Source organism: Schistocerca nitens, chromosome 2, assembly GCF_023898315.1.
Source record: "Schistocerca nitens isolate TAMUIC-IGC-003100 chromosome 2, iqSchNite1.1, whole genome shotgun sequence".
NCBI classification, from domain to species: domain Eukaryota; kingdom Metazoa; phylum Arthropoda; class Insecta; order Orthoptera; family Acrididae; genus Schistocerca; species Schistocerca nitens.
This window is the reverse complement of record NC_064615.1, coordinates 804,850,255-804,994,433: the sequence shown is the minus strand read 5'-3', so window position 1 is coordinate 804,994,433 and position 144,179 is coordinate 804,850,255. Positions and strand designations below refer to the sequence as shown.

At 43.1% G+C, this 144,179-nt stretch overlaps 1 protein-coding gene across 3 annotated transcripts; it reads left to right on the top strand.

The window, feature by feature from the left end:
• The first annotated feature begins 48,641 nt into the window (after positions 1 to 48,641).
• On the top strand, positions 48,642 to 123,041 carry LOC126234644 (uncharacterized). 3 transcript variants are annotated; one of them, XR_007544757.1, is made up of 4 exons: positions 48,642 to 48,712; positions 85,898 to 86,162; positions 97,841 to 98,015; positions 122,556 to 123,041. XR_007544757.1 is itself a non-coding variant. In XM_049943375.1 (3 exons), the coding sequence occupies exons 2-3, from the start codon at positions 85,910 to 85,912 to the stop codon at positions 122,654 to 122,656; spliced, it is 354 nt and encodes a 117-aa protein (XP_049799332.1). In that variant the 5' UTR covers positions 48,642 to 48,712; positions 85,898 to 85,909; the 3' UTR covers positions 122,657 to 123,041. The 3 variants fall into 3 exon arrangements, 2 of the variants coding, with proteins under 2 accessions (XP_049799332.1, XP_049799333.1); XM_049943375.1 differs by lacking the exon at positions 97,841 to 98,015; XM_049943376.1 differs by lacking the exons at positions 48,642 to 48,712; positions 97,841 to 98,015 and adding an exon at positions 68,945 to 69,068.
• Positions 123,042 to 144,179: the final 21,138 nt, after the last annotated feature.

Genomic DNA, 144,179 nt, shown 5'->3' with positions numbered 1-144,179 from the left:
AGGACGTGATACACAGAACGAACTATCTCCGTGGTACTTAAACCGAACTTTGTTAGTGGTTGACCGATCGACCTATTTCCGTGGTACACAAATCGAACTAATCTACACTTGTACAATACACTGGAAAAACGACACACGCAAGGTGTTTTTCACCTCAATCGGCCTAAACCGACCTTTTTAATACTTGAACTGATAATTCGTAAGAAAGGGAAGTTCACAACATTCCCATATTAAATTAGGCAAATTTTAACCTCTTGTACACACACACACACACACAGATAAAACTGTAATTGTAAACATTGTGTGTGTGTTTGTGTGTGTGTGTGTGTGTGTGTATGTGTGTGTGTGTGTGTGTGTGTGTGTGTGTGTGTCCTTTAAAGACCTTTAAAGAAACAAATCAATTATATTTGATCACAAAGTAAACTGTACTTGTAAACATTGTGTGTGTATGGGTGTGTGTGTGTGTGTATGTGTGTGTGTGAGTGTACGTAACCGACTCATCTGGACGACTGCCCCGACCTTACGCAACGGTCATAGCGCGATGACTCAGATGGGTACGGTGCCGTAACGTACGCGTAATCGCTGCGTATATACGTCTTCAATGTGTTCCAGAACGAACATAGACATACTACTGACGGAAATCGGTAGATGTGATGTACATGTACATACAAACAAATGATTACAATTTCAGAAAAATTAGATGATTTATTCAAGAGAAAGAGCTTTACAAATTGAGCAAGTCAGTAATGCAGTGGTATACTACTGGCCCTTCAACAAGCGATTATACAGTTTGTCATTGATTGACAGTGTTGTTTGATGTCCTCCTGAGGGATATCATGTCAAATTCTGCCCAGCTGGAGCCTTAGATCTTCAAAATCGCGATCTCGTTGCAGGGCCCCACTCATAATGCTCTGAACGTTCTTAACCGAGGAGAGATCCGGCAACCTTGCTGGCCAAGGTAGGATTTGGCAAGCACAAAGACAAGCAGTAGAAACTCTTGCCCTGTGTGGGTGGGCATTCTTGTTGAAGGGTAAGCCCAGGATGGCTTACCATGAAGGACAACAGAATGATGCGTAGAATATCGTCGATGTACCACTATGCTGTAAGGATGCTGCTATGAAAATAAATGGCACCCCAGACCATCACTCCCAGCTTTCAGGCGACAATGAGGTTGGTATCCCAACACTGTCCAGGGCGTCTCCAGACACGTCTTTGCTCGTCTTCAAGACTCCGTTTGAAGCAGGACTCATCACTGAAGACAACAGTACTCGAGTTAATGAGAATCCAGGGCAAAGAGATGTGTGACGACGCTCCAGACAGCTGTCGAATACCAGCTTGACTGTCGCCTGCATACGGCCCTATACCTCGGTTGGTGGTCTGATTGATGAAATCGCTGTTGGTACGGCAGACAACACTGTGCGCAATTCCCGATCGTCAGGCAGTTGAACATCCCGTGGTCCACTTTACAGAAGGTGCTTCAAACCATTATCATTTGGTATCTGTGCAAGAAACATATCGTAAAGCAGCTTGCACCACATGACGCACAGCGACGTGCTGACTTCGCTCTCCACTTTTTCGCAAGGATTAAAGTTGACGAGGGTTGGACCTGGACCAGCCTATGGACAGACGAGCTCTTTTTCCTCTGACGGGTGAACACACAGAACTGCCTACTGTGGGGATCTTGACCTCCAGTCACCGTGCAAGAAATTCTTCTTTTTGGCGAACGTGTCACCGTAAGATGTGGCTTCACAGCTACCTTCATCATTGTCTGTGGTGTCGGATTGATCTGTTATTCTGTTATTCTGTGCAACGGATTAATCTGAGATGTACCCTTTACCCTGTGGCTCCTGCAAGATGCAATTTCCACCCCCACACTACTACAGAAGTCAGACAGACGCTCCTAAAGCTCTAAAGAGAAATGCCTGAAAAACTTTCAGCAATAAATATCTTCTGGAGTCGTCCTCTGTAAGGAAGTGACACAAAAATTCACAAAATTTCTTACGTAATTAATGGGATACTTGGGTACTGGCTTAGTGCTAGTTAGTGTAAGAAAAACATGGAACTAACGGAAGTTATTATTTATGTTGCAAAAATTCTGAGAAATCACAATGACACTTTTGGTTATGAATTGAACAAGTTATATCCTGGTTCTTTTGGGAATGTGAAGTTACCTTTCAAGGATAGGATTCGCTGATTAAATTTCTATACAAAGTTTAAGATGCTTGTTGCCTTGGCAGAATGGCTGAGAGGCGCGCCTACTCAACTTGAATAATTATCCTTTAGAATGTTGTTAGGTACGGTCGAGGCTGTCGCGTGTGAAACGCAGTGAAGTGCACTGTTGTGGAGGAAATATGGGGCTCGCAATAGCTGTAGCGCACAATACCGTAAGCTGTGATGACTGCTGTCTGCGCTGCTCGCTGCTGACAAATAAGATAATTCTCGTTATATCTGGATTGACCTTCGCCAATCAAACTCTCCCTATGCCTTGATGAAGTCAAGGATTCCTATTCGCCCCTAGTCTAACTATTGGCGTGGTACACCAGTCAGATAACCAGTCCACCCCGATGCCTCTCCAAATTCGCTCGCAGGCGTTTAACTATAACTCTGTCCGTTCACACCGCACAATAAGTGTGTTGGCCAACACAGTGAACAACGCTTAATCACAAGGACTCAATATAGAGTCGCCCTTTGATTCGCTCTCGACAGAGGTGCTCTCCCAGTGAAGTACTGAGGAGAAACTTGTTCCTCGCTCTTTCGAGTACACATACGAGCGCGCACGCTCTCGTTATGTGTTCTCGCTCCAAGAGCGACAACGGAACGGCGCCTCTCCACGCCAGACGTGAAGGGGTATATCTTTCGGTCTCTTCCATTATTCCTTCAGCTCAAGGCGTCAGAAATATCGTCTACCAATCAGCATTGCTCTTCTAAAATGGGAGAATGACGTTTCGTTTAAGGCGACCAATCCGGAAACTTGTAGCTTTGGCGTTTGGCGTTTGCTGTCTCCCTGTGAAAACCTCTGAAACTGTGTGCTATGTGTAAAGAATGCGTAGGCTGGCCGCTCCCACACAATGTAGCGGAATTTGCTTTTAAGTCGAACACGGGGTTGTTCCTCCCTTTCACTCGGGCCCACGCTGTCCGCTACAGGCGGTCATCACCCGACATGGGCTGGGTCGTCCTCTGAAGGACCTAGCGTTCTGTTGTGCGGCCTCTCCCGAACTAAAAGTCTCTGTGACCGTCGTGTCTGGAATGTATGTGTGCACGCCAGCCTCGAGTATTTCAACCACGGTGCGCTCACTTGTCAATTGCATATCGTTCGCATGAATTTATACAACATTGACTTTGTCTTATCGAGTTTGGGTTCGAATGAAGCGTCTTGATGTGCGGAATATGATTGTGAGGGTGGAACATGTAAGCAATGATATCTATTATTTATTACAAATTTAATAATAGATCTTATACACTATACTATAGGTTTTTAATTCAAACAGTTTTTAAAATGCTATTTTTGTCTGTTAAAATTTCTCCTGGTAGGTACAAACCACAGTTCTGTCTAGAGGTCTATAGGTGCTAATTATGACACAGCCAACAGTATACTGATTTGCATACACAGTCCTGAAAGAACAGGACAGTTAAACACTTATCCAGATGATTTATGAAATTCTTAAGAATTTAGGATGTTTTGTCGAGATTTTTGAGAAAACAAATTCCCATTGTTAGCTCCAGAAGAACATGAAGTCAGAATCAAACAAACGTGTTGTAACACGTCGAAAAAATTAATCGCCGAGTTGTGATTCTGATCAGTTATTTGTAGACATTACACTGGCTGGTTATAATTAAACTTTCTCTATTTAACACGTTATAACACAGAAACTAATTACTGTACGAGGACGAAACTTGGTAGCATTAATGTAAAGGACGTGGGGAAGAGGCGAAATGCATAATCAAATCAATTGTAACACTTTTAATGTGTTGCTACAGTACACCATACCATTACATACCGGTACCATTACTGCTACAAATGGGGCTCAATATGGCGCCCATAAGTGTCCAGAGGAAACTGAAAGCGCAGGATGGCATTCTGATCAGCAGAACGAAGCATGTCCGTAGGTACTCTGGCTACCTCTCTTGGTATGCTGCTCTTCAGATCAGCAGAAGTATGAATGTTCCCCTGGTAAACCCTATCCTTCAGCTAGCCCCACAACCAGAAATCACAGGAAGTGAGATCAGGTGATCGTGCCGGCCAAGCATTTGGAAACGATCAGCTGATAATTCGATCGTTCCCAAATGTGTTACGGAGGAGCAGGTGAACTTCATAAGCGATGTGCGGTGGGGCCCCATCTTACATAAAAACTGTTGAGTTCAGTGCGTCTCTCTCCCGTAGGGCGAGTATGACAAGCAGGCGAACCATATAGAAATAACGCTGAACCGTCACATTGCACGTCTTAGGCCCTTGAGCGCCAACCTGCCTGAAACGAATGAGCCAATTGTAAGACGTCGCGGTCTCCTGACCTTAAGAAAAGAAAGATAAATATTATGGGGAAATTTTCTTGAACTAATAATGTGTATAACAACGCTGGCATCGATAGCAGGGGTTTCTATAGTGTTATCAAGCATGGCTTAGAATTAGAGGACGTAGAAAAAGAGCCTGGAGGACGCATAATCGAAGTCTGAATGGGGTAACGCTTTCAAGTCTCTTCGCTCTCTCCGGATCCAATAACAGATCTGCAGGAGCAAAGTTTTTTACCGAAAATGTCTCGTATTATTTGAAGCAGGCGAAAGGCGAGATCATCATCGCAGGAGATTTTAATTGCATTCTAAGGGCGATAGATTTGAATGGCGCTACACCCTTCCGGGGCTCCCGCAAAACATGATCAGAGGTCTTCACTTGAAAGATCTGGTTGAGCGACAATAACTATGCAAGATTACGACGTAATCCCTGTCAGCTTTTCCGATCATCACGCTGTAATGGTTAAAGCAAAACGTCTCCTTCGTCCCAAAATAACTTGTAGAGGATACTGGAAATTAAACTGTAATCTGCTCCACATACTATGAGCACAAACAGAGTTTAGTGCTCGTTACAAATAGTGGGTAAACCGGGAATGTTTCTTTCGTAACGCGACTGCGCAGTGTGAGAGCCTTGTAAAACCCGGTATTCAGAAACTATTTCTAAATGTCGACTACAGCATTAATGAAACCAGAAGAAATAACATAGAGAGTACTACTACCTTATCACTCGTGAATAGCGCAGAAAAGTAGACAACGGGGAAGATCGAGGAAGTTACTCTAAAAAATCCAAAACGAAAATATTAGAACTGCAGGAAAGAGAACCAGGAAGGAAAATAATCGCAAGGATTACGGACGTATACCAGATGAGAAACAGACTTTATCACCTCACAAGAGAACGAAAAAGTTACAAACAGAGATTTGTTAGTATCATACTGTCCACAGATGAAAAAACATATTTTTGTCTTGAAGGGATCAGAGAACATTTTCGAAGACTGTATAGTGCGCAGCAATCAGATACTCCAAACATACCATAGCTCCTACAAAATTGTACGTCACATATAACAGACGAAAGTATCATTCTCTTATCAGAATCAGTACCTGAGGAAAAAAATTCCAGATGATCTCAAAATTTTCCCAAGACACAGGAGTCCAGGAGCAGACGGTAACCCCTGTGAATTTTGTAAGTCCTTCTGGTCAACTATTAAGAAAGTGTTTGTGGAAGTAGCGAGAGAGAAACAGTGACGCGGACACCTATACTGCGGAAAGGAATCCGGAATTATCGTGGCCGTTCCCAGGAAAACGATCCCACGACCAATAAAGGATTTCAGGTCGATGACGTTGTTATACGCTGACTCGAATATAATTTCTCGTGTCATAGCGGCAATATTAAAGGAAATCCTTCCAGACAGCCTCGCGCCGGAAAAGACGTGTAGCGTACCTGCTAAAGTATTATAGACTGCATTTGTTCCTTAAGGGATACGACCATGGAAAAATCAAGAAAAACCACTAGGGCTTTTGAATATAGATTTAGAGAGAGAAAAAATGGACGATTATAAAGAAACAGCAGGGGCAAAGATGAACAACGAACAAACATGGCTCTTGTAGCTAAATGAAGATGCTCATCGCATGCCACATTCCTTCAATGAATGTGTTGAAGTGAAAGCGCTAGGAGCGAAATTAGAGAAAAATATCAACGAGTCAGTTGATGTAAATTCCAAAGAAATGGTAGAAAAAGTGAGAAGTGTTCTTATAGTGAATAGTAAGAGACAATTAAAAATCATTCAAAGGATCATATGTGTAAACATACTAGTCCATCGAAAATGTGATATGTTGCACAAACCACACCCATCGATACGAAATGTATCGCCCAAGTAAAGAAGCACATAGGGTGGTTTATTTCGAAAGGTAGTTTATTTCGGGCTGACAGGAATCAACTGACGAAGTGACTTAACGAAGCTGGTCTAGCCTTAGCAGAGTGTGAGGAAAATATTCCGCCCTGTAGTGAAAAATCTCATAAATGCTCTCAAATTACCAGCTAGCCTGTCAGACTTACTGAAAGCTGAGTGGGGTATCGTGACGGGAAATATAGATTACAGAAGGATGCCAGCAATTATAATTCGTGGCTTGCAAACAGCAGCATCTTTTCCAGAGAAGACTCCCAATGTAACGTTCTATACGACAAAGTAAATATTAGATACCTTTGGGAACAAAACTGCATGTCCCTCTGCAAACCAGACAAAAAACAAAAACTTACATTGGAAGATGGCCTGGTCGAATTTTGCAGACAAATCCTGAAGTTCACGTTTGATCTCAACAGGTTACCTGTTTATAAATGATTTACTCTCAACGGCTGCGCGATGCCATAGAACAAAACAAACTAGTCATCCGCATTGCTTGTACTGCGGAATGATTTGACGCTGCCACACATCGAACTGTATGTCGCACCAAAGTCTATGCAAATGAATAAAGTTTAAATCGGCGAAATTGTTATCAACGAATGTTAATGAAATAAACACCAAGAAAATAATCTACGTGGACGTTAAAGCGTTTCCAGTGTCCAAGGCCAAAACACTCTCATGGTTTATATTTTTCTCTAAATACACTCCTGGAAATTGAAATAAGAACACCGTGAATTCATTGTCCCAGGAAGGGGAAACTTTATTGACACATTCCTGGGGTCAGATACATCACATGATCACACTGACAGAACCACAGGCACATAGACACAGGCAACAGAGCATGCACAATGTCGGCACTAGTACAGTCTATATCCACCTTTCGCAGCAATGCAGGCTGCTATTCTCCCATGGAGACGATCGTAGAGATGCTGGATGTAGTCCTGTGGAACGGCTTGCCATGCCATTTCCACCTGGCGCCTCAGTTGGACCAGCGTTCGTGCTGGACGTGCAGACCGCGTGAGACGACGCTTCATCCAGTCCCAAACATGCTCAATGGGGGACAGATCCGGAGATCTTGCTGGCCAGGGTAGTTGACTTACACCTTCTAGAGCACGTTGGGTGGCACGGGATACATGCGGACGTGCATTGTCCTGTTGGAACAGCAAGTTCCCTTGCCGGTCTAGGAATGGTAGAACGATGGGTTCGATGACGGTTTGGATGTACCGTGCACTATTCAGTGTCCCCTCGACGATCACCAGTGGTGTACGGCCAGTGTAGGAGATCGCTCCCCACACCATGATGCCGGGTGTTGGCCCTGTGTGCCTCGGTCGTATGCAGTCCTGATTGTGGCGCTCACCTGCACGGCGCCAAACACGCATACGACCATCATTGGCACCAAGGCAGAAGCGACTCTCATCGCTGAAGACGACACGTCTCCATTCGTCCCTCCATTCACGCCTGTCGCGACACCACTGGAGGCGGGCTGCACGATGTTGGGGCGTGAGCGGAAGACGGCCTAACGGTGTGCGGGACCGTAGCCCAGCTTCATGGAGACGGTTGCGAATGGTCCTCGCCGATACCCCAGGAGCAACAGTGTCCCCAATTTGCTGGGAAGTGGCGGTGCGGTCCCCTACGGCACTGCGTAGGATCCTACGGTCTTGGCGTGCATCCGTGCGTCGCTGCGGTGCGGTCCCAGGTCGACGGGCACGTGCACCTTCCGCCGACCACTGGCGACAACATCGATGTACTGTGGAGACCTCACGCCCCACGTGTTGAGCAATTCGGCGGTACGTCCACCCGGCCTCCCGCATGCCCACTATACGCCCTCGCTCAAAGTCCGTCAACTGCACATACGGTTCACGTCCACGCTGTCGCGGCATGCTACCAGTGTTAAAGACTGCGATGGAGCTCCGTATGCCACGGCAAACTGGCTGACACTGACGGCGGCGGTGCACAAATGCTGCGCAGCTAGCGCCATTCGACGGCCAACACCGCGGTTCCTGGTGTGTCCGCTGTGCCGTGCGTGTGATCATTGCTTGTACAGCCCTCTCGCAGTGTCCGGAGAGGGTATGGTGGGTCTGACACACCGGTGTCAATGTGTTCTTTTTTCCATTTTCCATTTCCAGGAGTGTATTTCTTTAACGAGGTAGGAGACTCTGTAATACACCATTCTCAGCAATAAATGGACAAGAGAAACGTTTTTACCATTTGTCCACCACATATAAAAACAAGGGCAAATAGGGAAAAAAACCGACAAACAGAAATATGATGACAAAGTAACCATCGGCCAAATACAACACGTTCTTCAAAGGTGTATCTAATATGTACTGCTTCTAAATACAAATGTAGACATGTAAAGAATTAAATACGTACGTACCTTAACTGCTATGTAATCGGCATAAGAAGAAAATGTTTGTTTTATATTTACAATTAACTTACTGGGTCTAACAAGGAACCACCGCTGTGTGCCACTGAGATTCCCAGTCATGAAGAAAGAAATTAATTTCTTATATGAAAGAATGAACTTACGAACGGAGTATAACTTTCATTAACAAGGGCTCTAATTTCAGTTCGACAGGTTCCAGACGGAAAAGCATTTTAAAAATTTTAAAAAAATCAAAAAATAGTCACAAAAATAAAAACAATAAAAAATTCTAGGAGGCACCTATACGTTCGTATTCTAAATGGTAAGGAAGTCATGCCGATGAAGGCATTATTGGAAAAATGGTCGGTAGAGCACTTGCCTGCGAAAGGCAAAGGTCCTCAGTTCGAGCATTGGTCCGACACACAGTTCGAGTCTCGGTCCGGCACACAGTTTTAATCTGCCAGGAAGTTTCATAACAGCGCACACTCCGCTGCAGAATGAAAACTTCATTCTGGAAACATCCCCCAGGCTGTGGCTAAGTCATATCTCTACCCTTTCTTGCAGGAGTGCTAGGTTTGCAATTTCAGTAGGAGAGCCTCTGTGAAGTTTGAAAAGCAGGAGATGAGGTACTGGCGGAAGTAAAGCGGTCAGAGCTGAAGAGTTGTGTTTGGGCAGCTGCGTGGGTAGAGCACTTGCCCGTGGAAGCCAAAGGCAAAGGTCCCGAGTTCGAGTCTCGGACGGGAATATAGTTTTAATCTGCCAGGAAGTTTCATATCAGCGCTCACTCCGCTGCAAAGTGAAAATTTCATTCTAAAAAGTTTCATGTTCGTCAATGACATTGCAGTGCTGTCAGAGAGAGTGAAGAACTTGGAAGATTAGATGAAGTGAATGGACAGTATCTTGAATGGAGGATGTAAGCTGAACATTAACAAAAGTAAAACAAGAGTAATGGAGTGTAGCAGAATTAAATCAGGCGATGCTGAGGGAATCAGATTAGGAAATGAGGCGCCAGCAGTAGCACATGCGTTTTGTTATTAGAGCAGCAAAACAGGTGACGATGGCCGAAGTAGAGATGATATAAAATATGGATTGGCAAGAGCAAGAAAAACGTTTTTGAAGAATAGCAACTTATTAAAATTAAATATGGATTTAAATGTTTGGAAGTATTTTTTACGGTATTTGTTTGGGCTGAAGCCTTGTATGGGAGTGAAACGTGGACGATAAACGGTTCAGACAAGAAGAGAATAGAAGCTTTTGAAATTTGGTGCAGCAGAACAAGGGTGAAGAGTAGATCATGCAGCCAACGAGGAGGTATTGAATAAGGCTGGGGAGATAAGTAGTTTGTGTTATAACTTGACTAAAAAAAGAAAAGAAGGGATCGGTTCATGGAACACGTTCTGAGACGCCAAGGGGTCTCAAGTTCAATGCTGGGGGGCCAAGGGGTCTCAAGTTCAGTACTGGGGGGAAATGTGTGGGGTGGAGGGGAGGGGAGGGGGTTAAAATTCTAGGGGGAGACTAAGAGATGAATACAATGACCAGCTCCAAAAGGATGTAGATTGCAGTGGTTATTCGGAGACAAAAAGGCTTGCACGGGATAGAGGAGTATGAAGTGCTGCTTCAAAACAGTTTTCGGACTGAAGACCACAACTGCACTCCTCCCAGGTTTAACAATCATGAAACGATTTATCTCCAATTAGATATTTATTCAACTATAGCAGTATATTTTATATTTTAGTTAAGTTGGCGAAACTATTGGATGAAGAGATTCTACTCTTACTAAAGAGTACCCATTTATGTTGACACTGAAATGACAAAAGTCATGAGCGATATAAGCATATACCGATGACTGTGGTACGCGTGCACAAGGTATGTAATGGGAGTGCATTGGCGGAGCTGTCATTTGTACTGATTCGTACGAAAAATTTCTGGCGTGATAATGGCCGCTCAACGGGAATCGACAGACTTTGAACGCGGAATGGCAGTAGTAGCCAGAAGTGCAGGACATTCAATTTCGTAAATCGTTAGGGAATTCAATATTCAGAGATCACAGTGTTAAGGGTGTGCTGAGAATACTAAATTTCAGGCGTTACATCTCGCCACGGGCAACGCTGTGGCCGACGACCTTCATTAACGACCCAGAGCAGCAGCGTTTGCGTTGAGTTGTCAGTGCTAATAGACAAGCAACACTGCGTGAAATAACCTCAGTAATCGATGTGTGACGTACGTCAAACGTATCCGTTAGGACAGTGCGATGAAATTTGGCGTTAATGGGCTACTGAAGCAGAGGATCGACACGAGTGCCTTTGATAACACCACGACATCGCCTCCAGCGCCTCTCCTTGGCTCATGATCATATCGGTTGGATTCTAGAAGACTGGAAAACCGTGGCCTGATTAGATGAAACCCGACTTCAGTTGGGAAGGGCTGATGGTAGAGTTCGAGTTTAGCGCAGACCGCACGAAGCTATGAATTCAAGTAGCCGACAAGGCACTGTGAAAGCTGGTGGTGGCTGCATAATAGTGTGGAGTGTGTTTACATGGAATTGATTGGGTCCTCTGGTCAAACTGAATCGACCATTGACTGGAAATGGTTATGTTCGGCTAGTTGGAGACCATTTGCACCCATTCATGGACTTCAACCTCCCAAACAACGATGCACTTTTTATGGCTAATAATGCGCCATGTCAACGGGCAACAATTGTTAGCGATTGATTTGAAGAACATTCTGGACAGTTTGAGCGAATGATTTGGGCATCCGGATCGCCCAACGTAAATCCGATCGAACACTCATGGGATATACTCGAGAGATCAGTTCATGCGCAACATCCTGCACCGGCAACACTTTGGCAATTATGGACGGCTATAGAGGCAGCATGGCTCAGTATTTCTACAGGGGACTTCCGACGACTTGTTGAGCCCAGTCCGCAGCTCGTGGTCGTGCGGTAGCGTTCTCGCTTCCCACGCCCGGGTTCCCGGGTTCGATTCCCGGCGGGGTCAGGGATTTTCTCTGCCTCGTGATGACTGGGTGTTGTGTGATGTCCTTAGGTTAGTTAGGTGTAGGTAGTTCTAAGTTCTAGGGGACTGATGACCATAGATGTTAAGTTGCATAGTGCTCAGAGCCATTTGAACCATTTTTTTGTTGAGCCCATGCAACGTCGAGCTGCCGCACTACGTTAGCCAAAGGAGGTCCGCCACGGTATTGGGAAGTCTCACGTGAATTATGTCACCTTAGTGTAATGACAGATGTAAATGGGAAAAGAATAAGTCAAAGAAGTTCAAGTTCTCTTTCAATGAACAACTGCGGAAAGAATTTGTATTCATCAACGACGTTAGTTCTTCGTATTCGAAATGAAAATTGAGATGCAACACGTGTGATGAACTTTTTTCTTCTTCTTGTCAGATATTTTGATTACAAAACTGGTGTAAAAGTAAAAATATTACAATGAAAACCATTGCCTGGCGGAACATCTGCTATAGAAATCGACTATTTGACAGATTGCCTCAGAGAAAATAGTCTAGAAGAAAAAAAAAATGGACTTTGTGTTGGTAATACTAACTGCAATTTCGGAGGAGCTGAAAGAAAAGGTCAGAACAGTGTTTTTACCAGACTATAAGAGCAACTCGGCCATGGACTGGTGGAGGTTGGCTGTGCTGCCCAGTAGAGGTAAAAAAGGATTCATAGCGCTGCGCTCACTATTCTATAAAACTGCTCGACCCTTCTTAAAAAAAAGTGTACTGAAGAAAGTTTCCAGAACTTGGAATCCTACAGCTGGATTACCTATAGGGGATGACATTGAAAGAACGTCTCTAGTTATCAAAACTGTGTCAAGTGTTCAGTTTGCAGAAAGCGAAGTGAATGATGAGTTTATCTGTGTCAAGCAGTTGACAACCAGTGAAAAACATCAGTGACTGGACTGGTGACAACACTTTGGGAACTCAGAAATGGGATGAAATGATTCCCCGTTTGAGCCAGAATCACGAGCCATTCTCAAATTTACTAAGGTTAGTAGAGCTTCTCCTAGTATTGAAACTAAAACGGTGTTTTCCCACATGAATAATATATGGACCAGTGACAAAACACAACTTTCAGTAGAAACTGTGAAAGCAATTTTAATGACAATTTCAATGAATTATGATGAAACTGGAGTCGATTTTGTTTCATATGCAGTTGAAGAATACGGACATGCTAAAGAAAATTCACAGCACTGATAAATACAATTGGTCTACTCGCACTCCTTCGTCTTAGAGGGTACAAAAAGAGTATAAAGTCACGAATGAAACTGATATATTTTATTTATTACATTTAATTTAGAGCTCTTTCTGCAGTATAAAAATCAGTTACGTGTCCAGAAATTGGTCTAGAAAATATGATCACTTTATCACTAACGATCATCGAAATACAGCGAAAGGGGGAAGGTGTGGGGTGGAATCTTTCAGTATGCTACTCTTACAAGACACACTTCCGATGTTATTCGCCCGCCGACGTTTGCCCACGTTCTGACTGTGCGTCAGGAGGTAATTTTCACCCGCTTAGCGACCAGTTAACGGTCAGCCTGCTCCGTCAGTGGCACAGGAGAAATAGGCCTCCGTGCGGAAAGGACCGGTGGCTGGTAAGTTTCATTGTTGTTGGCATTTTGAGTAGCTTTACCTACAGCACTGCGCGCTTACGTTACCCACAGTGCGTTATTTTTATTTTTTACTGACGCAGGAAACGCTTATAGGCAGTACTCAGTACAAGGTACGCAAGTGTATGGTCAAACTCTGGAGCTGATTGACTGCACCATGGTACTCACCTCTGAACATAGAGGTAATAACAAACACCGAAGTTGTTATCTGAACAGGATCGTAGAGGAATTATTTAGACAAAGCCTTGCTGTGGCCTGGAAATGGTGTTTACCTACATCATGTGAATTACTTTGATCAGTTCTTATACAGCGTGATGTAATAACAGATGACTGCAAAATGAAAGGAAGGGAGAGGGTGAATCCCATTGCATATCTGGTGTTCGCCTGCAGTGGCTTCTTTACCAAATAATGTTTCACCGTACTTATCCCCCCTTTTCTTTCGACGCTTGTCATGTCTGTAGCAGGCGTCACCAAAGAGAGGCAATCGCCCATCCTTAATTCGATAATTATTTCAGTTCTAATCCTTTAACGCAGGCGAGTACCACACGGTGTGGCCTCGCTTACAAGAGGAGGCCGCCAATTGTGAAATTCAGATTCGATTCATACTGCGCATAATAAAAGCTCATGGCCAGAGGTGTAATGTGGCAAAGCACCAAGATGCACTTCTCAGCCGTTGTCGAGAAAATCGACAGTTAAAAGTAACCGTTGCGGAGAAATACTCTCTGCGATGAATGATTTACCTACAGCGTCGTAGCGCAGCGGTAAGCACGCGGGTTCGTAATCCGAAGGTCGCCGGATCGAATCTCGCGCCATGCAGTTTTTTTTATTATTAGTTTTTTGTAATTCAAACATTAATGAATTGCTTATGCATGTTGCTGAAGGCGGATCGCTCTCCAATTGTACCGCCTCCATTTTTCCGTTTGTTTAACAGGGTGTACCAAAGCTCTCACGTCTGCACTGATTTTCGACGATGTTTTCAGGGTGTTTCAAAAATGACCGGTATATTTGAAACGGCAATAAAAACTAAACGAGCAGCGATAGAAATACACCGTTTGTTGCAATATGCTTGGGACAACAGTACATTTTCAGGCAGACAAACTTTCGAAATTACAGTAGTTACAATTTTCAACAACAGATGGCGCTGCAAGTGATGTGAACGATATAGAAGACAACGCAGTCTGTGGGTGCGCCATTCTGTACGTCGTCTTTCTGCTGTAAGCGTGTGCTGTTCACAACGTGCAAGTGTGCTGTAGACAACATGGTTTATTCCTTAGAACAGAGGATTTTTCTGGTGTTGGAATTCCACCGCCTAGAACACAGTGTTGTTGCAACAAGACGAAGTTTGCAACGGAGGTTTAATGTAACCAAAGGACCGAAAAGCGATACAATAAAGGATCTGTTTGAAAAATTTCAACGGACTGGGAACGTGACGGATGAACGTGCTGGAAAGGTAGGGCGACCGCGTACGGCAACCACAGAGGGCAACGCGCAGCTAGTGCAGCAGGTGATCCAACAGCGGCTTCGGGTTTCCGTTCGCCGTGTTGCAGCTGCGGTCCAAATGACGCCAACGTCCACGTATCGTCTCATGCGCCAGAGTTTACACCTCTATCCATACAAAATTCAAACGCGGCAACCCCTCAGCGCCGCTATCATTGCTGCACGAGAGACATTCGCTAACGATATAGTGCACAGGATTGATGACGGCGATATGCATGTGGGCAGCATTTGGTTTACTGACGAAGCTTATTTTTACCTGGACGGCTTCGCGAATAAACAGAACTGGCGCATATGGGGAACCGAAAAGCCCCATGTTGCAGTCCCATCGTCCCTGCATCCTCAAAAAGTACTGGTCTGGGCCGCCATTTCTTCCAAAGGAATCATTGGCCCATTTTTCAGATCCGAAACGATTACTGCATCACGCTATCTGGACATTCTTCGTGAATTTGTGGCGGTACAAACTGCCTTAGACGACACTGCGAACACCTTGTGGTTTATGCAAGATGGTGCCCGGCCACATCGCACGGCCGACGTCTTTAATTTCCTGAATGAATATTTCGATGATCGTGTGATTGCTTTGGGCTATCCGAAACATACAGGAGGCGGCGTGGATTGGCCTCCCTATTCGCCAGACATGAACCCCTGTGACTTCTTTCTGTGGGGACACTTGAAAGACCAGGTGTACCGCCAGAATCCAGAAACAATTGAACAGCTGAAGCAGTACATCTCATCTGCATGTGAAGCCATTCCGCCAGACACGTTGTCAAAGGTTTCGGGTAATTTCATTCAGAGACTACGCCATATTATTGCTACGCATGGTGGATATGTGGAAAATATCGTACTATAGAGTTTCCCAGACCGCAGCGCCATCTGTTGTTGAAAATTGTAACTACTGTAATTTCGAAAGTTTGTCTGCCTGAAAATGTACTGTTGTCCCAAGCATATTGCAACAAACGGTGTATTTCTATCGCTGCTCGTTTAGTTTTTATTGCCGTTTCAAATATACCGGTCATTTTTGAAACACCCTGTATAAGTTGCACTAGGGACCGCATCTACATTATTTCGAAGTTAGTAGGCAACTACGCTGTTACTCGGCGGCTCGTTTCGGCCCATTCAACATCTGTCCTTCAAGTGTAACGAGCGAGTAACGGAGTTTATATTTCATACCTGCCACAGCAAATTTATGTTTGTGGGGTCGGACGTTTGACTTACGCTATACGTATTCGTTTCGGAATATCGTTTCTACGTCTTCCGTTAACTATTCGTGGTTAAAATTATGAAGACAATTAATAACATTTGTGAAATACAACTTTGTTTGCGGAAAACATAATGATGTTCGAAGTCGTCAGTTTTCCACGACAAACGACTTTCAACAACTTATTGTATGCATAATTGTTGCAACTGATTGCCGGGAATTTTATAATAATAAAAGATTGCATGGCGCGAGATTCGATCCGGCGACCTTCGGTTTACGAACCCCAGCGCTTACCGCTGCGCCACGTCGCTGTAGAAAATTAGTCATCGTAGAGAGTAATTCACCGCAACGGTTACTTTTAACTGTCGATTCTCTCGACAACGGCTGAGAAGTGCATCTTGGTGCTTTGCCACATTACACCTCTGGCCATGAGCTTTTATTATGCGCAGTATGAATCGAATCTGAATTTCACAATTGGCGGCCTCCCCTTGTTAGTACGGAATTGCCCGCGCGAAAGAGCTCCTCTGTACACGGAAATCATGTGTCAGCGGAACGGACACCCGACACGTGACTACACACCACGAAATGAAGTGCATATGTCTAGTCCTTCTTTCGGATCTGGACTTTGCGCCTGCAGTGGCTAAGTTACAGATACGTACTTCTGTTGACTGTTACGGGTTTACTTGTAAATTATTGCATATTACGAGGGTAATCCCAAAAGTAAAATCTCCTATTCTTTTATAAGTACATAGACCTGTTTATTTCTACAATGGTTTACATCAGTTTACAGCTTGAACATTTAGCTATTTTTCAACATAATCACCACTTCTGTCGATGCATTTTTGTAGACCCTGTGGCAGTTTCTGTATCCCCATGTCATACCAGCTCGCCGCCATGCTGTTCAGAAAGATATGAACCTCCTCTTTCATCTCGTCGTCGGAGCTGAATCGCTTTCGGCCAAATGTTCTTTTAATCTAGGGAACAGGTGATAGTCACTGGGCGCCAAGTCAGGACTATAGGGTGGGTGGGTTATTATGTTCCACTGAAACTGTTGCAGGAGAGCAACGGTTTGCCGAGCGATGTGTGGGCGAGCGTTGTCATGGAGAATGTATACGCTCTTGCTCAAAATTCCTCTTCTCCCGTTCTGAATTGCCCGTTTGAGTTTTTTCAGAGTCTCACAGTACCTGTCAGCGTTAATTGCGGTCCCAGCGATTCAGCTCTGACGACCAGGTGAAAGAAGAGGTTCATAACTTTCTGAACAGCATGGCAGTGAGCTGGTATGACATGGGTATACAAAAACTTCCACAGCGTCTACAGAAATGCATCGACAGAAATGGTGATTATTTTGAAAAATAGCTAAATGTTCAAGCTGTAAACTGATGTAAACCATTGTAGAAATAAACAGGTCTATGTACTAATAAAAAAAATAGGAGACCTTACTTTTGGGATTACCCTCGCATTACGTTTCACATGACATATGGAATTTATTTTATATAATAAAGGCGATTCGCGTTGTTATCTTTCCGTTCTGAAAAGAAACATCCATGTATGCTCAAAAATAAAAAATTCTTTTCTATATTACGTAATGGATGATTGAGTTACTTTTTTCCGTGATATTACTGGTATTAAGTGGTGTTTTATGTTGTTTTACAGATACTTAATTATAAGATTATACCATCTACTGTAGTTATAATTTTCTTATTTCATTTCTTTATCAGTCAAAAACCTAGAACCAAATGATCCAAAATTGATCATTTCAATAAAGTGTGTTTGTATATTGCTTCACTCTAAATAAAGCGTCAGAAAATTAAGAAATGAAAGAAAGGAGGATTGAATCTTTGCTTGGCAGGGTTTACATTTCATAACTCTGTAATAATATTATAAAATAGCTTAAATTTTATTGTCGATTTTATGAAGATGGCACACTTTCATTCATTGGTCCATAATATGATGGAACTCATGGTGAGGGCATGCTTTCCTCAATCTGTCATGTAATGGGCTTCGTATTGGGGTATACTTTCATTAGTCTGTCATGCGAAAGGACTCAAACTGATAGCATGCATTCACTGGTTCATCATTTGACAGGCCTTGTAGTGAGGACACACTTTCAGTGGTTTGTCACATAATGGCTCTCATACTAATGGTATATTTTCGTTGCTTCATCATATGATAGTACTCACACTGAAGGTACGTTTTCATGGTTCTATTATGTGATGGATCTCATAGTGAGGGCACAGTTTCATTGATCTGTCATATGATGAGTCTCATAGCGAGAGCACACGTTCATTCTTCCGTCCTATAATGGGCCTCTTAGTGAGGGAACGCTTTCATTAGTCTGTCATATGATGAGCGTCGTAGCGAAGGTATTCCCTTATTGGTCCAAGATATGCGTGCCTCGTGGTGAGCGCATACTTTCATCTATTAATCATATGGTTGGCCTAGTAGTGACAGCATGCATTCATTGGTCTGTCATATGACATTTCTCACGATGAGAGCACACTTTCAGTGTCCTGTCATATGATGGGACCCGCAGTGAGGGCGTGCCTCCCCTTGCCTGTGATACGATGGGCGTCATAGAGAGGGTGCTCTTTCGTTGATCAATCTTATCATGGGAATCACAGTGAAGGCACACTTCCGTTGATCTGTCACATGATGGTGTTATAGTAGGAAACGCACTTTCATTTAGCCGTCATATTACTGGCCTTGTAATAAGGGCTTATTTCATTGAACCATAATATTAGGGACCTTGTTGTTGTTGTGGTCTTCAGTCCTGAAACTGGTTTGATGCAGCTCTCATTGCTACTCTATCCTGTGCAAGCTTCTTCATCTCCCAGTACCTACTGCAACCTACACTCCTGGAAATTGAAATAAGAACACCGTCAATTCATTGTCCCAGGAAGGGGAAACTTTATTGACACATTCCTGGGGTCAGATACATCACATGATCACACTGACAGAACCACAGGCACATAGACACAGGCAACAGAGCATGCACAATGTCGGCACTAGTACAGTGTATATCCACCTTTCGCAGCAATGCAGGCTGCTATTCTCCCATGGAGACGATCGTAGAGATGCTGGATGTAGTCCTGTGGAACGGCTTGCCATGCCATTTCCACCTGGCGCCTCGGTTGGACCAGCGTTCGTGCCGGACGTGCAGACCGCGTGAGACGACGCTTCATCCAGTCCCAAACATGCTCAATGGGGGACAGATCCGGAGATCTTGCTGGCCAGGGCAGTTGACTTACACCTTCTAGAGCACGTTGGGTGGCACGGGATACATGCGGACGTGCATTGTTCTGTTGGAACAGCAAGTTCCCTTGCCGGTCTAGGAATGGTAGAACGATGGGTTCGATGACGGTTTGGATGTACCGTGCACTATTCAGTGTCCCCTCGACGATCACCGGTGGTGTACGGCCAGTGTAGGAGATCGCTCCCCACACCATGATGCCGGGTGTTGGCCCTGTGTGCCTCGGTCGTATGCAGTCCTGATTGTGGCGCTCACCTGCACGGCGCCAAACACGCATACGACCATCATTGGCACCAAGGCAGAAGCGACTCTCATCGCTGAAGACGACACGTCTCCATTCGTCCCTCCATTCACGCCTGTCGCGACACCACTGGAGGCGGGCTGCACGATGTTGGGGCGTGAGCGGAAGACGGCCTAACGGTGTGCGGGACCGTAGCCCAGCTTCATGGAGACGGTTGCGAATGGTCCTCGCCGATACCCCAGGAGCAACAGTGTCCCTAATTTGCTGCGAAGTGGCGGTGCGGTCCCCTACGGCACTGCGTAGGATCCTACGGTCTTGGCGTGCATCCGTGCGTCGCTGCGGTCCGGTCCCAGGTCGACGGGCACGTGCACCTTCCGCCGACCACTGGCGACAACATCGATGTACTGTGGAGACCTCACGCCCCACGTGTTGAGCAATTCGGCGGTACGTCCACCCGGCCTCCCGCATGCCCACTATACGCCCTCGCTCAAAGTCCGTCAACTGCACATACGGTTCACGTCCACGCTGTCGCGGCATGCTACCAGTGTTAAAGACTGCGATGGAGCTCCGTATGGCACGGCAAACTGGCTGACACTGACGGCGGCGGTGCACAAATGCTGCGCAGCTAGCGCCATTCGACGGCCAACACCGCGGTTCCTGGTGTGTCCGCTGTGCCGTGCGTGTGATCATTGCTTGTACAGCCCTCTCGCAGTGTCCGGAGCAAGTATGGTGGGTCTGACACACCGGTGTCAATGTGTTCTTTTTTCCATTTCCAGGAGTGTACATCCTCCTGAATCTGCTTTGTTTCCTTTGCATCTTACAGCCTCATATCTATTAGGGACCTTATAGTGACAGTATGTTTTCATCAGTATATCATATAATAGGGTTCATAGTGATGGCAGACTTTCTTTGATCTGACATATGTTGGGCTTCAGAGCTAGAGTTAACGGCATGACTGAATGCCCTTCCTATTGTAACAACAAGTTACACCAAGAGGGGAGAATTGGTTCAAATGGCTCTGAGCACTATGGGACTTAACTTCTGAGGTCATCAGTCCCCTAGAACTTAGAACTACTTAAACCTAACTAACCTAAGGACATCACACACATCCATGCCCGAGGCAGGATTCGAACCTGCGACCTTAGCGTTCGCGCGGCTCCAGACTGTAGCGCCTAGAACCGAGGGGATAATTGTTTAACCTTATTGGGTTCAATAAATACTACACAGAAGGATCTAGACCAATTACAATACTAAAGAACTATTTACTGTGTCACGTTAATGTGCGAATGGAACTGACAGGCCAGTCACTATGACCACTTCTCATCCAATTTTAAGAAAATTTTTGATAACAAAGTTGTTTCCTTTGCATCTTACAGCCTCATATCTTCGCTTGATAATGGATGGGATTTATTTTTGCTATTCCTCATTGTTTCTGTGGTGCATCGTAATGAAATAAATCATTGCACGAAATTTTACGAGTTTGCAGTGTTAAAAGCTCATTACATACACTTTCCTCTTGGTTCATTTTAGATCATATATTAGTGCATATAAAATATACCTAACATATCGAAACTGAGACCAGAACAATATTTCCGTTCTTGAAACATTAGTTTGTATATCTACAGGAGGGTTGCACACAGCCACACAGCACGCCCAATTCTGTCCGTACACAGCATGGATCATGTGGTTGTTTAATACAATCACTTGCTACCAATAAGTAAAATACATAACAAGTTGACTAGGGCATCTTTAATACATTGTTCCTAATCATAAAATACCACAACCCAAGAAAACAAAGTAATTCAACGATGATTCGGATCAAGAACAGAAGTAATTTGCACATCATGTCTTCAGTAGTGAATCTTGTATAACTTCACGTGCTTGCACAGTCAGCACAGTTCATTTATAAGTACACTGATGTGACAAAGGGCGTGGCATTATGCACATATTCAGACGGCGGTAATATCGCGTACACAAGGTATAAATGGCACTATACTCGTATTGGCACAGCTATCATTTGAACTCAGGTGATTCACGTGAAAAGGTTTCCGACGTGATAATGGCCGCACGACGGACATCAACAGACTTTTGAACGCGGAACAGTAGTTGGAGCTAGAGGCATGGGGCATTCCATTTCGGAAATCGCTAGGGAATTAAATGTTCCGCGATCCACAGTGTCAAGAGTGTGCCGAGAATACCAAATTTCAGGCATTACCTCTCACCACAGTCAACGCAGTGGCTGACGACCTTCACTTAACGACCGAGAGCAGCGGCGATTGCGTGAAGTTGTCAGTGATAACGGGCAAGCAACAGCGAGTGAAATAAGCGCAGAAATCAATGTGGGACGTACGACGAACGCACCCGTTAGGACAGTGCGGCGAAATTTTGCATAAATGGACTATGACAGCCGCCGACCGACTCGAGTGCCTTTGTTAACAGCACCGCCGCCTGCAGCGTCTCTGTTGGGTTCGTGACCATATCGGTTGGCCCCTGGACGACTGGAAAACCATGGCTTGGTCAGATGAGTCCCGATTTCAATTGAAGGAGCTGATGGTAGGGTTCGAGTGTGGCATAGACCCCACGAAGCCGTGGACCCAAGTTATCAACAAGGCACTGTGCAAACTGGTGGTGGTTCCGTAAGAGTGTGGGTTATGTTTACATGGAATGCACTGGATCCTCTGGTCCAACTGAACAGATTATTGGCTGGAAATGGTTATTTCGGCTATTTGGAGGTCATTTGAAGCCATTCATGGGCATCAAGTTCCGAAACAAGGATGGAATTTTTATGGATGACTATGCACCATGTCATAGTGTCAATTGTTAGCGATTGGTTTGAAGAACAATTTGAGCGAATGATTTGGGCACCCAGATCGCCCGACATAAATCCCACTGAACATTTATGGGACGTACTCGAGAGGTCAGTTCGTTCACAAAGCCCTGCTCCTATAACACTTTCGCAGTTATAGACGGCTCAATATTTCTGCAGGGGCTTCGAACGACTTGCTGAATCCATGCTACGTTGAGTTGCTGTTCTACGCCAGCAAGAAGAGGTTCAGCACGATATTAGGAGGTATTCCATGACTTTTGTCACCTCAGTGTATATGCTTAACGATATCTAATGTGCCATTTGCAATTTGAATCTGTAAATTTTATCACAGTCCAACGTTGTTTACAGTAACACGGATGTGTACAACGTATACATCAAATGGTTACTGCTAGAGCCTGCATGTTCTGGAAAGAACAACATGTCGCTTGCGGAAACGGTTATTGACTTATTGTGAGGGTTTTTTTTTTTAATTTTTGATACGGTCAATTTTTTTTTTTGCAATACAATCATAACAGGTTTCGGCCTTCAAAGGCCATCTTCAGGTGCCATGAACTGCGTTTGATGAACAAATGTTCATGCGTTGTCAACTCAGTTGACGGAGTCGGCAACAAATGAACATTGTTCTTCAAATGCCGCTCATAGAATCTGAAGATGGCTTCTGAAGACCGAAACCAGTTATGAATGTATCATAAAAAAGTGCGTGTGTATTCGATACAGCTTTTATCGCTAGTCTGTCTTGTGTAAGCCTTTCCATCTCTGTAAAACTACTGAACCTACATCCATTTGAATCTGCTTACTGTAGACCAGCCTTGGTCTCCCCCGCAATTTTTATCTCCCACACTGTTTTCCATTGCCAAAATGGCTATTCCTTGATGCCTCAGGATATATCTTATCAACAAATACCTTCTTGTAGACGAGATGTGCAGATTCCTTTTTCCCCGGTATGAGGGAGCACCTCTTCCTCAGATATACGATCTATCCATCCTATTTTCAGCATTCTTCTGTGGTATTTCGTTTCTAAAGCTTCTGTTCACTTCTTGACTGGACTGTTTATCGTCCACATTTCACTTTCGTACAAAGCTACACTTCAGACAAATACTTTCAGTAATGACTTCCTAACATTTAAATTTATATTCGATGTCCACAAATTTCTCTGTTGCAGAAACGCTTTTCTTGCTATTGTCAGGTTACGTTTTACAGCCTCTCCACAATTGTCCTCTGAACTATTGCTGCGCTTTAATGTTGTTCAACTCTCACAACTGCAATGTGATTTCTGTTCAAGATGTAGATAACCTTGTATCACTACTGCTTTCAAAATTTCTCAGAGTATATTCCAGTCGAGACTCTCGAAATCTTTCTCTGGAACTACAGATACTATAGTCCGATTCACAAATGATGGCGGTTCGTGCAGATCGAGGCAACACCAACATCAACGATGACAACAAGCAACAGATACAATAAAAATTCACTAAATAATTCGCTACGATCACGTTTTATGCTCGCAATGGCTGCGGCATCGACAACAGAGCGCTCAGAACACTACTGAAAACTCACTGACTGTCTAAGAATGCGTGACGCGGTTGCGCGGAACCAGCCTAATCGCGACTGAACATCGTTCGTGACTCCAACTATTTAAACGTAGGTTTGCCTCCTTCCACTCTATCTTCTAAGATATGTCGTGGGACCAGTATTGCCTCTCGTGTTCAGGCATTTCACAGGGAACTAACATTGCATTCACTATTCAATTTCGTTCGTCCCTCATTCCTCTTTCTATGTACTCCTTCCACCTTCCAGTCTTCCCTTCTTTGATTACTCCTGGTTTGCCATATGATCTCTTGATGTTCATACTCGTACAGCTGCTTATATTTTCTCGAAAGTTTTTTTTTAATTTTTTATTTTCCTGTATGGACCATCGATCTTTTCCACGCATGCTTCTACAGCCTTGCATTTTTCCTTTGGCTGTCTTTCCTTTGCCTTTTTGCACATTCTGTCAATACCACTTTCAAGAGTCCGTATTCGTTTTTACTAACTTCATTTGCTACATGTTTATATTTTTCCCTTTTCTCAATTAAATATAATTAGTCGTGTGTTATCCAAGGGTTTCTACTCTACCTTTTCCCCAATTTGATTCCATGCTGCATTCATTATTTCATCATTCGTCTCCTAGTGTGTATCCCTTACCCCTGTTGCAGTTGTGGCCTAATTCCCACTTTGAGTTTCTCATTAACCTTAGGGGTTTTAAACTTATCCAGGTCCCATCACCTTAATTTTTCACTATCAATAAACTATGGTCAGTTCACATGTACCACTGCAAATGTTTTACTGGTTAAGATCTGGTTTCGGACACTCTGTTATGCAATCATATAATGCAACTAAAACTCCCGGTGTTTTCAGATACACCCATACTTCATTATTCTTGAATCAAGTGTTAGTAAAGATGAATATCCGCTCTGTGCGAAATGCCAGAAAGTGGAATCCTTTTTTAGTCTTTTCCCCATGTAGTTAGTTATTTAGTTAGTTACTCATTCCTTAGATTACATTTACGATAAACTTTATGATGTGGAACGTGTCAACAGAGCAAACACATTTTGAGTCATCAGATTTCTGACTGATTTAATGCGCTCAACCACAAATTCCTCTCCTGTGCCAACCTCTTCATCTCAGAGTAGTACTTGCAATTTACGTCCTCAATTATTTGCTGGATGTATTTCAATCTCCGTCTTCCTCTACAGTTTTTACCCTCTACAGCTCTCTCTAGTACCATAGAAGTTATTCCGTGATGTCTTAACGGATGTCCTGTCATCCTGTCTGTTCTTCTTGTCAATGTTTCCCATAGATTCATTTCCTTGCCAATTTTCCAGAGAACCACCTCATTCCTTACTTACCAACCCACATAATTTTCAACAATCTTCTGTAGCACCATATCTCGAATGCTTCAGTTCTCTCAACTTCCCATTTTCCCCACATTTAATACCACAAAAGACTGTACTCCAAACGTACATTCTCAGTAATTTCTTCTTCAAATTAAGGCCTATGCTTGATACCAGTAGAGTTCTCTTGGCCAGGAATGCTCTTTTTTCAGTGTTAGTCTGCTGTTTACGTCCTCCTTGCTCCGTCTGTCCTTGCTACCTAGGTAGTAGAATTCTTAACTTAGTCTACTCGTATTTCGTGATCAACCATCTTAATGCTAAGTTTCTTGCTATTCTCATTTCTGCTACATCTCATTTCTTTCGTCTTTCTTCTGTTTATTGTCAGTATGTATTTTATACTCATTAGACTTCGTTCCATTCAACAGATCCTGCAGTTCTTCTTCACTTTCACTGAGGTTAACAATATCATCGGCGAATCTTATCACTGGTATCCTTCACTCTGAATTTCAATCTCACTCTTAAACCTTTGTTTTATTTCCATCATTGCTTCTTAGACGTACTGATTGAACAGTAGTGGATAAAGACTGCATCCTTTTCTTACATCCTTTCTAATGTGAGCACTTCGTTCTTGGTCTTCCAATCTTATTGTTATCTCTTCGGTCTTGTACATATCGTATACTGCCCATCTTTCCCTATAGCTCACTTCAATTTTTCTCAGAATAACCCTTATATACAATAAAAAAATTAAAAATTAAAGAGAAGAATTATGTACCTACATGCTGGCCACGTACAGCTTTTCTGCTGTATAAATGAATAATTACGCCTACTCAAGAATTCCTCTGTAGTACAGAATGAAATGTTAACGAATAAAATCTTTAACCTACATCTCATGTCACTTCTATTATATGTCACATACTTTCTTTCATTCACAGACTGTCAAAGGGGCTTATAGTTGCATATTTCAATCCTTTCTGTTCCAAAGTTAATAATTAAAGGAAAATGCAGATAATTTTTCTTTCTAGTGTTAAATTTCTGAATCTCTCTGCTACTCTCAAATTCATATAATAAATTTCGTAAGTTAATAAATGGTCTGTGAGGCTGCGGTTAGTAGCCCCAGTTGCTTAAAGAAATGCCTGAAAGATTACGTCTTTGAGCCCCGTAGATGATTCTTAGCACTTTCTTTAGTGCAATGAATACTTTTTGTCCAAACGAGGGTGTTACCCCAGAATATTATCCCATAAAGCATCAATGAATGAATATGTGAAAAATGTTAACTTACTGACTTCTGTATCTCCACAATTGTCAATAGTTTTTATGGCAAATGTAGCCGAACTTAAACGTTTTAAATTCTTTCTAATCGGACCCGCAGCATAGAATACGTCAAAAATAAGACATTTTGTAATGAATAATTCCAAATAAGTTGCAGATGTTTTAATTAGTAACCCTTCCTCTTTACTAAAAGCTTATTTCGGTTACAGCGCCATTCTCAAGTGAATCTGTAAATGCTACGTTTGGTGTACTCACGTTTATAAAAGTTGCACAGAAAGGTCAGTTTGCATACTTACATCTAGTTGGAATCGATGCCCATATGGCAACAGTGAGTAAACTGTCGAACATTTGTTGCTAGATCGCAATAATCTCCTAAATTATGTTTGTATAGAATATTTTCGCGAAATACTTTTGACAGCTGGAATGACAGTTTATTCTCATAGATGCTTAATGTTCACAGTGCAATCTTTGCTTGTCAGTGATGTGAGCTGCGTTTCATTGCTACGATGGGGTCTAGTGCAGCAGGGGATACAACCCGTCGGCTTTGAACAATGACGTCATTCCTTAGTCATAGATCGTAATGTCTTCACTTCGAGGCATAGATAATAAAGCAGTTCTGTGTTCTAATAAGCACTATCATTACAATAATTGAATGTTAATATAAAAGCGATCGCTTGATATTCGGTGCATCATTAAATGTGTGATTTAATTAACTTAATTGTTTGTTTTTTATTCGTCCGGTACCTAATATTTTTCGTAATGATATTGAGGTAATGTGGATTGTGTTTTCTGGCTTTTTTTAAAAAAATCTCACGAGATAGAATAAACTCGTGAGATTTTTTTTTTTAAAAGCCAAAAAACTCTTATTACGTACTGAAGGGAGCTAGAACACTAAGAAGAATCGCTTCTCGGCTTTTGACAAGATATTGCTTAATAAAGTAGGATCAGTTTATTCTATCTCGTGAGATTTTTTTTTTAAAAAGGCAAAAAACAGTTATTAGGTACTGAAGGGAGCTGCTTAATTAAGTAGGATCAGTTTATTCTATCTCGTGAGATTTTTTTTTTTAAAAACTCAAAAAACACTTATTACGTACTGAAGGGAGCTAGAACATTAAGAACAATCGCTTCTCGGCTTTTGACAAGATATTGCTTAATAAAGTAGGATCAGTTTATTCTATCTCGAGAGATTTTTTTTTAAGTCAAAAAACACTTATGCTTTTGACAAGATCAATGTTTATCTCTGTCGCATTCCTTTGTTTCTCAACATTCTCCTCAGCTCTTTCATCTCTGTAATACATGCTCTCTGGCGACTTGTGACGTCATTGTTCAAAGCCGACGGGTTGTATCCCCTGCTGCACTAGTCCCCTACGATGGAGGTAATTTCTATAATAATTTTGTTTATCGTTTGTATCTATGGCTGTCTTTGGTTTTCAGTTTACTGTAATTTTTATCCGTTCTCGTTTTCCAAAAGTCAGAAAAATTTTGTAGCTAATTTTTGTGTTTGAGATCAGTTTGCTCATTAAGGACGTCGATGTTTTATGGATTTGGTTTTTGTGGTGTCGGTAACAGCTTGATTGATTGGTGTCGCAATTTCTTGTGTGTTCTTTGAATACAATGTTAAAATTGCTTCCTGTTTGACCGATAAAGAGTTTTGCGCAGTCGCTGCACGAAATTTTGTATATGCCTGGTTTGTAAAAAGTCGGGATTTTGATTTTTTTCTGATCGAATTTTCATTTTTAGATTGTGTTGTTTGTTCGGAAAGCTAGTTTTGTGGTTGTTTTGTTTAAGATTTGGTTTATTTTTCCGATATTTATCCCAAGTGTGTCGTCGGAACGTGATTTGCTTTTTGTTTAGTTTTATTTTCCCTTATTAATTATATGTCTTTGTGAATGATTTGTGTCTCATTTTTTCCAATATATAGCCCAACAAAATAATTTCAACCCGAATATAATTCACAAACTAAAAAAAACACAGTTCGTGGTTGCTGTGTTCCCCACATTCTTAAGTTGAGGTGGTTGACTTTTTCTGTTAAATGGAACGTAGCCTGGTCAACGAACACTGAACGTGGAAGAAAATTATCTTCCATCTCCAGGCCAGAATAAATTCGCAAAACTACACGTTGTTGTTTATCACTGTCGCGAAGAGACTGTAGCAGCTGAATCCTGTATTGTTTGGAACACAAACGTTGGAACAGAACAAGCCAGATAAAATAAAAAAAGAAATGTGCGTTTGACAACTTTTGCCGGGTGTCCACTCGCGGGATTTCGGCTGCCTGCTGCAAGTCTTTTTATTTGACGTCACTTTAGCGACTTGCGCGTCGATGATAATGAAATGATGTTGAGGACAACACATACACACAAAAACACACCAGTCTGGAGCAGAGAAAATCCCCATCCCAGCCGGGAGTCGAACCGTTTTTTTTTTCCGTGGCCGGGAGTCAAATTCGTTAAGCACAAGAGCTGGTGACTGAACCAGACACACCCACGAGTAATGACTGATGCTCGGCTGGTGCGGCGAGTAGGTTTCTGTGGACTGCATGCAAAACTCTGTTGGCTGCACTCTGAGCCTTGACTGAGCACACTGGTGCAGCCTATGGATTTCCTCTGTATTCTATTCTATTTTTTTATTACTTGTTGGCTGGATAGTGAATTAAAGTTTTTGAATTGGAAATGTTTTATGTTATGTACTTGAAAAATTCTTTCAACTTCGCACTTGCGAAGTTAGTTGCATTAGCAGTCGGATTAGCTTTTGGTTTATCCACTCTCACAATATATTTTCTGACGTTTCGCTTAACTATGGGACCTGCCGTCAGAGTGTTAGTGGCATACATCTGCAGATATTTATAAAACACATGATACAAGGCTATTACATATTTCAATCCTCCTTTTCCTGTCGGAAAAGGTTCAGCGGCATCGATTGATATGAGGTCAAGGGACTGTAATGGTATAATAGGATGTAATTCAGTGAATCGTGATCTGTTAAAGTGTTTGGTCTTTTGACGGATTACACATTTCTTGATAGCCTGTTGTACTCTACGTCTAATGTTAGGGAAATAGCAGTATGACATTTTATGAGCACATCTGGCTACACCGTAGTGACTCCACAGGTTATGAGTATATCTGATAAAATTGTCTACATATGCTTTCGTGTAAACGCACACATCAGTTACTGGACTGAGGAGTTCCACGATAAAACAAAACTCTATAACGTAATTTATAACGTATCTCCAAGTCTGCATCGTCAGTACTTGTTAGTTGTTGCCTTACCTTCTTCCTGAAGTTGCTCATATTTTTACACATTTTTACATAATAGGGCTTATATGTACCATCGTACATGAGTAGAATCCTAAAATCGGATGTTTGTTCTGTTATTTCTGCATATTCATTTAATCCTTGTGGAAGTCTAGATAGGGCATCTGTCAAAATATTCTGTTCACCTTTGATATAAGTTACCTCAAACTCGAACTCTTTAAGAAAAAGACACCACCTGTGTAATATTCTGAGCTGCAGATTACATGTCAACAAGAATGAAAGTGCTTGATGATCACAATATACTTTGGTGTGATTTCTCCATAAGAAGTACTGGAATGTACAGAATGCCCCTACGGCTGCGAGCGCTTCAAATCCGGTTACGGAATAAGCACTTTCACATTCTGTCAGTGTGCGAGTAGCAGAACTTATTATATCTACATTTTGATTTTAATTATCATGGTTAATTTGAAACAATATTCCCTGAAAAATCCATTCCTAGGAGACAGTTAACTATTAGTTTTTCTGCCACTAGAAATGTACAAATAATTATGGTTCCAGTGAAGGTTATTGGATTATAGGTTTGTAAATTGATGCATTTTGACTTATTTCCTATAGCTCTTAAAATATGGCAGTTCTGCACAGGTAAGGTATGTAGGTTTAGTTTTCTTTTTGTTTCGTTGAACAAGCAGTACGAAACAAGATTCGTAGTCGCTCCAGTGTCTAGTATCAAAGGTACATCTATTGTTCCTATTTTGTCATTTCTACTTCATCGTTTGTACCTTTCACATCGTTTGCCTTATCTGCAAATACGTCATCTGGAATATCAATTTCGTTGTCATACCTTAAGAAATAATTATTTATTAGCGTCATGCATCCACTGCCGGAGGGAGTATAGGCCGACCGATCGCCGTTTACCGTCTGGGAGGCGGGGTGCTGCAGCTCCCGTCACTTACTCCTACAATGTTTACAACGTGACCAGTATTTTGCCATATTCTGTTCTGCATATAACTGGGGGCGGTGTTTCGCTGATTTTCGTTTGTGCCGCTCCCATACCCGTTGTTTTCGTAACTGTTATTTATGCTTGGGTGGTCTTTCCCTTTTCCTATACCGGTGTTGTCTATTATCGCTGGGACAACGCCAGTTACTCCAACAATTACGATTATTCCTTGATGGTGAGCGACGTATCCTGAATTTTAATTTCTGTTATTTCTCTCTTGGAAACCGTTACTTTGACGACTTTCAGTTCCTTCATTACCGTTATATCCCTGCGGCGGCGCGTATGGGTCTCCACCGCACTACTCGTTGCCGTACTGATTTCTGTTATTATTGCCGTTGTTGTCATCGTTACCACAATTATTAAATCCTTCATTTTTCAGTGGATTCGACTGGTTTCTGTTACACTCATTTGTTTTGTGACTGCTCTCATGAGGTCGTCCGATTCCACGACCGTGAAAAAGTATTCCGGGTCATAAATTGGCACAGTCACCAGTTTCTCACGAACGTTATTCGGCAAACGACTCTTTAATATTCTCATAACATCGACACGTAATATCGAATTGCTCTAGTATCTCGTCTTGTTCAAGTATCTTTCGAAATACCTGCGCAGTCCGCCTTGTTTTACGTTAAATTTGTAATCTTTCCTGAATTTCCTTCATACCTTCGACAATGTCCTGCCTATTCGGCTGCCTACAACCGCGCCTCACCTTGTACCAAACCAACAACAAACTGAATCTTTTCCATTTTGGACCAATGCCGAGGTAAAATATTTATAAAAGCTATCGCAAAGACAACGGGGTGCGTTTTCTTTTATTCTTGTGAGAAGACTGGGAATCGTTTACGTTTTATTAGACCCTCCTCTATTACAACTGACGATAGGCCAGGCATTACGTCGTCAGTTTGCGACGCCGTCCTACGCCATTTCTTGGGGGGCAATTCTGCGTACGGTGACACTGGTACATATATTTGAATGCTTGCAGCGTTTTCCTTCGCTTTCGTCATCAATATGACTTCGGCGAAACAATGTTCGCGTGACTACTGTCTAGTACTGCTTTTCTATTTTTATTAGCCGCGGAAAGCGGTTTGTTCGATCTTTATCTTTCACTAATAAGTTCGAAACAAATTTTACCTTCTATTGCTTTCATATCACTGTCCATTTTATCGAGAATTTTATGTTCTCTTCCGTTTATGTTCTCTTCAACCGCGTCAACATATATTTTTTTGTTCCCGGACGCACTTTTCAGCTACGGTAGAATCGCTGTCAAAGGCGTTCGTCTTAACTCTCTCATTTAATGTTTTTACTTCCTTACTGATGCGGTAGTACTCGGTTTTCAAAAAGGTTCGGCCTAAAGTCAGAGACCCTACGTCTTGCTTGAGTTTTTGTACATCATCTGGCAAATTTTCGTACGCAGACTTCATTTCAGATACGTGTGTTTGAATTGTTGTTACCACTTGAGCGAAGCATTCATGTGCGCTTTGTATACTATCATGCGCCGTTCAAAGTCCTCCAGCTTGACGTGCACTTTTGACCTTGATCTTCACTCATACTAGAAATTGTTTTGTCTAGTTGATTGCACATATTAGTAAATTTTGTATCTAATTTGTTGGTTGCCTTTGTGCTCAAGTTAGTACACAAATTTTCGAAGACGTTCGAAAGTGTCGTGATTTTTTGCTATAAGGTACTGAGACTTAGATCTAACTTGCCAAGACCAGTGGACATGTTCGTGATTTTTGAACTCAAGTCTGTACGTAACTCAGTATTCATTTGCATTAATTTCTGTAAGTTTCATTCTATGGTTGCTACTTGCGAATGATGACTGCTTAAAGTGCGTATAACCTGAATATGTGTGTGTGTCGTTTCATTCACTCATTATCGAGCTCGGAAATTTTTCCTACGTCTGTTACATTGTTTCTATCCAAATTATTTTGAAAAGAGACATTCCATATTGAGGCTTGTGAACATCGACTGTTAGCCATGTCACATCATTTCGTCTAACATTGTATCCATTCATTGCAGTTGAGTTCAGTTGTATACTGTTTTCGATTATGACAGTGCCATCCTATTGCGGTCCATTGTCATTTTCATTATCTAATACATTAGATTTTGATTCAGTATTTTCCTGATCACTGCCGTTAGTATTAATTTTCTAATTGACACTTGATTCCATTTTTACTGACAGTAAAAGGTACACACTGTATTTGACTTATTGAAATATAACAAACTCAATAGTTGTGGAAAATTTCACACGTGACATATGTTCAAAATCAACTCCACTATAAATATTATTGTTGCTTGCAAAGAGGTTTTAAGCAGCTTTCAGGATCAGGATACTCTGGCGAAAATTCTTGATCCTATCTTTGGTTGACGTACTTCTATTCATGTTCCGCAAAGTTCAAGTACTTGTTTCCGGAGAAAACTTTTTTTCGGTTTCCATAATTTTATTCCGATTTTACTGATAACATTCTCCTGTTCTCATTGTGTCCTCATTTTTGAATATATGGAACAAAGAGAGATATAATTGGTATTTCAATAATCACTGTTACAATTACATTACTTTTTACTTACGATCCGAAGCTTGCGGGATATGGTCCTGTCACGGCCGCCAGTGTATTCTATTTTTTACTACTTGCTGGCTGGATAATGATTCCGAGTTTTTGAACTGGAAGTGTTTCCTGACTTGTAGCTGTGGGGTCATAAATGGAAGTTAATGAAATGCTTTTACGGCCAGCTGCCGAACAAGCACCACTAAACATATCTCAAATAAGCTTTCTAGGAAATTTAATAGTAAATGTTCTTAGCTGTATTTTCTTCTTAGTGGGAAACTCTACCTCTTCTCTCTGCTGCGATGGTCGTCTCAAATACAGCCGCCGTAGAAGTTGCTAATTGTTGACTGTGTCGCCTAATGAAAGAAACTATTTCGATGCGGTGAGATGAACTGTTTGTTCAATAGACAGGCACTGTTTATCACTTCACTTTTACATTAATCCAAAATACTATGTTATTCAGACATCTATTATACAGGAAGAGTGATAAAAATGTTCGCATCCATTCTGCACCAAGACACACTACAGACTCCTCACTTTCTGCCGACTTAAAAAAAATGAGTCACATATCTCTCGTCTAACAGCATATATGCTGCAGCGCATCGCTTCCTTTCTATCTCAGGTACGAGATCTGTTCAAAAAATTGGTCACAAAATTTGTGTGCACTCAATTTCTATTTATTTTGCATGATCACCTTCGAAATACTCTCCTCAAGAATTGATACATCGTTCCCAACGCCATTTCCACTTCCAGAAACAGTACGCCTCTTGCTGGATCGCGCGAAGCGCCGTCTGCGAATTTTCTTTTATCTCGTCTGTCGTTGCAAATCTTTGTTCTTTCAACGGGGTTTTCATCTTTTGAAATGAAAAAAAGTTCGCAGGGGCCAGGTTCGGAGCGTACAGAGGATGAGGCAACACAGTGAGTTTGTTTTCTGTGCAATAGTCACGCATCAGCATGGATGAATGTGCGACTGCGTCGTCGTGAAGCAAAAGCCATGAATTGTCTCGCTATATTTCAGGCAGTTTCCTTCTCACATTTTCTCTTAGGCATGGCAACACGTCCCGATAATACCATCGATTAACAGTTTGTCCATGTGACACGAATTCATAATGAACTAATCCTTCAAAGTCAAAGAAAACTATCACCATGGCTGTGACATTTGATATGACCTGACGAGCTTTTTTTAATTTTGGAGAACCTTTTCCCGACCCATTGTGAAGATTGAATCTTGGTCTCAACATCATAATTGGGGACCCATGTCTCATCACCAGTTACGATTCTCTTAAGGAACACCTAGTTCTCATTTGCGTGATCCGAAAGCTCCTCACGGATTGCGAGGCGAGGGTCTTTCTGGTCGTCATTCATGAACCATGGAACGAACTTGGCGGCAACACGATGCATTCCACGACGCTGTGTCAGGTTTTCATGACGTGATACAACTGAAAAGTTACATTCTGTTGCAATCTCTCGGACGGCACGCACAATTCCGTTGGCGTTCCTGACATGAACGTCATCTTTAAACGTCTAAGGGCGTCCTGAACGAGGGTTATCTTTAACTTCCGTCCGGCCATTTTTAAACCGTGTGAACCATTCGTAGCACCGAGTACGGCGTAAGCACTCATCACTGTAGGCTTCTTAGATCATTTTTTGAGTCTCTGCAACGGTTTTCTTGGGTTTCACATAAAATTAATGCAGAGCCGTTGCTCCTGTAACTGTGCCTCTAGAAATTCGCGAACTGTGCGACACAACGTTCTACTCAATACAGCACTGAACAATAACTAACAAACATACAACAATGAAACTTCCAACAGTTACACATTAAGCACAGGCTTGTGCAGGGATGCTAACCACATTTCTCTCCAACACAACATTGGTGCGAAATTACGAATGTTCGGGAATTTTTTGAACAGTGCTCTTATACCTCTTTGGGAATATCTAGCAAGTGCCATCACATCTCTAACATAAACAACAAATGTCTTGAAACTGCTACTGTCTTCTTCGAATGCTTTGAGGCGCAGGGAACTGCAGTGCTCTCGACGAATAGGGATTCGGCTGTGATATTGCCTCACTTGTATAGTAAAATGTGGAGGACGTCCATCATGCTGAAAATTAATTGTATTCCATGTTGTCAACGGAATGTTCTCTAATGTTCAAACTTTATTTTCTGAAAAATAAAAAGCCAGGTAACTAAATTCAACCATTCAGTGACTCCATACAAAGATGTAGAAACGTACTGGGTAGTCGGATTTCGCTATACCATGTGGGTTTTCCCATGAGCGTCGATAGTTATTAAGTGTTTTACCGAATGCATCCAGCGTAAACGCAGCTTTACTAGTAGCGTAGTACAGGGCTATTACAAATGATTGAAGCGATTTCATGAATTCACTGTAGCTCCATTCATTGACATATGGTCACGACACACTACAGATACGTAGAAAAACTCATAAAGTTTTGTTCGGCTGAAGCCGCACTTCAGGTTTCTGCCGCCAGAGCGCTCGAGAGCGCAGTGAGACAAAATGGCGACAGGAGCCGAGAAAGCGTATGTCGTGCTTGAAGTGCACTCACATCAGTCACTTCAGGACGAAGTTCAACAAAGATCCACCAACTGCCAACTCCATTCGGCGATGGTATGCGCAGTTTAAAGCTTCTGGATGCCTCTGTAAGGGGAAATCAACGGGTTGGCCTGCAGTGAGCGAAGAAACGGTTGAACGCGTGCGGGCAAGTTTCACGCGTAGCCCGCGGAAGTCGACGAATAAAGCAAGCAGGGAGCTAAACGTACCACAGCCGACGGTTTGGAAAATCTTACGGAAAAGGCTAAAGCAGAAGTCTTGCCGTTTACAATTGCTACAAGCCCTGACACCCGATGACAAAGTCAAACGCTTTGAATTTTCGGCGCGGTTACAACAGCTCATGGAAGAGGATGCGTTCAGTGCGAAACTTGTTTTCAGTGATGAAGCAACATTTTTTCTTAGTGGTGAAGTGAACAGACACAATGTGCGAATCTGGGCGGTAGAGAACCCTCACGCATTCGTGCAGCAAATTCGCAATTCACCAAAAGTTAACGTGTTTTGTGCAATCTCACAGTTTAAAGTTTACGGCCCCTTTTTCTTCTGCGAAAAAAACGTTACAGGACACGTGTATCTGGACATGCTGGAAAATTGGCTCATGCCACAACTGGAGACCGACAGCGCCGACTTCATCTTTCAACAGGATGGTGCTCCACCGCACTTCCATCATGATGTTCGACATTTCTTAAATAGGATATTGAAAAACCGATGGATCGGTCGTGGTGGAGATCATGATCAGCAATTCATGTCATGGCCTCCACGCTCTCCCTACTTAACCCCATGCGATTTCTTTCTGTGGGGTTATGTGAAAGATTCAGTGTTTAAACCTCCTCTACCAAGAAACGTGCCAGAACTGCGAGCTCGCATCAACGATGCTTTCGAACTCATTGATGGGGACATGCTGCGCCGAGTGTGGGAGGAACTTGATTATCGGCTTGATGTCTGCCAAATCACTAAAGGGGCACATATCGAACTTTGTGAATGCCTAAAAAACTTTTTGAGTTTTTGTATGTGTGTGCAAAGCATTGTGAAAATATCTCAAATAATAAAGTTGTTGTAGAGCTGTGAAATCGCTTCAATCATTTGTAATAACCCTGCATTAACGGAAATACATCGTCATTAGTGTTTAACCAGTGACAGTTTAACCAGTGACACCATTCAAGTCGCACAGCACTGTAACTATTGCGAATTTGTTTCTCAACTGCAGGTGAAATGGGTACAAGCTTTCTGGAATGTGCAGTATTTTGAGCGTCAATGGGTTTTATGGAAAAGTTACTTGTGTTTTGTCAAATGCAGTCGCAATTGCTCATATTGACACAGTTGCAGCACACTGAACAATACTCACTGAACAATACTGAATTGCAGCTTGCCTCAGAAGACAGACTGAAGAAAAGCAAAGCATTTGTAAATTTAGAGAATATTTTTGGCAATATTACTGGAATACACTCTTTGAAATTCTGGAGCTATGAGGGACAAAATGCAGGGAAGGACACGTTATTTGCAACGTATACAGCAGCCAGTTGCAGCTGTAAGAGTCGATGGACGTGAAAGAGAAGCAGTAGTTGCGAAGGAGGTGAGATGTTTTTAATTTGGAAAGGGGGCTATAGTTCAGCGAGCTTTGAGGTTTCCCAATGACATAATTCTGTTAGAGGTGGTAAAGATCTTAACAGAGCAGTTCAATGAAACAGGTAGCCTCTTGAAAAGAGGATATAAGATAAACATCAAGAAAAGTAAAAAAGAAGGGGGTAATTGAATAGAGTAGAATTAAGTCAGACAATCCTGAGAGAAGAGGATTGGGAAATGTGACACTGAAAATAGCCAATTTCGCTGTTTCAGCAGAAAGATAACTAATGATGGCAGAAGAGAATAGAAAACTTAGAGTGGCAATAGCAAGAAAAGACTTTCTAAACAGAATTTTTTTTAAAAATTGCATATAAATTTAAGTGTGAGGAAGTATTTTGCGATGGAATTTGCCCGGAGTGTAGCCTTATACGGAAACTAAACGTGGATGATAGGCAGTTCAGACGAAAAAAAAAAAAAAAAAACTGAAGCTTTGGAATTGTGGTTCCACAGAAGAATGATGAAGATGAGATGGGTAGATTGAATAACTAACGAGGAGGTGCTGTATTTAACTGGAGAGAACAACTTCACTAAAAGCAGTGATCAGTTAATAGGATACATCCTGAAGCGTCAAGGAATTAACTTTATCGTTTTTTTTTTGTTTTTGTTTTGTTTAGCAACATTCCAACACATACAGTCAAGACACTTCTGCTCATCTTTGTTCTACATAACGACAGTAGAGCTCCAAGCGGACAGGAAGTTGCCCTTTTGGATACGATAGAGGATGACTGCGAATAGTGTTGTTTATATTAATGTATAACATAATTTTTATACTAAAATGTAGACTTTCACGGCCGGAAATATCATGTCCATTATAATTATCCGGGCTGTTATGCCGTGGTCGGTTGATGAATTCTGTGTCGATTCCCATCGTTTCGTCTCCGACTGCGGGAGACATCTTCAAGGGGGTCCGTAGCTCAATGGAAGGCCCAACACACCCACTGGCTCGCTACTGACTGATGCGTCTCCAGGGCACTGTGACCAGTGCGACCTACGTGAATGGCATCCTGCGACCCGTGGCCATACCCTTTCTGCGCAACATCCAGATGCCACTGACAGTAGCGAGCCAGTGGGTGTGTTGGACCTTCCATTGAGCTACGGACCCCCTTGAAGATGTCTCCCGCAGTCGGAGACGAAACGTTGGGAATCGACACAGAATTCATCAACCGACCACGGCATAACAGCCCGGATAATTATATTGGACATAACATAATTTTTGGAAATTAGAGCATGTGAAGTGTAATAAATAGTAGCAATAACAAAAGAAAACACACCACATTAATCTTCATTTGGTTTCCTAAGGACGCAGAGAGGTATGGAACGGTATACTGCGAGACAGTTTATTTTAAGATTCTCTTCTAACATGCAATTTGTTAAAGAATGTCGTCTTTTTAAACAACAAAAAAATGTCTAGTAACCAGTAGAACAACTGACCTTTTACAGAAAGCCGTCGTGTATCTAAACAACAATGTGAAATTTTCTTCGCCATACTTCCACCCAAATCAGTGAATGTGAATCGTAGGGCACCTGTATGGAATAAGATACCTACACTCATGTTCAGAAAAAAACAGAACAACTTGAAAGACTAGAGACAGGACGTTCATATTTACAGGACATGTATGTTGTGCAGAAATGAGTAGCATTTGAACCATGTCGGTCCATGGGTTCAAGGTCGTCATCAATATCACTGCGCGACACAACCTACCGGTAAAATGTGCCTGCGGATCTCGTTGTCGCCATAAACCAAACCTAATGGATCCATGTGACTTGAGCAGACGTGCAGAATGCTTCGCAGACGTATGCGCGAACCGTACCGACAAATAAGCGAGCTTGAAAGAGGACGTGTTGTTAGCGTGAGAGAATGTGGTGCATCCATCCGGGAAACTGCTGCTCGTGTGTGACGAGGTGTTTTGGCAGTGCAACGGGTGTGTGCAGAATGGTTCACGGAACTCTGTAGAACACGACGAGATGGGTCAGGTCGCACGGCCCAGACCACTCACCGAAATGATTGACACCTCATCTGAATGGCATTCCAGGACAGATCTGCGTCCTCCTCGGCTCGGCTGCAACAATGGAACTGCGTAACACATCGTACACTATCAGGAGTGATAGTCCGTCGCCTTTTATTATGCCTCGTCTTACGTACGCTTTGTCCACTTCTCCGCTTACCTTTGACGACTGTGCAGAAACATAATAGACAGCAATGGTGTATGGAACGACGTCACTGGGAACAGGAATGGAACCAGATAGTGTTTTCGAACGAATCCAGGTTCTTTTTGTTTGAAAATGATGGCCGCAATTTGGTTCGCCGCAGATAGGAGGAGCGCCAAAGCAGTGACTGCATTCGCACAAGATATAAAGCCCCAACTCAAGGCCTTATTGTGTGGGGTACTATTGGGCACAACCACAAATCACAACTGATGCGTCTCCAGGGCACTGTGACCAGTGCGACCTACGTGAATGACGTCCTGCGACCCGTGGCCACACCCTTTCTGCACAACATCCAGATGCCATTTTTCTGCAAGACAATGCACAACTACACATTGCTGCATGTGCCTTCTTGGTGTCACAGGATTCCAGCCTTTTGCCATGACCCGCCAGATCACCAGACTTGCCACCAATCGAAAACGTGTGGAATATGGTGGAACGATGGGAGCAGCGCTGTGACCCAATGCCAACCACCACCCATGAACTCTGGAATCAGGTGAATGCATCATGGACAGCACGGATGGCTATACAACAGGATGCCATTCGTCGCCTCATATGCAGTAACGCATGGAACAAGTTACCAGGGCCCACGGCGGACTCTGTGGCTACTAGGCAACAGGACATATGTTGACCGGCGCAAATGCTAATCATTTCCGCAGAACGTACTAATGTATATGTCTGCGAATATGAAAGTCCTATCTCTCCTCGTACAAGGTCTTCTTGCTTTTTCTGAACATGAGTGGACGTTTTTAACGTACCTGCCAGGGTAGCCGAACGCGCTAACGCGCTGCTTCCTGGACTCGGGTAGGCGCGCCGGCCCCGGATCGAATCCGCCCTGCGGATTAACGACGAGGACCGGTGTGCCGGCCAGCCTGGATGTGGTTTTTAGGCGGTTTTCCACATCCCGGTAGATAAATACCGGGCTGGTCCCCACGTTCCGCCTCAGTTACACGCGTCGCAGACATTTGAAACACGTCCGCACTATTTCACGATTTACACTAGACGCAGACTGTTGGGATACACTGATTCCGTCCTGGGGGGTACGGGATGGCGGCAGGAAGGGCATCCGGCCATCCCTAACACTAACACTGCCAAATCCGTCGTAACCACGCCGACCCTGCGATCGCTGTGGGACTATGGCGTAAGCGAAAGAAAGAAAGAAAGTGGACGTTTTTGACGTACTAAATAACCCACCACAACCGTAGCTGGAGCGAAAATACACGGCCGTGATATAAAATGTCAAGAGCAATTCAACTTATGCCACTTCAGAAGCAACCAATTCCACGTTTTGTTGCTACATCTGTTACATGGCAAGAATCTTCAACAGATTCGCTTCTGAAGCAAAATAATTATATTTACAAAAACACTTGTGGATTAGAAGGTCGAGTGAAGTGTAAGAAAGTGCAAACCATTAGACTACATAGAAAATAGTTACCTGTCAATGAAAATGCCATGTCACTAAACCCGCCCAAAGATGTAAACAACCATGCTTGAGCAGCGCCTATTAGACGGAGGAGTCCGACAGCCGATCAGTTCTAGTCATTCCACCAGGAAGGAGGTACACGGCTCGTGTTGTCTGTAATTCAACCATGCGGTCAATACCGCGGTTCGATCGCGTCCGCAATGTTACTTTGTGCCAGGAAGAGCTCTCAACAAAAAAAGTGTCCAGGCGTCTCGGAGTGAACCAAAGCGATGTTGTTCGGACATGGAGGAGATACAGAGAGACAGGAACTGTCGATGACATGCCTCGCTCAGGCCGCCCAAGGGCTACTACTGCAGTGGATGACCGCTACCTACGGATTATGGCTCGGAAGAACCCTGACAGCAACGCCACCATGTTGAATAATGCTTGTCGTGCAGTTATAGGACGTCATTTTACGACTCAAACTGTGTGCAATAGGCTGCATGATGCGCAACCTCACTCCCGACGTCCATGGCGAGGTCCATCTTTGCAACCAAGGCACCAAGCAGCACGTTACAGATGAGGCCAACAACATGCTGAATGGACCGCTCAGGACTGGCATCATGTTCTCTTCACCGGTGAGTGATGCATATGCCTTCAACCAGGCAATCGTCGGAGACGTGTTTGGAGGCAACCCGGTCAGGCTGGACGCCTTAGACACACTGTCCAGCGAGTGCAGCGAGGTGGAGGTTCCCTGCTGTTTTGGGGTGGCGTTATGTGGGGCCGACGTACGCCGCTGGTGGTCATGCAAGGCGCCGCAATGCCATCCTCCGACCGATAATGCAACCATATCGGCAGCATATTGGCGAGGCATTCGTCTTCATGGAGGTCAATTAGTGCCCCCATCGTGCACATCTTGTGAATAACTTCCTTCAGGATAACGACATCGCTCGACTAGAGTGGCCAGCATGTGCTCCAGACATGAACCCTTTCTCAGGCATGTTCTGTCTAGGATGGATTGAAAAGGGCTGATTATGGACGACGTGACCCACCAACCACTTTTAGGGATTTACGCCGAATCGCCGTTGAGGAGTGGGACAATCTGGACCAACAGTGCCTTGATGAACTTGTGGATAGTATGCCACGACGAATACATGCATGCATCGATGCAAGAGGACGTGTTACTGGATATTAGAGGTACCGGTGTGTAAAGCAATCTGGACCACCACCTCTGAAGGCCTCGCTCTATGGTGGTACAACACGCAATGTGTGGTTTTCATGAGCAATAAAAAGGGCAGGAATGATTATGTTGATCTCTATTCCAATTTTTTGTACAGGTTCCGAAACTCTCGGAACAAAGATGATGCAAAACTTTTTTTGGTGTGTGTAATAAGAACAGACAACAACAGAAATATGTGCTTCACATGCATGAAACATGAGTTTATATTCTCTTGTTTTCAGCGGGGTTATACACATATTCGAATAGTTTTATTTATGAATAAGTTGTAGCTTGTGTCACTGAATCAAAGAAAATCGGCTGTTTTTACATTTATTTCACGATCATTCACGTCTCTTGATAATTTATTAATGCTTGGAACGAAAAAATGTAATAACTATATCGTTAACTAAGCAGTAAAATAATTAGAAACAAACATTAATCTTACTGTTAGCTTTTTCAGCGCTAGGAGCGCTAGTGATGTTCCAACTGTCAGACTAACAATTTTCGCAGTAATGAGTGTCCTGACTGTATATGTGAAACTGTGATTTAAGTGTGGTCGTTATTCCATTTCTATCATTATGTAGTTTACATTTTACTAACATAAGCGTCAGCTCCCAAACTTTTGGCCTTATTAACTGGTGTATCTGCAACAAACGGTCTGTTTGAGAATTTAGGTAACAGGTTTGAGTATCAAATAAATAATAGATATAACGAAATAATAAACAACTAGTTGCTCAAAAGAAATTTAATTTTTTTACCGGTTTCGGAAGAAGTATTTCGATGAAATTCTGATCCCGAATGGAGACCTGGATGAGGAGGAACAAGCCGAGGATAAAAACGAGGAGGAACGCAAATATTAGGTGGGGAGAAGTGGAAGAGGCATTGGGCAACATGAATGGATGGAAGTCATCAGGTCTGGATGAGTTAAGTGTAGAGATGGTGAGAGCAGCAGGAGAGGTGGGGATACAATGGTTATATCGAGTAATGAAAATTGTGTGGAGACAGAAGATGATCCCAGAAGACTGGAAGGAGGGAATAATTATTCCGATCTTTAAGAAGGGAAATAGAAAAGAGTGCAAGAACTGTCGGGGGATAACATTGATGAGTCACTGTGCAAAGATTTTTGAGAAAATTTTGGAAGCACGAATTTGAGCAAAATTAGAAGGAGGGATGAGAGAAGAGCAATATGGCTTCAGAACAGGAAGATTCACGGTGGATCTAATTTTTGCTGTAAGACAACTGCAGGACCAGCATTATGAATATGGAATAGATCTACTAATGACCTTCCTGGACATTGAAAATCGTATGATAGTGTACATAGAAGCAAAGTGTGGAAAGCCATGGAGAACAGAGGAGTAGCAAAACAGATTATTTAGAGGATAAGGGAAATGTACCATGGAACTGTCAGCTGTGTGAAAGTGGGAGGAGAGAGATCAGCTTGGATTGAACAGAAGAATGGCTTGAGGCAGGGAAGTGCACTTTCACCATTACTCTTCACTGTAGTGATGGATGATATAATGAGTACAGTAGCACAAGTAATTGGCGAAGGACAGATGAAAGCTATGGTGTTTGCAGATAATCTGATGATTTGGGGGAATAAGGAGGAGGAAGTACAAGAGCAGTTGGACGTATGGGAACGAACAGTACAAGAATATGGGATGAAATTTAGTATAAGTAAGAGTGAAATGATTATCACAACAAGAAAGAAGGAGAGAGGAACAACTGGAATAACATTTGGTGGGAAACGATTGAGGAGAGTGGAGAGTTTCAAGTAGCTAGGAAGCCTGATACAGGAAGATGGAAAAAACGACAGAGAAATAAACGAGCGGGGGAGAAAATCAGAAGCATTTCGGAAGAGTGTCAGAAATCTGATATGGAATAAGGATGTACCCCAAGTCAGTAAAAATGTTATATACCGGTCATACTATTTCCCGATCCTGACATATGCATCTAAAACCTCGGTTATGAAAGGAAGAGAGAAAAGATAAGTACAAGCTAGTGAGATGAAATTCTTGAGGAACTGTATTGGAGTGACAAAGATAGACAGGTTAAGAAATGAGAGGATCAGAGAGTTAATGAAGGTGGAACCACTACAGGATGAGATAGAGAAATCAAGGCTGAGATGGTATGGGCATGTTAAGGAGGAGAAGAGGATACCCAGCAAGATACACGAGATGAAACCGGAAGGAAAGAGACCAAGAGGACGACCGAGAGACAGATGGCTGAAAGGAATAGAGGAATGCGTTCAGAAGAAAGCAGAGGACCGGACCAAAGTGAAGATGAAGAGATGGTGGCAAGACAGAAAACGATGGAGAGGCCAATGTTCCAAAGAGACCAGGCCAGAGGCTGGAAACTGTCCAAGATGATGACGATGACCGGTTTGGGGCAATTAGTGCCCTTCTTCAGGTACAGTGTACAGACTTTATGAACCACATTACCACGGCATTTTGTGGCATCCATCTTATTGCTGACATTCGCAAATAATGCGATAGGTATTACCTTCTGAAGAAAGGTATTAAGTGCTTGAAACCGGTAAAGAAATTTCTGTAATGCAACTGGTTGCTTACTATTTCGTTATACACAACTACAGTTGCTGAGGATGGATAAAATACTAAAATTAAAAAATGTTCGCAGATGAGGAAATTGTTCACAAGAAACAGAGGTCGTTAGGAAGCTGATAAAAGCTGCAGAGTGACTTGCAGCTTATGTGCGCCTGTTGGAAACAGTGATAGATCCATGTAAAAATAAACCAGTCCAACGTTATGCTCATAAAGAGACGGAACGATTCGATGCCGATTGACTATAATATTACGCGATCGGCTATCAGCCGTTATGTTGGTGTATACACTCATTAGCCAAACCATTATGACCACTGCGAGCCGGCAGACTGAATGACTCCTGGTGGCGTAGCGGGCACGTGACGCGATAAAAAAAAATATGGAAGGGCAGCAAAGACAATAGAGAATCGTTATAGCGGCGATACGAGCCGTAAATGGGAAAATCGACTGATGTAAGTGACTTCGACACAAGGCAGATTGTTACGGCTCGGTGCCTTGGGATGAGCTATGGAGCTGGTCGGCTGTTCGGGTGCTACTGTTGTTAGCGTCCATGGAAAATGATTGAAGGACGGTGAAACAACGAGTAGGTGGCAAGGTGTGTTGGAGGATGGAGGTTTGCCTGCTCTGTAAAACAGGACAGGTGGCGATCTGCTGGTGCTGGCACAAGGGTTTCAGTGTACACTGTACACGGTTCAGCGCACAATGTAGAACATGGGGCTCTGCAGCAGGCGATCCCTCCGTGTTCCCAAACTGACTGAACTACCTCGTCAGTTACTGCCGCACTAGGCACGGATCATCGAGATTGGGCCGTGGATCGGTGGAAACGTGTCGTCTTGCCAGATAAATTACGTTTCTTATTATTCTAGGTCTACGGCCGTGTCTAGTACTCCGTCATTCAGTCGAACGGCTTCTGTAAACATGCAGTGCATCACGGATGCAGCGCAATGGGTACAGTATTATTATGCTATAGTGGATATTCACCTGGGTTTCCGTGCGATCTGTGATAGTAATCGAAGACACCGTGACAGCTGTGGATTACGTGATTTTTTTACGGCCTGTGGACTGCGTGAATATTTTTACGGATCATCTTGTCCCTTCATGCTTGATATCTTCCCCGATGGCGATGGCATTTTAATTTGTATCCCCCTGAAATTTGAAGTTATTATGGCTGAATAATATGTAGTTACTTGATTGGAAATTTTTGGGCGAGAGATGTCGCTTCCCCAATTTCCCACACTTCCAGGTATAAAATTAATTATTAGTTGAAGTCGGAAATGTATAAAACAAAATGATTAGATGTTACAGTTCATAATCATACTCTGTCTGACTGTCGATGTTGAAGTTAGTACCTGGAACAAAATCTCTGTGACTCGGCAGAATTTCAGCGATCGTCGACTCTGAAAATTCTTAAAATAATCAGAGGTCCAATCGTACGCCATGGGGAAGCCGTCTTGGGTGCTAAACGTATTCACTCAGCAGCATGGGAATCAGTGCCCAAGTTGTGTACCAATTTCGATGAAGTCCAGAATTTAAAATCTTAAAATAAAGCATAAACGACCCTGGCGCAGGCTCTACTGTTTTCCCAGGGTACAAAGATCCCTGCGAGTCGCGACACAACAAATAACGTCCCGAGCCACAAACAAGGGCGAAGTTAAAATAACCAAAGAATTGAACGTACCTTTTCCATTCGTGAAATTATAATTTTTCATAAACGATTTCCTAGCTACATTCCAGTATTGTCAAAAAATGGACGAAAAAGAACTTCGTGTGGTGATTAAACATTACTTTATGAAAGGCAAAACGCCTCAGGAGATTAAACAGAAGCTTGATAAACAATTCGGTGACTCTGCACCTTCGATTAGAACAGTTTATAAGTGGTCTCAAAATTTTCGGAGTGGCCATATGGGCACAAGTGATGCTGAACGTTCTGGACGCCCTGTGGAGGTTACGACTCCAGAAAGCATTGATAAAATCCATGATTGGGTGCTGGACGACAGAAGAGTTAAGGTGCGTGAGATTTCTAGTGCTATGGGCATCTCGAATGAACGGGTACGTAATATTTTGCATAAACAGTTGGACATGAGAAAGCTATCCGCAAGATGGGTTCCGCGATTGCTCACGCTTGACCAAAAACGGAATCGTGTGAAGTGTTGCAAGGATGGTTTGCAGCTGTTCAGGAAGAATCCGTAGGACTTTAAGCGTCGTTTCGTCACTGTGGATGAAACATGAATTCATTACTATACTCCTGAGAGCAAACAACAATCTAAACAATGGGTTACCAAGGGACAATATGCACCAAAAAAGGCGATGACCATTGCTTCGGCCGTAAAGGTTATGGCGACTGTCTTTTGGGATTCGCAAGGGATAATCCTCATCAACTATCTGGAAAATGGTAAAACTATTACAGGTGAATACTATTCATCGTTATTGGACCGTTTGAAAACCGAGCTGCAAGAAAAATGCCGGCGATAGGACCACAAAAAAGTCTTTTTCCATCACAACAATGCACCAGTACGCACTTCCGCAGCTGTGGTAGCAATATTAATGGAAATAGGATTCCAACTCGTTTCACGTCCCTCCTATTCTCCAGGCTAGGCTCCCTAGGACTACTATTTGTTCCGGAATTTGAAGAAATGGCTGGCGGGACAAAGATTTTATTCAGATGAGGAGGTAACTGCAGCAAGTATAGTTATTTTGCAAACTTGGACAATTCCTATTATTCGGAAGGCATCAACAAATCAGAACAGCATTGGACGAAGTGGATAAGTCAAAAAGGAGACTATGTTGAAAAATAAAAAAGATTTACCCCAAACACGTCATTAGTTTTTATTTTTGCACGGACTTTTCAAACGCCCGTCGTAGACAGTCAACTGTACACATAATGTTGCTCATTATATCCACGGATTCTTTATATCACAAGTCAAAGATAATCTGTCCCTTGCAATCGTAAGGAGTCTTTGAGCTATATAAATTACTTGCTCGGTTATACATAAACATTTGTGCTAAATGACAAAACAGTGATGGAAAAGGGGTGTACTACAGCAGCTTCAGCAGAATAACTGCCCGTGTCGCGTGGCTAGAATCATGATCGAGTGGTTTGGGGAGCACGATGTTGAACTCACGTTGATGGCTTAGCCGCCAAAGTCGCGCCATCTGAAACGGATGGAACATATTTGAGACCATACCGGTGAACACACACCACGGGCTCACAATCTGCGGAAACTGTGTTACTTGTACGTAAATATCTGGTGGCACGTACACCCAGAAGCCTACCAAGACCTTGTCGTAAAATCACGTCTGTGTTGTGATCTAAATGTGGACCAGCTTGCTATTAAGCAGGAGGAGATAATGTTTTGCATCATCGACGTGTGTCCGGAATGGTTTAATGTATGAAAACGTGGGGAAGACAGGCATTAACCTGAAGCATCGGAAGGATCCTTGGGGTCTATGAATCACCCACGAAGTGGGCCACTTACAAAACTCCCTTAAGACCAGTGTCTGAGTGTTGTTCGATGCTCTGAGAACCCAATTGACTTCTAGTAACGGAGAACAGAAGAGAAGCTTCAAACAAAAGCCGCAAGATTTGCTTCTGGATCTCGATCATTTCACCTGTAGCGTGAACTCGCCGAGTCGAAGATGTCATTGCTGCTGCGATGCCCCCTAAACGTGTCAGATACACAGCTCCGTATCAGCGGCAGCTCTCGTTAACGTCCGATAAGATTTCACAGGTGTGACGTCGCACTCGAGTCAGGTACTGTGAGTGCAGACGTGTCCAGTGTTGGAAGCTTCGTACTTGGCATTCACGGTATGTACCAAGAATCAGAGCTGTTTCTTCTGCACGAGTAAAACGAGCGTTTTAGTTTAAATTGTACCATCATCAGCTTCACCAGAATCTTCTGCCGGGCAGTATTAGGCGCAATTCAGGCGATTAGAAACTTTAGTTTGTATATGCCTCAGAAGATAATCTCAGATATGCCTTTTTTTGATACTTTTTGTCGATGCCAAGAGCCGAGGGTGAAGGAGAACTGGTATGAAACGAGGTTATGGCCAAAAACATTAAACTGTTATGATGTCATAACATTCTGCTCAGACAGCATATTCTTGATGTGAGGCAGGTGAATTCTTTTTGCATATGTAATCGTCGTCGATGCGGTAGTAGATAGATAACGAAGATATAATGGCTGATAATGGCGTTACACTAATGCTGCAATTTTTGGACAATTATAACATAATTACAACCCTAGCAAGTCGCACTTACGCGTATCTACAAGTACGTTCGTAAGCCGTATTTCTAACGTTCATTCAGCCTGGTTATGACAGTTTCTGTGGTTTCGATGCTGGCTGTTTCCCCTGCTAAGTTAATGGTACTCAGGGAGTACGGTATCCGCATATCGTCAATCTACGGAATTGTTTGAAGCGGACCGCCACGATATCCTATGCTGTACCAATCGCAGAGTACCAGTTTCAAACAACGGCCCCAGTTATTTGTGTCTCTGTCTTCCCTTATAGTATTTAGGGCAGCCTGTGGTGCCCTGAAAGTAATTTTCTGATGTCTTAACACATGTCCTATCTTCCTATCCCTTCTTCTAGTTCAGCGTTTCTCAATATTTCAAAGGCTATTCACCCTGAACGAGCAGCCAACAAAGTTAAGCATCTAACTGAACCTAAGATTTAAAATCTGCTTTTAATTCCTTGAAATATTAATAATACTTAGTTAACGTTCGAATAAATAAAACTCATTGATTCTATTTTCCGCCAGTAATTGACAGAACATGACAACTATATTAAATATGAAGTATTTTTTCCGATGTTATGCTGCAAAATATTATTTATTTGGTCACACCAGGAAAGTGTTTCCTATTTAAATAGAACTATTGTGTTTTTTAGGTGTCTTATTAAACCGGTCTGTGAGACGAAGGCCACTGTCTATTTTTTACAGTCTCTTCCAGATTCGGTTTTGTTTCAACCAACTGCTCCGTATGTCTTAATTCGATGTTTAGACTTTGCTGTAATTGGTGCCATAGTCGATAATCCACTTTCACTTTTGCCTTTGTCCGAAAATAACGGATGTTCGCCACAAAACTTTCACCAAAACGTTGCCGTTTCCGTTTTATCAAACTCTACTCTCGATGTTATTGCCGCAGAGTCCAATAAATTGCACGTTGACTTTAATTTCACCGTCTGAAATTCCATCATGCACTGAAATCGGTCGTAGAACACAGGCATTTATTTGGCGATTGTCAAAATTGGGAAAATATGTGTTAACAGAATTAATTACTGATATCTACTGCAGCCGTATGCATAGAAACTGAAACAAACAGAAGGGTGAAGATGGCTTGCGGTGTTCTGTGTAAACAGATTGTTCAAAACGAAAGTACCTACGTGTCTGGAACTGAAAATTTTCAGTGTGTTTTTTAACCTATGATAGTGATACATGGACTTTTAACGTACAGCATTCGAACTGCTCACCATGCAGTGGATATGTATATGTTGAGAACTACTACAGGAAACAGGAAAATAAATATATGGATTAGACAACAGACTTTGGTGGAAGACAGACAAGACTGAACTGAAACTGTAGGTCGACGGTCGGGATTTGTAACCAGGCGAATGATCGTAAATGAATAAAGGAAGTTCTTTGGTGGATTACAAAGAAAACGGGTGGGCGATATTAGGAGACAAGCAGGAGTAGCGAGGATGCGTATCACTAAAAACTACAGTGCATAGAAAACTCTGGACGAGACCTTTATCCCAACAGTGGTTGTTAAATGGGTGATGATGATTGGCTCAAATGGCTCTGAGCACTATGGGACTTAACATCTCAGGTCATCAGTCCCCTAGAACTTAGAACTACTTAAACCTAACTAACCTAAGGACATCACACACATCCATGCCCGAGGCAGGATTCGAACCTGGGACCGTAGCAGCAGCACAGCTCCGAGCTGAAGCGCCTAGAACCGCTCGGTCACAACGACCGGCAGTGATGATGATGGTCTAACAATATTAGAGTCAAACGAATTAGTGAGAATAGAGATAATTCTTTAAAAATACATTAGGTTCGTGACAGTCATAAACAAGCATTTTTTCGTTTTACTCCTCAGAAAAGTTTTACCCCGCAGATTGAAGACCAGTGTTGTCAATGTTTGCTCCACATTTCTGTCCTCGCCGAGTCTGGGAAGAATCTCACTTCTTTTCCTATCAGTTCACGTAATTTTCGCCATCCTTCGGTAAAACCACATCTTAAACTCTTCGATTCTCTACCTATACTTTTAACATTAGCATTAGTGCGGCTCTTGTTTCAAACGATTTTCTTATCGTTAAGTGCATATTTATATTACATAATAATATATAAGCGCTTGTGGTTTGCAAGCCAAAATGTACTTCATTTTCGATGTAGTCGCCTTGTAGCTCTGTGGCTTTTCCCCCATCGGTTTTTTATGAGTGAATTCCCTCTCTGAAATGCGATTCTGAAAACAGTGAAAAAATACCCAAAAAGGTTGCCATAATCTTCTCATGTAACATCAAGTATAAGCAAAAATAATTAGATTTGGAAATATGTCAAGAATGGTCCGATGTAATGAAAATGACGAGTGTTACTTGAATTCATCAAATTCTTCAGTTTTCCCGTTACCAAAACACCTTGTAGCAAGGTGTATTGTCCTGATGAAGGATGTTCCTGTTTTCTCTTCTTCAGTTCGGTCTTGCCGCAGATCCTTTCATTCAGTTGGAGCTTGTAAAAGGAAGACTGGGTTTAAGTCCCGTCGACATCTAGGTCATTAGAAACGGAACACAATGTCGGCTTGTGCCAAGGATGGGAAGGAAATCAGCTGTGCGGCTGTGCCCTTTGAAAGGTACGATCCCAGCATATGCCTAGAGCGATTTAAGGAAATCACGGTAAACCTAAATCCGGATGGCCGGAGGCGGGTTTGAACCGTCGGCCTCCCAAATGTCCGACCGGTGAGCTAACCGCTGCACCACCTCGCTCGGTCTTCATTCAGTTAGCCCAGCACACGTGCGCAATTTTGACATTTCAAGTTGTTTTTTTAGCCTTAACTGGGCAGTCAGCAAGAAGAGTCCCTTTAGTGTATGAGAAAGTACTGGCCATAGCCCTTACGAATAATCTTATAATCCATTTACATTGCGTATAATTCTAAAGTTATGACCTCTTTCAGATCTATAGATATAAGAAACTTTCGCAGCCTAGACGAACAATAAAATGTGTTATGTAAGCATTGATTGCGGATATTCTCCAAATAAGAGTGTATGTCAGTTTTTACATAACCTTCATGGCACATGAACACGACTCAGCCTTTACGCTGCAGAATCATAGGCTTGTTACCCATTCGTTGCTGCTTCGTTTCTAGCGTGAAGTGGTATGCCCACGTCTCATTCTCAGTAAGAAATCGTCGCTCAAAATTAACCGGAATCTTTTGAAACAGCCAAACCCTTGGTGAGAAATTAGTTTCAATATTTTCTTTGGTCAACATCCCAGAACTGTGGGAGTCATCATATGTAAATCTCGTCATAGGTTTTTTCCCTTGTAGAAAGCAACATTATCTTTATTCTTAGATGCATAAAACTCTTTTAGTAGCCGGTGTCCATTAATATATTGTGGGCATTCGCATCGTTTTTGTCTTTGGTTCCCGTTTTAGGACATCCTACTCCTAGATCTCCATCAAGAACAGTGCAGCTACGTTTCAGTTCAACTCCACCCTTGAAATTAAAGGAACAGACTTCTTACTGAAGTGTTCCACACTGAAGTTGACGAATATACTGATTTATTCAACACAGTCCCAGTATAAGTGAAATAGTTTTTGACTTGTTCGTGCTGGGTCAAAGTCCACTGGCTCCCACAAGAGAACAAGACAAACATGCAGAATGTCAATGGGATCCAAAGCCAAGTCACTGTACGCAGAAGCAAACTCCTTCAATGTATTAATCTGGTCATATCCAAATCCACAGGCTACAGCAGGTTTTCTCGAAGAGTTCAAGCAAAGGCTGTAGGTGCTTGACGATCTGAAGTGCTCTTGTACAGCATGCGCTGGTCCCTACATGTTAGCCAAGAACCGCATTTGTGGGTACAATTCGATGTTTTACAACTTGCTCCTAGCACCGGCTGTGGCGTCTTGCGAGTGCCTTCTAGCACGGTTTGCGTTGTACGTCAGCAATGTACTGGCCCATTTAACAACCAAAAACAAAGAAATAGTGGTTGCTGGTGATTTCAATGTAGATTTCCTTAAAGACTCTCCCAATAAGAACTTGTTTGAGTTACTAACACTATCATTCAACTTAATTCCCACAGTAAAGTTCCCCACTAGGATAGCCACTTGCTCACAAACAGCCATTGATAATATCTTTATAGAAAAGTCCAATGAACAAAATTATATTACAAAACCAATAGTCAATGGCCTCTCAGACCATGACATGCAGTTCCTTCTGTTAAATGTTAATACTGAACAGGATATAAAATCTGTTAAATCTGAGCTCAAAAGGGTAATCAGTAAGCCAAAAATTGATTATTTTAGGACACTTCTCAGAGACATTCACTGGACTGATGTTTACAGCGTTCATGGCATGAATGAAAAATATAACATTTTTGCTAATAAAGTGCTTACCTTATTCGAACACTGCTTTCCCCCAAAACTTACCAAGGTTAGAGCAAAGTCTACAAAGAAGCCATGGATTACTCGAGGAATAGGGGTATCTTGTAAAACAAAAAGAAAACTGTATCTGTCACTCCGAAACATTTCCAATGTTGATGCTATAGCACATTATAAGAAATACTGCAAAATATTAAAGACTGTAATACGGATGTCAAAGCAAATATATTACAAGGAAAAGATAGTCATATCAGATAACAAAATAAAGACAATATGGGATATAGTGAAGGAGGAGACCGGTAGAACCAGACATGAAGAGGAACAAATAGCATTAAGAGTAAATGATACATTGGTGACAGATGTGTATAGTGTTGCAGAACTTTTTAACAAACATTTTATAACTGTTACTGAAAAGATGGGGTTGTCAGGTTCGGTAGATGCTGCTATGGATTACCTTAGACCAGACATTTCAAGTAACTTCCTTAATATGAATTTGACCCTCACTACCCCAACAGAAATAATGTCCATCATAAAATCTTTAAAATCAAAAACATCTAGTGGGTATGATGAAATATCAACAAAGTTAATTAAAGAATGTGATTCTGAGCTAAGTAACATATTAAGCTATCTGTGTAACCAGTCGTTTATTAGTGGAATATTTCCTGAATGGCTGAAATATGCTGAAGTTAAGCCACTGTTTAAGAAGGGAGATAAAGAAATAGCATCAAATTTCCGTCCAATTTCACTGTTGCCAGCATTCTCAAAAATTTTCGAAAAAGTAATGTACAGTCGTCTTTATAACCATCTTATCTCAAATAACATACTGTCAAAGTCACAGTTTGGATTTCTAAAAGGTTCTGATATTGAGAAGGCTATCTACACTTACAGTGAAAATGTGCTTAATTCATTAGACAAAAAATTGCAGGCAACTGGTATATTTTGTGATCTGTCAAAGGCATTTGACTGTGTAAAGCACAATATCCTTTTAAGTAAACTAGAATATTATAGTATAACAGGAAATACTGCAAAATGGTTCAAATCTTATATCTCTGGCAGGAAACAAAGGGTGTTATTAGGAAAGAGACATGTATCAAGCTATCAGGCCTCATCCAACTGGGAACTAATTACATGTGGGGTCCCACAAGGTTCCATTTTGGGGCCCTTACTTTTTCTTGTGTATATCAATGACCTTTCATCAGTAACATTACCAGATGCCAAGTTTGTTTTGTTTGCCGATGATACAAACATTGCAATAAATAGCAAGTCAAATGTAGTCTTAGAAAGATCAGCCAATAAAATATTTGTGGACATTAATCACTGGTTCCTAGCCAATTCTTTGTCACTAAACTTTGAAAAAACACACTACATGCAGTTCAGAACTTGTAAGGGGTGTCCCAAGAGTATATGTCTAACATACGATGACAAGAAGATAGAAGAAGTGGACAGTGTTAAATTCTTGGGATTACAGCTTGATAATAAATTCAACTGGGAGGAGCACACCACAGAACTGCTGAAGCGTCTTAACAAATCTCTGTTTGCAATGCGAATTTTGTCAGACATAGGGGATATAAAAATGAAAAAGCTGGCATACTATGCTTACTTTCATTCCATAATGTCATATGGGATTATTTTTTGGGGTAATTCATCAAGCCAAGCTAAAGTTTTCCGGGCACAAAAACGTGCAGTGAGAGTTATATGTGGTGTGAACTCAAGAACATCCTGCAGAAGCCTGTTTAGGGAACTAGGGATACTAACTACTGCTTCCCAATATATTTATTCCTTAATGAAATTTGTCATTAAAAATATATCACTTTTTCAAACGAACAGCTCAATTCATGGAATCAATACTAGAAATAAGAATAATCTTCACAAGGATTTAAAGTCACTTAGTCTTGTACAAAAAGGTGTGCATTATTCAGGAACACACATTTTCAATAACTTGCCAGCAGCCATAAAAAGCTTAACAACCAATGAAATTCAGTTTAAGAGAAGCCTAAAGGATTTATTGGTGGCCAACTCCTTCTACTCCATTGATGAATTTCTTAGTAAAACCAACTGATTTGTATATAAGTACAACATAACTTCTGCACAATTTCAGTGCAGTAATGTGTTCATTGAAAATTTGTGTGTGTGTGTGTGTGTTAGTATAATCTAACTTCTGCACCATTTCAGTGCAGTAATGTGTTCATTGTAAATAAGTATTACAGTAGTTGTATTACCTTATAAATAAATAAAAAACTTTTTTATTTTAAATTCAGTGCATTAGTATTTGTAAAATGACTCTTAGTGTTCATTAAAAAATGACGATCATTCCACTTGGGACCTGTGGAATGGTACATTAGCTTATTTGTTTTAGTTGTAAATATTTGTCATGTATTGTTGTTTTTCTGACATGTTCCACATCCTGGAGGACCTCCTCACTACGGATCAATTGGAATGAAAGTAAATCTAATCTAATCTAATCTAATCTAATGGTGATGTGTCATTATTGTTGTCGGAGGCGGAACCTGACAAGGAATACCATGAATGCGAGTTAGCAAAAGGTTCACGATGTTTACGGCATTCGACGTCCGCACATATTGTCACCCACGCAACCACAATATCTGCTGCTAATGGCAACAGGGGGTGGGACTGGAGGTATCCAATGGTGAGCACAGCATGAGATACGGAGCTTAGATGAACTGCTTAGTCGACGAATAACTGACTACAGTTCTACAGCGTTAGTGGTGTTGATACGTAGCAGAGCAATGGCAACGGTAAACAAAACAAACATTGCATTATATCTACAACAATAGTTGCCCAAGTTGACATTTCGTAAGAAAGGAACTCAAGGAATTTCGCAGAAGGAGAAAGAAGTAGCAGATGAAATAATACGGTTTCTGTATTGGAATGTGTGGTGCCGTATACGCTCGACTGTGGTGGACAATGCACGTGAGGCGTACAATGACGATGATGCGTGCTAAACAAGAGAAAGTGATACTGAAACAAGTGTCGAACCATTTAGTTCATTATCCTTATCGGAGAGGGAGCCACAAATCCCGTCTCCAGCGAATCTAGTAAAGGACAATAGTTGTCTAAGGAGCAGGTACTAAACATGATTGCGTACATGGAAGATCATCCGTAGTATAGTAAAAAAACGATTAGGAACAGGTTTCGAATAAGACCGAAGTATGACAGTGTAGAGCATAAGAAAATCTACGAATATTCAAAAAGAACAAGGCGCACTTGTTAGAAAAAGTGGTGTTTGCGCGTTTCAAGCATGATCGACACAATGTACAGGATGTGGGTGATAGTGAACTAGTACGTTATGTATATCAAATTGCGCGCGACATAGATTGCAGTGATTTCAAGGGAAGCAGTGGATGGTTGGGTAACGTCAAGCAGTGCTACAGAATTGGAAGGCGTAAGATAACAGAACTTCAAGCAGAGCGTCAGCTTGACGATGCACAGTAAACTGTGAAATTGGCTCGAAAATTTGTAGATGGATAAACAAACTTATCCTTTCCGCTCAGTAAGGAATTTGTTTTCAACACCGAACAATCGGGATCTGAAGAGAAAATACATGAAAGGAATCCTGGAAATTAGAGATACCAAGAGAATTGTATTGAGATCAACTAACATCAGTGCCTGAATGCATTCGTGTAGAATTATGCCGACTCTTAATCTGGATGGTAAATTGACAGGAAAGTTATTTATTGTGTTGCGAGAAATTGTAGGTGCTCTGCCCGATACGATTCTTTCTCGTGTGAGCGATATTGCAAGGGCAATAGGGAATATTTACGTCACAGCAAGAAGAGTGAAAAAAGGGCTTAAAAGAACTACGTCTATGGTATGAGCACTGCTTTTGGCCAATAGCTGATCAAAATAACTTGCTTCTGCTTTATTCCTGGTTTGCGTATAAAAATTTAGAGCAAACTATCCCTCCTGAAAAATGTGTGACATTGCAGTTTATACCACCTGGAACCACGGGACAAATTCAGCCTCTGCGTGTTTGTGCCTATACAACACATTATCACACTACTGCAGCTACTCCTTAAAAGATACCCACTATCACGATAAGCTCCACGATAGACTGTTTCCCAGTCGGTTGCATGCCATCACATTCCATCAGTTCACATCACACCGTTACAAGAATATGATTCTATATGCAAGCTTTAGAGCGGACACCTAGACATCTAGGTGAACTCCTAAGGAGTTCGCTTTCGATTTGATGGTGCGTACCTTTGTGATCACTGTTGAGCGTCATTTTTCATTCGGTTTTTATGGCGCTAGTTAAAGGTTTGTTTTGAAAATTTCTTGAGAGTCGACGATGTCCATTTTGTGCAGCGTAATACACACATCTCATATAAATATGAGATACCGGACACTCATTTTCTATCGCCCTCGTTATGCACGTGGTGAGTCATTAGCAGCTGTTTTTTTCCTGTCACTATTGTTAACACAACCCTTTCAAATGATCCTTACTAAAGATTGAACATGCGACCTCGCACTCAAAGGATTCCTAGTGGGTCACACCGTTACGGCGGAAGCAGCGAGGGGGGGGGGGGGGTGGAGGGGGGGGGAGGAGGAAATACAAACAAAACCTATGAACGCTTTATAAATTTGGACGAATTTCCATTGGCGATTACATTCCTAAGCCAAAGAATTTTTTACAGCTTAGTATTTCAGTTTATCCATCTGAGATGAAGACACAACGCTGTTTTGAAAAACAGTATAAACTAAGGCATTCGATGAATCCCGTTCACATTTGACTTAAGGTGTACCGACTTTAAAAAATCAGATTTTCGTTTATATTAACAACATTTCCACGTAAATGCAAGAAATATCATCCTTAGTCTAAAAATGTATACATACAAGGCTAATGAATGTCAATGAACGACAGAGGCTAGATTCGGCCGAATGCGGGTCACCGATGCATTGGCATTCGGCTTCTCATCCATACCAAACGGAGGGCTTGGGGCTAAGGAATTCGGCCATGTGGAATCGCAATGTCCTCTGATAATTTGCCGACGTTGCTCCCGTTTTGTTATCGTTATAAGGTAGCGTTTTAATAACAGCTTCACCAGCCGGTATTTTGAGAGAAGAGGAGGATTTAACAGACGTCGCATGTGCCGCATTTATTTTACTGCAAGACACTAAAAATGAGTGTGAAATCTTACGGGGCTTAACTGCTAAGGTCATCAGTCCCTAATCTTACACACTACTTAACCTAAATTATCCTAAGGACAAACACACACACACCCATGCCCGAGGAAGGACTCGAACCTTCGCCGGGACCAGCCGCACAGTCCATGAGTGCAGCGCCCTAAGACCGCTCGGCTAATCCCGCGCGGCTGCAAGAAACTAATCATCAGGAAAGAATGAAGAAATGTTGCTCTTTTAAAAAGGGAGCAGTCTGATTGGACAAAATTAATGTCTATCTTAAAGCTGTATTGGAGTATGGGATATTTCATAATTTTTTTCTAATGAAAGCTACACATTTTGAATCGTTATTGAATTGTATAGGCCCTAAAATTTCCAAAGATAATATCTTGTTCTCCGTCGGAGGTTCGAGTCCTCCCTCGGGCATGGGTGTGTGTGTGTGTTGTCCTTTGCTTAAGTTAGTTTAAGTTAGATTAAGTATTGCGTAGGCCTAGCGACCGATGACCTCAGCAGTTTGGTCCCATAGTCCTTACCACAAATTTCCAAAAAATTTGACACCTCCTTTAGGAGAGCTATAACTGCAGCCGAAATTTAAATGTCACTCCCAGTTTTGTTTATTTCTGTTTGTCGTTTACGGCGAAAAGATGTCAATAAAGACACCATTTTCTTTTACCATCATACATATCACTTTCTAATAGCTGAGTTACTTCCCTCCATATAATGGACGTCCGAACGGAGTTTCTGTGAATTTCAGAATTATAGGAGAGATGTATACGGGATTCAGTCTTTGTGCCGGGGGTACCACATGTAACTGCATGGCTCAGCTGAATCAGCGTTGCCCGGGAGGGGAAAACGTCCGGGTTTGACTACTGATCAACACGCAGTTTTAAGCTGTCACGAATTTACATTTTTTTAAATTTGTGACAATAGCGGTAGTGTAGTAGATAATGCTCCGCAGAGTGATGTTTGACTGTTTCATTTACAAGGAGCGATCAAAAAGTTTCTGCTCGAAGGCCGTGCAGTCCAGAATCGGTATGGCAATTAGGCAAAATCGCTGTGAACATTTAAGTAATCGTGCTGACCGACGCACCAGGCTGAAGATATCCCTTTGGTAAAGCACCGTGTCCTGTTGTGCAAAGAAATACGTAACAGCCTGCTGCAAATCCTGTCGATCCTTCAAAAGGAACTGAAGGTGTGGTAATCGCACGGGGAGTGATGAGGACTATAGGGCAGGTGCTCGAGTGACTCCCGCTTGAGCTGGCGTAACTTCCGTGCTACGACATTTGCGGTATGGAGACGTGTGTTATCATGATCAGCAAGACCCTTGGCGCACCATTCCACAATGGTGGTCTTCGACAGGCCTCCTGCCCCACACACGTTCTTCATTCTTTGTTGGATGTCTGCCGATGTTTGTCCTTCAGCAACCACGAAAAGAATAACGGCGCAATGATCCTGTTTGGACGCATTTGGTGATAACGTCGCCTTAGTTGCTGCATTTATCGCCTGCAAGTGGGAAGACACGAATGTCTCACTAGTCCCTTGCCTACTTGTCTGTGCTTACATATCTGCATCGGAGCCGCGGTACGTTGAATATACGCTGCTGCAACGCCCTCAAACGGATACTTATTGATCACCCTTACATGTTTCACAGAGTGTAGCCAGTCAAACAACGATACATCACGGTCCTAGAAGTAAGATAAAATCCGAAGGAAGGTAGATTCGTTCCAAAACTCAGAGGAGTTTGAGCTGTAAGGTATGCTGTAATAAGATGAAGTGTACAGGAAGTCGAATTAATGTATAGAGAAATTTTTCACAACAGATATCGTAATTGGAAGAAATTTTTGTCTGTAGACAAAAATTTGGGAGGCACTTTGTCATCCAGACCACAGGGAGCTGTCTGGTTAAGGGGACCACACTCTGCCTATCTAACACATGTTAATTTAGGCAAGTGTTTGACTCATTTCTGAAAAACTATTTGATGCAGGACCTTAATATTTTTACTGTATGTTACATGATGCTAATAGAGTCAACTGTACTAAAATCTACTTTATCCATTTTATAGTTTTAAAAAAATACTTTTTTTCAATTTATTAACAAAAAATATTAAGTTTTTTCTGCAGAAAATATTTTTTTGTGAACTTCCTCATGGGGGAATATTAATGAATGTAATACCAGAGGGGGCTTTTTATGTTATGCAGAGTCTCTGAATATTTCATTCATTTATCTATGATAGTTTCTGATATAATGGGGCACATATACTAAAAATTTTAGTTTTCGGGAAATTGACTTTAAGGAAAAAACTTTTGAAATTTGTTACTTACAGTTAATTAAAACTGTCCTGCTGCATATGATGGCCCTTATTTGGCCTCTAGCAGGTCTTCAAGCTTCTTTTTCACCTTCCTGGATGTTTGTCTTTCTTTCTTAGCCATATTAGATGCAGAGCTGTCTGCATCGGCTATCCTCATTTTATCGCAATGTTGCAGCCCAGTGATCATATTTTCATCAGGATTAATTCCCAGCTTTTTCAGTACCCAACACTTTACAATATTACCACAGTTGAATGTAATAACAGCATCATGAACTCCTAGTTTCATTGTTTGCATGCCTACAAATACAGTTTTAGGAAGGCGGTTCCAATTTATGCTATTGAAACATTTATTTGGGTTCTGTGTCTGCCCATGCAGACATTTTCTTATAAAGTCAGGTTGAGCCAAGTCTCTGAAAATAGGTTTAATTACTGTAATAACAGCAGCAGGAAGAGAATGCTGGTGAGAATAAGATTCTCCAGTTGCCTGAGCCCTATTGTATTTGCACCACGAATTTTCTCCTGATGGACACAGTCCATGACATGGTTTATCATCAGTAGAGGACTCATGGAAGAATATGGCCCAAACATCTCTCTTCATTGCCTCCAGATTTTCTTTATTTCTCCTAATTGCCTGTCCATAGTATACATGCAAGTTTTCTATTTCAGTTTTAGTTAACCGACGCTTTCCGGTCAACAATTTTCCATGTTCTAATTTTTTTCCTCCCATATCAACAGTTAGTTTTCTCAGCCTTGTTCCCAAACGTTTCTGAACATGGCTTACACATTCTATTTTGTTAATAATGGCATCTCCATATGGCTCAGAGTTAACCACATTGTTGTATGCCTTACTGTCACCATCGCCCAAATATTTGGTGTACCGCACTCCTCTTACCTACGGAGCGATGAAATATTTGTTGTAGACCATGAACTTCCATACCACCACATGTTCCTCTAAAATTAGCCACACACTTGTGTTCTTCAAGTTCATTGACTTTACAACATTTGCAATATTTAGACATTGTCTGCACATCTAACACTTTACCGGTGTCTATACTCGTGGCAGTCACTACTCCATTCAGAGAAGTATCTCCTCTTTTCTGCCAACTTCCATCAAGTGCAACTGCAATATCCGAACATCCATCATTTTCTTCCACTGCTTCCCTAGCAGCCAGTTTCATGCTTTCCTCACTGACCTCACATACAGCTTTCTCTAATATTGCAGTCAGTTTTTCAAATTTATTTGGTGGGTGATGCAAGTTCATCACTGAACAACTTGTTCTCCCTGCAGCCATGCCCTTACCAAGGCCCTTACCAAGGCCTAAACTAATCTAGTATTGATTTCATAAGGGCCACTTGCATCTGGTTTTGAAGAGCTCGTAAATGAAATCACATCTGAACATTTAGTGCAAATTAAATTCAAAGCAGTTGCTAGGCCATTTCTCCCACTGGCACAAATTTTCACACTCTATGACTCACTACACTGTCTACATTGTACAAATTTAGAAATTACAACTGATAATATTCTCAAATTTATAATAATGTTCCTGCACCCCTTGTCACTTACAGTAAATTCTCTTGAAATGGCGAGAGCTTCTTTGATTATGCACTTGTTGAAGAATTGCAATTAGAAACATCGTTGGCAGGCGACATAACCTCTTGTACAGAAAGCTTTCTAAACTTGTTTCCTCCAAATTGTCGTTTTTTGAAAATACCTTTACGTTTCGTCATCTTCAATAAACACAACAAAACACACGTAAACAAGCACTGCAAACGTAACTATAACAACTACTCGCAATCATACTAGAACAAAACTAACCATGTGTTTGAAAGCGTGTAGTTTACAAACAGCAGAAACAAAAGAATACCAACCATTGCATTCCAAGGATAGCCAACACACTCAGGAGTAAAACAAAACCCCTAACGTGCAATGTATGGGATATAAAGATCTAAAATATTTGCAGAAATGTGGGTGACAGAAAAGTGGGCGTGGCACATAAAAACACGTGGTAGGAAAATGCTCTTTAAATGCTCGAAAAAAATTCTTTTCAGCAAAATCCTTCGATTTTTTTCGACCTGAACCACGGTGTGGTCCCCTTAAGGTCGTCAGCAAATAATTGTTCACAAATTAGAACCAGAGGCGATGGTGCTGCATCGTGTGGGATAATATTCATCAAAAATCACCAGCCAATTTGCCCTTGAAATATATACTTCGAAGACTGCAGTGTAGGGAGTACCGTTGGCGCAGCAATTGCACCCCTATCGCAATCATGTGCAAGCAATGAAGCTAAATATTTCTGAATTCAGTTATGTCAAATATCCAGCACACTACTGCAATTCCTTTCTTCTGAATTACAATCTGTTTTGTTCACAGAGGAGGCTTCTTCCAGCGGTGACCGTGCCTTAAATTACGGCAATAATCATGTCTGGAGTGTTGAAAATCCATAAACCGCTCTCATCTCAGATCATTAGCAACGATTTCTCTGTTAGCTTTTAGACTACAGTTGTACAAGATAAACAGATAGGGTCGGCTCTGCTGTTACCTGGTATTCATGTGACGTGCTTTCATAGTTGTTGAACGGAACCTCTTGTTCTGTGTGAGAGGATGTGGTTTCAACACGATAATGCATCGTCTCACTTCAGTATTAATGCCTATGAATACCTCAGTTATAGACGTCTCTCGACTGAAAGATATGGTCCTGTCCTATTGTCAGAAGGATCACCAGATCTCACACCTATCTATTATTTTCTTATGCATTTAAATTAACTCGTTGATGTTTGAAACTGCTATAGAAACTGGAGAGGAACTGATTGGTAACGTCCCAGCTGCCTGTCTCACAGTATGAGAAACAACAGGGGTTTCATATAGAACAAAGCAAATTTTTACGCCATGGCACTGAGATTGGCTGTAGTTTTCGGTGAAATTTTTAAGTTGTTTACATAAATAAAAAGCTATTGTAAAATGTAAAGTTTGGCCGCTACGTTTATTAAAATTTTTTAAATGAAGTCATCTTATATTACATTATTATCTTTGCCTATCGTGTAAAGGCGCAGTATTACATTGTTGTCTCCGCCTAAAGCAAACCGGTATGTCGAACTCTTGTGCTTGAAAATGACATAATGCTGAAATGGCAATCGTAAAATAAAGTTCTAAGAGCTCAAAGCAAGATGACTTCATTTAAAAAAAATGTATCGCAGCTGTGGGCCCATATTACAAGAAATGAATGGATTTATTAAAATGTTCCAGGCTATTAATCTATGGCCGAACGAATTTCTTGTAGAAACCCGGTGTTTCGTTCTCACCTGCAGAGGACGTCTACAAGGGGGGTTGTAGCTTTTCGAAGGTCCACTGCACAGCTGACTCATGACTGAAGTAAAATTCGATTTCAAATTGCTTCTGCATAGAGGCGTGATTCCACATGCCATAAGGGAAATACAGCAGTAATTATCGACGTGTCATAGTAAGATTACTGGCTTATTAGATCCACAAACATATATGAAGCTGAGTAAGGATCGCTGTGACAAAGTTCTCAGAACTTTTACACCGTTGAAAGTCCACAATCGAACACAGTGCCCAGAAAGATCCGTTCAATTCAGCTGCGCTACCACCAAGAGTTTATGAGTTACCGAAAATTCATAAAGAAAATGTTCTGCTCAGACATATAGTTAAAGTGCCATTGGTTCACCCACCTATTCAATTCTCAAATTCTTGACAAAACTATTACAACTGTATGTGGGCCGATCTCGCTGTTAACAATTCAGCTCTTTATTACTAAGCTAAATGGCACAGTGGTCCAGCCAGAGGACGTATTAGCCAATTTTGATATGGTATCGCTGTTTACTATGGTTCTGCTTAGTGAGGTGTTGGAACAGCTGAATCTGATTTTTCCTGTCAATATTACAGAACCACTGACTTCAAATGGAATGATGAGTTCTACGAGCAGATGGATGGCGTGGCTATGGGGAACCCCTTAAGCCCACTGATATCAAATTTCTTCGTGGACAAATTTGAAGAACCGCCAATAAAAAACCGAATATATGGTTCCGTTACCTATGTGATACATTTGTGCCATGAAGACATGGCAGAGATGAACTAGGTCGTTTTCATGAACATCTAAATGAAATTATTCCAAAGATTTATTTCACTATAGAAGAGGAGGTAGAGTTCCTTGATTGCTAGTCTTCAGGAAAGAGGATAGTAGCTTTGGCCACCCAGTATACGGAAAAGTCACGCACATGTCCATTACCTCCACTGGGGCTCAAATAATCACCCACACAAAAGCGAGGTGCTATAAAAACGTTAGCGGATAGAGCAAGGAACATCTGTGAACTGAAGCTTCTCGACGCAGAATTAAAATATCTCATCAGTACATTGCTCAAGAGTGGATATTCGTCTCGTGAGAGTAAAAGAACGTTAAGACAGCCATAAAAAGATTGTAGTTATGCGCAGGCGTCCGCAAAATCTAAGATTTGTTCTGTTGTTCGAGAAAGACGTTACTGATCGCTTGGGAAAGATCTTGACGTAATGGAATATCGCTGTAATCTACGAAGCCACCCGAAAGATACAGGACATCTGAAGTCAGCCAAGGGGCCCGCAAACCTCTGAAAAAAGCAGGAATTTACAGGATTCCTTCTTGTTGTGGAGGCGTGTACGTCGGTACTTGTAAAAGAACGGCCGAGAAACGACTAGAACGTAAGGGCAACGATGGAAGGGGAGGAACAGGGTTGGCTGTTGCGAAACGCGCTCTGCAGCCAGGAGACTTTCAGATTCGATTTAATAAGACTTGGGTACTGGACGCGACCAGCAGATCCTATGAGAGGATATACAGAGAGACCACAGATTAATAAACACCCAAATAATTTTAATCGGTGGGAGGAGGGTGTGAAATTGAAATATACACTCCTGGAAATGGAAAAAAGAACACATTGACACCGGTGTGTCAGACCCACCATACTTGCTCCGGACACTGCGAGAGGGCTGTACAAGCAATGATCACACGCACGGCACAGCGGACACACCAGGAACCGCGGTGTTGGCCGTCGAATGGCGCTAGCTGCGCAGCATTTGTGCACCGCCGCCGTCAGTGTCAGCCAGTTTGCCGTGGCATACGGAGCTCCATCGCAGTCTTCAACACTGGTAGCATGCCGCGACAGCGTGGACGTGAACCGTATGTGCAGCTGACGGACTTTGAACGAGGGCGTATAGTGGGCATGCGGCATGCGGGAGGCCGGGTGGACGTACCGCCGAATTGCTCAACACGTGGGGCGTGAGGTCTCCACAGTACATCGATGTTGTCGCCAGTGGTCGGCGGAAGGTGCACGTGCCCGTCGACCTGGGACCGGACTGCAGCGACGCACGGATGCACGCCAAGACCGTAGGATCCTACGCAGTGCCGTAGGGGACCGCACCGCCACTTCCCAGCAAATTAGGGACACTGTTGCTCCTGGGGTATCGGCGAGGACCATTCGCAATCGTCTCCATGAAGCTGGGCTACGGTCTCGCACACCGTTAGGCCGTCTTCCGCTCACGCCCCAACATCGTGCAGCCCGCCTCCAGTGGTGTCGCGACAGGCGTGAATGGAGGGACGAATGGAGACGTGTCGTCTTCAGCGATGAGAGTCGCTTCTGCCTTGGTGCCAATGATGGTCGTATGCGTGTTTGGCGCCGTGCAGGTGAGCGCCACAATCAGGACTGCATACTACCGAGGCACACAGGGCCAACACCCGGCGTCATGGTGTGGGGAGCGATCTCCTACACTGGCCGTACACCACTGGTGATCGTCGAGGGGACACTGAATAGTGCACGGTACATCCAAACCGTCATCGAACCCATCGTTCTACCATTCCTAGACCGGCAAGGGAACTTGCTGTTCCAACAGGACAATGCACGTCCGCATGTATCCCGTGCCACCCAACGTGCTCTAGAAGGTGTAAGTCAACTACCCTGGCCAGCAAGATCTCCGGATCTGTCCCCCATTGAGCATGTTTGGGACTGGATGAAGCGTCGTCTCACGCGGTCTGCACGTCCAGCACGAACGCTGGTCCAACTGAGGCGCCAGGTGGAAATGGCATGGCAAGCCGTTCCGCAGGACTACATCCAGCATCTCTACGATCGTCTCCATGGGAGAATAGCAGCCTGCATTGCTGCGAAAGGTGGATATACACTGTACTAGTGCCGACATTGTGCATGCTCTGTTGCCTGTGTCTATGTGCCTGTGGTTCTGTCAGTGTGATCATGTGATGTATCTGACCCCAGGAATGTGTCAATAAAGTTTCCCCTTCCTGGGACAATGAATTCACGGTGTTCTTATTTCAATTTCCAGGAGTGTATTTTGATTGAGGTGCTGAGGAAGATGTCAGCGAACTTTCTACCATGGGGTGACAACGGGGGGTGACAACGATAGCAACCAATAGTGGCCAATTGCATTTGAATTTTCCAAACATGTGACGACAAAGCTCTGCATGGGAGCACACGAAAACGGAATTTTACTTCAGTCAGTAGCGAGCCAGGGTGCGCATCGGACCTTCGAGAAAGCTGCAACCCCCCTCCTCCCCTGGAGCTTCACTGCGCAGATGTGGATGGGGTTTCAAGCAGAAACTCTCCCGAACACGACGTAATAGCCCGGAATATTTTAGCAAGTCTGAATAAAAATTAAACATTATTTTCCTACAATTATTTCCTTCCTCAATGAAGTCATTTTAGGATCTTCTACCACTCGCATAATTTTTACACTAATGCTTTGGAACACCTTATACGTGGTGTATGAGGAAGAATGGCAGACATTTTAGGAGGTACTACTATAGACTAATTCGAATAAAACACTCTGTGTAACATACGCCCAACTTCTATCGGTTCAGAGAAACAACTGTTAGAAATTAATCCAAACGAATATGCATAGGCAAAGTTACAATTTGATTTTCATAAATCCTACCTTCAACGTCAATTTACTTTCGAATTCTGTTAGCGGTACTACGTGTAGCTCATCTAACGTTGTATAGACATCAATTTATGAGAAGTTCAATTTTTCCCTTTGTAGGTTTCGTCTTTCACCGCCCCCCCCCCCTCCCGCCCCCCCCCCCCCCCCCCTCCGCCGCGCCAGGCAACAGTTTAACGGGGTAAAGTACGGGGACATTGATATTGATGACCAACAAAGGCAACCATTTCTCCTTTGAGGCTTAGATGATGTGTTACCTGACGACAAGAATGATGAGGGCCGCCACCATTGTGGAATAACATACCCATCCTTGTAATCAAAGGAACCTCTTCCAGTCATGCTAGTAGTTCGTTTTTCAGAGTCTGGAAGACGGGGCTCTATAATAAGACACTTACAATAGAGTATAATTGGCTAACAAATCAAAATCACAATTGAAAAATTAAGTTATGTAAACTCAAGCACCACTTCACAATTTGAACGTCAAAACAAAAATGACAGTTGGTCAATAAACCCATAGTAACTGGATTACGAACACGTGAAATGAAAACTTATCTCTGTAGCCAGCTGTGCCCCAGTAATCATTAAAAAATGGACAAGCATTGTATGGCATGTTTTACTCGAATTACTCTATACTGTCACCCCATGAAATCACCACTGGAATCACTTCCCTAGACACTCATGCGGTGGACCTTTCTGACGAGGCTTCCCCCATGACCAGAGCTGCCGTAAGGCAGAACACAAAGTTTAAATCACCCCATAAGTTATTTAGTATTGCTGGCTCATATGAATGCAGCAAACGCCCTAAAATACGCTAGGTTTACGAGCCTGCAGGCTATTTCCCACTGTATTTCCTCTTCCCGACCGAAGACGTTCAAGGCCGAACAGCTACGGTAGGCACAACGGGCACAAGCAGACTGTCTTCTTCGTGACGGCTGGCGTCTGATGCTGGTGGTATGCCTTGCGTGACAAACAGAGAGGAATTACAGTGGCACCTGTGTGCTACGGAATGGTGTCGCTTTCTCCACTAGAACAACTGTACTCCACTCAGTAGCTCAGCTCATGGTTCCGAAGTCTGGCAGCGAGGCAATCCACTTGGTGGCGACTAAGAGTACACCTACTCGTAATGAACCTCACGTCGCCACTTGGGTGCGGCGTGTTGTAAAATTAATCGTCTTATCAGGTTAGTTATGTTCAGCACATATTGCCTCTGTGTAAACCTACATTTATAGCCTAGAGCTCACGGTTATATGTAATGAATTATAACAAGGTGGGCAAAAAGCACTGTGTTTTAGAGCCAACAACTTGCACATACGTTGTCTGACAAGAAATTGAAGCAACCAGGAGGAGAGGAGGAAAGGAAATGGTTTCACGCGTTGAGAGGGTATGTGATTACAACAAAGAGTCAAATTTACAAAGAATTTTGCAGTACGAGCGCACTTTTCAGCATGCCAAGCGCTACCTCCGCACAGATTAGTTTGGGAAGGTTATCACAAAGCCGTTACACTCTGTCCTGAGGTAGGCTGGCCAGCAACTGTTGTAACTGGACCTTTAGCTCCTCGATACTGCCACTGGGACGGAGCTGACGTCGGAGCAGGTTCCACGTATATTCTATATGGTGCAGACCTGCGGATCTATCTCGACAGCACGTAGACAGTTAACAGAGACAGGTGCTGCGCGTGGACGAGCATTATCCTGTTGAAAATTCCAATCAGCAAATTTATATACTACGTTACATTGATGTGACATAGCAAGTACACTACTGGTCATTAAAATTGCTACACCACGAAGATGACGTGCTACAGACGCGAAATTTAACCGACAGGGAGAAGATGCTGTGATATGCAAATGATCAGCTTTTTAGAGCATTCACACAAGGTTGGCGCCGGTGGCGACACCTACAACGTGCTGACATAAGGAAAGTTTACAACCGATTTCTCATACACAAACAGCAGTTGACCGGCGATGCCTGGTGAAACGTTGTTGTGATACCTCGTGTAAGAAGGAGAAATGCGTACCATCACGTTTCCGACTTTGATAAAGGTCGGATTGTAGCCTATCGCGATTGCGGTTTATCGTATCGCGACATTGCTGCTCGCTTTGGTCGAGATCCAACGACTGTTAGCAGAATATGGAATCGGTGGATTCAGGAGGGTAATACGGAACGCCGTGCTGGATCCCAACGGCCTCGTATTACTAGCAGTCGAGATGACAGGCATCTTATCCGCATGGATGTGACGGATGGTGCAGCCACGTCTCGATCCCTGAATCAACAGATGGGGACGTTTTCAAAACAACCATCTGCACGAACAGTTCGACGACGTTTGCAGCAGCATGGACTATCAGCTCGGAGACCATGGCTGCGGTTACCCTTGACGCTGCATCACAGACAGGAGCACCTGCTATGGTGTATTCAACGACGGACGTGGGTGTACGAATGGAAAAAACCTCATTTTTTTCGGATGAATTCAGGTTCTGTTTAGAGCCGTCGCCATACTGGCGTATCACGCGGCGTGATGGTATGGGGTGCCATTGGTTACACGTCTCGGTCACCTCTTGTTCGCATTGACGGCACTTTGAACAGTGGACGTTACATTTCAGATGTGTTTCATTTGGCATTAGTTTGTTGTCATATATTCCGACAATGACTATCAAGCTTTTGTGTGTCCATCCGTCTGATTGGAGGTTTGAGGAACTGCGGCCTTTCACTTGCGTATTAAAATGGAACAGCTACATCCGTCCTTACAGTTTTATTTATTACGTGGCTACCGGTTTCGGCGCTTCAATGAGTCATCTTCAGGCCTTAACTGACACTGAGGGGGTTAATTCCAGTCGCATACAAACGATTCATCAGTGGCCAACATCTATGAACTGGTGTTCGCAGACTACCTGTAACAACGATGTTGTATCTCCACACAAAATCAAAAGTTTCGATTTTTGAAAACTATATTATGAGCAATCATTTTTTACCAACTACTGTTCTGAAATCCAGGTTCTTTCAACATAATTTCTTGTAATAAAACGAGTAAAACCACCGGATTTAATACAAACAACAGGTGCTACCGTCTGTCCCCATATCTCCATAGTTCTTCTCATAACGTAAATAAATGTAACATATTGCGCACGCATAGGAAAGGAAATCCACTACTGTACAGATACACTATTAATGACAAGCATTGGAAACATAATTTACCGTAAAATATCTACGATTAACTATCCAGTGCGGCCTTAAGTGGAATGACCACATAAAACAAGTAGTAGGGAAAGCAGATGATAGAGATTCATAGGAAGATCTTAAGGAAATGTAATTCATCCACAAGGGAAATGGCTTATAAGGCGCTTGTTCCACCGATTCTTGAGTATTGTTCGTCTATCTGGGATCTTTACCAGGTAGGACTGATAGAAGAGATAGAGAAGATCCTAAGCATAGCGGCGCGTTTCGTCATGGGGTTGTGTAACCGCTGTGATAGCGTTACGGAGACGTTGGCCGACGTTACTAGAGAGGTGTTGTGCATCTCTGAGAGATTTGCTATTGAATTTTCGAAAGAACACTGTCCGAGAAGAGTCGGACAACATATTACTTCCCCTCACATACGTCTCGCCTAATGCCCACGAGGAGAAAATTCGAGAAATTAGAGCCAATACAGAAGCTTACCGACAATCATTCTTCCCCACGCGCTATTTGCGAGGGGAACAGGGTTGTAGGGCTCAGTTAGTGGTACGAAAAGTACCCTCCGCCACAAATAATTAGGTGGCTTGTGGAGTATGACGTAAATGTAGATGTAAATATCGGCGCATGGCGGTAGTCTTCGTAACTATGACGTCATGTTTTAACTGCTGTCAGCCGCAGTGCTTAAACAGTTGCCTGTAGCTGTTCGGTGGACGTGTGTCCAATATTTAAGAATAACGCATTTAGCGATGAATGACGATGAAGATATTTCTGGTTAGTCGGGGCATGTACAATTCCGACTTCCAGAAGCGAAGCCTCTCCATTTCTGAATAACTACTGTAATCTGCGTCTTTTTTAATCTTCTTTCTGTATTCATCACTTGATCTCGCCTCTACGATTTTTACCCCTCTTGTGAAATGTAACCAATCCAATAAACAATATCTGTCTAGAGGTGTAGAAAGACGGTTCCGGCAGAAATGAAGCTCTGGTCTACTTTGCAGTATGGTTATTTCGATAGACTCCTATACACTGTCCCAGAAACTCGGCGTCTACACCGTGATAATGGTCTCAGTGTAAAAGTGTTTCGTTTCACGATTATATTCGAGGCCATACTCAGCGAAAGCTGATTTGCTTGGTTGTTTTAGTCAGATACGTCAGTGATGTTCCTTATAAAGACAAGTTTATAAGGATGTCGGGAAAGTTGGTAAACTTAAATTAAAATTTAAGCAAGGTTCTGAATCCGGTACCACCGCATCTATTAAGAATTCACCAGCCATCTCATCCAGCAGAGCTGGAAAGCGCCAGAAATGCGCCTTTCACGGAATAACTGTGCGGATACCGAGAAAGAAGAAATGAGCAAAAATGAGCATGAGAGAGCGAAGAAACTCGTCTATAAATGCAAGCGCAACGCCAACACGCTTCACAGCCTGGCTGACGTGCACACAGCGAATGCGCTCAATAGCATATAGTTTGCAGCAGCTGCGGAAGACGACAGGATCTGTCGTCGAAATATCTAGCAGAGAAATTCAGTCAACAAGTCGACTGAACGCTTGAAAGCACAGCATCAATCAATAACGCCGAGAAAACACCTGAGAGATCACTGCTTTCGCGTTGTAACCACCGTCATACATACCAACTGTACGCAACGGTACTATGTCTGAAGGAGCATTTGCTATGTGAAACTGGATTTATAGAACAGATTGATGCAAGAAATTCTGTTAAATGAGTCTTTACTTTTTATTTTGAATTTTCTACCTGAATGTCTACAGTCTATTTTGATTTGAGAACAAGGTGTTTCTAGATGTGTCTGTATACCCACCCTGAAGCTGTAAGTAGACGGGCCATATACGGAGACGTAGCATCAACATAAAAATTGCTACAATGTGCAGAAGATCGATGCTTGTCCCATAAACTGGCAATTAACTTTCAACTTGTACAAATTTAAAAATATGCGTGTAAGTAGATTAAACTGCCCGGCACTGTTTGATTACAAAATAAATAAACAGTCTGAAGAGTAACCAGCAATCCAGAGGGTTCAATGTGGAAGGAACTGTAGATGATGGAAAGATAAACTACTGCCCACTACGACTGTAGCAACAAGAACGATATAAAATTACGAAATGCCACTTATTGTAGCTGTAATAGGAGGAATATATTATTAAATTTGTAGGTGATTCAAAGATAAACAGGGTGTTTGTTTCCACTTGAGACAACTAAGCATCTCGAAAACGACGGACCATACCTAAAAAAATGTTCCACAAAAATAAGTTAGTTTTACCAAAAGAGGTACCTGTCTGTGCTACAACTGGCAACCTCCTAAACACTCCTCCTGCGGTGGACACTGTCAGCTTCATATTTGGAAATGGTGACCCCCATTTTTATTGCATACTCGGATTCTACGCCAAACAATACGTTCACTTTACTCAAATAATTGTTTTCCATTCGTGTTAGATGAGGCTGTAATCGGCAAATATAAAAAAAAATGGTTCAAATGGCTCTGAGCACTATGGGACATAACAGCTGAGCTCATCATTCCCCTAGAACTTAGAACTACTTAAACCTAACTAACCTAAGGACATCACACACATCCATGTCCGATGCAGGATTCGACCTGCGACCGTAGCAGTCGCGCGGTGCGGACTGAAGTGCCTAGAACCGCTCGGCCACCGCGGCCGGCGACAAATATCAGGTGTGCCTGTTTTTTCAATTACGAACCGGTTCATTTTTAGTCTACATTTTATTTGCGATGTAAATGTAAACCAATGTTTTCCAACGACTGATAGAAATTTACTTTACTGTTCCAATTTGTTTTATCAACACAACATGATTAGTCGGTACAGTGTCGGTTAATAAACTACGTTTAGTGTGATGCAGAAGCAACGATGTTGATGTAATTGTTTTCAGTTCCCATGTGGACGCTTGATATCAGTGAGTCCCCTTGCCTCTCACCATTGGGGTGCTTGATTTCTGTGAATATCCATGGCAGGTGCGCCTGTCATTACCACCTCACGGACATCTTATAACAGTGATTGTGGTTTGTCAGTATATTACACTACTGGCTATTAAAATTGCTATACCACGAAGAAGAAGTGCTACAGACGCGAAATTTAACCAACAGGAAGAAGATGCTGTGATATGCAAATGATTAGCTTTGCAGAGCATTCAAACAAGGTTGGCGCCAGTGGCGACACCTACACAACGTGCTGACATGAGGAAAGTTTCCAACCGATTTCTCATACACAAACAGCAGTTGACCGGCGTTGCCTGGTGAAACGTTGTTGTGATGCCTCGTGTAAGGAGGAGAAATGCGTACCATCACGTTTCCGACTTTGATAAAGGTCGGATTGTAACCTATCGCGATTGCGGCTTATCGTATCGCGACATTGCTGCTCGCGTTGCTCGAGATCCCATGACTGTTAGCAGAATACGAAATCGGTGAGTTCAGGAGGGTAATACGGAACGCCGTGCTGGATCCCAACGGCCTCGCGTCACTAGCAGTCGAGATGACAGGCATCTTATACGCATGGCTGTAACGGATCGCGCAGCCACGTCTCGATCCCTGAGTCAACAGTTTGCAAGACAACAACTATCTGCACGAACAGTTCGACGACTTTTGCAGCAGCATGGAGACCATGGCTGCGGCTACCCTTGACGCTGCATCACAGACAGGAGCGCCTGCTATGGTGTACTCAACGACGAACCTGGGTGCACGAATGGCAAAACGTCATTTTTTTTTCGGATGAATCCAGGTTCTGTTTACAGCATCATTATGGTCGCATCCTTGTTTGGCGACATCGTGGTGAACGCACATTGGAAGCGTGTATTCGTCATCGCCATACTGGCATATCACGCGGCGTGATGATATGGGGTGCCACTGGTTACACGTCTCGGTCACCTCTTGTTCGCATTGACGACACTTTGAACAGTTGACGTTACATTTCAGACCCGTGGCTCTACCCTTCATTCGATCCCTGCGAAACCCTACATTTCAGCAAGATAATGCACGACCGAATGTTGCAGGTCTTGTACGGGCCTTTCTGGATACAGAAAATGTTCGATTGCTGCTCTGGCTAGCACATTCTCCAGATCTCTCCCCAATTGAAAACGTCTGGTCAATGGTGGCCGAGCAACTGGCTCGTCACAATGCGCCAGTCACTACTCTTGATGATCTGTGGTATCGTGTTGAGGCTGTATGGGCAGCTGTACCTGTACACGCCATCCAAGCTCTGGCTCAATGCGCTGGCGTGTCAAGGCCGTTATTACGGCCAGAGATGGTTGTTCCGGGTACTGATTTCTCAGGATCTATGCACCCAAATTGCGTGATAATGTAACCATATGTCAGTTCTAGTATAATATATTTGTCCAATGAATACCCGATTATAATCTGCATTTCTTCTTGGTGTAGCAAAATTAATGGCCAGTATATTACATTCCGCGTAGCGGAATTAATTGTTAGACTCGTAGCCGCCAGCGCGACAGTTACGGCGCTTGGAAGGAAACTCACTTCAAAATCAGTCACCCTGATAGCAGGATTCGAGGGCAGCCACCGAAATCAATCGTTCCGATGATTTGGGGATTCACCACGATAAACCCCGTAGGGCACAGAAAACCACCTTACCATACAAGCACCTTATTTGCCAGAAATGTTAATGACTTGCCATATTATTTGTATTGTACCATCACATTTGCGACGCTACAGTAATGTATGAAGAAACAACGCTTTGAGTAAACCGTACGTGTTTTTTTTTTTTTTTTTTGCATAGAGTCAGAATATGTAATAAAATTGGGAGTTGCCACTTGAAAACACAAAGTTTACTCCACCCACACTGGAGGAGTAATTAGGAGGTGGTGGTGGTGGTGGTTAGTGTTTAACGTCCCGTCGACAACGAGGTCATTAGAGACGGAGCGCAAGCTCGGGTTAGGGAAGGATTGGGAAGGAAATCGGCCGTGCCCTTTCAAAGGAACCATCCCGGCATTTGCCTGAAACGATTTAGGGAAATCACGGAAAACCTAAATCAGGATGGCCGGAGACGGGATTGAACCGTCGTCCTCCCGAATGCGAGTCCAGTGTGCTAACCACTGCGCCACCTCGCTCGGTGGGAGGTGGCCAGTTGTAGCACAGACAGATGTCTCGTTTGTGATACTAACTTTTCAGCAAGAACATTTTTTCGTATTATACGTCGTTTTCGAGATATTTAGTTGTCTCAAGTAATAAAAAACATCCTATATAGCGAGCAAAATGTAGATCACAGAAGTGTCATACCTGGGAGCACCAGTGGCTATAACTCACTTGTGCACTGAGCCGAACTGAGCTTGCATGACAAACATGGGTATGTAATTCCATACTGATTCAATTCAGTGCCAGAGGCCATCCACTGCCATGTCTGGCGAGTAGTGTCATGCCTGTCTCCCGGCAACCCATGACCAGATGTTCCCAGTGGGTCAGAGTCTGCAGAGCTAGTTGGCCAGGGTAATAATCGAGGACCCTCTAAATCCAGATAAATGGACAGCACGGGCAATGTGCGGTGTTGCGTTATCTTGCTGAAACACAAGGTCACGGAGACCTCGAAGATAGGGCACAGCCAACGATCTTAATATGTCAGAAATGCAACGCCTGCTGTCCAATTTACCTATTATGCGACCCAGAGATGGTCGTGTTGTGTAGACACAGGAACCCCATAGCATCACACCAGGTGTTTGACCCATTCAGCAATGACAAATGCAATCTGGGAATGTTCATTCTACTCGGAGACTCCACACATGGATATGTCCATTGTACTGCTGTATGAGGAACTAAAGTTCACCTCTAAAGGTGACGTGTTACTACTCCTTTGTCCAGTATAGTCTTTGGGAGCATCACTGTCCGCTGGCCTCTCTCTGCTGCCACATCAAGGAAGGAAACAACAACGGTAGTCATGCTGACAGTCTGTGGTGCCCCAGATGTCATCGCACTGTCTGTATGGATACTTGTCTTGCTGGAATCAAACCCATTTTCTGACTCAAAGTAAGTGATGTGGTTGTACAGTCCTGAACAGCCTAGTGCACTGTTGCAACCCAGGGAGTTGTGGTCGCTTTGTTTATCGGGGTTCGAGCACAGAGTGGAAAAGTGTTCTCGAGAAACGTCTGGAGGTGTTAGGAACACAATGGTATCTGTTATAGCATTTATTGACTGGGATGAGTATATGAATAAAGGTGTCTCGTTGCTCCACACAGCAGCCGGGCTTCTGTGCATGGCATGAAGAAGCGCGGACGTGCCTCGTCAATGAGTTGTGACGTCGGAGCCATAGGACAGTGCACCACGGCGGCAGTGTGGCAATAGGCAGTCGTTGCCCGCTCCATTCTGTGGTACAGAGCGGCCCTACGCGTCAGTGCTCCCATAGGCCCCCCATCGCAAGATAGCATGATGATAGCCATCTGCGTGGTCAAGGATGTCATTTGTCATGAAGATCAGACCCCCTTCATCCACCATGGGTAGACCCAGACTTCAGCAAGTATGCACGAATCATGCAGGGAGATGGAAACTTTCAGGTCATTGTGAGTGATCTTCAGGTCTGGCCACACACTAGCCTTCTCATCTGCAGCGTCCCAGTAGGTGGCAATGGCAGACCATCGTAGTGGCTTCCATCAGGTTGGCTGCCTCTCAGCACTGAAGCAAGTGAGCGGGTAGAATGCAGACCATCATCGACTGGCTTGTTGGGGTCCCGCTGAAACTCAATAGACCATCATTCCTTCTGGTTCTGGTGACAAGGACATAATGGTACCACGACAAAGTGTTCTCAAGCTCTGAAACTCCGATTATTTAAAATGCCTAGCCCACGCCTGTGACGTGGGTGTATGACTGAATTTGTCCTTGTTTATTGGTCTCGCCGTTGCTTCTTGTCTTACTGTGGTGGCTCAATAATTATTCTGGGTTGCTGAGCTTGGGTCTTCCTGCAACGTTTGACTACTGCAGTTGCTCTCTGGTGCTTGATGCTATGGAGTGTACTTCATACTGCCCTATTATGTTGTATTGAAGCGTTTGCTCTTTTGCTCCCTCACTCAGGGGATGTGTCGCAGTGCTCACCTGGAGTCCTGTCTTCCGGTACATCGGCGGTACGTCGTGTTACTTGCGAATTGGTACACTAGCCCTGAGCTTGCCTTCTGGGATCTGCGCTAGCCGGGTAAAACTTTAAACGTTTTAAGCTTCCACATCGAATTCATTCTGGGTCGCATCACTCCTCCGTTCTTCCAAAAATTTCATCCTGAATTTTCCGCTGATCATCCTCTGCAACGATCCCATACATTTACATATGTAACTGTTTACTGTGCTCATAGCACCAACTTTTTGCTCATGTAAGGTGACCCACATAGGTATTAATTCTATACCATTATTCCTAAGTTTTGGTTCACTGAACCCTTTTCATATCTAAGTCATGCTATCTCAATATCCAGCCTTATTATCTATCACAAATTCACTATTTTCCTTAAGCTATACATTCTGGATTACGTCATTGAGCCACTCGACAGGTATCTGAAGTGTCAGTAGATCTAGAGAATGTATACTTCTGTATCTGAGACAAAATTAAAGTACGCAAAATGCTACCAGAAACACTGCAAGGCTGGTAGCTGCAACGGTTATAGTTCTCTTGATATCGATTAATGTTAAATTTTTGTCTCATGGAAATTTTCCCTTGCTGAGATTCCATTAATTTATCTAAAATGAGTGTGTAAGGTCAGGATTTAAGCTGTTTGTGAGATAGATTATATTTTCTGCTGGCGGTATTTCTAACAGTTTCTGTGGTCAAGGCAACACGGAGTGGGTTAGTTTGAGTACGGTCGTTACCAGCGAGTGCTGCTGGTAGGTAAAGTTTCTCTCAGCTACCTCAAAAGTTGTGGCATTCACCAAAATATCGCTGTTATGTAACTTATACTGTAACTCGAACTTTTCCACGCGCTTAGGTTTCTCATTTTCATAGCAATGCATGATTAATTTTCTCCTGCCTTCTGAAAATGAGGTTGTCGGGCCAATATTTAGTCCTGTATTCTCTCGGTCTGTTTTCCCTAAAGAAAGTTGTCATTTGCATGTCCGCACATCAGTTGCACTAGCCAAGTTGTGTCGTTCAACTTCTGAGTATCCTCGTTACCTGTCACTCCAAATATTTTTCCTCTTTCGTCCAGCCACACTCTTTTCCTATGAACTCGTGTCCGTCGTACAATGTCAGTTATTTGCGTCATTTGAGCTTCGTCTTGCCATATGGTAGCCTCAGTTCCTGGTATTCACCCTACACTTCAATGAGAATTTTGTTTCCTTGCGCTTTTCTCAGTGCCTGCAACCTGCGATCTTCATTCCATATTTCCCATACATCAACAATCAACCTCAATGCCCATTGATGACTGGTTAATTGCACATCCTTTTGCCTGGAAACCAACAAACCCTACTCTAACTATTGAATGTGAACTTTATGCATTGTTCCTCTATCGATGACATGCAGTAACATCACGAATACAATAATCTGTCCGGTTGTTCCTGGCGATCTGATACCAGAGGAAAGGAACTTTCATCATTCCCTCTCTTCTTCGAAAATGCGTATTCAGAATATTAAAAAAATCATGAAATAACAAGTATCCAACACATTTTTAACGACCTTTGATAAATAATATAAATGTAAAATCACAGTACACTGAAATAAGAACAGAAAAAAATGGCACATGAATTAAATAGCTCTGCGAAATAACACAACTAAACACAAATATGACTATTTGTGGCATGACGCCAGTGCATAGGGTACACTACACACATCACACTTATCCATTGGTGCATGCCTTTAGGCTTTCTTAGTCGTTTTCCTGCTCACTAACCGGTTGCTTGAATTTGTGGTATCACATCCTGTGTTCCTTTAAGAGGTTTAACTTTACTAACATAGACAATGACGTTTTATTCGGAAACTGCACTGTAATTTTCACTTGATGATTTGATGAGAACCCTGACACTTAGTCAAGAACTCCTCTGTCTTTCCTTTACACCTGTAAGGATTAGTGGCCAGCATCTATTGAGCCACTCAGTGCTGTGGTATTTTCCCTACATACTGCTCCAACTGTCCTTGTTCTTCCAAGGTCTTGTCCCACTTTACATTCTGCCACACCTCATGTATCCTTTTTGCAAATTTTTTGACTGATTCACAGTTAGGTCTCAACTTAGGAATTATGGCATCAAAGGAGGACAGCGTTTTCCTTCCATACACCACCTCAAACGATGACAGACCTATATCCATAGGTAAATTAGAACTGTACACGCAAACCACTTATCGTAGGTTCGTATTCCAGCCCTTGTGCTGGCTATTAACACAATAAGTTCACCTTTTTAGAGATGGTTCTATGAACTCATTCTCTTCTATCATTAGTTTGTGGGTAGAAGGGGTTTGTCCCTATCTTCTGGACATGAAATACGTAACTGCTTCATCAAGTCTTATACAAAATTTGTACGCTGATCCATATCTAAGGTATCAGGCACACCAGTTTTAAGTATCCAACTGTTAACTGAGCTACTGTCCTACCCTGCTGATCAGAAATCGCGACCATCGCCAGGAATCACCATGACTGTAGTTGTTTTATGATCTGTGGTGTAGCAAAGTTCCTGATTGGCTCTGGTGAGTGAGAATTAGTTTCAACACCTTTACCGCTAATTAGTGTTCAAGGTAGTTCTCCTGTGTCTGCACAAAATGGCACTTATCTCTGCTAAGCATCAGACGTGCTGATTGTTGCCTGCTATCCATTGCCGGGGATCTACTTCCAATGGGTGTTCTATTGAAAGATTTAGACGCTTCTGTTATTCTTTGCAAAAGGGATTTTCTGATGACCAAGATCAGCTTTTTTTGCAGAAGGTCCTTTATGTACTACTCTACATTCCACTTTCTTTTTCTACTCCAGTACCTTTCCATGGCTTACCTGCCCATCATTCTGCTTCCCCCATGATCTTACAACATATGGTCATGCGCTTGTCACAACACCTCATCTTTCAGTGCTGTCAAAACCACTACGTATGACTGCATTTCATCGTTCTGCAGAGTAACCCCTCATGTGTCACAAACTGCAGTTGTGACCTGAATCCCTGATAGTCTTTGTTGGCCACCAGCTGTCTCTCCCACTCCATTACACTTTTCGCTAGTGTGTTCTACACTACAACTTTCCTACTCAGTGTATCCAAATTTGAATGTTAACTGACCAGTTTATGATTCAGCTCTTAATCAAACTCACTGAGTTTGAATACCCACCTCGTGAGTCTGCTCGAAGGGTTTTTCAGTCCCAACAGACATTTCAACAATGCAACCTTAAACGTTCAGCAATATAAATAACAGCGAAAATATTGCTCCCATATACAAGCGCTGGCATTTCGTTTTCTTTAGTGAAGCTGTTACGCTTTGTTCTAATCAGCTGCCTTGAAGTATACACTACTGGATATTCCTGCGCATCTACGAGGCCTGTTCAGAAAGTAAGCTCCGATTGATTGCCAAATTGAAACCACAGTGAACATCAGAAATGTTTTACTTGTAACAATTAGCTACACCTTTCAGCTACTTCTCTACGTAGTCGCCGTTCTGACTTAGACTTTTGTCATAGCGTTGTACCAACTTTTCAATAGCCTCATCATAGAAGGCAGCCGCCAGTGCTTTCCGCCAATTCTCCACGCTGGCCTACACCTCGTTGTCTGTGTCAAAATGTTGTCTTCAAAGACAGCGGTTCATGTGACCAGAGATGAAACTCAGGGGGAGACAATTGCGGACTGTATTGTGGGTAATCTCACATTTCCATTTGAAAACGATGCAGGAGCATCTTCATTGCCCCTGCAGAATGCGGCTGAGAATTGTCTTGAAGAAGAAACAGCACGACAGTTATGTAATGTTAGCTGCATAGCTTCAGGTGAAATTTCTCACCAGGCCCTCGTACTTGGCGGCAGACACTATTTTGTAGACATCTTTACGCACTCACTGCGAGCTCAGAAATGAGAAGAGCGACGTGATGCTAACTGGGGTTATACTAGAGACACTACCCAACACATCTGTGCAAAGCTTTATCGGATTCTCATAGTCGTTTCCATTTCGCGACCGATCGGAGCTTACTTTCTGAACGCCCCTCGTATATTCCGGCTCAGAATACAACCAACTACCCCATTGCTGGTGTCACATGAGAGGATAAATTCCTTCTCAAAGTCAGGAAAGATCAGTACTGGATCGGAAACTAAGGCTTTCTCCAATGTTTGACATTCTGCTGACCACTGAAATTTCACGTCCTTTCTTAGTAACCAATATAACTATTTTGCAATCTGTGCTAAATTCTTTACGAATTTGTGATAATAATTTTAAAAATCCTGGAATGACTGTAGGTTTTTCATGATCTGTGGTGTTGAAAAGTTCTCGATTGCCTCTGCTCAGTGAAGATTACTGTGAAAACCTTTAACGCTAATTAGTGTCCAAGGTAGTTCACCTGTGTCTGCAGAAAATGGCACTTATATGTGCCAAGCATGAGACGTGCTGATCGTTGCCTGCTGAATATATCTTCCACATGTTTTGGATGCTCTGGCATATCCTTCGAGAAAGCAATGATACCGTCCAAATATACCATGCATTTATCAGCTAAAAACTCTGGAATGTAACTAGGGCGTTTTCAAGCCCAAACGGCATCGTGCTATACCTTTAATGTCTCCCATGGAACTATACAAGCTGTATTCATTGTATCTTATGGGACTACCTCTAGTTCATGATAGTTGCTTCTTGGATCCATTGTTGTAAGGCACTGATAATGTCCTAAGGCGTCTTAGGTTTTGGTAATATGGAAGATGGGACAGACATCAGTGACAGTTTTTGCATTCAACTAGTGGTAATGGGTATGAGGCATGCATCAGTAACAGTTTTGGCATTCAGGTAGCGGTAATCACAACAGAAGCTATACTTCTTAGTACCATCTGGTGGCTCTTTCAGAACAAGGACGACATCCCCCCCCCCCCCCCCCAATTGGGCTATCACTAAGCTCTATGATATCCTCTGTTAACTGTTGATCTATAAACATCTCCATCATGGGTTGGAGATGCTTCGTTATGCAGTGTGGTTTTCTGTAAACTGATGTATTACTGCCCATAGGTATACACTGCTGGGTAACAGGTATGGCTGGTAAAGGACCATCTACATGAAACAAGTTCAGTCTATGACTGTTAACTGGTATGATACTAATGGCTGTACACAAGAGAATTTAGTTAACAGCTCATTTTGTGTCGCAGATAAAAAACAAACCGACTGAATTCATACTTTTTGATGCTGCTGAAGTATCTCACCTGCACGGATTTTCTCGGTGCTCTACCGATTTTCCAACAACGAACCCAACTGATAAGTTTATGCAGGAGGTCCAGAATTCCCTTTCCTTCACCTGAGGTAGGGTAGAAAGGTATCAGTCTTCTGGGACTAAAACAGTCTGAATTCTGCAGATATAAGACATATAGGTGCAGCAGGTGATATGACATGCGAGGAGACTGCTGTGACTGAATACACCATCTTGTAATATACATCAGTTCATTTGCGGAGGAGGATAATCTCACATATGGAACCAAGAATGGATAGAAATGAGGGACAATAACCTCCAGTTGGTTAAACCAAATCATCCAACCGTGATGTATCTCCTTCCTATCAAGCAGACATAATGAAATAATGCTAATCCACTGCCAAGAATTTGACTGACCCTTGATGCATAGTTTTTCCCTCCATGAAGAACAGCCACCAGTACGTGATGGTTACAATATCGATAACATCGTAACACATATTGATGAAATACAAATCAACTGGAATGTCAGGCGAGTCGCATTCTGTTTAGTACAGCTGCCCTCCAAAATATGTTAAACGCGTCTCTCAGGCACAAGTGATGTACGGTGGATTCACCTTTACGATGTAGGTAATTAAAAATGTGTGTGGCAACAATAATAAAAAAAATTAGGTGGGGGGCCATAGTGGCAAAGAACTGGAATACAGATACTTCAGCAACCATTTCATTGCAAGGTTATTCTCTGTACTCTGGTCGTAAGTAGATGTTTACGTAGTTGTTGCAGTAATGAAATCTAACAATACACACCATCTACTAGGTGGAATCCAAAATTTTCGGGACTGGTGCTGCCATCTGGAAAGTAGGAGTAGTAGATCTATGCACCGCTAGGTGGTTAGAGCTGCATATCTGATGAGTCAGTGTGCGGAGTAGCATTCAGCTGGGAGGACGTGTTGCGTGTCCACACTGATCTCCGTAATACTCTGTGTTTGGTGTGTGGCGATTTTACGATGGATCCGCGAACAGGACAGCGCGTATGTATCAAATTCTGTGCGAATCTCGGGGAAAGTGCTACGGAGATCCTTGCAATGATTCAACAAGTGCTTGGGGGACAGAGCATGAGCCGTACGCGTATGTTTGAGTGGCATGCTCGGTTCTGGGCCGGCCGTACAGATGTCGAAGATGACGCTCACACTGGAAGGCCCGTTAGCCGCAGAACGCGAGGATTGTTGCCAAACTTCAACAATTGGTTCGTGTGGATCGACGTCGAACCATTCGAGATCTTGCAGATGAAGTGGGTATTGGTTATGAGACATGTCAACGAATGTTGACTGATGACTTGGGCATACATCGTGTTGCCGCAAAATTTGTGCCAAGGATCTTGACTGCCGGTCAGAAGGCACAGCATGTTAAAGTGTGCACGGACCTTCGACAGACCGCATCTGATGATCCAACCTTCATGTCACGGGTTATCACCGGCGACGAGACCTGGATTTACGGTTATGACCCAGAGACGAAGCAAAAATCGTCCCAGTGGAAGAGCCCGGGCTCTCCAAGACCCAAAAAAGCGAGACAGGTGAAGAGCAAAGTGAAGAGCATGATCATCGTTCTCTTTGATACCAAGGGAACTGCGCACAAGGAATTCGTCCCACCCAACCAAACAGTGAATTCCGCATATTACTGTGACGTTTTGCGACGGCTCCGTGAAAATGTGATGCGTCGACGGCCCGAACATTGGCGTCAAGGGAACTGGCTGCTGCATCACGACAACGCGCCCTGTCACACGTCCTTGCTCACCGGAAACTTTTTGGCAAAGAACAACATGGTGGTTGTACCCCACCCACCGTACTCGTCATATCTGGCGCCTTGCGACTTCGCGCTATTCCCAAAACTGAAACTCAAGTTGAAAGGCCGTCGGTTCGACACTCTAAAGAGGATTCAAGAAGCATCGCTGGCGATAATAAACACCCTCAAAGAACAGGACTTCCAGAAAACGTTTGACCAATGGCAGAAAATCTGGGACTAGTGTTCACTTGCAGATGGGAACTACGTCGAGGGTGATGGTGACCATTAGTCCACAGGTAAGGTTTTCAACAGATGGCAGCACCAGTTCCGAACATTTTGGATAGTATTACGTATGAGTACACAACATTCACCAATATTTCAGGAAAAAATAAAATTGCATTTAAGTGTATCCTAGAATTCTTTCGGAGCAGCATGCTGGTAGCCTTTTGTCAGTTTACTTCAATGAATTATTATTTCATTTCCTTAACGTATTCATATCGGTAGATGTAAGGATCATTTCTAATGCATGAATCTTCTGCAGTAGCTTGAGATCGTCCTTTGCAAAAGTCTTCATTGGAGTGTGCAGCATAGAAATTCCGAATCGAGCTCTCAGTAGGAATTGTCCAAAATAGATTGCCAAGTTGATGTGTATGGCAGACACCTCGAAATCCATGACGCATATGGTCACGCCTCGAGGTTCCCATTTCCACCACTTAGCCCGCTTAATGAATTGATTGTCATTGTAACACATGCCCATTCCTGCTTCGTGCACGCAGGTCTCAACAGCCATGGCGGAATGGGGCGGCGCGGCGGGCGGCGGACCCCCGATGACGCTGGAGCAGCTGCTGTCGATGGTGGAGAACATGCCGATGGAGGAGTCGGAACGCGAGGCGCTGCGCGAGAGCCTGGCGCGCCAGTACGAGGCCAGCCAGCGCCTGGCGGCCGCCGCCGCCGCTGGCGCCAGCACGCTGGCGTCCGGCCCGCCGCAGGCGCACGACCTGGTGCTCACCGCGCTCGCCGTCACCGTCGCCTTCATACTGCGTGCGTCTGTACACTGCTTTCTCTCCACTGCTAGCCTTTAATGTATAGGCTCCGGCAGAATAGATAGTAGGACATAAAAAAGACAGAGCTCCGAAACAAGTTTATTGAAAAACACATTGACAATATAGAAAAATATATCCCATTATACAGGGTGAATCATCTGAAACTTGAAACACAAATAATGCGGAAATGCAAAGTGATTCTGATGGGCGGTTTCCACAGAATGGATTGGTAGGCAGGCGCTGAAACTGTTAGCCAATCGCCAGATTGTAATAATACTTAGAATGTGTATTTTTCGTGCAAATGTACACTTTTTAAATGAGAAAATGCGTATTGACATTAACAAACTAAAAGTAGGGCAAATTAGAACCTCAGTGATGTTTGTTGCAGGATTGTAGTTTGAGTTGTTTATGAGATATCGTATTTTGAAAAGTTTCCACACAGAGTGTAAGTACGCTGTTTAGGTTTTTATATTGATAACGCCACGTAGCGCTCTGTATGAAAATCACCGGCTGTGCTGTGTGCAGTCCGTGGCTGGTTGGCATTGTTGTAATATTCGCTATTGTAGTGTTGGGCAGTTGGATGTGAACAGCAGCGTAGCGCTGCGCAGTTGGAGGTGAGCCGCCAGCAGTGGTGGATGTGAGAAGTGAGATGGCGGAGTTTTGAGAGCTGATGATCTGGACGTGTGTCCATCAGAGAGAGTAAATTTGTAAGACTGGATGTCATGAACTGATATATATATATATATATATATATATATATATATATATATATATATATATATATATATATATATATATATATATATACTCCTGGAAATTGAAATAAGAACACCGTGAATTCATTGTCCCAGGAAGGGGAAACTTTATTGACACATTCCTGGGGTCAGATACATCACATGATCACACTGACAGAACCACAGGCACATAGACACAGGCAACAGAGCATGCACAATGTCGGCACTAGTACAGTGTATATCCACCTTTCGCAGCAATGCAGGCTGCTATTTTCCCATGGAGACGATCGTAGAGATGCTGGATGTAGTCCTGTGGAACGGCTTGCCATGCCATTTCCACCTGGCGCCTCAGTTGGACCAGCGTTCGTGCTGGACGTGCAGACCGCGTGAGACGACGCTTCATCCAGTCCCAAACATGCTCAATGGGGGACAGATCCGGAGATCTTGCTGGCCAGGGTAGTTGACTTACACCTTCTAGAGCACGTTGGGTGGCACGGGATACATGCGGACGTGCATTGTCCTGTTGGAACAGCAAGTTCCCTTGCCGGTCTAGGAATGGTAGAACGATGGGTTCGATGACGGTTTGGATGTACCGTGCACTATTCAGTGTCCCCTCGACGATCACCAGTGGTGTACGGCCAGTGTAGGAGATCGCTCCCCACACCATGATGCCGGGTGTTGGCCCTGTGTGCCTCGGTCGTATGCAGTCCTGATTGTGGCGCTCACCTGCACGGCGCCAAACACGCATACGACCATCATTGGCACCAAGGCAGAAGCGACTCTCATCGCTGAAGACGACACGTCTCCATTCGTCCCTCCATTCACGCCTGTCGCTACACCACTGGAGGCGGGCTGCACGATGTTGGGGCGTGAGCGGAAGACGGCCTAACGGTGTGCGGGACCGTAGCCGAGCTTCATGGAGACGGTTGCGAATGGTCCTCACCGATACCCCAGGAGCAACAGTGTCCCTAATTTGCTGGGAAGTGGCGGTGCGGTCCCCTACGGCACTGCGTAGGATCCTACGGTCTTGGCGTGCATCCGTGCGTCGCTGCGGTCCGGTCCCAGGTCGACGGGCACGTGCACCTTCCGCCGACCACTGGCGACAACATCGATGTACTGTGGAGACCTCACGCCCCACGTGTTGAGCAATTCGGCGGTACGTCCACCCGGCCTCCCGCATGCCCACTATACGCCCTCGCTCAAAGTCCGTCAACTGCACATACGGTTCACGTCCACGCTGTCGCGGCATGCTACCAGTGTTAAAGACTGCGATGGAGCTCCGTATGCCACGGCAAACTGGCTGACACTGACGGCGGCGGTGCACAAATGCTGCGCAGCTAGCGCCATTCGACGGCCAACACCGCGGTTCCTGGTGTGTCCGCTGTGCCGTGCGTGTGATCATTGCTTGTACAGCCCTCTCGCAGTGTCCGGAGCAAGTATGGTGGGTGACTTTTGAACACTATTAAGGTAAACACATTGTTTGTTCTCTATGAAAATCTTTCATTTGCTAACTATGCCTATCAGTAGTTAGTGCCTTCAGTAGTTAGAATCTTTTATTTAGCCGGCAGTAGTGGCGCTCGCTGCATTGCAGTAGTTCGAGTAACGAAGATTTTTGTGAGGTTACGTGATTCATGAAAGGTATAGCTTATTGTTAGTCAGGGTCATTCTTTTGTAGGGATTTTTGAAAGTCAGATTGCGTTGCGGAAAAAATATTGTGTGTCAGTTTAGTGTTGATCAGAATAGGTAAAGAGCGAAATGTCTGAGTACGTTCAGCTCTGCTCAGCTGTTTTAAAATCAAATAATGTAAGAGGTTTATCAGCACAGTAATTCACTGATTTTTCTAAGGGGATGTTTCAAGAGATTTAGACAATGCCTGTAGTAGCACACACTAAAGAACAAGGCAAGTGCTTTCACTAGTTATGTGGATTCTGAGCAGTAATGACACATTTGACCATCCCAGGTTGTGTTCAGCGGCAGTACACACTTCCAGTCTGATATGGAATGACTGCACAACATTTGCTAATATTTCAACGGATATGTCTAACAAGGCTGCAGTAATACGTCATTGCATACCATCGGGTGTAGTTGATATGTTCTTGTAGACAGCTTCTTTCAACTTTCCACCACGGAAAAAAGTCGACAGGCGTCAGATTCAGGGAATGGGCCGGCCGAAGTACAGTTCCTCTGCATCTAATCCAACGATTTAGAAACAATTCGTGAAGACATGCTGTAGTGCAATATAGGGTGGACAGCTATCGTGTTGGTACCACAAGTTCCTCTTAATCTGCAGAGGAATGTCTTCTATCACCTGTGGGAGATGGTCTGTTAGGAGGCTGCAATACTTGTGTGGGTTCAGCACCCTGCCTGTGGAAATCTGGCTGTAAGCTGATGGTTTCACTATGCCACATCACATGTTTACACTCCATTGACGCTGACGTTCCACTGATGATGCCAACGTAGACCGTCAGCACATCAAAGTAACTGCCAGTATAGTTGACGTCTGTTGGATATTTTGCTGCAAACACTATACAAGAATGAACCGCATTCTTCTTACACTCTTCATACACCATGGGGATGTCACATTTTCTATATTGGTAAATCCTGTCGTCCACTCACAACCTACTGCTTGGACTGTCACTCACTAACTGGCTGGCAAGTCGCAATGCACTCAAGGAACACACAAGCAAAATTTAAGCAAGCGTAACGACATCGTACCTAGCAACAACACAGGTTGAATAGTACAAAAAGCGTCCGTGTGAACTTTTTCAAAATACGACATCTCGTAAACGACTCTTATTAGAATACTGCAACAAATAACACTGACATTCTAATTTCCCCTACTTTTGTTTGCTAATGTCAATAGCCATTGTTCCATTTAAAAAGTGTATGTTCGCACAAAAAATACATTTTCTAAGTATTATTACAATCTATTGATTGGCTAACAACATGAACTTCTAGATTACCAATCCATTCTGTGAAAACCGTACATCAGTAAGACTTTCCATTTCCGCGATATTTTCGGTTTAAGATTTAGGTGTCTCACCCTGTATATCATATACGCCCTTTACTTGGTTTTGAATATAACACCGTACACATGGTCACCATCACTTTCTCTACATCCCTCCTGGTGGCGAAGGAAAGCTTTTATCACCCTATTCAACATATTCAATGCGACCCCCTTCACATTTCTACGTATCGTTTATTTGAGTTCAGCTACGGTACGAGGAGATAATAACATTTCACTCTTCAGGTATCCCAAAAAGAGGAAGTCAAGGGCAGTCAAATCGGGCTACCGTCGTGGTTAATCAATGTCTCCCAACCTGGGAACCAATCGACCAGGAAAATGCCGCAAGACAATTCGTGGATTAACAGGCACCATAATCTACAGCCCCGTCTCGTTGGAACCATTACGTCGTCGTCCAAATTTGGGGGAAGGAAGCCATTTAAAATTTGGACATAGTGATCGCTGGTAACCGTTACTGCATGAACATGATTATCCTCAAAAAAATTTGGACTGTGGATGTCAAACATAGCCGCGCAGCACCACACAGTCACATGTTCACAGTGCAGGGATTTATCGTGCGACTGACAAGAATTACCTTGGTTATGTGGCACCCAGTGCCTGTAATTCTGTTAATTTACACCACTGTCTAGATGAAAATCGCCCTTAACCGACATCAGTATGCTCTTTCACATATGATAAAAGTTGTAGGAAGCGCGTCTGCATCATGTTCATTTATTTTCTGTACGACGTGCAATTTTTATGGGCGGAAGTGTAGGTAATCACGGACGATGCGCCGCAGGGAACGATCTGACATTGTTAGCGCCAAGACACGTGTGGCAGCAGAACGGTGAGAATTTCTGATAAATGAGTGACGCATCTCCTCTACTCGCGGCGGCTGTTGTGGCCGAGCGGTTCTAGGCGCTTCAGTCTGGAGTGGCGCGAGCGCTACGGTCGCAGGTTCGAATCCTGCCTCGGGCATGGATGTGTGTGGCGTCCTTAGGTTAGTTAGGTTTAAGTAGTTCTAAGTTCGAGGGGACTGATGACCTCAGATGTTAAGTCCCATAGTCCTCAGAGCCAATCGAACCATTTGAACCTCTACTCGCCCCGCGATCTGTTGTGTCCTTTGCCGCTCTCGGCTTTTCTTCGTAGCACTAGATGCAGAAGTCCTGAAATTGTTGCACCCAGTGTACAATCGTCCGATGATCCAGGACCTCACCATTTCGTTTGAACTAGAAATGGCGGTGAAAGAGTGGCTGAACCGTGATGGGAGACTCATTGTTTTTGAAAGACGCCTCGACGGCACGTGCTCGGTACTCCAAACTCTACAAAGCCGTAATTACAATTGGCTGTCCTTCCTCAATGCAGCGCACGCACTCTTATTTCGGGCAGGAAAAACAGCGACGCCATATTACGTGACTCAAATCCTGCCCACGCTGCTGGACCCTGCATTATCAGTGACGTAAAAGTACAGGGTGTTTCAAAAAGGACTTTACAACTTTAAAAATTCATATAAATTTATTGAAAGAAGATACAGAGCTGGGTTTAATGTTATTTTGTAGGGAAACACATTAAGTTTTTTTTACCTTAAACTAAAGACGTGGCAGTGGCGTCGTAAATTCTTGCTCTAAGTTCAGGTAAAGAAATCGACACAGGACGTACAAACACGATATCCTTGATGAATCCCCATAAAGAAAAATCGAGTGGTGTCAGGTCTGGGGAACGTGAGGGCCATGCAATTGGCGCATCACAGCCAATCCATTGACCAGAAAAGCGGTCACTGAGAAAATCCCAGACGTCAGCCAGGTAGTGGCGTAGTGCACCATCCTGCATGAAGTAAATATTTCGTTATAGGTCATCCTCGCCTGTTGTCGCCGACTTCGATTCTCCAAACCAAAACACACAGTGAAGGCAGCAGTCTTTAATGAAACTGCCGCTAGCGCTCCTTACGGTGCGATTCGGCACTAGCGAACTACGCGAGACAAAACTTGATGTATTTCCCTACAGTCTGACACTACAGTCACCTCTGTAGGTACTATGAATTAATTTATATGAATTTTCAAAGTTGCAAGGCCCTTTTTGAAAGACCTTGTAACTTTGGGAGTACTCCAAGGGAGAGTTAGTGCCTTTTTACAGGTTCCTTTTCGTTTACAACAAAAGTCCGCAGAGTTCGTGCATACTGCATACAATCGGACTATCTCCGCCCTGTCTCAGCAGATTTCCCCGCACGAAAGACATGTCTACATCCATGGGTGAAAGCGCATCCAATGAAATGTTGTCGAACACGCGAGAGTTTCTTTCCGCTTGAAGTTGTGCTCCATAGCGATTGTAAAAGATATTTTGATGTATGACCACAACAAAGCTGCTAAAATGTTTTATTGTTCTTCAGCGTCGGTTTAAGTTCAAGTAGGGCACACGACCTGTAGCACCGATGGACTGCAGAGTCCCTATTCAGCGACATGTTCTCATGTTTTTTTTTTTTTTTTCAAATGTATTATTTCATTTCCATATAAAACTTGTACGTAGTGACTAATAAAAATCGTATTTCACCGATTTAAGTATCAACAGCATCTCTATTTCTGAACCGCTACCTGAGCATTATAATCAATATTAATCGAAAATAAAACTACCCGTCTTAGTTGATTTCTTACTAGCTCCATTCAAAAGGCAAGGAGGACGCACAACTTAACTTATGAATAACAAGTCGCTCCATCATAAAACTGAAATAAAAGTTTTGGATCCCTATGTGCTCTGGGCGAGTATAAACGGAAACTGGTGAAATGAAAATGTTAACTTACTCTTCTTTCCACTACAGTGTGAGAGTACTGTAACAAACATTCCAGAATTTCACCGTCACTTGAATTACCAAAAAACGAAACTGACCCTTACCTGCTGCTGCTTCTGGCACTGGCTTGGGCGAAGTGTCTCCAAATTTGTTATGAAATATTATGGATCACACTACAAAGCAAATTTCATTGTATTGTACAGTGTAATTGAAAAAGGAAGAATAGGTTTCAATTGTTTATTACAGACAAACTACACTGAAGAGCCAAAAAACTAGTACACCTACTTAATATCGTGTAGGGCCCCAGCGAGCACGCAGAAGTGCCGCAACACGACGTGACCTGGACTCGACTAACGGGAACTGACACCATGAATGCTGCAGGGCTGCCCAGAAATCCTTTAGATTAGGAGGGGGCGGAGATCTCTTCTGAACGGCAAGGCATTCCGGATGTGCCCAATAATGTTCATCCCTGGGGAGTTTGGTGACCAGCGGAAGTGTTTAAACTTAGAAGAGTGTCGATCAGTCATCAAGGGCACAGAACTGGGCCTTAGGCTCCGAAAGCCCCTATCGATTATGTTTTATTGAATGGTTCGCACGCTGACACATGTTGATGGCCCAGCATTGAAACAGCAGCAGTTTGCGGAAGGGTTGCACTTCTGTGACGTTGAACGATTCTCTTCAGTCGTCGTTGGTCCCGTTCTTGCAGGATCTTATTCAGGTCGCTGCGATGTCGGAGATGTGATGTTTTACCGGATTCCTGATATTCACGGCAAACTCTAGAAGTGGTCTCACTCCATCACTACCTCTGAGATGTTGTGTCCCTTCTCTCGTGCGCTCTCTATAACCCCACGTTCAAACTCACTTAAATCTTGAGAACCTGCCATTTTAGCAGCGGTAACCAGTGTAACAACTGCGCGAGACATTTGTTGTCGTATATAGGCGTTGCCGACCCCAGCGCCGTATTCTGCCTGTTTACATATCTCTGTATTTGAATACGCATGCCTATACCAGTTTCTTTGGCGCTTCAGTGTATAAAAGATAGGAAGACATTGCGAATGGCTCTGTGTAGAAGAAGATTCAAAGTTTTGACACAGCCGCGCTGATTGTTTGTATCAACATTGCGGCTAGACCACTTTTTATGTGTTGTAATTTGCGCGAAGTCAATCCATTGTTCAAGTGCAACGTGCATTCCGCTATCGATTCAGCAAGAAGCTACCTTTGCACACGCAGATTTATGACTGGTACAAAAAAAGTCTTCGAAGTTGGATGCATATGGAAAGGGGAAGAGCACTGGTCGGCCTCGTACGTTTGATGAAAATGTCGAGCGTACCAGGTCAGAGAGGTAGGATAGACGTCAGATGACTTCAGCCACCTCCTACCATTACTAACCTGTTGCATACGTACAAATCAAACACGTTTTTAAACGGCTGTAGCACGGAAACAATACGTTTCCGGAAATGGGTTCCTATTCAAAATACACTACTGGCCATTAATAGCCGGCCGTGGTGGCCGAGAGGTTCTAGGCGCTTCAGTCTGGAACCGCGTGACCGCTACGGTCGCAGGTTCGAATCCTGCCTCGGGCATGGATGTGTGTGATGTCCTTAGGTTAGTTAGGTTTAAGTAGTTCTAAGTTCTAGGGGACTGATGACCTCGGAAGTTAAGTCCCATAGTGCTCAGAGCCATTTGAACCATTTTTGCCATTAATATTGCTATACCATGAAGATATGCTACAGACGCGAAATTTAACCGACAGGAAGAAGATGTTGTGATATGCAAATGATTAGCTTTTCAGGCTATTCACACAAGGTTGTCGCCGGTGGCGACACCTACAACGTGCTGACATGAGGAAAGTTTCCAACCGATTTCTCATACACAAACAGCAGTTGACCGGCGGTGCCTGGTGAAACGTTGTTGTGATGCCTCGTGTAAGGAGGGTAAATGCGTACCATCACGCTTGCGACTTTGATAAAGGTCGGATTGTAGCCTATCGCGATTGCGGTTTATCGTTTTGCGACAATGCTGCTCGTGTTGGTCGAGATCCAATGACTGTTAGCAGAATATGGAATCGGTGGGTTCTGGAGGGTAATACGGAACGTCGTGCTGGATCCCAACGGCCTCGTATCACTAGCAGTCGAGATGACAGGCATCTTATCCGCATGGCTGTAACGGATCGTGCAGCCACGTCTCGATTCCTGAGTCAACAGATGGGGACGTATGCAAGACAACAACCATCCGCACGAAAAGTTCGACGACGTTTACAGCAGCATGGACTATCAGCTCGGAGACCATGGCTGCAGTTACCCTTGACGCTGCATCACAGACAGGAGCGCCTGCGATGGTGTACTCAATAACGAGTCTGGGTGCACGAATGGCAAAACGTAATTTTTTCGGATGAATCCAGGTTCTGTTTACAGCATCATGATGGTCGCATCCGTGTTTGGCGACATCGCGGTAAACTCACATTGGAAGCGTGTATTCGTCATCGCCATACTGGCGTATAACCCGTCGTGATGGTATGGGGTGCCATTGGTTACACGTCTCGATCACCTCTTGTTCGCATTGACGGCACTTTGAACAGTGGACGTTACATTTCAGATGTGTTACGACCCGTGGCTCTACCCTTCACATACCGTTCGGTAGTCACTGTGCCATCAAGGAATATCGCACCGACTTTTCCGTGACTGGACATTGCACAGCACACAGTCACCCGTTGATGGTGAAGAGACTTCTTGATCGCGAAATGCGGATTCTGTCTCCATAATGCGCCAATTTTGCTTATTGACGAACCCAACCAAATGAAAGTGGGCATCGTCGCTAAATGAAACCATACAGCGCATACTAATTCCCATCATGCCCGTGGCCAACTGTGCAGTTTGAACGTCCTAACACAAACCGTTCAGAAGTTATGAAAATTTTATTTCTTTTAGTTCAATAATTGTCACCCTGTGCAAACTTAGTATGCATGTAAGACAATTCATCCATTTCGGGAATCGAGCATACTGACTATTTTTGCCTGGTATCGACATTGATACTGCCAAGATATCAGTCCCAGGGATTCCAAGACTTTCCTGCTTGTAAGCAGGAGATCTCGGCTTCGAGTCCCGGTCGGGGCACACATTTTCAATTGTCCCGTTGACTTATATCAACGCCTGTATACAGCTAGGGGTACTCATTTCATTGTAATTTCATTCTAACGAGCTACATCTTCAGGCTCACCGGCCATTTTACCGTCTTCTTCTGTGCAGATGCACAAACAGTACCCGAACTCTAATGGGAATCGGCAAAAAGCCGCGAGTAATGAATATAATGGGCAGGGGCGCTATGAATATAGTGCGGGGCAATAAGCTGCGAATGTGGGTCCCACGGGAGGCGCGTGAGTGGGACACTGTGGCCATGCCTCGAGTTTCGACTTCTGCCCACTTTGCCCCCCGAGCCCCCACCGTTCCACTATCCCGAATTTGAAAAAAAAAGTGATCAGCTATAAAAAAATAAAAAATGAGAAAAAGATGGATAGAGCGTCTGCCATGTAAGCAGGAGATCACGGGTTCGAGCCCCGGTCGTGGCATGCATAAGTTGACATATATCAACGCCTGTATGCAGCTAGGGGTATTCATTTCATTGTACTTTCGAGAATGTTTTTATTTCAAGTTTGAAGTCGGATAACAAATGAAAAATGAATTTTTTTATGTGTGATAAAATTACAAAGTAACAGTTTCGGATTTTAACCTTTATTTTTGCAGTAAAATCTTTATTCTTGCGAAACTTCATGCTTCTAGGTCAACGGAAAGTACCCAATAGGTTTCGAAGAGTGAGATTTTTAGTCTCAAAATATGTGACATAAATGGCCGTATCGTTTGACTGAATTGACTTAGAAGCTTAAAATTCTTACGCCGCTAAGGGACCATGGACCTTAATATGTGACATAAATTTGTAACTGATACTTCCACTCGTTCATGAGAAAAACGGTTCTTAATAATTGGAAGACAGACACAGAAAATAAAGCGATCCAGAAGGGTTCCGTTTTTGAAGATTGGGGCTTTGAATCCCAAAAAAGAGTCGCACGGTGTTTTAATCTGAGACAAGTAGAGTTATGGTCTTCGTCTTAGCTACAAAATCACTGATTTACACCTTTAGAAAGCTACATTTTATTGTTTACTTTAATGTATGCTTTGGTGTATGAGCTCTGAATTACGATATACAAGTTTCTGGACTACCGTCTTTGTCATACTATAATGTCTTGACTGTGAGTTAGTGATATTGTTTGATGTTATAAAGTGCTTGTATGAAAATTCGTTAATACTTGGTGTGTTCGTTTTTGCAGTGCGTGTCTTCTTCCTTAGAGCATGCGAAACAGGTTCCAGGTTGTACATGCTTTCAGTTAAACTAATCTGAGATGTATGAATTTATCGTCTATGTGTTGCCCACAGAACCACTAATTTACACGTTTAGAAATGTACATTTTATTGTTTACTGTGGTAGATGAACTGTCAATTGCGTCGTGCAAGTTTCTGCAATGTCGTGTTCGTTACAGTGTAATGTCTTCACTGTCAAGTGATAATAGACAGGGTGTTCAAAAATCAAATGCTCAAATGGGGAGGTACGATGACGGAGGAAACAGCAAACACATTTCGTTAAGTAAACAACAGTCGGAAATGCATACTGAGTACGGAGTATCCAATACGTCACTGGCTTTGATTAAGAATAAAATAAGGTTACAGTATTAAACTTGTCTGTGAGACACCAACCATAGAAGGATATTATGGGTACAAAACATCCAAACTGTTGCAGCAAAGTTTTGCTTTTGCCCGGTTTTGACACCAAGTATAGTGTCTCGCACTAAGCGCTACGGGCTGTTTGCTGGCTCAATAAGAGTCGTCATGACTTCACAACACTACGTGCCTTAAATCAGTTTTGGTGTAACAATATTTGAGGAAATTATTTTTTCTTTTGTTTTCTTCAGCACGGGCGTATTTTTGCTTGCTTAGTGCTCAGTTAATATATATTGCCGACACCTGGTTGCTTAACGAAATACATTTAATTTGGCTCTGCCGTAATATCTGTCAGTCTGGGTACTGAACTTTTGAACATCCTGGAGTTTGCTAATGTACATTGTTTGTATGAAAATTCGTTAATGCTTGGTTTGTTCGCTTTTCCAGTGCCTGTCATCTCGTTTGGAGCATACAGAATAGTTTCCCGATTCTACATGCTTTCATTGTAGCACGTGAAATGTACTTCAGTCGGCGGATTTGCTCAAGAATCTCACAGGGCATACTACTGTCTTTGCCTGTACTACATCATAATATTCAGCGGAGAACTTAGCGTCTAACAGTGGTAAATATACGAGATAAACGAAGGTATTTTTATCACAAGTACTTCTTCACCACAATGTCTCCTCTCTTTCTTCGTCTGTGAAGACGTGTTGCATAAAATTTTGTATTAAGTTAACTTGGGGACTATAAAGTTGAATGAGGTAACAACCGTTAACTTGCTTTGGTTTTCTGTCCTAGACCTTCTCTTTATTCGTTAATAACTTAAAATAAATATTTTTAAAGAGCTTATGTCTTTCTTAAAGGTGAGCTTTTGCGTCTGATACGGAAGACACGACACAGCACTGTGTAGATATGCGATGCCCGTTTTGTGTTCGCCAGAAAGGAATTCTTAGAGCGTCACGGAGGACAAAATCTACTGTACAGTAGACGCAATGTTGTGTCCTCAGTACCACATGCACTCAGAAGAATTTCCAAATGGACCACAGATAGTGATAACAATGGGCAGAGGTTCTGCTTTGATAGTGAACAGATGTTGTGCTCTTTGCTCTATCTTTCTAACAGAGAGCACGAAGGAAAAATTAGATGTCTGGTTTATACAGAAGGATACCACACTGTAAACGAAGATAATTTTCTCTTGAATAACGCCATCGCCTGAACTCACGGGGCTCATCTTTAACAATCAATTCTTTGCATGCAGTGGCCAGCTACATCTTTCATCCTAAATCCCATAAAACAAGTTGCTATTCGTAGTCCTCTTGTCCTGGCTTTTGCGGCGCTGAAAGCAAATTTAGAAAGCGAACGGTATTCACTTCTCGTAGATTTCATACGCACCATTACTGAGAACATCACGCATTCCCGCGTGTAATTACGCTTGGACTAATTGCATTCTGTACTTTTGTGTTACTTGTGCTGTACCAAACTGCCACAAACATTTTGTTTATTTCAAGTATGTTCTTCAAATTGGTTCAAATGGCTCTGAGCACTATGGGACTTAACATCTGTGGTCATCAGTCCGCTAGAACTTAGAACTACTTAAACCTAACTAACCTAAGGACATCACACACATCCATGCCCGAGGCAGGATTCGAATCTGCGACCGTAGCAGTCGCGCGGTTCCGGACTGAGCGCCTAGAACCGCTAGACCACCGCGGCCGGCGTCAAGTACGTTTTAAACCAGGGCTTCCCAACATGTGGTCCGCGGAGCCCTCAGGGGTCCGTCGGATCTTTCTAGGGGGTCCGTGGCCACCTTTCACCAAATCGTGTAAAATAATGAGTAAAATTATTGAATAAAAGTGTGAAAATCAAATTAATCACTGTTTTCGCGTGAAAAACATGTGTACTTTTTTTTTACTTTAGGTCGTATTCCCAAGCAGCCTTTGCGGTTCCTAAGTGAGAACGCATACACAGTTTAGTGCCGGTGAATCCGGCTTCTCTGATCGACTGTTTCGCAACAATACGGGGGTCGTTTGTGCGCCGGCTCACGGCGCTAGATGCGCTGAAACCATTTACGCCTGAGCGGAGCGAGCTTTGTCGACCAGTCACAGCGCTCGCTGGCACGTGTGCGGCCCCTGGCATCATTAAATGTTAAACTTGCTTTGTCAGTGCACTACCTATTCATAAGTCGATTTTTGACCTTCAAGTTGTTTTCATTCATCTCTAAACCAAAGACTATTGATACTTCGAGGGAGGGGGGTGGGGATGGGGGGTCATTGCGAACATGGCACTTGCATTAAGAAGCTTTCAGTTCCCATGGCTTTCGCTCTGAAATTTTAAGTTACTGTGCTCTTGACTGACTAGGGGTCCGCCATGGATTTTCGACTGAAGAAGGGGTCCGCCAGCTGAAAAGGTTGGGAAGCCCTGCTCTAAACTGTTGCATTTTCCAGGCATAAAGAGTATTCTATGAGGTTTTGGGATTGCAGCAAGACGCCGATGACTTCTTGCCACGATATTTCGGCTGACAGCCGTTCAGCCATCTTCAGGCGAATGTTTAGCACTGGAGATTGCTAATTCACGGTGCTAACTTTATATCAAAAATTGGATACGCATGCACAAAGGCAGCCGCTACATGAGCGATCTCTGTCGACATTCGCGCTCTCTTCGAATATTGTTCCATCTACGGCGCGCAAACGCATGCATAATGGTCGTACCACAGGCGCGCTTTCTGCCGGAATGCAGGCTCGCCGAGTTAATGTCAGAAGTAATAGTGACTAGTCCTAAAACATTTCCTTTCTGTAGATATTAATGAAATTGCCGGGTTCCAGGTTTTATCCAGTCGAAAGCCGATATCACGACTAGTAAGATCTTCCGCCAAACGTATTTTCATCGATTCTTTAATAACTGAATTCCAGAAGGATCTCGTCGAGGCCAAGATTTCCGTAGCGTTATAATCCATCGAACTTACTGGGCTGCGAAAGGCGAGTGTGGCTGAGGTCTACAGAAAATCGTGCGAGTGTGTCAATGCCTACATTGGTCAGACAACGTGCAATTGCGTGAACGGTGCTATTCGCAGACAATGAGTCAACCATAAACTAGCATTGTCCTGTCACAGGACGTTCCATGGATTATTTCTGCCACAGAAATCTTGACTTCGACGAGATCGTTTCGGGATTCAGTTATCAAAGAATACCTTATTAATCATGATAGCGGCCTTCAACTGGATCAGGCCTGGGAAGCGCTAGATTTCCTTAATATCTACAGAAAGGAAACATTTTGCGGTTAGCGACAGTTAATTTTGGGTATGAATTTTGACCCCCCAAGACCGCATTCCGACGGAGAGCCCGGATGTGCACTTCGTATGCGCCCGCGGGTCATAGGTGGAGCAGTATGCGGAGAGGGCGCGAAACTTGACGGGGTAGCTCATGTAGTGACTGCCTTTGCACATGGACCTCCGCACCATTTTAGTTTAGTTTCATTTTATTTTTTATTTTTTAATTTTTTTATTCTTTTTGAATAAAGCTAGCGACGTGAACAAGCAATCTCCAGTGCTAAGGACTCACCTGAAGATGGCTGAATGGTTGTCAACCGCAATATCGTGGCAAGGAATCGACATCATCCAGCTGCAATACCGAAACTCCAGGAATATTTTAAATTTCTTGTTCATCGTATGGGACATGTTGGGGCAGGTTCCGCAACTGTAATACACTACTGGCCATTAAAATTTGCTACACCAGGAAGAAATGCAAATGATAAACGGGTATTCATTGGACAAATGAAACTGACATGTGATTACATTTTCACGCAATTTGGGTGCATAGATCCTGAGAAACCAGTACCCAGAACAACCACCTCTGGCCGTAATAACGGCCTTGATACGCCTGGGCATTGAGTCAAACAGAGCTTGGATGGCGTGTACACATACAGCTGCCCATGCAGCTTCAACACGTTACCACAGTTCATCAAGAGTAGTGACTGGCGTATTGTGACGAGCCAGTTGCTAGGCCACCATTGACCAGACGTTTTCAATTGGTGAGAATGCGCTGGCCAGGGCAGCAGTCGAACATTTTCTGTATCCAGAAAGGCCCATACAGGACCTGCAACATGCGGTCGTGCATTATCCTGCTGAAATGTAGGGTTTCGCAGGGATCTAATGAAGGGTAGAGCCACGGGTCGTAACACATTTGAAATGTAACGTCCACTGTTCAAAGTGCCGTCAATGCGAACAAGAGGTGACCGAGACGTGTAACCAATGGCACCCCATACCGTCACGCCGGGTGATACGCCAGTACGGCGATGTCGCCAAACACGGATGCCACCATCATGATGCTGTAAACAGAACCTGGATTCATCCGAAAAAATGTTTTGCCATTCGTGCACCCAGGTTCGTCGTTGAGTACACTATCGCAGGCGCTCCTGTCTGATGCAGCGTCAAGGGTAACTGCAGCCATGGTCTCCGAGCTGATAGTCCATGCTGCTGCAAACGTCGTCGAACTGTTCGTGCATATGGTTGTTGTCTTGCAAACGTCGCTATTGACTCAAGGATCGAGACGTGGCTGCACGATCCGTTACAGCCATGTGGAAAAGATGCCTGTCATCTCGACTGCTAGTGATCCGAGGCCGTTGGGATCTAGCACGGCGTTCCGTATTACCCTCCTGAACCCACCGATTCCATATTCTGCAAACAGTCGTTGGGTCTCGACCAACGCGAGCAGCAATGTCGCGTTACGATAAACCGCAATCGCGATAGGCTACAATCCGACCTTTATCAAAGTCGGAAACGTGATGGTACGCATTTCTCCTCCTTACAGAGGCATCACAACAACGTTTCACCAGGCAACGCCGGTCAACTGCTGTTTGTGTATGAGAAATCTGTTGGCAACTTTCCTCATGTCAGCACGTTGTTGGTCTCGGCACCGGCGCCAACCTTGTGTGAATGCTCTGTAAGGCTAATCATTTGCATATCGCAACATCTTCTTCCTGTCGGTTAAATTTCGCTTCTGTAGCACATCTTCGTGTTGTAGCAATTTTAATGGCCAGTAGTGTATTTATTTTGAATAAAATGCCGCCCCTACTTGAGTCGTTTTGTGTTATCTCAGGACGCCTGAAATACACAATTGCATAATTGCCTTGGGGCCAACTGGTGCTGGCATTTTCTTCAAAATATGTTCTAAATATTGACTAAAATTATTTTTCCGGAACCTAAATTCATGAGATACGTGTTTTGTGTTCCGTACTCAGCACACTGTTTACCGTCACACGTCGAATGTAACTTTCTGCGTTGTCTTAATTCTGGTCATTTGATTTTGATATACGGAGGCTGGTATAAAAGTTTTTCATTTGCAAGTTACATTAGACATTTGACTTTGGTGATTTAATTTGTAGCTAATCTTCGTTTGTTTATATTGTAGATCAAAAGCAAACTGGTTCTTTTCATTTATTTATTTATTTAGTTATTGTATGAAAGACAAATCGTGTGATTCAAGTTTCCCAGAGAACAATTTCAATACTTCAGTTAACCACTCAAAATTGGTCAAATAAATATACAGGAGATCCCAAACCTTCAGGATCAGAATATAGAGACAGTAGGGAACCCAAAATATAATACTTTGAGACCAGAAATTATGAATATATCGCGCGGCACGAAGCCTTGAATGAGCTTTTCGCAATAGGCAAAGTGTCTGCAAGCTACTCGAGCTTCATAACAAACGACAGCCTGCCGCAACAATGATGATGGCGCTGTCTTGACAATCAGCTCACAATCGCCTGCGACGCATCCGTGTTAGCCTTTAGCACTGTTTTCTGTTCGTAGCTGGTTGGCGACGGTGGGACATTACTCGTTACAGGACCATGTGGACAGTTATTCGATGTGTGGAGCAGCAGCCTCAGTGCCCATAGAGACAAACGAATGTGTGAAGAAACGTTTCTGAACAGGTGTTGCCCGAACTGGAAGAAATCTTTCACCGTGGATAGAAACTTATGCGGGCCGCGCAGGATTAGACGGCGGTCTGAGGCGCTGCAGTCATGGACTGTGCGGCTGGTCCCGGCGGAGGTTCGAGTCCTCCCTCGGGCATGGGTGTGTGTGTTTGTCCTTAGGATAATTTAGGTTAAGTAGTGTGTAAGCTTAGGGACTGATGACCTTAGCAGTTGGGTCCCATACGATTTCACACACACAGAAACTTACGCGAAACTGTGAAATTCAAGCCACAGGTTCCCGACAAAGAATTGTTCGCCTAGTAGAATTTAGTAACACGATGTTAGACCCTCTTGGAGAATATTCATTAATGATGATGATGATGATGATGATGATGATGAAGTCCCATACTCCGTGACAGAGCGTAGGGGAACGATGCGGGAGACCCGCACCGTCGTACTAGGCAAGGTCCTAGTGGAGGTGGTTTGCCATTGCCTTCCTCCGACCGTAATGGGAATGAATGATGATGATGAAGACGACACAACACTCAGTCATCACGAGGCAGGGAAAATCCCTGACCCCGCCGGGAATCGAACCCGGGACCCCGTGCTCGGGAAGCGAGAAGGCTACCGCGAGACCACGAGCAGCGGACGAGTCATAAATATGCATCCATAACTTGCACGTAAAATGCACTAGTCCAGTCAACGAAGGAAAATTCGGGGAAAAATCGTGTAGCCACAAATATTTGTACAATGGTAGGAGGGAGTGTCATGAACAACCTACTAAAAATCCTCTCTGGTGGGGTGTAAATGTGCGGATGTGGAGGGTCACTTTTCTATGACTTCCTCGAAGAATTCGAAAACCGCAGCTTCTAGTGAAGATGTTTCCCAGTAATAAATTACATCAAATTTCCTACAAAAAAATTTCTACACTTTTTTTTCTAGGACTAATAACTTCCGCGTTGTAGGCGACTGAAAAACCGCAGATTATTTAAAAACAGATTTTAACGGAATAAAATTAGTGCTTATTGTTAAATAAAGTGGGTTAAGAACAATTATTAAATGTGTATACCACATCGAAGTGTAGTAGAGCTGTGTTAAGGAACAAATTGTGTTCTGGGAGCGTAACAGAGCGGAGAGATGTGAGGGTGAAACGCGACGGAAGGTAGATTGCCAGATTATTGCCATGAATTGCCATTTTCATAGGACTGCGCGCCTTATGAATCATTGGTGACGCAGTGAGCAGAAATGCCAGGGGGGTGGGAGTGTTTATTTTCTATACGCTACCTGGAATACGGATACGAGCTATTAAATATACGTAAATCTCTGAGCACATTGATTCTTAGTCAAATTGATACTTAGTCATCCCGTATAGCAGCGGCAAAGACAATTTCTCCCACCATGAGCGCTGCTTGCTTTTTGGTTTTCTGTAAACCAGCACCTCCTGTCCAATTCTCTTATGTTAACAGACAAAATAACTTCATTAAGCTCATATTTATATGTGGAGTTGTTAAGTGAGTACTTATTTGCAGTTGTTAAGTGAGCTTTTATGTAAAATACGTTTTTATAAACAATGGCTGTGAAGAATAATTTGGAAGCGTGATATGTCAGTGACCTGTTGGTGGGAAATAGGATTGGTTTTGGTAAATGTGACACCTTGCTGCTGTCTATTGTGTATCTTGCATCGTACACTATGTGATCAAAAGTATCCGGACACCTGGCTGAAAATGACTCACAAGTTCGTGCGCCCTCCATCGGTAATGCTGGAATTCAGTACGGTGTTGGCCCACCCTTAGCGTTGATGACAGCTTCCACTCTCGCAGGCATACAGTCAGGTGCTGGAAGGTTTCTTGGGGAACGGCAACCCATTCTTCACGGAGTGCGCACCGAGGAGTGGTATCGATGTCGGTCGGTGAGGCCTGGCACGAAGTCGGTGTTCCAAAACATCCCAAAGGTGTTCTATAGGATTCAGGTCAGGACTCTGTGCGGGCCAGTCCACTACAGGGATGTTATTGTCGTGTAACCATTCCGCCGCAGGCCGTGCATTATGGACAGGTGCTCGATCATGTTGAAAGATGCAATCGCCATCCCCGAATTGCTTTTCAACAGTGGGAAGCAAGAAGGTGCTTATAACATCAATGTAGGCCTGTGCTGTGATAGTGCCACGCAATACAACAAGGGGTGCAAACCCCTCCATGAAAAACACAACCACAACATAACACCACCGCCTCCGAATTTCACTGTTGGCACTACATACGCTGGCAGATGACGTTCAGCGGGCATTCGCCATACCCACTCCCTGCCATCGGATCGCCACATTGTGTACCGTGATTCGTCACTCCACACAACGTTTTTCCACTGTTCAATGTTTACGCCCCTTATACCAAGCGAGGCGTCGTTTGCCATTTCCGGCGTGATGTGTGGCTTATGAGCGGCCGCTCGACCATGAAATCGAAGTTTTCTCACTTCCCGCCTAACTGTCATAGAACATGCAGTGGATCCAGATGCAGTTTGGAATTCCTGTGTGTTTGTCTGGATAGATGTCTGACTATTACACATTACGACCCTCTTCACTGTCGGCGTCTCTATCAGTCAACAGACGAGGTCGGCCTCTACGCTTTTGTGCTTCACTATCACATCGGAAACAGTGGACCTAGGAATGTTTAGGAGTGCGGAAATCTCGCGTACAGACGTATGACACAAGTGCCACCCAATCACCTGACCACATGTGTTCTGCTGACCATCCCATTCTGCTCTCTCACGATGTTTAATGACTACTGAGTTCGCTGGTATGGAGTACCTGGCAGTAGGTGGCAGTACAATGCACCTAATATGAAAAACGTATGTTTTTGGGGGTGTCCGGATACTTTTGATCACATAGTGTAGGTGAGGATATGTGTGATGGAATGGGACTGACTGATCATGTTAAAGTCTAGAGCAGTAATCTGCTGTAATGAAGCGCCTGGCTGTTCCATAACACCTCAGTGACCTATTTCTGCTGCAGAGGGAAGCACTTTAAGCCTTTGGGCCTTTTCAGACATTGGAAGAGCTGAGGCTGGGGTTATGTGTTCGATACTCCCCAAACTGTGAAAACTATTCCAGCCATTGACAGTGGAGACAATGAAATTGACGTTGTCGAATACATAGTATCAGCATGTTGGAAGACAGTTAAGGGTTCAGTCATAGAACGTTTTTACATATTAGCTCTCTTAACAATTGAAAATATGTACACATTTAATAAACTGAAAATAACCCCATTGCATAAACAAGAGCCGGCCGGTGTGGCCGAGCGGTTCTAGGTGCTTCAGTCTGGAACCGCGCGACCGCTACGGTCGCAGGTTCGAATCCTGCCTCGGGCATGGATGTGTGTGATGTCCTTAGGTTAGTTAGGTTTAAGTAGTTCTACGTTCTAGGGGACTGATGACCTCAGCTGTTAAGTCCCATAGTGCTCAGAGCCATAAACAAGAGCTCAGTGGAATTACTTTGTCTGCTCACGTAAGAGAACTGACAGGAAATGCTGGGGATGTATACTGTCAGACTGTCTCTAAGCTGGAAAGGGAGTATTGTTCGTGGTGGGTGTAAGCTGACTTTCCCAGGAGTACTCTATAGCTGCATTACAGGATGACTAAGAATCAATTTCGCTCTACCGGTGTAGAACAGTGTGCAAAAACTTACGTTGATTCTGTACATATGTTTCCTGCCTTAGTATTTTTAGTAACTCGACTGTACTGCAGACAGTGTTAACGCACTTTGTTCAAAATACTCCCACGCCAGGCATGTGTGCATACTGCATCGAGGCGGTCTGCTAAGGGTCTGTGTAACTTTGTGAAGCAACCTTTAGTTGCTTCTTGTTATCTAGTGGGGTAGGTAGTGGTGAACCATCTGCTCACTTTTCAGTTTGCAGTTCTATGAAGGATAGAATCCGTGACCACAGTGCTTCCCTTGCAATTCCCACACACGTACACACAGGCACAAACTTCGTTCTTCCAACCACAACCCAGTATTTCACCACACTAAAATATGAAGCTGCAGATCAGTATGTACCACAGAGCCACCATCTCTGACACCTATTCTGTCATCTTTGTCCTTTTAGTGTGCTCTCTGTACTCCACTTGGCGCTAAAATCGGGAAAGTTCGATGTCTAATCACTGCTCCGCCATTTTGTTCTCGTAGTTTGTTCTACATAAACAAAAGCAGCCAGATTGCTCTGCTAGTTCGTTCTCTGACTCTCGAACATGTTACTGTGGTAGTTTGATCTCCGCCCCGTCGTCCACCAGTTTTGTTCTCACAGTTCGTTCTGTGAGCCCAATGAATTTAGACTGTATATACTGGCGAAGGGTTGAAGCTTCCTGGCAGATTAAAATTGTATGCCGGACCGAGACTCGAACTCGGGCCTTTGCCTTTCGCGGACAAGTGTTCTACCAACTTTATGAATTACCTCGGCGAAAAAAAACTATTTACAAACAAATAATGAACACTCAATCAGAAAGTTTCGTACCTGTGAAACACAACTAGCTCTTTATTCACAGGAAGTAATGAGTGCTATCGACAGACGATGTCCCATTGATTCCTTATTTTTAGATTTCCTGATAGCTTTTGACAACTTTTCTCTCAAGCGATTCCTGATCGAACTGCGTGCCTATGCATTATCGTGTCAGTAAATGGAAATGCCGTGTGGCTAGGGCCTCCCGTCGGGTAGACCGTTCGCCTGGTGGGAGTCTTTCGATTTGACACCACTTCGGCGACTTGAATGTTCAAATGTGTGTGAAATCTTATGGGACTTAACTGCTAAGGTCATCAGTCCCTAAGCTTACACACTACTTAACCTAAATTATCCTAAGGATAAACAAACACACCCACGCCCGACGGAGAACTCGAACCTCCGCCGGGACCAAACCAACTGAGCTACCCAAGCATGACTCACGAACCCTCCTCACGGGCAAAGGTCGCGAGTTCGAGTCTCGGTCCGGCACACAATTTTAATCTGCCAGGAAGTTTCAAAATCAGCGTACACTCCGCTGCAGAGTGAAAATTTCATTCTGGTGAAGGGTTGTCATCTAGCTTTTGAGCCTTATGCAGGTACCCAACCCCATGCTACCGTGCTCACTCTTGTAATCGAGTATGAAGTTTTTACTGTCTTCGCTGATAATGCCAGTTTACGTTGCTTTATAGTAAACCTGCATGCAGCTTAGATCGAATTATATAATAAGTAATCTTTTATCAGCATCATTTAATACTTACACTGAAATGTTAAATGAGCCAAAGATTTTTTTTAGACTTCTTTTCATGCTGGCTCCTAACACGTCGTAATTCAGCTAAAACTGCTCTGTCAGACTGCCAAAGTATGATGATTATTGCACAGCGTATGTAATGATCGGAGTGCGCCTCCCTGGTACTAGAACCCACACAATGCCGGATGCAGCTCACGGATTGTACATGAAACATCCTGTACAACTGTACAACTCATCAGGGTGCCGCATTTGTGGCGATCGGAGCCTGACACCCCACTATTGGAATCCACGCAACTTCGGACACAGATACATATGTCAAACACCCGTACAACAAAAAAATGTTCAAATGTGTATGAAATCTTATGGGACTTAACTGCTAAGGTCATCAGTCCCTCAGCTTACACACTACTTAACCTAAATTATCCTAAGGACAAACACACACACCCATGCCCGAGGGAGGACTCGAATCTCTGCCGGAACCAGCCGCACAGACCAGTACAACACACGTCCAGAGTAATCAGATGATCAGGGCGCAATGTATGTGACGATGGGAGCCTTGCTCTTTGCTAGACTTTTCTGTTTGTATCTTAATCATATGGCACCTTTTTTCCTATTTTAAGGTTTTGCGAGAAAAAAGGTTTGAAGTTGCACCCATCTCCACGATCACTTACTTTTGTTTTGCTTTATTTGAACATATTTGTAAAATGTGAAACGAGTTTTCACCTGTTATACTGCACAGTTTTGAGCTGTTAAGTCATTAAATTCCAAGCAAAACGAGCTGAATTTTAGGGAGAGAAAGGAGATAATGCATCACGATTTCCACTAGAAAAAATTAACTGACGTTATTGATTGGCTGGATGTTTACTGCTCTTCGTGAAAGTTGCGACATAGCTTTAAGATTGAAAAGGCACAGTTTGTGGTTGCCTTCCTGAGGAAGGCTGCGACATTTAGCATCGAAACTATCACGCCAGGTATTTTTAAAAAGTTTGCAGATTGTATCTCTTTTTCTTTTCATAACCAACCACTCAATAATGCCAAAAACTAAGATTTACAGCATTTTTACCTGCCAAGGTCACACTTCCCGACACTTTAGCACAACAAACTTACTAAAGACCGCATGTTTTGGAGAGATCTGTAACGATGTGTATCGCTTAATTGCATATTTTCGTATGATAAAGTGTAACTACGAAATGCACTCATACAACATTTTGGCTTCGTTAACGCTTAGATCAACAAGGTGGCTGCTCGGTTTGCTTCTGTCAGTGAGTACTTACAGTAAATTCCGATATCTTGTATTTCCAGTCGTAACCCCTTCTTTCTGTATACTGAATAGAAAGTAATTTGTAAAGATTGTTTGTACGTCTGCAATGACTTATTCGTAAAAGAAACAGTTTATATTCTTACTTTGTAGCAAATGTTCTGGTCAAATACTCCAGAATAAGTTTTTTGACTTCGATATCTTCCAGTTCGTATTCCAGCAGAGCAAACTGGCGGCTCTAGGGTATGTATAACGAAACACAAGAACGATATTGTGGAGCAGGGGTCAGAGACCGAACTTGCGCGATTTTAGTGCCAAGTGTGGCACACAGATACTACAAGAACAAAGATGATGCACAAGGCTCCAAAGATCGAACTAGTATATGGCGGCTCTGGTGTCGGTACTGATTGGCTGTTTCATTTTTTATGACGTAAAATACTGGGTTGTGATTGTGAAAGTGAAGGGGGAGACAGAGAGACGAGAGACAGAGACAGAGAGAGAGAGAGAGAGACAGACAGACAACAGACAGAGCTTCTGGTCCAGACTGTATACCAATTAGGTTCCTTTCGAAGTACGCTGATGCATTAGCTCCATACTTAACAATCATACACAACCGTTCGTTCGACGAAAGAACCATACCCAAAGACTGGAAAGTTGCACAGGTCACACCAATGCTCAAGAAAGGTAGTAGGAGTAATCCACTAAATTACAGGCCCATATCATTAACGCCGATATGTAGCAGGATTTTGGAACATATATTGTGTTCAAACTTTATGAAGTACCTCGAAGAAAACTGTCTATTGACACACAGTCGACATGGGTTTATAAAACATCGTTCTTGTGAAACACAACTAGCTCTTTATTCGCGTGAAATATTGAGTGCTTTTGACAAGGGATTTCAGATCGATTCCGTATTTCTGGATAGCTTTTGACACTGTACCACACAAGCGGATTGTAGTGAATTGTGGAATATCGTCTCAGTTATGTGACTGGATTTGTGACTTCCTGTCAGAGAGGTCACAGTTCGTAGTAACTGACGGAAAGTCATCGAGTAAAACAGAAGTGATTTCTGGTGTTCCCCAAGGTAGTGCTGTAGGCGTTTGCTGTTCCTTATCTATATAAACGATTTGGGAGACAATCTAAGCAGCCGTCTTAGGTTGTTTGGAGATGACGCTGTCGTTTATCGATTAATAAAGTCATCAGAAGATCAAAACAAATTGCAAAACGATTTAGAAAAGATAATTGAATGGTGCGAAAATTGGCAGTTGACCATAAATAACGAAAAGTATGAGGTCATCCACATGAGTGCTAAAAGGAATTTGTTAAACTTCGGTTACACGATAAATCAGTCGAATCTAAGAGCCGCAAATTCAACTAAATACCCAGGTATTACAATTATGAACAACTTAATTTGGAAGAAACACACAGAAAACGTTGTGGGCAAGGCTAACCAAAGACTGCGTTTTATTGGCAGGACATTTAGAGAATGTAAACAGATCTACTAAGGAGACAGCCTACACTACGCTTGTCCGTCCGCTTTTAGAATACTGCTGCGCGGTGTGGGATTCTTACCAGGTAGGACTGACGGAGTACATCGAAAAAGTTCAAAGAAAGACAGCACGTTTTGTATTGTCGAGAAATATGGGAGAGAGTGTCACAGGAATGATACAGGATTTGGGCTGGACATCATTATAAGAAAGGCGTTTTTCGTTGCGACGGAATCTTCTCACATAATTCCAATCACCAGCTTTCTCCTCCGAATGCGAAAATATTTTGTTGACACCGACCTACATAGGGAGAAACGATCAACACTATAAAATAAGGGAAATCAAAGCTCGTACGGAAAGATATAGGTGTTCATTCTTTCCGCGCGCTATACGATATTGGAATAATAGAGAATTGTAAAGGCGGTTCGATGAACCCGCTGCCAGGCACTTAAATGTGATTTGCCGAATATCCATGTAGATGTAGATGTAGAAAGCTATGTGGGTTCTGCAAATTCTGACGAAGCACTCATCACTGCAAGTGTAACACTGTAGGTATGTTCTCTTGGGCGCTTTTTGCGTGAATCTGTCCTAATGCTCTTAAGAAGAAACCCCCCAGTGTCAACCCGTCTAAGTCATCAAACCTGTAGCATAGGATTTAGGTGGGGTTTGGGGGTTCGGGCTGGGGTTGTGCAGGTGTGGGTTCAATTTAACAACTAATTTATTAATCATAAAATCGTCTTTGCAACAGAACAATAACAGACACAACTCAATTTACAGCCCAATATGGTTTTTGAAAGGGCTCAAACAAGAGAACAACTCTTAAAATACCTTCAACGCAATGAAATCTAATTCAGTGATCCAGAATTAAAATCAACTTTGCTCCTGCACACAGGATGGGAGACGAACAATAATAATGACAATACAAAGATAAAAAAATGGTTCAAATGGCTCTGAGCACTATGGGACTTAACTACTGAGGTCATCAGTCCCCTAGAACTTAGAAATACTTAAACCTAACTAACCTAAGGACATCACACACATCCATGCCCGAGGCAGGATTCGAACCTACGACCGTAGCGGTCACGCGGTTCCAAACTGACGCGCTTAGAACCGCACGGCCACACCGGCCGGCAATACAAAGATCTTGGCCTCAAACAGAAAGACAATAAATATAGCTCCTGCAATTAACCATAGGACCGTAAGACAACTTTGAGATTTAATTAAGATCACCCGCATGCATACAGCTGAGCACTCGTCTATGACTACTCCCATCACCAGCTCGTCACTACGAGAAGCTACCATCAGCGGTCTACAGGAAACGATGCATATATCTGAATACAGTCTTCTGTACAATGAAATATATAAATAAATCACTCTCACAGTGAAAAATAAATCCGCCTCAGATAATACAACACACAAAACGTTTCATTGCACAAGTGGCTTAAACAAACTCAGTCACACTTGCAGCGTAACATATAAATCAGCCATGCTCACGGTGCATTAACAAACCAAAATGTGTTTTGTCTTTAGAGAATACATTCGCACGGCCACCGTACCACCATACACAGGCCTTAACTCATCGTACTATAACCACGAATTTTGTGTGTTCAAGATAAGGGGCAGTCAAAAAGTTTCCATTCAAAGGCCATATCAGTATGCCAATCAGACAAAATCACTGTGAGCCCAGGAAATCATCCTATCAACGCACCAGGTTTCAGATACATGCTTGGTGAAACACTGTGCCCTGCTGTGTGAAGGAGTCCATAGCTGTCTGCAGCACATCTTCGTCCAGTGGGAACTGGCTACCCTTCAAGACATTTTTAAAGGACTGAAGGAGTGGAAATTGCATGGGGAGAGATCAGGAATACAGGACGGGTGCTTGAGTGTCCGCACATGAGTTGGTATAAATTCTGCCGTCCTCTCAAATCGACTGGCTTCTTGTGTCGAATTGCGATCAGCAAGGAACTTGGCGCACCATGCCACAATGGTGGTTTTCGACAGACATGCTACCTCATAGACATTCGTCATTCTCCAGTGAACGTCTACTGGTGTTTGTCGTTCGGCAGCTAAGTAAGAAATAACGGCCTGTTGGTCCTGTTTGGACGCATCAGTGACAACGTCGCCATAGTTGGTTGTGTCCCGGCACGGGTTGCCTACCCCTCCATGGCGTAATCTGGACGTTAAAGACATTGTGGGTTTAGTTTGCTTTGTTATCGATCTTTATAGCGGAGATGGGAGGGAGAAAATCTCTGAGTCGAGAGAGTTAGGTTATAGACGATCGGTAACTCCCGAGGAGTTGGCAGGAATGGTTTGCTGAAGCAGCAAGTTATTACTCCTTCTTTAATCAGTTTATTGTGCTGACAAACATATTTACATAGTGAGGTGTTGGACCAAAACACCTTATCAGATGCTTTCAATATTTACTGGGCAGGGTTTCTATTAGAGGCGAGTGACTGACTTTCACTCAGTCAGCTAATTACCGACCGCTTGGCCTAACTACACAACCAGCAACACTGAATTACTTCACTAGTACCCACAGGCTACTTTGAATACCTTACAAGAGACAAGTACCAAGCAGTAACTTTTACCTGTTATTCACTGCCTTAATGTTTGTCTTTGTAAATCGTACTGGGATCCTCCCACAATATACGTTGGAAAGTTTCCTGTTCTGTTGAACTCGACTGTTAGCGCAGGCGGCGAGATGCCAAGTGTATTACTTGCTGACGTGTTTGACCAGCCTCGATTAAGTAAATGTACCTAGCTGCTTTCAGAAACTTTATCTGCCACCAATATTCTGTCCAGCTTGCCTCTTTCACGCACGCGGGCCGTTTTGCTTATGATACCTAATTCACTTCTCTTGTTATGATCTGACATGTAACAAAATTTATTAAAGTTTTCTAAGGTCACAGTTGGTTTAGATTTCTTTATTAACGGCCGGCCGCTGTAGCCGAGCGGTTCTAGGCGCTTCAGTCTGGAACCGCGCTGCTGCCACGGTCGCAGGTTCGAATCCTGCCTTGGCATGGATGTGTGTGATGTCCTTAGGTTGGTTAGGTTTAAGTAGTTCTAGGTCTAGGGCACTGATGACCTCAGATATTAAGTCCTATAGTGCTTAGAGCCTTATTCACGGCAAACACGCCATAAAGACGGGACCGCAACACTAATAGCCTCCCTATATGTTGGTACTCATACTTGCATCGGAGTCGCGCTACATTGCTTATATGCTGCAGCAGCGCGCTGAAACGAAAATTTTTGATTGCCACGTATATTACTTCATAAGAACATTCTCAATGCACCGCTTGTACTCTGCACTGCGCACTATACTGGATCACTCAGCCACCGAGATGCCGCCGTCGGATACTAAAGCAAGTAGGTAGCGTTGCTCTTAAAATGCAGAAGCCCTTTTTCTCCTAGTAAACTCGAATCGTCCTCTGGCCCGAGAAAGGAAACGAACCACTCTACTAGGTTCTTTGTGCCCACACAGCACCCCTCCCCATGCTGACTACTACCGGCGTCTCACCCTTGCGCCGGCACTCCCACCCATTCGTCATTGCTCCACCTCAGCCCCAAGGGTGCTCATGGCGATCAAGTGCACGTGCGGTCCGCCGTCTCGTGACGCCGGCGCCAAGAATGACGCTTTGGTCGTTGGCGAGACAAACGTGGCGCTCGACATTGCATAAACCGTTGTCCTCGATAAGCATACTGAAGAATGGAGTGCCACATCCAGGCAGTAGTACGCACTTTGATTCATAATTACACTACTGGCCATTAAAATTGCTACACCAAGAAGAAATGCAGATGATAAACGCGTATTCATTGGACAAATATATTATACTAGAACTGACATGTGATTACATTTTCACGCAATTTGGGTGCATAGATCCTGAGAAATCAGTACCCAGAACAACCACATCTGGCCGTAATAACGGCCTTGATACGCCTGGTCATTGAGTCGAACAGAGCTTGGATGGCGTGTACAGATACAGCTGCCCATGCAGCTTCAACACGATACCACAGTTCATCAAAAGTATTGTGACGAGCCAGTTTCTCGGCCACCATTGACCAGACGTTACCAATTGGTGAGAGATCTGGAGAATGTGCTGGCCAGGGCAGCAGTCGAACATTTTCTGTATTCAGAAAGGCCCATACAGGACCTGCAACATGCGGTCGTGCATTATCCTGCTGAAATGTAGGGTTTCGCATGGATCGAATGAAGGGTAGAGCCACGGGTCGTAACACATCTGAAATGTAACGTCCACTGTTCAAAGTGCCGTCAATGCGAACAAGAGGTGACCGAGACGTGTAACCAGTGGTACCCCATACCATCACGCCGAGTGATACGCCAGTACGGAAATGACGAATACACGTTTCCGATGTGCGTTCACTGCGATGTCACCAAATACGGATGCAACCATCATGAGGCTGTAAACAGAACCTGGATTCATCCGAAAAAATGATGTTTTGCCATTCTTGCACCCATGTTCGTCGTTGGGTACACCATTGCAGGCGCTCCTGTCTGTGGTGCAGCGTCAAGAGTAACCGCAGCCGCGGTCTCCGAGCTGATAGTCTTTCCTCCTGCAAACGTCGTCGAACTGTTCGTGCAGATGGTTGTTGTTTTGCAAACGTCCCCATCTGTTGACTCAGGGATCGAGACGTGGCTGCACGATCCGTTACAGCCATGCGGATGTGATGCCTGTCATCTCGACTGTTAGTGATACGAGGCCGTTGGGATCCAGCACGGCGTTCCGTATTACCCTCCTGAACCCACCGATTGCATATTCTGCTAACAGTCGTTGGATATCGACCAACGCGAGCAGCAATGTCGCGATACGATAAACCGCAATCGCGATAGGCTACAATCCGACCTTTATCAAAGTCGGAAACGTGATGGTACGCATTTCTCCTGCTTACAGAGGCATCACAACAACGTTTCACCAGGCAACGCCGGTCAACTGCTGTTTGTGTATGAGAAATCGGTTGGAAACTTTCCTCATGTCAGCTCGTTGTAGGTGTCGCCACAGGCGCCAACCTTGTGTGAATGCTCTGAAAAGCTAATCATTTGCATATCGCAACATCTTCTTCCTGTCGGTTAAATTTCGCGTCTGTAGCACGTCATCTTCTTGGTGTAGCAATTTTAATGGCCAGTAGTGTAATAGTGAAAACTGACACGGAAGACTTTAAACGTTAAAAGAAGCGAAAACGTTAGAGTAAAGGTGAGTCTGCAAATTAGTCATTTGTGAGATAGTTGTGAATACTTGATTACGAGCCGCCACAATTTTCGATATGAAATATCGTCGTGGTTAGTATAAGTCTATTTGAAATGCAAACTTCCCCATCTAATTGGGCTCGGATTTCAACCATGATGTACTGTACCTTAGCAAGCCGGCCGGAGTGGCCGAGCGGTTCTAGACGCTACAGTCTGGAACCGCGCGACCGCTACGGTCGCAGGTTCGAATCCTGCCTCGGGCATGGATGTGTGTGATGTCCTTAGGTTAGTTAGGTTTAAGTAGTTCTAAGTTCTAGGGGACTGATGATCTCAGGAGTTAAGTCCCATAGTGCTCAGATCCTTGTCTTGTCCTTGTACCTTAGCAAGGAACAGAATACTACTTCAGTACGTTACATGTCACAATATACAGGATGTCCGGGCCATACTTATACATAAACAAATGCTTATAACGAAAGAACTCGACATTTTTATGTTGTTGGTTAAATACGCTATCGATAGAGACACTTCCAAAGATGCGATCCTCACCACTTTATGAACAGCGCTGAGTCGTATAGCGCATGTGCGCGAATGCGCACACATGTTTACTGTGCAGCAGGCAGACTCTCTCCTGAGAGTCGACATGTGAACGCCACAACTAAAGGTGCAGTGGGTGATATAACTAGCAGTGTTAAAATCTGTAATACGTGTTCAGTGGCGTCCAAGAAGGGAATGGAATGTGGATCCTCCCGCACGTAAATCCATTTATGGCCGCGATATAACTCTTCGAGAAACGTGAAGTCTCATTTCAAATGCTGGAAAACATCCTAAAACTCAATCAAATGAAGAGACTGTGAAACGTGGAATGCAAAGTATTCGCTTGAAGCCCACGGGGATGTTACCACATTTCTCATTAGACGTTTGCTGAGCGTTGTCTGGCCCCCACGGTCTCCCGATCTGACTCCACTGGATCTCAGTATACAGGGGTTTATGAAGTACATAGTTCACAGAACAAAGGTTCGAGATCTGGTAGATTTGAGACAACGGATCTAAGCCGCAGTAGAGGCCAGAACACCTATCATATGAACATGTGGTGAGAAGTGGAGTATCGTTTCGATATCTGTCGAGATACGAACGGTAGCCTCATTGAACTGTACCAACTTGCATAAAAATATCAGAGGTTGAAAATCCGCTTCAGTAGTAAAGTACTTTATTTTCACACGACCGGTTTCGGACTGTTATAAGCCCATCCTCAGGTGTCGTAGCTGGGCTGAGGATGGGCTTATAACAGTCCGAAACCGGTCGTGTGAAAATAAAGTAATTTACAACTGGAGCGGTATTTTCAACCTCTGCTATAATGCTCAGTTGCGGATGTTCTGCCAACAGGATTGTTTGTTGCATAAAAATATTTCAGCTCCTGGGTACAATGTTGGACAAATAAAGTTATGAACCTTAATAGGTACTGAAATACAAACAAATGTTTTTGCACACCTCTGGTCCGGATAGCCTGTACTCTACACTCTTTCCTTTTTAAAGGTAGTGTTCAATTTGTCGTCCTCGTGTGCATTATTCTACCCACCTCTGCGGTAAGTTACCGCTGGCTCATTACATAAAGTTTGACAAGACTGTATAGTATGCTTCTGCAGTTCTGCAGTCCCATCAACGGGAGTGCTTTAGAGTTCCGAGATGACTCCAGATGGAAAAATCCAGAGAACTGAGGTATGGGCCGAGGTACAGTCGCTGCTCCACCTGTCCATGTTAGACCTGGCATGTTAGATGTGGTCCTACATCAGTACCATTATCTATGTACCGCATTCCCAACCATGGATCATGGGTTAAATTTGATCCCATTTAGGTGGAGACTTAATCGAAAAGTTTGCATTTCGATTACAACATACTAACTAAGACGTAATTTCATACTGCAGACAGTGGCGGCTCGTAACCACACATATTTACTGAAACATCTCTCTTTCTACACCCGTATACTTTCACCTGTTTCCGTTTTCACTATTAATTATAATATGTCCTATAGACAGGCAATCACAGAACAATTCAATTTGCATATCATCAAACTGGTGTCTTAGAGCGGGTGACACATTATCATGGTGAATTCGGATCGACTTCAGTTTTGTGTAATGTACACACATCAAAGAAAGTTTTGCATCAGCCAAGTTCCCAGAACTCCTGAAGATAGATGTTGACTGTGGCTACTGTATCGCAGAGACAGTCCCTTTGACTGTTCAGCGATGTCACTAAACCCGCCCAAAGATGTAAACAAGCATGCATGAGCAGCGCCTATTAGACGGAGGCGGTCCGACAGCCCATCAGTTCCAGTCATTCCACTGGGAAGTAGGTACACGGTTCGTGCTGTCTGTAGTTCAACCATGCCTAGACGCGGTTCGATCGCGTTCCCAGGAAGGGGTCTCAATAAGGGAAGTGTCCAGGCGTCATGGACTGAACCAAAGCGATGTTGTCTGGACATGAAGGAGATACAGAGAGACAGGAACTGTTGGTGACATGCCTCGCTCAGGCCGCCCAATGGCTACTGCTGCAGTGGATGACCACTACCTACGGATTATGGCTCAGAGGAACCCTGACAGCAACGAAACCATGTTGGATAATGCTTTTCGTGCAGCCACAGGACATCGTGTTACGACTCAAACTGTGCGCAATAGGCTGCATGATGCGCAACTTCACTCCCGACATCCATGGTGAGGTCCATCTTTGCAACCACGACACCATGCAGTGCGGTATAGATAGGCCCAACAACACGCCGAATGGACAGCTCAGGATTGCCATCACGTTCTTTTACCGATGAGTGCCACATATGCCTTCAACCAAACAATCGTCGGAGACGTGTTTGGAGGCAACCCTTTCAGGCTGAACGCCTTAGACACGTGGCCAGCGTGTTCTCCAGACATGAACTATATCGAACATGCCTGGGATAGATTTAAAAGGGCTGTTTATGGACGATGTGACCCACCAACCACTCTGAGGGATCTACACCAAACCGCCATTCAAAAGTGGGACTATCTGGACCAACAGTGCCTTGATGAAATTGTGGACACCGCCTCTGAAGGTCTCGTTGTATGGTGGTATAAAATGCAATGAATGGTTTTCATGTGCAATTAAAAGGGCGGAAATGATGTTTATGTTGATCTCTATTCTAATTTTCTGTACAGGTTCCGGAACTCTCGGAACCGAGGTGAGGCTAAACTTTTTTTGATGTGTGTATTTTCCATTTATAAGGGCTTGGTAAAAAGTAATTCTTCCAAATGTTTTATTTGAAAACTCAAAGTTTTTTAACTGAAAACTTATTAACATTCTACATCTTTATTCTTCTTGTCTACATACGAGGACTATCCACAAAGTCATTGCATTTTGGAATTAAAAATAAATAAAGTATTGGAAATTTTTTTTATTATATACAGATGAAAGCCACACTTAAATACTACTTTTCTACATAGTTGCCATTTAAATTAAGGCACTTATCGTAGCGATGGACGAGCTTGGAAATTCCTTCGTCGTAAAATTCGGCCGCCTGCGCCTTCAACCACGTGGTTACCTCTTCTTGAAGCTGTGCGTCGTCATCAAAACGTTGCATAGCCAACCACTTCTTCATTGCTGGGAATAAGTGGAAGTCGCTCGGTGCCAGGTCGGGACTGTACGGCGGATGAGGAAACAACTCCCACTTAAAAGATTCGAGAACTTCATGAGTGGAATTTGCCGTGTGGGCCCGGGCGTTGTCGTGAATCAGCAAGATCTTTGAGCCCAACTTTCCCCTGCGCTTGTTTTGTATTGATCTTCTGAGGTTGTGCAGAGTTTGGCAATACCTTTGAGAGTTTATTGTAGTGCCTCTTTCCAGGAAATCCACAAAAATCACACCTTTTCTGTCCCAAAAGACAGTTGCCATCACCTTCCTTGCCGACATTGTCTGCATGCATTTCTTGGGTTTTTGGGGGGAATTTGTGTGCCCCCACTGCATTGACTGCAATTTTGTCGAGTTCACATGCTTAACCCATGTTTCGCCACCAGTAACGATGCGATCGAGTAATGAGTCGCCATCTTTCTCGTAAGCGTCCAAAAACGTTAACGCTGCAGCCATTCGCTGATTTTTGTGAATCTCTGTCAAGATTTTTGGTATCCATATTGCACAAAACTTGTGGTAACCAAGCTTTTCGGTAATGATTTCGTGCAACAAACTTCGTGAAATTTGTGGAAAACTCATAGAAAGTTTCGTTATTGTGAAATTACGGTTTTCACGGACCGCGGCATCGACTTTTTCGACAAATTCGGCAGTCACTATGCTGGGTCTTCCACTTCGCTCTTCGTCGTGAACGTTAGTTCGGCCATTTTTAAATTTTGTGACCCATTGACGCACTCCACCTTCAGTGATTATGTTGTCCCCATACACTTCACAAAGCTGCCGATAGATTTCTATCGGTGTACAGTTTTTTGCAGTCGGAAACCTTAGTACAGCGCGCACCTCACACTTCGCGGCATTTTCAATTAACGCTGACATTTCAAACTGTCACAGTAACTCAACGGAGTACAGCACGAACCTCTCACTAGCACGGCAGGATGCCGACTGAGCGGCGGAATGCCATGACACCAAGATGACCGCGCTAGCCCCGCCCCTAACGGACACAAACGAAAACGTAATGTACTTTGTGGATAGCCCTCGTATATGCAGCCCGTCCGCAGCTCGTGGTCGTGCGGTAGCGTTCTCGCTTCCCGCGCCCGAGTTCCCAGGTTCGATTTCCGGCGGGGTCAGGGATTTTCTCTGCCTCGTGATGACTGGGTGTTGTGTGCTGTCCTTAGGTTAGTTAGGTTTAAGTAGTTCTAAGTTCTAGGGGACTGATGACCATAGATGTTAAGTCCCATAGTGCTCAGAGCCATTTGAACCATATGCAGACCTCTGCGGCTAGAGGGCTCCGGATTGCAGCGTGTAAAATGGCGGCGTGTAACTTAACTGTATCGGTATGTGAGAAATTGCATACTTTAATCGAGTCTCGAATTAGAAGAATTCGTTTACACATGGAGCACCTTCTCCTTCAGAATGCCAATGCCGGATCACGCACGAGCGCTACGACATCTGCAACAGTCCGTCGCCTTGGGTTCACTGACATCGACCATCCTCCATATAGTCGCGACTTGGCCCAATCCGACTTTCATCTGTTTCCGAAACGTAAGGAGTACCTTCGATGACTTCACTTTGATAGTGATGAAGCGCTGCAGGCAGATGTGAAGCTGTAACTCCATCAACAAAGTAAAACATTCTACAGTGCCGGTATAAACAAATTGGTCTCTCATTGGGAGAAATGTGTTCATCTCTAAGATAACTTTGTTGAGAAATAAATATGTAGACGAGAAAAATAAAGATGTAGAATGTTAATAACGTTTGTTTCATTGGAAAAGTTGTAAGAGTTTTCACATAATGAATTCGGAGGCATCACTTTACAGGACGCCCTCGTAAATGGCTTAAGCTTCTAGAGTGAGCCAATATACCAGTTCCTGTTGTTGAAACGGCTGCTTTTCATATAAATCGTGCTAAAAAAACACTCGCTATAATTTTTCTTTTCTGATCACTGGCTCTTAAGCATCTTGATCTTACACCACAGCGACAAATAGTTCTTCAATTATATACTGTGAAGATATGTTCCCATTTCACATCCTGTCACTCGAATGAAAAAAAAAATTAATTGTCATCGTTGAACACTTAAAACGCATCACAGCAGAGTTTCACTGCCTGTCTTCAAATCAGATATAAACTGTCTAAGTACCTACTCTAAACACACGATTTTCAATACCCCAAAGCTGTCTTCCAACTTCTGTGTGATACTGACCACAGTTCAATTTTGCAGCAAGCTGTAGTTGCTAATTCTGAATTCTCTTGCTCTACACAAAGCAAATGCTGTAATGGATACAATCGACAAGTTAATATTGTATCCTGAATCGGGATTTGAACCCAGATCCCTGTCATACACACTCAATAGCTATACAGTTTCTCTTTTTATGACTGTTCTGATATGATGATCTTTAACTGGAGGATAACAAAACGCGCATTGTTTTGTTTCAGTGTTCCTCGGCTACAGAATTTACAAGTCACAGAGAGAGACAAGCGAGAACTCAGCGACCAAGCGGACACAATCGGATGAAACGAACAAGAAAAGGAGATAAATGTTCAATTCTGGAAGAGAAATTAAAGTAAGCATATTTTGGAAAATTCGATTTGCTAGTTTTGGGACACAAAGAGAAGTAGTGACTTCTGCAAGAGAAGAAAGGGGCGATTAGCATACAGTGACAAATGAAGAATCAAGCAATGTTCACTAGGGTATTTTTAATATATACATTTTTTATTTCCTTGCAATTCTGTAATAATTTTTGTTCTTATGTACCACACTGTACATTACTATGCATTGCTCGTAGTAAATTACTGTCAGCTTACCGTTCCAGCTTTGCTGTTTACGGTTGCGTTTATTTTATTTTGCCTTGTAAGTTTATTACATAAAAGTGACTAATGCTCTGTCGAAATAAAAAAATGGTTGAGGAAACTTTAGTTTTATTTCAGTCAAAGCTTCAAATCTTCGTTTTTTTCTTTCTTTTTAAGGTTCTCGTCACTAGCACTTCATTATTTTTTATCGTATTCTAATTGTGTGTAGAAAGCAAAATGTACAGAATTACAGTAAACGAGAATGTATAGAAACTAATGAAGTTTGACTTGCCTGTTATAAAACAATATACTTCTGTGAACAAAGAAATCTACAGTAGTCAAAGTTCAGTTTACCTTGAAACAGAACTTCCTTTTGTTTTGTATGCATCCCATCTAGTACAGGGTCCACTATTTCAGGATTTGGCGAATTTCATCATTTTCGTCGAGGTGACCTGAGAATGGGAAGTAGCGTGCGCGATCTATGAAGCAATGGCGTGTTGGACAACGATTTGAAGTTGAAGTAGAACTCAAAAACGCAGTAGTAAATTTGTGCAGTTCTCAGGCTGAGAACTTCTATGCAGTGGAATTGAAGAAGCCAGTGCAACGCTACGAAAAATGCTTTGGACTGAATGGAGATTACATGGAAAAGTGAGGTAGGTTTGAAGGTTGCATGGGCGAGTCCTAAAAGACAGGATAGAGGGGACGTTAAGGACGTTGAAGAGACAACAGGATTCCAGAAGGGAAGATCCTTTAATGACATTTTTACTTTAAGACAACTAATGGCAAAGAAGGTGGAAAGGAATCTGAGTAGCCATTTTAGTGTTCATAGATCTCGAGAACACGTATGACACAGTGCCGCTAAAGAAACTGAAATCCTAAGGGGAAGCGAACTTGAAAAAGACATATGTTAGAAGTATATACAGCCTTCGCAAGTTTACAGAGTGTGAAATCAACGTGAGGAACAAAATTTCTTCACAGCGTTTTAAAATTACAAAAAGATAAAACGGGAATGCTGCTTATCTCCTACATTGTTTAAAACGTGCATCCAGACTGCTTAGACATGTGGAGCAGGAAATGTGCAGGAATGGACATTCACATTGTCGTACATCTGACCTTTGTATCTGCACAGTGAGTGTACCACTTAGAACGCAAATGGACAAAACTTCTAAACTGTCTTCTAAAGCCCAGGGTGTCAAACAGACATTCTAAATAAATATGACCCTGGCCCTGTAAGGCAGTTAACATCAGGTGTGGATCGTAAGAAAAATCATTAGAAATGCTGCTGTCAAGTACCTAGAATGGATGAATTAATAAAAGTGGAAGTCTGGGGTCTATTCTAGAAAGACAAAACAGGTCTTCCCTTTTTTATTCTACACATAATTTATCAACTGTTGCTTTCAGGGGTCAAATGGTAAACAACAATCGTGTTCAATTACTTTAGATAATCACAAAATATTTAATTCTTGGACATATTGAAATTATGCTTATTAAAATCGTTATCTCTACAAATAAAAATTTTCTACCACAGGAAAGAATGAATATTAAAAATCCTCATCAGCTCATTTAAATCTACATTGTAGCCTAGTTGGTAAGTGCACGGCTTGTAAAGGCAAAGTTTCAGGTTTGAATCCCAGACTGAAACACAATTTTAATCTGCTGGCAAGTTTCAAAACAGCATTCTGTTGCAATGTGAAAGATTCATTGTCAAGAACTACAGATGTCGTCTTGGAAAGTATGATTCCTTATTTACGTTTGGTTCTTAAAAGCGACAATTTTCTATTTACATACTTGTGATCCAAGTAGTACGAAGTCAATCGGCTCTCCAGAGTACATTTTTATAATTAAGCATAGTGGAGGGACCAAGAATCAGTGTCGCACATTGTATGTCTTCAGTTATTGCTTCCGATGCCGTTCTTACAAGGGAACCTCCCCATCGCACCCCCCTCAGATTTAATTCTAAATTGGCACAGTGGATAGACCTTGAAAAACCGAACACAGATCAATCGAGAAAACAAGAAGAAGTTGTGTGTAACTATGAAAAAATAAGCAAAATATACAAACTGAGTAGTCCATGTGGAACATAAGCAACATCAAAGACGATGTGAGCTTAGGAGCGCCGTGGTCCTTTCTTCGTAGAATATAGCTACATTGGACTGGGAACACCCGAGAAAGATGTCATCAAAGTCAAGAAAATATACCAAAACTTAATGAACTTTCAGACCAAGAACATCATAGAACAAAAATACGTCGGTCACTCTTGGCATGATATCTGGAGGAACATACACCACCTGTATTTACCAACAAAAGTGCGGTCATTGTGGTACTACTTTGTGAATAGGAAATTTCCAACGTACTCCAGACTACATTCCATTCACCTGGCTGATTCCCCTTTGTGTACCACTTGCAACCTGATTGATACAGATGAACATCAATTTGTCTGTGGAAATGCGAATAATATATGGTTGTCAATCAGAAAAAAATTAGCAACTATGCAGAGAAAACCGCCGTATTTGATAACGCCAGCGTGCCTTTTATACCCGGAAGAGGAGCTATACCCCACATGGAAGAAAAATGCCGTCAACTGGTTGAAGGGACACGCGGTATTTTACCTGCTGTCCAGTAAAGAAAGGAGCGAAGGAGATTTTTGGACATACATTTCCGACCAGCATCACAAGCTACTACGCACGAATAATTATTATGATACATACGCCAACTTCCTCAGAAGAACAGTCATGTGAACTCCATTTTTGATGATGCGACTCAGAACATGAAGAAACGAAAGACAATTTGATCTTTGAAAAACAAATACGATCAAGTGACGAACATCATTATCTGGTTTAGACTTGGATATTTTTTTTTCTAAAATGCCAAGGAACCTTTGTTTTATTACTTTTAAATGTCAGTTGAAAAATATGTACTACTGTGGAATGTTATGACTAATTAAAAAAAAATGTGGTTAGCGTGAGCAGAAGCGGAGCCAGAGGTCCTTGGTTCAACTCTTCCCTCGAGTGGAAATTTTAATTTTTTGTTTTCAGTTTATGTCACAAACTCTTATGTTTTCATCACTTTTTTGGGAGTGATTATTACATCCACAATAAAACCTAAATCGGGAAAGGTAGAAGAATCATTTTACCCATTCGCCAAGTGTACAAGTTATGTGGGTCGACAACATATTCCTGTCATGTGATGCACATGCCGTCACCAGTTCCGTATAGAATATATCAGACGTGTTTTCCTGTGGAGGAATCGGTTGACCTATGTCCCTGCGATCTAATGTTTTCGGTTCCCATTGGAGAGGCACGTCCTTTCGTCTACTAATCGCACGGTTTTGCGGTGCGGTCGCAAAACACAGACACTAAACTTATTACAGTTAACAGAGACGTCAATGAACGGACAGATCATAACTGCGAAAATAAAGAAATTAAAATTTTCACTGGAGGGAGGACGTGAACCAAAAACCTCTCGTTCCACAGCTGCTCACGCTAACCACGTGCCCACGGCGCTCCTGACGTCACGTTCTCCTTGATGTTGCCTATCTTGCACATAGACTACTCAGTTTGTATATTTTGCTTATTTTTTCATAGTTCCACACAACTTCTTCCTGTTTTCTTGATTGATCTGTGTTCAGTTTTTCAAGGCCTATCCACTGTTCCAACTTTTAAGTAAATCTGAGGGGGGTGCGATGGGGAGGTTCCCTTGTTAGAGATGAAAGGTGTTTCCAAGCGAGTAATACAAACTTTACGGAATATGAAGTCAAACATGTTGCAGACAACTCTGGCAGTGGAATACGAGAACCTATGAACCGTTGTTTGTACGATGAATAAACTGATTTATTATTTATGCAGATGTAAATCTAACCAACATATAGGCATACATCATGAGGGGCAGGGCACAGGAAACTCCACTAACACATCGCAGATGGCGGCTTGCGTATAATGGTATGGACAGCCATTAAGTAATGCTCTGTAATGATTGCAGCAATTGAAGTGTGGAAGGGGCGCAAAATAATTTGGACTGTACCAGTGTAGGTTCAGATCACGTAATACGGGAAGGGGTGGAGAGGCAGGATAGTGGGGGCTCTGTTGTGAACGGCTAACGTGCAGTAGGATGGGAGGAAGTGCACCTGAATCCTACCCCAACTGCATAGAGTATACCTCGCATCAATTATAAGCTATAGCTAACAAGTCTGAAACCAATCGTATTAACCAGCTATGTCAATAGCACCAATGAATTAACAAATATAATCAATAACTAGTCACATGTATTCCGAAAAAGTTCACTGGTGTCCAAAATTAAAGCGACAAACTGCTATTTCCCTGTCCTGTCTAACCACGATATAATTATGCAAACTGCCAGCAGATGTTGTTACGATTGTGTCATGCACGGAATACGGCATTCCGATCAGTGGACAACCAAGCCAGCAAAGACATCAGGGCACCTATCAAGCTGGGTAGTGTTTTCAGGGTAGTCCCACATCCACAATCGTTGTGTATATAGTCACAGACGGTGCAGTATGTCATAGAGTAGACGTCTACAGACTCTCTGCTGTGGGAGGCCATAGGAAGAATGGAAGCAGGAGAGTCGCAAAATAACGTTCAAAAATGGCTCTGAGCACTATGGGACTCAACTGCTGTGGTCATAAGTCCCCTAGAACATAGAACTACTTAAACCTAACTAACCTAAAGACATCACACACATCCATGCCCAAGGCAGGATTCGAACCTGCGACCGTAGCGGTCGCGCGGTTCCAGACTGGAGCGCCCAGATCCGCTCGGTCACTCCGGCCGGCGCAAAATAACGTAACCCGATGGCTTAATGTGAATTGCTCTATTGTTTCTCGAATGAGGCGACAGTTTATATAGACCGAAACTGTATTCCGAGACCAGGATAGGGCCGACCACGTGTGACATCAGAAGGAGTGGACCGCTATTTGGCTGTAATGGCACGATGGTACCTCCTTAGTATTGCACTGCGACTGGCATCTTACCTCGCAGCATCCCCTGGACGTGTTGTATCAAGGCAAAAGGTGTACAGAAGGTTTCAGCAGAGTGGTCTATATTGTTGGAGACCTGCTGTCTTCACAGAAGAGAACATCTAGAGTGGAGCCATCAGCATGCCATCTGGACGGTCAAACAGTGGGCCAATGGTCTTTTCACAGATGAGTCTCAATTTGGTTTGGAGAGTGATTCTCGACCGATTCGCACCTGGAGGGCACATGGAACACGATTTCGGGACCCAAACATTGTGGAAAGAGACCGATATCGAGAGGGATCGCTGATGGTGTGGGCAGCGATTATGTTGAACACTTCTTCATGCAATTGTACGGGTGAATCAGCAAGATTTAACTGCTGTCAGGTATCGTGAGGAGATCTTGGGATCTCATGCGCGGTTGTTGCGAGGTCCTGTGGTCCCAGACTTCGTACTGATGGATGATAATGCTTGACCACATAGAGCATGGGTGGTTGAGTTTTTTTTTTTATAAACGGAAGATATTGCACGTATGGCGTGGGCTGCTCGCTCTCCTGATTTGAATCTCATAGAGCATGACTGGGATACATAGGGAGACGGGTTGAATCACGTCAGCGTCCACCAACCACTTTCCAAGACTTCCGAGCAGCTCTGCAGGAAGAATGGACGTTATTGTCACAACATGAGATTGACATCATTCACAGCATGTCCCGTCGTTGTCAGGCCTATACTGGTGCCAAATGTGGTCGCACCCCATACTGAACACATTAAACAGTTGTCAGAATGTGTGTACAAGTCCGTTAAGTTGGAAAAAAACCAAGAACATTTTTGCCTACCTTTATGCTTGTTGCAGTTGGTTACGTTTTGTATTCTTTACACTGCTTCTACTTTACTATCACATGTTTATACTATTTTTTGGCAAAATAAATACAACCTTGCAAAATTTTCATTTGTTGCTTTAATTTTGGACACCAGTGCAGTTATATAAGTAAAGGATTAACCAAAGCAAAAGACGTCTAAGCAGAAAAAAACTCATAAAACAAAAAAGGGTTATAAAGTGTAGTGTAGGGGACAATATTACCTACTATAATACTGATAATTTACATATACTACAATCTACATGTACTACTATATAGAGACAAGTTGTTGTCTAACGTTGTTACCAAAACTCTCGAGAATTTCTTGGCCAATTTACTTCAGATTTCTTCATAAAACTCTAATGAACATTCGGATGGACGTAAGCAGTAGATCTTTTTAATATATAATGAGTGTGTGTGTAAAATGTTTAGACGATACTATAATTAATACTCGAATGGACATAGGCTATATACTTTTTAATATGTATAATATATCAGTATATGTGTAATATAATCAGAAAAAATCGTTACCAAAACTTTAGAAAAGTTTTTGAGTGATTTACTTCAATATTTTACATGGTATTCTTATACACATTCAGACGGACATAGGCTATATATATATATATTTTAAATAACAATGTACGCGTTTTCTATTGACACCGACTGCGAGAAAGAATATGCTGTGCTGTGCTCTGCTGAGAAAACGTTCGGTTTTTTTTTTTTCCTTTCTCGCACTCAGTTTTAACTGCTGTAGCACGACATTTTAATCATTAGACAAATTGCTTCTCATATATGTTCTTTCTCATTAAATAGGGTTTCAAACAAAAACAGCGAGTGCTGTTTTCTTTTTTTTTCTCGCAGTCGGTTTTCGCAGAAAACAGGAAAGTTGTATTTATGGCCTATCGGCTTTTGATTAGAATGTTACTATGGTGTCTGAATTCGGAATACCAGTAAACAAGGCGAAAGACTATAGAGAGAGGAGAAGAGGAGAAAACAGAGGTGGGCGGTTGGAATCGGACATGAGGGGGGGGGGGGGGGAGAAAGTTTAGATAGAGACAGGGGACTGGAGTAGATAGAGTGAGGATGTGGAAGGAGGAGCTGGATAAAGAGAGGGAGAGGAGGTGATGGACAGAGAGTATTGGGGGAGAAGGAGATGGACAAAGAGAGGGGGAGGAGGAGTTTGACAGAGAGAGTGGAAGAAGGATGTTAGGATGTATGTCCAATTCCCATGCATATTTAGCATTTATGAAGCATTGCTGGGTTCGCTAGTCTAAAACAAAGAAAATAATGTGTAAGTCCCCTGACAACCTGCTCTCTAATATTACCGAAATGTAAAATTTTCTTTTCCTTCTTTCATGTTGTTCCTGAAGTGCTGAAGCCTTGGGAAGTAGTTGCAGCTTCGTTATCCCCCTCCTCCTTTATTCTCTTTGTTGTGCGACTGGAACAGCCAGCGGTTCCTGCAGCCCTCTAAAAATGGTTCAAATGGCTCTGAGCACTATGGGACTCAACTGCTGAGGTCATTAGTCCCCTAGAACTTAGAACTAGTTAAACCTAACTAACCTAAGGACATCACAAACATCCATGCCCGAGGCAGGATTCGAACCTGCGACCGTAGCGGTCTTGCGGTTCCAGACTGCAGCGCCTTTAACCGCACGGCCACTTCGGCCGGCCTCCTGCAGCCCTCTCAAGCACACCTTGTAATGAGACTTTTGCTTACTTGTTTGCCTCTTCTAGCATCAATTTAACGGCATTACATATGATCACATAGCCCTCTCAAGCACGCTTTGTAACGAGACTTTTGCTTACTTGTTTGCCTCTTCTAGTATCAATTTAACGCCATTACATATGATCACACACGCCTGAGTATGAAGAGCTTGCCATGCCGCTTGCATGAAGACTATTGTGACATGCGGTTCGTTTAACAGACAGCAACAAGAATACTTTGTGTGTGGGACGGCAGGCGACAGCCTCCTGAAGCAGCCGCCCCTTCGGAGCAAACTGGAGGACTCGTCCAGCGCTCACGACGAGAATGTAACTCTGTGCAAAGGCCAAGTCATTTTGCGCAGGCTCTACTGACAGTCATCGCTAGTGAGGTGGCGTTGTACCTGGTTATGCAACTAGCAGACATGCTTTTCGTGTATGAATAAGCAAATGAAACCTTCAGAGAAGTCTACAGGATGGATCGCACCAAGTATCTATGTAAGAGACATGTTGCATGGATAAAGGGAACAGGGCAAGTGGTAGAACAAGACAACGATCTAGGAGCATAATCAATTGAAAGAAAAAAGCAGAGCTTGCTCGCATGGATGAGGAATCGTTCATCACAACTCAATCTGTTGCATATCAACTGGGTGTCAGGTACAGATCGGCAGCTATATACCTACCATTCACTAGTTGTGCGGTCCTTAATTCATGTCAAAGTATTTCTGTGGAATATAAAATTTTGTTTGTAAAACTAATATGTCATGTCATTAATAGGTATGTTTTTTTATGGATGTAGTCTTGCCTTCTTAGAAACAACCAGATGGCTACATTGGAATCTTATGACACATTACCACAACTAAACTCAGAAGGGGAGGCGTGAAATGAGAAACCACACAAGATTTGATACCAGTCACACCTCCGTTTTCTAACACACAAAAATGGCCATCCTATGATACTGATGGACTGTTTAAATCATCTGATATTTGGTAATGTCACTATCATTTTTAACTGAAGACTCTGACTGAACTGTCCATACCAGAAATGGTCCCCATGATAGCCGAACAGGTTTACATTTGTTTAACTGTAAACAGTCTTACAGAGAATTCTTTTTTTTTTTTTTTTGTGTGAAGAATGGACCCTAACGTTGTAAGGAGTGTGTCAGAACTCTCCATTACATTGAAAAAAAAATCCAATGTAACGCTATTCTTTGCATTAGGTAAGCACTCAGATATTGATCTGAGGGTGAAACATGGGAGCGCAATTCTGAGCATTGTTGTGAAACGATGACTCAAATGGTTCAAATGGCTCTGAGCACTATGGGACTTAACATCTATGGTCATCAGTCCCCTAGAACTTAGAACTACTTAAACCTAATTAACCTAATGACAGCACACAACACCCAGCCATCACGAGGCAGAGAAAATCCCTGACCGCGCCGGGAATCGAACTCGGAAACCTGGGCGTGGGAAGCGAGAACGCTACCGCACGACCACGAGATGCGGGCTGTGAAATGATGTCTGTCTGCGAGATTGTAAGTAGTAGTGTCGATCGAGAGCTCGGAGAGAGAAAATGTGTCACGCTGCCCTCATGTCGGTGATGGCAGACCTTACCACACTCAAGGCCTGATTTCATTTATATAGCCAGGAGAGATTTAGATGGCTTAACTACGCTTGAAGATGGAATTCAAGACAAAATTCGCAAGCATAGCACAAAAGCAATTGCAGGGTTAGGCTCGAGATAGTTAGTCCGAGTTTGCAATAACCCCATGTTTTGCATGTCAGTTAAAGAAGCCTCCTCATCCCCTAAATAATTTTTATTGTTATCCATATCTAATTAATAAATAAATGTTGTCGTTATTAAATATTAATGTAACTTTGAAATTGAAATAATTTGTTGTTAATCTGTCACTCAGCCATTATTAACACCTATGTCATTGCCATGATGATTCAGAAGTTTTAAATAGACTTAATTTATGAACACCCTTCTCACAAGTTATTTAGTAGTTAAAAGGATCCAAGAAAACTCCTTTTTATTAAATTCATTCTTAGTAACAATAAGTTTTAGACACTGCTGCTGATTGCTGCTGCGAATTACTGTAAGCCATATGGGAAACGGCAGTCATCTAAAGAGGTGAGTGTAAAACTTAGGGTCAAAAGAGAGACACTGACACACAACAACATGTCATGTACTCTAATCCAGAAAATTCCGTTGCACAAGCCAGACTATGTATCACTTGTAAATTCTTGTTCTAAAACACAGTCAGATAGCTTAGGTATTCATTGTTACAAGTTCATTTGTTTCCGTAGTTTTTCATATTCAAATACGCAGACAGATAGCTTATCCAATTGTTAGTTTTAAGTTTTTCATGTATCGATCTGTTGAGGGCTTAAATGACAGTGAAACTGACACTCATACAACACGCACGCAGTGTTATGCAGATTAGATTCCGTTTACTGATAGCTTAGGTTGCTTATCGAGTCTAATTTTTCCAGTTGCACAGAGGCATATATTTGCTGTAGGAACGTCGCATATTGGTTGCATATATGTTGCAACGTTCATACACTAAATTAACTGTGTTAAATGCATTGGCGCCGAGCTGGAGAATAAATTGAAACTGAATACGTTGATCAGCTGATGAAGGAGTTCATTTATTGATCAGTAGAGAAACGTACCTCCTTATTTGTCAACTACTTAAACCTAACTAACCTAAGGACATCACACACATCCATGCCCGAGGCAGGATTCGAACCTGCGACCGTAGCAGTCCCGCGGTACCGGACTGAGCGCCTAGAACCGCTAGACCACCGCGGCCGGCCATTATTTCATCATCATTCATGAAAGTGGTGAGTTTGGACTGAGCAAAGGTCGGCAATTTGTACGGGCGCTGATAACCGCGAAGCTGAGTGCCCCACAAACCGAACATCATAATCATCATCTTTCTGCGTATTAGGCGCCATTAGTCTATTCACGCCTGTACAAATGAGATGGAGTGTAAAGGTTCCTAGCATGTAGTGTCACCTCTGGGTAGTCAGTAGAACTATCGATTGGGTTCTCGCCGACAGCGCCACTATTGGTGACTGCGGAAACCGATGAGATACGGGATGCGTATATACATGCGTCGCAGTCTTCCACATTTGTTGTCGCTGTCGAACGGTGAATTGCTTGTGTGTGTAAGGTCTTGCGGGCTTTCTGTTTTCTTGGAACAGCTGTTTAGGCGATGATGAAACTGCAAATGACGGTAAGACACATCATTAAAAATGTCACATTAGGAAGAAGGGTTTTCCACAGTGAATGAATTGCTAATAATTTTTGCTACTAATTCTGCTGTCAGAGCACATAATGACGAGCTGTTGTAGGGAACATTAACCGCAATTGGTATTACATCTTTTTTCCGGCTCGAAAAATATTTTGATAATTCCGATAATTACGATATTTTAACGAAAACTTTGCAGTAGAATCTTGAAGGCATCCTGTATATGCGTTCAGCTGTCAATATTTTCGTGGTTGTCTGGCAATACCGCTAGGTTTGGCATGTTTAATCAGGAACTCGTTGGATCTGTCCAAAGTTGCGGCAGCAGGCAAAAATTAAAAGATCCCAATATTCAAATTAATGTCTCTGTTAATTTTTTTATCATTATAGTACTACGTGAGGTACATTGTCGTACTAGTACATCCGATAGATTGTAGAAAATATTACCGTTTTCTATCGAATTATGAGGATGATTCTCCCCTTACTCGAAATCAAATGTTCAAACGTCTCTGAGCACTATGGGACTTAACATCTATGGTCATCAGCCCCCTAGAACTTAGAACTAATTGAACCTAACTAACCTAAGGACATCACACAACACCCAGTCATCACGAGGCAGAGAAAATCCCTGACCCAGCCGGGAATCGAACCCGGGAACCCGAGCGTGGGAAGCGAGAACGCTACCGCATGACCACGAGCTGCGGACTACTCTAAATCATTTACATTGCTATTCTCGGTCGTTGCTAGGTGTTTTGCCGCCATAGGCGAAAAGTAAAAAACGATGCCCTCTCTATTTTACTACCATCGGATTCCCAATACCCTTCCCCTCCATCACCACCACCAACATCCAATGGCGCAGCAATGCAATGCTCCTATTATACTTTTAATCATTAAACCAAGGTGACTAGACGCCCTTATTTTCTGGGTGCAGTCCTCAATTTTCATTCTTTGTCCTTAATTCCATTGATTTGAAATTAATTTTTTCCTTCCACTGCCGTCCTAGGCGGCCGCCTAGTCTTGCCTAATGGTAGGAACTGCTCTGCTGTTATTTCACGTGTTCTCCGAATTCAAGGTTTATCCCGAGAACGGGTTAGGATTTCGAGGTGAAATACTTTACTACATTAGCGTATCTATCACATATATCACATTGTTAATCGAATTAACATCACACTTCTAGCAGCCTAATTGGCACTAAAATAACGCAGGCTTGAGATGTCCTGTGGAGCTGAGTATCGATTTGACTTTGATGGGTGTAACGTTCCTGAAGTTTCATCCTGGTTCAGAGAAGTATAATTCTCACAATTGAGTCAACGCCTATTTTAGCTAATACGCCGACCGTATACCCACTAAATATTTGGTGAAGGGTACAACGTCATGCATTGTATAGGGAGAGCGAAAAAAAAGGAACATACCGTTTTAGTGCATTCTTCTCCTCTCCAAAGAAGGCAAAAAACAAACGCGCCCTAGGACGTAGCACCTGAAGATCTGATTTCAAAGCGTCGCCCTGATTTACAATTTTTTTCTGAGTTTCCTCACGCGAGTGCTATGGTCGCCATTTAGTACACCATCTGGGGCAATAAGTTCAAATCCCTAAAAGTCCATATTAACTCAGGTCTTGCGTAAGGAATTAAGAAACACTGGGACTTAGTGCACAGTCAGCAATGATACCATTATAGATGGAGGAGAAGGTAGGAATGTACGTGACTGGAGTGGTTTATCGGCCGTGACCTTGTATAAGGATCATCATCGGTATCTGCTTGAAGTGAGTAAGAAAAACAGGGATAACCTTAACCGAGGAGATGGGATGGGGATTAGAATCCTGTTTCTTATGAATCCGTATTCAGTGGTCTAACCACTGCACCACCTGGCTCGGTAGGTTTCCCGTAATTTCCCCTTTACCCACATATTGCCAATCGATGATGATCTCTGTCACTGCTGAGCCCGATGATATGACATTCAAGTCTTTCTTTCCTTTCCGCACATGAAGTAGTTCAAATGATGCACGCATAGCTTTGGGTGGGGCTTTGTTAAGGAAGAAGTAGCTGATGTGGACGAAAACATTTCAGAACAGTACACTCCAAAACGTGTTTGTATGTATCCCCCAGCCCATGTTAAAATATAGAGCCCTCCAGAAGAATAGTATAGATCTTATGGTAACACTAAAAGGGCCGCACCAGCTGCAAGTTTTAGCGTGAGACTATACGCGTCTCTGTTACATAGTAAACATTAAAAACATTGCCCTACCACGAAAAGTATAATGTTTCTCATTGGATGGACAGAATTTTTGTAGGCGGAGGTGAAGGTTAACACTGAGATGCTGATTGGTCAGTTGAAAACACAGCTAGATACCTTTTTCTTAAACCAACTTCGGTAAACAATAGTAAGGATAAGTTAGAGAGAGTTGCTATCAAGACGACAAGGTGTGTGGAGCTGCGCCGCCCGCCGCCCCCTGACGCTGCCTAACTACCGACAAGGTAATGAACGCACGTGATGCCACATAAGAGCGCATAAGGCTTCACTCAGAACTGCAGAAGTCTCATCTGTTACATCCTCTTTTTACGTAATACTAGTGTCGATCGTCAATTAAACTTGGTGGTATTCACATTTGCTACTTGAAGTTAAAATCTGAAATGCGATGATTTTTCTGTTATATAATTATTGAGAAGCCACATCAGCCACTGTAATTTACGACAAGTTAAATAAGTAATTAAAGATAATTGAGGGTCACTGTAGACCATTTTTGATAGTTTTCTCTTTTATGAAACTTAATTTAAACCTAGATTATAGATGTGATATGGCATAGGTCATCCTTCGATCCATTATAGAACATGGAAACCCATTCAGGGAATATTTGTTAACATTTTTGTTGAACGCAGTTGGTTTTTATCATCCTGTATTAAAATATTTCCTTTTATCAATAGTGCAATTTATAAACAATGTTTTGTGAGTAGAATAAAAGTTCCAATGGTAAACTTAACTGCTTTTTCGACGTTATTTTACCAGCTAACTAAAAATACGAAAGCCTTGAACTCCTTCCACTAAATTTAGTTAGTATTAAGATTCTTTTACAGGGAGTGCAGTGGAGCTGTCGCTGAAATCATTAAGTATTTGATTATATCATCGCGAGTCTCACTGAACTCTTCTGAATTCTACATGTCATGTGTGGTCTGGCGTCTCCTTGCCAGCAACAGGAACCAGGTTCAAACTAGTCAATTCCCTAAAAAACACGCTCAGAGCGTCGTTGCGCGAAGATGGTAGAGAGACACGACTTAGAACAAACAGACACCACGCAGAATGTTAGAAGGTATGACTCGTTTTGAACCCAACGTCCAGAGAAAATCGAGCCAGCAAGGTTCCGTTTCAGGCGGTTTTCCTGTTTCTGTTAAGCGGATGCCATGCTGTTTCCTACAGCGTGCTTTGTCCACTTCACTTGGATTTGGATTAAGGTTCAGGTAAAAACATCACTTTAGCCGAGGGGATAAACTAAAATTTAAAATTATGTGGAGAAGAAAAAATAATGTTTTGCTACACAGCAGCAGCTACACTCCGTGTTTCTGATGAATACATGCTCATTACTGTGTTCGTATTATTAAGAATGATTGTCAGGTGAGTAAAGGATTGTGCGAAATCCGTTGTGGGACGCAGTATTTTCGAATTACACTAAGGGGTCTGTAGACCATAACATTATATTTTGACAGTGGATTAACATTTTCAGTGTCATGTGACCCATCCACAATGTGGAAATTATGACTGGGAATCAAACGCCGTCACCTTTCCTCCTCTCTCTGGCCAAATATGTTCCACCAGCATTATCAGAGCCATTTACAACTGGGTTTCACGTCATCACACCATAGTTACCCACCTCGACACGGAGGTAGAGCGAGATGTTTTGCAGGAAAGTGCTCTATCGCTAAGCGGAAATGTGCTCTTCCGATTGGCTCTCGCGACTGTTTCTGGTACAGGAAATCTTATAGGCACTAAGCGTCAGTGCTGCAAAAGAACTGCCAGTTCAACTTGTAGGAGTTACGAGGTGCTATTTTAACACAATCGATATCATTTTTACTTATTACATATACATTATTCTATTAGCTGTTGACATAAACACACACTCACACACACAGAATAAGCTGACAGAGATTTGTTAAAGTAAAGACACTTCGGAAGTAACACGGTAATTTTACATCCATACCTGATGGTATTTTTAAAACGTTAGTGGAAAAATGTTCGAGAACGTAAAAACTTACTCTTGAAATAACAATATCATTTATTTAATTTAAAATTCTAACAAAAATCCTAATGTATACACTGCGTTACATGTTCATTCTGTTGATTTTTTTTAGATAAAAAAGAGGCAGTACATGTGCTCCCTTCCATTTGCATAGAGGTTGACTGTAATCTGAACGAGACACTACATCACCTGTCCACTTCTAAGTAAGCCAAAGAATTCCTTCTCAATTACACATGCAATGAATCGGTATCACAAATTCTTAAATTTCTCCTTAAATATCCTGTGTGCTAACTATTCCACCTAGTCTCGGACGGTTATTGCGTAATTACTTTTGATCTAAATTTATCGAAAACGGAAGCATAGTGATCTAAACCCTTGCACAGGAGATGCTTTCGAGTGGCCCTCGGCTAGTATGCCGAAGCTCCTCGAAATCTTTGGTCTGCATGGTCTGTACTCTCGTTGAAAGCCGGAGCAAGTCAATGAATATCTTCGCAATACAGAAAAGAATTGAAGATACAGAGTTTGAATTGTGGGACCACCATCCGTTAGAGAACTACGCCTCAAATTCCTATCCAGTTACCCACGTCATTTCCCTAAATCGCTTTTAAGGCAAATCTCAAGACAGTTCCTTTGAAAAGCATGTTGCCCATACTGTCCAGACCAATCTTGATACAGAATGTGTTTGACTGTTGCCCCAGGGCAACACGGTCTTCAGATCTCAAGCATTGGAAACATCTGGTCATGGAATGCCTACAGATTGGCATAGCACCACTCGCATTTGATTCCCAATCATAATTTCCACATTGTGGATGGGTCACACGACACTGAAAATGTTAATCCACTGTCAAAAGATAATGTTATCTAATGAACTTTGGCACAGATTTGAAGCAGCATCGAATGAAGTAACTGCATCTGTCATCAAAGCTCCATGCCTGGCTGGGTTAGAGCCATTGTTGTTGCCTGATTTTTCAGCTCTGTGTACTAAATTTCGCACCCAGTATACTTAAAAATTACCTACAGATGTATTCATGTATTCTTCGTCAGATGAAAGACTACGTTGCACCGCCGTGTTATGGTGGTCTTTTTGAGAATGGAAGTAAAGAAGAGGACAGAATGAAAACTACTGCGTACACAGTTAAAGGTAAGGTAAAGTTTTGCTTCCTGACTCTAGACGTGCCTGTGGGTCCCGAACGACAGCCGTGTCATCTTCTGCCAATGGCGTCATTAGATCCAGTACGTAGGGGCATGTGGTTTTTGACGTTGGAACTGCCACTACTTGGTCAAGTAACTCCTCAGCAGGGTGGGAACAAAAATGTAGGACCACTACAAACACGTTACTATGCCCAGTACAGTATAAGAAAACAGCTGGCATTCAAAGCAGCTTCCAGTCGTCTGGGAAGAGATAAATAAATGTCTTGTATGGTTCTCGAGGAAATATTAAACCATTCTATTTGGTAGTTATAATTACAGTGCAGCTCCTCACGGAGGCCCGATGTGGGCTTTAATTATTGTATGGCGTACATGCAGGAAAGAAGTTTAGTTCCTATTTTCGCGACCAGGCGCAAGTCTGGCGCTGTACAGCACCTCATTGACCTGTCCGGTGCTCGTATTGAACAAACTTTGAAAGTGGCGGTTCATAAGTATACCTTTCTCACTTGTTCGACTTTTTCAACCCACATCCTGTTCCTAATTTATTACCTATGGAAACATTTCTATATGCCTTTTTACATTCACAGCACCAGATTTGCACCTGGTGGCTAAAAATTGGAAGTAATTTGTTTTCAGCGTAAATCGATTGCGTATTAACGAATTAGAATATCTACCAAGTTTCGCTGGCATACGATAACTACGGCTCACACTGGTCTTCTGTGAGTAGCTGCACTTTAATTATAACAGCCCGTTATCTGTAAAATAGTGACACCTTCAGATAACAACGCTTGAGCGATCATACACCCTTCTCTCCAAATCTGATCACAAAGGCTCAATAATATTAAGATCAGTTGACTGTAGTGGGCACGGGAGATGCGACAATTCATCAATATTCTCACAAAACCAACCCTGGACCGTGAGAGCCGTGTGAACAGGTGCCTGTCCTCTTGAAACACAGCATCACCACTGTGGAGCAAACATTGTATCAGGGGATGGACCTGATTATCAAAATGGTCACATAATCATTGGCAGTTACGTAGCTTTGCAGAGTAATCATGGTGCCCATGGAATTCCACGATATGGCCGCTGAATCATCACCGACCTCCCGCCATGCTTCACTCTTGGGACGTAAACTTGGCCAGAAATTTGAAACAGTGTGAAACAAGACTCACCCAACCAAGTGACCTTCTTCAATGGCTCCGTAGTGTAACTTTTATGTCGACGGTACTTCTTTTTCCTGTGCTTCTGTAGCTCGTTCAGGTTAATACGCGTAGATCTGAAGTTAAGCTGGCTAGATCGCATAAAAAGTGATATAGCAGTTGAAGAATGACTTTATTGATCATTCTCCATCTGCTATATGACTTTTTATGCGACCTAGCCAGTTCAACTGCAGATCTACGCATATTTACTAGAATGGTCGCTACGTGACTTGATGTCGCACCTTTATTTTGTTCCTTTCAGGTGGTTTTGTTGGTGACAGGGTTCAGTTCTGCCGTTACTCTCACATCTGTCGTCGTGTTATTGTTCGTCGTAATCCTCATCAGTGGCTGTCCGCCACGATCAGTCGACGCACACTTTCGTCCGCGTTTTGACATCGGATGATTTTCTTCCGCTTTCCCGGTATGCGGCATAAGTCTTCGAAACAATGCCTCTTGAAACACCAAAACCTTCGTTACGGAAGCACCCACCATACAAGCACCAACAATTTGCGCACGTTCGAACGCACTGAGCTTCGACACAATGTCGAGGCCATTGTTGGCAACCGGAATAAAATAATAATTGGATCCTTTTACCGACCTCCCAATTAAGATGATACAGCTGCTGAAAAGTTCAAAGAAAACTTGAGTTTGATTTCAAACACGTACCCGACTCATACGATCATAATTGCTGGCGACTACAATTTACCTTCGATATGTTGGCGAAAATACATGTTTAATTCCAGAGGTACACATAAAACATCATCCAAAATTGTGCTAAACGCATTCTCTGAAAATTACGTCGAGCGATTAGTTCATGAGCCTACGCGAATAGTAAACGGTTGTGAAAATTTACTTGACCTCTTAGCAACAAATAATCCTGAGTTAATAACGAGCATCAAAACGGATACAGGGATTAGTGAACACAGGGTTGTCGCAGTGAGATTGAATAGTGTAGCCCCAAATCCTCCAAAAATAAACGAAAAATATACCTATTCAAAAAAGCAGATAAAAATTAGCTTGGCACCCTCCTGAGAGACAATCTCCACACCTTGCAAATTAATAATATAAGTGTAGAGCAGATGTGGCTTGAATTCAAAGAATATCGGCAGCAGTTGAGAGATTTATACCAAATAAATTAACAAACGATGAAACTAATCCTCCTTGGTACACAAAATGGGTGAGACCACTGTTGCAGAAACATGCCAAATTTAGACAGACGCAAAATATCCAAGATTGGCGATCTTTTACGGAAGCTCGAAATTTAGCGCTGACTTCAAAGCGAGATACTTATAACAGTTTCCAGAAAGAAAATTTTGTCTCGAAACCTGGCAGAAAATCCAAAGAAACATGGCTTGGGTCAACATGGGTTTAGAAAACATCGTTCTTGTGAAACACAACTAGCTCTTTATTCACGTGAAATTTTGAGTGCTATTGACAAGGGATTTCAGATCGATTCCGTATTTCTGGATTTCCGGAATGCTTTTGACACTGTACCACACAAGTGGCTTGTAGCGAAATTGCGTGCTTATGGAATATCGTCTCAGTTACGTGACTGGATTTGTGACTTCCTGTCAGAGAAGTCACAGTTCGTAGTAAATGACGGAAAATCGTCGAGTTAAACAGAAGTGATTTCTGGCATTGTAGGCCCTTTGCTGTTCCTTAGCTATATAAATGATTTGGGAGACAATCTGAGCAGCCGTCTTAGGTTGTTTGCAGATGACGATGTCGTTTATCGACTAATAAAGTCATCAGAAGATCAAAACAAATTGCAAAACGATTTAGGAAAGCTATCTGACTGGTGCGAAAATTGGCAGTTGACCCTAAATAACGAAAAGTGTGAGGTCATCCACATGAGTGCTAAAAGGAATTCGTTAAACTTCGGTTACACGATAAATCAGTCAAATCTAAAGGCCGTAAATTCAAGTAAATAACTAGGAATTACAACTACGAACAACTTAAATTGGAAGGAACACACTTGAAATGTCGTGGGTAAGGCTAACCACAGACTGCGTTTTGTTGGCAGGACACTTAGAAAATGTAACAGGTCTACTAAGGAGACTGCCTACACTACGCTTGACCGTCCTCTTTTAGAATACTGCTGCGCGTTGCGTGATCCTTACCAGACAGGACTGACGGAGTACAAGGAAAAAGTTCAGAGAAGGGCAGCACGTTTTGTATTATCGCGAAATATGGAAGAGAGTGTCACTGAAATGATCCAGGATTGGGACTGGACGCAATTAAAAGAAAGGCGTTTTTCGTTGCGACGGAATCTTCTCACGAATTTCCAATCACCAACTTTGTCCTCCGAATGCGAAAATATTTTGTTGACACCGACCTACATAGGAACAAACGATCACCATGATAAAATAAGGCAAATCAGAGCTCGTACGGAAAGATATAGGTGTTCGTTCTTTCCGCGCGCTATACGAGACTGGAGTAATAGTTGTTTTTTTGGGGGAAGAGACCAAACAGCGAGGTCATCTGTCTCATCTGATTAGCGAAGGATGGAGAAGGAAGTCGGCCATGCCCTTTCGAATGAACCATCCCGGCATTTGCCTAGAGCGAGTTAGGGAAATCACGGAAAACCTAAATGAGGATGTCCGGACGCGGGATTGAACCGTCGTCCTCCCGAATGCGAGTCCAGTGTGCTAACCACTGCGCCACCTCGCGCGGTAGATTGGAGTAATAGAAAATTGTGAAGGTGGTTCGATGAACCTTCTGTCAGGCACTTAAATGTGATTTGCAGAGTATCCATGCAGATGTACTTAAAAATACGCAGAACACTGTTCTGACCACGTCTTACAATGCAACATATCAGGGGCACTGCACAGATGCCGTTCGCGGTCAGATGCAACAACGAACCTGCAGCCTTGGGTAGCATCTGCAAATTTATTTGAAGCTTGCATCTGCAGCAGTGTTTCCGTATTTTTGCCCGATCTCTGTACATTACCTGCTGCTCACTGAAAGCACAACGTGGCTAGCTGAGTTTGAGCGATTAATGGATGACCAGTAGTTTCGTATTCACCATGTGGTCAAATAATGTGATCAACGAACTTCGATATGCCTAACTGAATAGATAATCATTTCGCATTTTCGTAAGGCAAAACTGTTGTTGAGCCGTCCCGTGGAAGGAGACGTTAAGTTCGGTTGGTTCCTTAGCGCTATTTTAGAAGCATGGGCTATGTGTTGGCAGCGGTTCTCAACTTCAGTCTTTTCCGTGTTGACCATCAACTACACAGGCATATTACATGCTTTGCATTCTCGTCACACATACCTACACCAAAATGGAACACTGTAAAAGCTTGGCAAGAAAGTCGTCAAAACTGCATTTGCTAGAAGGCTTACTGTGATTCACACAAATAAATAAATAAAATCCATAAGCTACCCGGAGAGGAAGGTTTTAATTGAACCACGTAACAATGTAGCGCATTATGGCGACTAGCCAAATAACTGTAATGAATAGTCTTTTACCCTCCTCTATCTACATATATTCTCCGCAAGCTTCAGTAAAGGGTACTTACTGCCAATATATTCGCATATGGAGTAATTCTCATGATCGCATCGTAGAGACTCGTTGAAGGTAGCGACGTGTTGCTTAATCTTCCTGTAGTATCGGTCCTCTAAATTTATCCCCTTGTATTTCGCGAGATTAATATCATGTTTCTTCTAACGTATTTCCAATTACTTTTCCTGAGTGTTTTTTATATTTTCGTATGACTTTACTGACTTGGTGCGGTTCTATCATGACGACTCTGAATTCTTCCAGTGTCTGCCGTCGGGTATACTTGACGAAGACTCCAAATACTTGAGCACCTCTCTCTCCAGGATATTCGGAAATTCCAGTCGCAAATTTGTAGGACTTGTGGAGGGGAACGTGCAATTAATTGATTGCTCGTGACCCAGTACATCACTTGT

Excerpts from the sequence above, each read along its gene's own strand:
- LOC126234644 (XM_049943375.1), top strand. The coding sequence starts at position 85,910 with ATGGCGGAATGGGGCGGCGCGGCGGGCGGCGGACCCCCGATGACGCTG. Across the intron at positions 86,163-122,555 it reads CACCGTCGCCTTCATACTGC|TGTTCCTCGGCTACAGAATT; the intron begins GTGCGTCTGTAC and ends GTTTTGTTTCAG.